The 143,400-nt window shown below is 45.4% G+C and overlaps 5 protein-coding genes and 1 pseudogene across 14 annotated transcripts; 2 read left to right on the top strand and 4 right to left on the bottom strand.

Moving 5' to 3' along the window:
- Positions 1–5,667: 5,667 nt before the first annotated feature.
- OVGP1 (oviductal glycoprotein 1) lies at positions 5,668–18,510 on the bottom strand (the record flags this gene model as incomplete). The annotated part of the gene is made up of 10 exons (XM_084755642.1): positions 5,668–6,531; positions 7,361–7,496; positions 9,510–9,626; positions 12,693–12,878; positions 12,964–13,072; positions 14,385–14,509; positions 14,958–15,123; positions 16,399–16,455; positions 17,302–17,506; positions 18,486–18,510. 10 exons carry the CDS (start codon positions 18,508–18,510, stop codon positions 5,939–5,941), a joined length of 1,719 nt encoding a protein of 572 aa, XP_084611768.1. The 3' UTR covers positions 5,668–5,938.
- A 5,564-nt stretch (positions 18,511–24,074) lies between these two features.
- WDR77 (WD repeat domain 77) lies at positions 24,075–33,161 on the bottom strand. The gene is made up of 10 exons (XM_084757220.1): positions 32,868–33,161; positions 32,429–32,614; positions 30,809–30,950; positions 30,506–30,555; positions 27,699–27,769; positions 27,526–27,580; positions 27,030–27,101; positions 26,273–26,381; positions 25,710–25,778; positions 24,075–25,104 (listed from the first exon to the last, which is right to left on the bottom strand). Exons 1-10 carry the CDS (start codon positions 32,980–32,982, stop codon positions 24,945–24,947), a joined length of 1,029 nt encoding a protein of 342 aa, XP_084613346.1. The 5' UTR covers positions 32,983–33,161; the 3' UTR covers positions 24,075–24,944.
- A 91-nt stretch (positions 33,162–33,252) lies between these two features.
- ATP5PB (ATP synthase peripheral stalk-membrane subunit b) lies at positions 33,253–45,304 on the top strand. Its single transcript, XM_084757235.1, has 7 exons — positions 33,253–33,411; positions 33,685–33,721; positions 37,267–37,412; positions 39,602–39,765; positions 41,844–41,969; positions 43,920–44,099; positions 44,922–45,304. Exons 1-7 carry the CDS (start codon positions 33,372–33,374, stop codon positions 44,997–44,999), a joined length of 771 nt encoding a protein of 256 aa, XP_084613361.1. The 5' UTR covers positions 33,253–33,371; the 3' UTR covers positions 45,000–45,304.
- A 5,412-nt stretch (positions 45,305–50,716) lies between these two features.
- LOC311582482 (cysteine-rich PDZ-binding protein-like) lies at positions 50,717–53,572 on the bottom strand (annotated as a pseudogene). Its single transcript has 2 exons — positions 53,561–53,572; positions 50,717–51,094 (listed from the first exon to the last, which is right to left on the bottom strand). The product of its transcript is annotated as a cysteine-rich PDZ-binding protein-like (transcript).
- LOC311583537 (transmembrane protein C1orf162 homolog) lies at positions 52,390–59,628 on the top strand. Of its 5 annotated transcripts, XM_084757239.1 has the most exons (7): positions 52,390–52,618; positions 54,833–54,870; positions 55,508–55,555; positions 56,177–56,234; positions 56,701–56,852; positions 57,874–57,923; positions 58,166–59,628. In XM_084757239.1, the coding sequence occupies exons 3-7, from the start codon at positions 55,519–55,521 to the stop codon at positions 58,307–58,309; spliced, it is 441 nt and encodes a 146-aa protein (XP_084613365.1). In that variant the 5' UTR covers positions 52,390–52,618; positions 54,833–54,870; positions 55,508–55,518; the 3' UTR covers positions 58,310–59,628. The 5 variants fall into 5 exon arrangements, with proteins under 5 accessions (XP_084613365.1, XP_084613366.1, XP_084613364.1 ...); XM_084757240.1 differs by lacking the exon at positions 54,833–54,870 and having other exon boundaries at positions 56,758–56,852; XM_084757238.1 differs by lacking the exon at positions 54,833–54,870.
- Positions 59,629–59,650: 22 nt separating this feature from the next.
- ADORA3 (adenosine A3 receptor) lies at positions 59,651–130,017 on the bottom strand. Of its 5 annotated transcripts, XM_084757225.1 has the most exons (8): positions 129,918–129,960; positions 116,019–116,099; positions 68,106–68,179; positions 66,448–66,792; positions 64,625–64,691; positions 63,149–63,249; positions 62,622–62,689; positions 59,651–60,683 (listed from the first exon to the last, which is right to left on the bottom strand). In XM_084757225.1, exons 3-8 carry the CDS (start codon positions 68,143–68,145, stop codon positions 60,681–60,683), a joined length of 624 nt encoding a protein of 207 aa, XP_084613351.1. In that variant the 5' UTR covers positions 68,146–68,179; positions 116,019–116,099; positions 129,918–129,960; the 3' UTR covers positions 59,651–60,680. The 5 variants fall into 5 exon arrangements, with proteins under 5 accessions (XP_084613351.1, XP_084613350.1, XP_084613347.1 ...); XM_084757224.1 differs by lacking the exon at positions 116,019–116,099 and having other exon boundaries at positions 129,918–130,017; XM_084757221.1 differs by lacking the exons at positions 116,019–116,099; positions 129,918–129,960 and adding an exon at positions 79,617–80,282.
- Positions 130,018–143,400: the final 13,383 nt, after the last annotated feature.

Raw genomic sequence — 143,400 nt, 5'->3', positions numbered from 1 at the left:
CATGCATGGGCCTTGGTTGGTGCATCAGTCTCTGCAGCAGCACCACCACCTACCTACCTGGATTTGTTGGCCCCATTGGTCTCCTTGTGGAGCTCCTGTCCCCTCCAGGTCTTTCTTTCCCCCAGCTCTTCCATAAGACTCCCTTGTGCTCCATCCCAAAGTCTGGCTGTGAGTCTCAGCATCTGCTTTGATCCCCGGCTGGGTGGAGTCTTTCAGAGGCCTCTATTGTAGAATCCAATCCTATTTCTTCTCTTCAACTACTTCAGGTGTCTATTCTATTTGCCCTTCTGAATGAGAATTAAGCATCCTCCCTAGAGTCCTCCTTGTTTTTTTGTTTTGTTTTGTTTTGTTTTGTTTGTTTTTTTGAGACAGGGTCTCTCTGTGTTAGCCTTGGCTGTCCTGGACTTGCTTTGTAGACCAGGCTGGCCTCAAACTCACAGCGATCTACCTGCCTCTGCCTCCCAAGTGCTGGGATTAAAGGCGTGTGCCACCACGCCCGGCTGAGTCCTCCTTGTTATTTAGCTTTTTAAGGTCTGTGTATTATAGTGTGGTTATCCTGTATGATGTGGCTAATATCCACTAATAAGTGAATGTATAACATTCGTGTCTTTCTGGGTCTGGGTTACCTCACTCAGAATGATCATTGCTAGTTCCATCCATTTGTAGCCTTGCCCTGTGGCACACACCTTTAATGCCAGAACCCAGGGAATCAGAGGTAGGTGGATCACTGTGAGTTTTGCTGTGAGTTTGAGGTCAACCTGGCCAACAAAAAAGGTTACACAGAGAAACCTTGTCTCAAAAAACAAAACAAAACAAAACAAAGATATGCTACAGCCTACTATTTATGTAACTTGAATTAATTTTTGCTTATAAAAATAGGACTCACTAACAAAAAATGTTTAAGGTTTGCACATTTCTAAGATTATAAGGGTTTATTCATGCTAGCAAAAAATGGCTTAAAGATGTTTATTTTGCCTTTATTTTTTCTAACTTTCTTAAGCTTTAGCTATTTGAAGAAACCAAGTCATACAAAAAAAATACCTATAATATTCTGTAAAAGTACATTGTTAAAAAATCAGAAAGATGAGGTTCCCAGTCTTTCCATGGGCTGTATTTATGGTTTAAAGTTTTGTTTTGATGAAAAATAAAACTCAGTGAAATCTTTAATTCAAATTCTTTTTTTTAATTTTTAAATTTTTTTATTAATTTATTCTTGTTACATCTCAATGGTTATCCCATCCCTTGTATCCTCCCCTTCTTCCTTGCCTCCCATTTTCCCCTTATTCCCCTCCCCTATGACTGTTCCTGAGGGAGATTACCTCCCCCTGTATATGCTCATAGGGTATCAAGTCTCTTCTCGGTAACCTGCTGTCCTTCCTCTGAGTGCCACCAGGTCACCCCCTCCAGGGGACATGGTCAAATGTGAGGCACCAGAGTACGTGAGAAAGTCATATCCCACTCTCTACTCAACTGTGGAGACTGTTCTGACCATTGGTTAGATCTGGGTAGGGGTTTAAAGTTTACCGCCTGTATTGTCCTTGGCTGGTGCCTTAGTTTGAGCAGGACCCCTGGGCCCAAATCTGCCTACCATAATGTTCTACTTGTAGGTTTCTAGGACCCTCTGGATCCTTCTACTTTGCTATTCTCCCATGCTTCTCTCGTCCAGAGTCTCAATGGGATGTCCTCCCCTCTGTCCCAGTTTCCTGCTAAGTGAAGGCTTTCATGGGATATGTCCCTTGGGCTAGTATGCAGATATTTAATTCAAATTCTTAAAGCTCAAATTTCACACAGATAAAATTGTAAAATCCTACTAACAAGTTACTAATTTGTTGGAAAGTATTAAAGATAACTGAGACAAACAAGTTAATGGTCAGTCACCTTATAAATGATCAAATTACTTAATGTGGTCAGAACTATGCATTTATTCATGCTAAATACAAATATAGTTCGTTTACAGGGACAAGCTTTGACCTTCTGCATATGCTGTCAAGGTTAAGCCTGAAGCAAGTAAAAAAAAAAAAGTAAAGTTTATTTGAACTCAGATATACTTAATAGAATACATGATGACCCTCAAATCCCTCCTCTGTGAGTGAGTTTGAGGACATGGCTGTGCCTAGGTATGCATGAAGAGGAGAAGGTTGTTATTGTAGATGTGAGAAAGAGAACAGCCAGAGGCATCTGGAAGAGTCCTGCCTGAACATAGTCAATGGAGTAGACAGGAAAGAGATGGTGAAGACCAAGAGAGGGGAAAGGGAGAGAAAGGGAAGATGAGAGAAGGCAACAAAAGAGAGAGAGAAGTCAGGGAGCAGAGCCAAGAGCATAACAGAGGGAGTACGTGGGCAAAATGCCTGGACTATATAGGGAAGAGAAGCTGAGGAAAGGAGGAGAAGCTCAGGAGCTGGAGAGGTTGGGGTGGGGGTAGGGGGGTGGGGGTGGGGTGCCAGCCAGCATGACTCTGTAACGGGTGCCTGGATATGCTAGCAGGCACAACAGAGTCATATGTCCCCGAGGGAGTGCTGGCTCTTGCCTAAATGCCAAACTTCAGATTATGGAATTTCTTGGGACCTAATAGACCCTGAGAGACAAAAATATCAGCTTCTGGTGCCAGCAACTAAAGGCACCAAGAGGCTCTACCTAGGGCTTGTTTTGAGAGTAGAAACAGTGACCACTGGGTTGGGTGGGGGGGGGGGCTGCCTCATTTGTAACCCACCACCGGGATCCTACCCAAACAGTGGGCCCTGTTGGGTTGACTGTGCTACTATGAACTGCCAAAGTAGGTCTGTTTCCCAAGTTCGTCCTACACTGGAAAACCTCTCAGACCTTCTGGGTCTGGAGGCCAAAGGCTGATGTCCTGTGTGACAGCCAAAGGCTACAGACTTCTACCCCAAACAAAGCCATTGAAATCACCATGGAGGATTCCAGGCTGGCTGTGCAGGTATCGCATAAGTCTCTGTCATTTCAACTGCTAACAGAGGCCATTGGGTTTATACTTCTATTCCAGTTTATCCTACTCAGATATCTGTGGTGGCGATGGCTTGCCCAGTTTTATCAGTTTAATAGCAGCAAGCAGACTTTAGCCAGCTTCTCCTGCAAAGGCTGCAGCTGCTAATCAGTCCATTTCATATGTAAAAATCAGCTCTATCCAATAAAGGCAAACTTAGAGGCAGGTTTACTTTGCTGGCGGGCTTCATGCTGAGAGAGGTAAACTCACAAAACAGGCTTCAATGTAAAGACAACTCAAGCTACAATGCTGTTGTTGTTACTAAAATGTTTACTTTTATTTAAACAACCTGCATTTGAACCAGGAAGCTACATGAAGAACTGCATGTAATGTATGCCACCTGTGTGTGTGTGCTGGTACTCAGAAACCAGAAAGAGGTATCCAACAGCCTGATGCTGGGATTACAAGCAGTTTTAAGTCTGGGTGTTGGGAACAAAATCCCATTCTCTAGAAGAGTAGGCAGTTCTCTTAACTGCTGACTCAAACTTTCAGCACCCTATTAAAACAGTTTTAAAGTAATGTTTTGTTTTCTCAACATCTTGAGGAGGAGTGAGGCTGATTGTTTTGCAGAAACAAATAAAACTTCCCAAGCATCAAATGTCTTTGGAAAACTTCCCCTTCTCTGTCTTCCTCACAGAGAGAATTGTAGGGACACTTTCCAGAAGAGATAAGTTCTGGCTCTGCTCCCCTCACCCTGCCCCCACTGCAGTGGTGCGTGGGTGCTAATATCAGAGAAGGAAGTCCATAATCTACATAGGGAGGAGATCCAAGATGGCTGCGCTGATCACACACCATGCCTGATCAGCAGGACAGCCACGACGGCGCAGCAACCTAATGACCAAACTGGGTGCTACAAAACATCACCAGTGCTACTGATTTCCAGGTGAGATTCCCACACCTTGGATGGATCTGACCCCTGGCCACCCAGCTAACCCACAGAAAAGTCCCTGGGGACAGCCCACAATAGCGGCCATCTTGAGAAGGACTGTAAGATAGCCATGCAGCTTTGAGCATGGATCTCTCTCTGCCCGCCAGCTGCTTACCAGCCTAGCCCATCTGGGTCACAGAGCAGATAGGCAGAGCCCTGCCATCTCAAGAAGGCCAATGGAGCACCTGAGCAGCTTTGGGATTGGATCTGTCACAGATGCTTACCAGCCTGGCCCATCTGGAACACAGAGCAGATAAGCAGAGCGCCCTTGTCATCCTGAAAAGGACTGTAGGGCACCTAAGCAGCTTTGGGCTTGGAATTCTCTCATCCTCCTCCTCCCCTGCCTGACCCAACCGGGATACAGACAGTGAACCCAGAAGAGCTGAGCTGGGTGCAGGCTCCAACACCCACTGTCTACCAACCTGAGGAGAGCCCTGGGGAATACTAACAAACAGCCTTGGCTTGGAGCTCTCCTTGCTTGCTCCCAACCTGCCTGCCACATGTGGGACACAGACAGCAATCCCATTGGAGGAATCTCTAGGCCTGCTAACACCAGAGACAACCAGATGCCTAGAGAACAGGACAAGAAGGCAAGCAACAAAACTCAGAGCCATGTAACACCACTGGAAACCAATGATCATACCACAGCAATCCCTGGAGAGATGAACACCCACGAAGCACAAGAAGAAGATTTTAAATCTAAGGTGATAAAAATGATAGAAGCCTTGAAGGAGCAAAATAAATCACTCAAAGAAATTCAGGAAAACACATTCAAACAGATGAAGGAATTGAATAAATCCTATGAAGACTCAACGGAAAATACATCTAAACAGATGAAGGAACTGAATAAATCCTATCAAGAAATGTAGGAAAATTCAATCAAACAGGAGAAAGAAATTAATAAAGCTATTCAAGACCTAAAGAGGGAATTAGAAGCAACAAATAAAACACAATCTATACAGGAAAATATCACTGTAGACTAGACTCAAAGACATTTCTAAAACCAGCAAAGGAGGGAATCCACCTTGAAAGAAGGAAGCTGACAATTGGATTGTTGAGATCATTTCAGACCCAACTAACCAGGGCCCAGCAGGGCTTGGGGAGACTGAAGAACCAACCAGGGACCATGCATGGACTGGACCTAGGCCCCCTACACATATCTTGCCAATGTGTAGCTTAGGCCCCCATGTGGGTCCCCCATGTTTCTAACATGGACTCGGTTGCCTGCTTTTTAATCACTTCCCCCTGGTGGAGCTGCCTCATCAGGCCACAGGGGGACTTGATGAGCTGGGGTGGGAACAGGGGGGTAAGAGAGAGAGGATGGGACCAGGATGAGAGGAGGGAATGGCTACGACTGGGATGTAAAGTTAATTAATTAATTAATTAATTAATTTTTTAAATGGATCTCAGGGTAAGCTGGAGAAGCCACTCAGAAGTTAAAAGTACTCGCCGCTCTTGTAGAGCCCCAGAGTTAGGTTTGCAGCACCCATGTCAGGCATCTCACAACCACCTGTAACTCCAGCTCCAATGAAGCCAGTGCCCTTTTTCTGTCCCCCAAAGGCACCTGCCTGTGTGAGCGTTCCCTCAAACAGGCCCTCACACATGTACATAAATAAAAATAGAAAAGAACTGCAGAGGCAACAGAAAGGTTTGCATGCTTCCAGTTTATTCAGCAGAAAGGAGATTGTCCCATGGTGGCTTCGGTGCCAGCTTTGCCCCATGAGTGACTTGTGGGTGGCAGCAGGAGCTGGCTTCTGTCACGCTACTGTGTTTCCCTAATATTTGCCACCAAGGGAGCCCATGATCTTTGATCCAGAGTTTCTTGGATCTTCTTTCTTTCTTCTTTAAGAGAAAGGAGATTTGTTAGAAAGGTTTTTGAGTTGACAAAGGAATGCTTCCACTCAGCAAGAGTGAAGCCATGTTTAAAGGTGAAAGGAGTGTATCCTGGGGACAGGACAACAGAGCTGAGGGACAGTATTCTGTTCTCAACTTTTATGGAAGGATCAATTTCACCCATCTGGGGAGGAGGTTGCTACCTCAGTAGTCAAACCCTCCCATGTTAGACTTGCTCTCTGTCCACTAGGGGTATCTGACATCTCTTTAGGGGGAACAGTGACCTTTTGAAGGACCACAGCCTTCTTTCTGGAAGTTGCCTTCTCACTGGGAGTCATAGTAGGAAGATAGACAAGAGTCGTATCCATCCCTGCAGGGGTCACAGACTGATGACCCACTGTGGCCATGGTCTCTCCCCCATTCGTCTGTGTCTGGACTGTTCCTGTCATCCCAGTGGTGATGGTCTCAGAAAGAAGATCCAGTGAGATAATAGTTTTTGCCTCAGGAGCCATGGTGTTACTTTCTAGAGCTGCAGTATGTGTTGCAGAAGATGCTGTTTCCCCAGGGGTCAAAAGTCCACCACTGGGGATTACTGTCACATTTTCGTGTTTCCTGTGAACCTCAGTGACCACAGCCTCTCCTCCTGGGGACAAAATCTTTATAGTATCAGTAGTCAATGCCTCTGTCACAGCCAGCCTCTCAGAACCAGGGCCTGAGGAATTCGTAGACGACGTAAACCAAAATTGTGGCAAGGGGGTTGAGTTGAATTCTGGAGAAAAATTAGCCAAAAAAAAAACAATAAATAAGATTTCTACCTCTTCTTTCCTTTCTTATTAATTCCCAACAACTCTAAATCCACTCTAAAGCTGAGGGACCTGATCCAAAAATCCATCATTGAAGGATTTCATAATTTACTTCCCAGATGGAGAAGATTTTTTTAAAAATCCTACCACACAGATGCTCTGTGCCCCTTCCCTAAAGAGTTAACACAGGCCCAAACTGTAGGCTGTCTGTGGAGTTGCTACCTTTCTGGTGCCAAATTCAAGGAAGGCTCTTTGTTCCTTCCCTATGTTTGAACCCTCATTTAACCTCCCTCAGTACCTCTACCCAGGGAGGTACCTGTTATTCAAAGCCTAATTTGTTGTTGACACCTCAAAGAGAAGCTGTCAGTACACCACATTGGAGGAGGTATCAGAAGCAAAGCTGAGGTCAGGAGACTTGTATAGACAGCCAGTTGTAAACAATTAGATTAGACTCAGAATAAAGGAGATAGATAGATAGATAGATAGATAGATAGATAGATAGATAGATAGATGATAGATGGGTGGATATATATCCCTTTTCTAGTCCCTTGCCCATTAAATAAGAAGGAAAAATAGAAATGAATGTTAACTATGAAGTGGTATGCTGTTCATCCGATATCTCATTTCGTTCTTATAATAATGTCCTGAGTCTGAGACTATTTCATTTTCAGATGAGGCAGAGAAGCTCAAAGCCGTCAAAGTTGGTTGCTCTCTTTCCTCAATGTCAAGTCAAAGAAGTTAGACCTGACAGAATGGACCTCCCAGTTCTGCAAGTGCCGCATGCCAGTGACTTACCTGCCTTCACCAACAGGTCATTCAATATATGGACAAGGGGGAAAGGGCCGTTGCCACAGAAAGTGCCTCGGACATCGTCCGTATCCAGTGTCCACACCATGGCCCCCCCGAAACTCTCCTTCCTCACGAACATTGCCTGTAAAAGCAACAGTCAGCTACTAACCACCCTGCAGAAGGCTATGGAGGATGGCAGATATGATTACACTCTGCACGGGGCTCTAAGCCTCCACTTCTCATTAGCTATGGAATCTTAGAAATTGTGTGACTCTTCTCTTCTTTGGTCACCTCATTTAAGAAAATGTAAGTCTTTTCTTACTTAAGAAAAGTAAGAAAAGTAAATATTTTCAGTATTCGGGGGGGGGGGCGCAAAAGAATGCCTGTACTCTACAATGGGAATAAGGGATTTTGTTTGTTTCATTTGAAAAGTGGAGCTCAGACAGAATGGCTGAACTACCTGCCTTCCCCCTCCACAAAGAGACAGCTCTCCGCCGAAATGGACCATCCATTCTGTTTATCTCTAAACACTGAGAGTGTTGATGATGGGAGGGCAAGTGTGGTCCCTAGAAAATGGAAAGGCAGTTTCTGTTTTAGCATAATTCCCCTACTTCCTTGCTAACTGACCTGCGCCATGCAGGGGCACTAGAACATTTAAAGTAGTTATGTTCCAATAATGACCTCCAAGGTTTCTTTCTGCTCCGATATTCTCTGACCAAAATGCTTTAATCGTCCCCTCACCAGGCTCATGTCCTCTCTCTAGCCCTAGCTCAGTAAGGTACAGTAATCCCTGTAATTCCAGTCCACTCTCTCCTACCCATCCCAGGCCTTCCCCACAATACATGGTGGGAGCAAGTGAGATCTTCTAACTGATGTTCTGAGGATCATATATTTAAGTCCATCTGATTTGCTGTTTCTACTAAGTCATCTTGTCTGTGTCTTCCGTTCACAAACTAGAGCAAGTCCTAGAAGCTTCCTCTATAATACTTGAGTTATGCCTAGAAGTACACAGTAAAACATCATCAGTGTCCCACTATCTCTAGTGTCAAACTGTCCCCACAAAGAACAGCCAACACCTGCCATTTCTACCACCTACAACAGAACAGTGAATTCTCTCTACTCCTAAGCCCCAATATCCAGCAGTCATTTATACTTGCAATCTACTCCTACTCCAAAACACCTGGTCCAGACCCTCATTATCTTGTGCTTGTATCCTTCCTTGTCCCTCAGAGTTTTCAAAATTGCAAATGTCTGTAGCAAAGTCACCTTTGCTTCTCTCTCTCTCTCTCTCTCTCTCTCTCTCTCTCTCTCTCTCTCTCCTCTCGCACACACACACATACACACACACACACACACACACACACACACACACACACACACACACTAAAATTAGTGACTGTGGGATACACCAAGAATTTCCATTTATCAAGTCTCTCAGAATCACCAAAGCAAAGGCAAGTTTGAGAGCAGCTGGACCATGAAGCTTCTGCTTGAATCCACTATGAAAACCTGCCAGACTCAGGGCTGGAGATATGGCTCAATTGGTAAAATACTTGCTGTGTAAGCCTGAGGACCTGAGTTCAATCCCCAGTTGGGGAGATGGAGACAGAAAGACCTCTGATGCATCCAGTCTAGCTGAATCTATGAACTTGAGGTTCACACACACACAAAAAAAAAAGGCAAAGGGAAATTAAGGAAGACACCTGATATTGGTGCCTCTCACCTCCACTTGTATACACACACACACACACACACACACACACACACACACACACACACACACACCTGTCAGTCTCTACTTTATTTATGCCACTTACACAAGAGTCTATATATCCCAATGAGCCTCTCTCAAAAATCACTTCCTCCTCCTCCTCCCTCTGCCACCACCCTCAGGAAACTTTCTTGAACTTTTCTCAGTCCATCTACCTATCCATAATTTTTATGGGTGCTTGGTGAAATATACACATGTGTGCATGAGTGTGGGCACAGAGAGAGAGAGAGAGAGAGAGAGAGAGAGAGAGAGAGAGAGAAGGAGGGAGGAAGGGAGGGAAGGAAGGAAGGATGGATGGATGGATGGATGGATGGAAGGAAGGAAGAATCCCATCAAAGCTAATGAGAATCTGAATACTGGGCCAGGAAAGCGCACGCGTCTCACCTTGTAACTGAAGCTGATGGTGTCATCGTAGCCAAGCCACTCGTTCCCCTTGTAGGCATATGGAACATATTGATAGTCAATCCAGTGCCTTTGTGCTCTCTGGACAAAGGAACAGACCTGCCAAGAGGACGCATGTGAGTGCCATAAAATGCCCTGAAGAGAAGCACCAGGAGATACAGTTGCTTCTTGTCTCAGGAGAAAGAATTCAGGAAAAATTCTCACCAGGACCTGAGATGGGAACCAAACAGGGAGCAAGGAAAGTGTCCATAAAGGACTTCCTCTACATACTAACTTTGTCCCTTCTGGTACATGGTCTATGGCTAAGAGAGATAGATGATAGACAGATAGATAGATAGATAGATAGATAGATAGATAGATAGATAATTAGATAGATAGATAGATAGATGATAGATAATTAGATAGATGATAGATAATTACATAGATGACAGATAGATGATAGATAATTAGATAGATGATAGATAGATAGATAATTAGATGATGGATAGATAGATAGATAGATAGATAGATAGATAGATAGATAGATAATAGATAATTACATAGATGATAGATAATTACATAGATGACAGATAGATGATAGATAAATAGATAGATAGATAATAGATAATTAGATAGATGATAGATAGATAGATAATTAGATGATGGATGGATAGATAGATAGATAGATAGATAGATAGATAGATAGATAGATAGATGATAGATAATTAGGTAGATGATGATGTTGTTGTAGGTCTATTGGTTGAATGTTAGTTGGTTGTACCTTAAAGGTTTTGTGTGTTGACGCTTCCTTAATATATCATGCCCTTAAAAACAGTCTTTCAACTATAACATAACACACAACCATGCTTTATAAGATTAGCAGAAAAATGTCTCCAATGATCCAACACAGAGCAGAGGTTGGCAGCACACAAAGCATGTCCATTCCTAAGGGAGGATTGCAACCCTCCATCCGGCACCCTGCTGTCCTCAATTACCCCAAAGATTCTCTGTGCTTTGAAGTCTACTTAGACTTTACTTGCTCCATAAGGGCTTTTCCAGATCCCACAGCCCGACACTCTTGTTGTCCTCTCCCACCATTCATTCTTCCCTTGGGGACCTGTCCATTTCCTCTATGCTATTCCAATGCAAGTTTTGTTAAAATAGTAAGTACTGGGGTAGAGAAGAAAGAGCCTACCGTAGAGGAAATCTTAGATTTGCTAATAAAGAGGCAAGGAGTCAGGGTGCAAAGATGAAAAAGGACTGAGATGGACGAGTGATGAAGCTGGGTGTATGGTGGTCCTGTGTTATGATGTTCTCTTTTTTTTTAATTGATATAAAAAACTAAAAATGTTTTTATTTCTTTTTTTTCTTCTTTATTAATTTATTCTTGTTACATCTCAATGGTTATCCCATCCCTTGTATCTTCCCATTCTTCCCTCCCTCCCATTTTCCCCTTATTCCCCTCCCCTATGACTGTTCCTGAGGGGGATTACCTCCCCCTGTATATGATCATAGGGTATCAAGTCTCTTCTTGGTAACCTGCTGTCCTTCCTCTGAGTGCCACCAGGTCTCCCCGTCCAGGGGACATGGTCAAAGGTGAGGCACCAGAGTATGTGAGAAAGTAATATCCCACTCTCCACTCTACTGTGGAGCGTGTTCTGTCCATTGTAGCAAATATTTTAGTCAAAGATGCATTAGAAATCAAATATTTCTTTGACATTTTCCAAGAAATTTTAGTTATTAACTACAATTATAGTTATTATTATATAGTAATACAGTGTTTAAAATATAACATAGGCCTTTTATAGTCCTCTTTAAATATAAAATTTAGGATTTTGAAACATAATTCATTTTGGAAAACATTTAAAAAGGTATGAGCCACTCTCATATAGAAACTGCTGCTGGAATCATACAACACGGCTCTAAGGCTTGAGAGGTGCCAGGCCCAGCACTTGGGACATACACAACGCTCCATAGCTGTTCACTCGCTCTCTCGTGCATGAACTCAATCAGAGAAATCTGGCTGAAGGGGAGACTGCACCATAAGGAGGGTGGCAAATGCAATCTTTTATCCACAAATTCCAAGACTTTGGCGATGAAAGCTGGAAAAGCTGAACCATATGCCGTCCACTAGCAGCCAGGAGGAATGTATATCTATCTGCTATCTCTCACTCCTACATATTATTTGTCATATTTTTCTTTTTATTTCTAATTTGAACTTTAGAAATGCAAATCACACATGTAAACCTCTGCGTGTTGAACTGTTCAGAGTATTGTTGTTGTTGTTGTTGTTGTTGTTGTTGTTGTTATTGATGTTTTTATTATTTCCCTTTACATCCTGACTGCAGCTCCCTCCTCTCCTCCCCGTCCCACCCTTAAATGTTCGCTTTAAGCTACGTCAAACTGTAAAAGTCAGAACACTCATATACCTATTTTCTCCACTATTCTTTCTCGCTTCTGCTAGACTGTCTCATTGATTTTACAGAAGAGATGTGTTTACATAAAAGTGTGTGCATATGTGTTTGTCTATGTGCATCATGCATGTCATATACTTATTTTCCTTGTTATATTGCTATTGATGTATATCCACACATACCTATTTATGAGAGCTTGTCGTTACTCTTGACTGTGAACGATCTTACCATAGGTTGACTATAAAAAACTAAAATAATTAAAAGCACACAATATATTAAAAAAAAAAAAAAAGATGACAAGCCGAGAACCAAGATTTCAGACCGTTTGTTTAAACCTTGCCAAGGGAAACCTTGGTGCCCTAGATGCCGTCAGGGGAAATCAGGGTCAATAGTCTGCCAAAGTGATGCATTTCATCAATACTTAGGTTTTCTTTTACGTAGAATTTTGCAAGAGCATGTGTGTGCATGTGTGTGTGTGTGTGTGTGTGTGTGTGTAAAAGGCCTGTTTTTATACAGGCCATAGGCCAAGTCTGGATTTAGCAATGTCACATTTAAAATCCTTTGTTTCCTTTCCATTCACATTCTCCCCAGCTTCATGGCTCTTACAAAAGACTCTAATACTTCCCAAAGGGAAAGTAGTTTTCAGTGAATCTCCCTTGTCCGGGAGGGTGGGGGATGGGGGTCTCTTATCTACCATTGCTCTTGCCCTAGTGCTTATTCCAGACTGAGGAAGGAACCCCAACATTGAGACAGAGCTCTCTAACCCCATCACCTCATAGTAAGCCAAGAAGCCAGCCTGCTTGGTGTAGTTTCCCGGAGATGCTGGTCCCACTGAGGCAGCCTGCAATCCATTCTTAGATGCTTTGAGGAGGTGGAAGGTACGTCCATAGGTGGGGAAGCCCATGATGAGCTTATCCGTGGGTGCCCCAAGCTTTCTCCAGTAATTCATAGCATATGCCTGTGGGTGGAAAGAAGACAGCCTCACCAACGGCCTGGCCTCAAGGATGGAAATGTGGGTGACCTGAGACCTTTCCTCTTCTTACCGAAGATTTGGAGTCTTCAGGAATGGAGAACAGAGGACTGTTGTGTCCTGTAAGCCTTTCCCAGCTTCCATGTAAGTCATAAGACAAGACGTTAATGAAATCCAGTCGTCTGTACAGAACAAAGGAGACATGACTGTCAGGCTGACTAAATTACTCAACTCAGATCATCACAGGGCTCTTCAGCTAAGTAGCTGGCCATCAAGATTTCTTGCTCTTGTGAGCCTGCGCAGGATATGCCAGTCACTTTAAAATGCAATGAACTGCTGGCTAGAAATAACTGTGCATCAAGCTCCGTGCATCCCAAGACTATAAGTGGAGACAGGAGGAGCTCGGACAAGAACATGACTGCACGCGGGCCTGACACAGTGCTGGCAGAGGTCTTCATTACCCATCATGAAATCCAATCACAGCACCGGCCCATGAGAGTAAAAGAAATGTATGTCAAGGAAACACTGACTCCCACTCTTCCAGAACATTTTCATGGTCATAATGACTATGCTAACCGAGCACGTATCATGTCAGAATGTAAGGGTTTACACTGGTCACCTACTTTAATCTGCTCAATTCCATAAATAGTCTGCATCTCTCTCTCTCTCTCTCTCTCTCTCTCTCTCTCTCTCTCTCTCTCTCTCTCTCTCTCTTTCTCCCTCTCTCCCTCTCTCTCCTCTCTGTATTTCATGGCAGTCTCGAAATTTTTAAAGTTAAATAATTAGAAACTCAGATTAACAAATTTGCTAAAAGTCCCTGTTAGGTAAAGGCTGTGCTCTCTCAGTGTTTCCTGGCAACATAATTAACATGAATAAGCTTTCTTCCCTCTTAGGTCTCTCTTTTCCTCCCACATTAAAACACCTCTCCCTCATGCAATTGCACAGGAATATTGTGTCCTTTCCTTCTCTTCTTGGTTTCTTCATCTTTAAACACTTGATTGTGATGTAAGAAAATTAGTCTGGAGCCAGCATATCTAGAACAATCTACGTACGGCCTACCTGTTTTTGTCTGCTTTTTTAACATTTGAAAAAAACCTGCTCTGTAGAGTGAGTGTGACCTCACATTCCTGTGTTGTTTTCCTTGCCATTGCTTGTCACTGTGACACTATCATCTATTTGCATATAATGTGTTCACTCCTGTGCTTAGAGGAGGAAGAGGCGAGGCCCATGGAGTTCTTTACCTGTGAGTTCCAGCAATGGGGCCTCAAGAGGATTCTACCTGTGACAATGGTGTTATAAGCCAGCAATACAACACCAACTTCTGATTTTTCAACGAAAACCCCAGGGATGGGTAAAATGCCCATTCCTATCCACACATCACTAGCTCCTCACCCAACTCTTCAACTCTCACCCCAGAACCTCACTAACGCGAGGACAAGCAAACCGGGGCTCAGACAGTGTTTGAGCCACTCTGGAGCAACAACATCCACTCGCCTTCCTAAAAGATGCACATCATAAGATGTTTGGATGATGGATGGGATCCCAGAGACAGCAGCTGACAGCAGCAGCCGAGGTTGCTGGGTAAGCAGGGCCTCCTTCTCGAAGGCAAACTGGAGCTCCTAGGAAGAAAGGCACAAAAAAACAAAAAACAAAAACAAAACAAACGAACAAAGCAGTCAGATGGGGGAAACCTCATCCAGAATGGTTTAATCTCTTTAAGCCAGGTCTGGGACAGAAAGAAAACACAGGTTCTGTACAAGGCTATGAGAAAGACAGCCGCATGCCAACATGGTACCTAAGCTAACAGAGGGAAAGAAAACAGACTGGGAACACGGAACACAAACTGGGCCAGAAAGCTTCAGTGAGAAAGTGTTCCTTAGGCTACAGAGCTGAGGCAAGATCCAGGTGGAGACAAAGACAGCCACAAAGTGGCCCAGCGCCTCCAGGGAATGTCAGTAAATGACTGTTCTGTCCCTTTCTCCTGCCCTAACCTTGTGTTACCTCTCTGCCGTTCACCCCCACCCCACCCCAAAATGGGAAGTAGAAGCATTTGCTTAGTGACCTTACTTCAATTAGGAAGAGAAAATTCCAGCGGTCCTGTGTGGGGCTGCCTCGTAGTCCAGGGTACAAGAAGAAAAGGTCGAGACCATCAAAGCCATGTGTTCTCAGGAAGGATGTAACAGAATCAACAAACTTTTCCCGGTTGGCAAATGTGGACAGCATAGTGGTGAACCTGCAGGGACCAGGGTAAGGCAAAGAACAGTGCTGTCAAAATCACAGTGCTCTCTGAGGGCCTAGCAATGTGTCCCCTTTCAGGCCATGTGCTCTCAAGAGCGAGTTCCCACCTGGGCTCTTTTATTCGTTGGCTTGTTTAATTTTTTTGTTTGTTTGTTTGTCTGCTTGCTTGCTTTTCCATAGCAAAACACTTAAGAGTAATTCTTGCTTATTGGAGCTGAACTTTAAGCAAATCCAAGTTAATCTTATAAAAAATGATTTTAACAAAACTAGACTTAGAGATAACAGACCTGGGTTCCCTTGTCTATTAGCCACCAATCCGCTGGGCCCTCTTTAGGGGTAAGAACACCTGGAAGAAGCTTCAATGTGTGTGACTCTTGCTTTCTTTCCCCAGTAATTTGAAAGACAGCCAGGCCACAAGCAACCATTAATACATAGATACATATATACACATGGCATCGCACTTGGCTTTAGGCTCACAGTAAGTCAGAGAAGCAGAGATGAGGCCTGGGGTTGGGTAGAGCTAGTCACCAGTCACCTCACGTTTGGATTCTTCCATCCCACCTGGAGGTCCCTTACAAGGAGCATCCTATACTCGCCAGACTATCAGATCTCCTTTCAAGGCTGGAAAGCAGGCTCTGTGCCAGACCTTAGCCAGGACGCAGGGAAACTTTCCCTCTGAGAATAGGAAGGGGGTTTGTCATTTGCCTATGGTATCTCAGATGGGCGGCACTAATAAGAGCAGCTCCTGCATGAGAGATGTACGCTGTGAGTCCCTGCAATACACCAACACATCATCTGCTGCTTCTTTATCTCCAACATAATCATCTCCACCTACGAAGTGGGGAAGTCCAGGGCCTATGAGGTTTGGGGGTTACTCTTCTTATTCGACATAAAACTCTTCTCTGCAGAGGCAAAACTCCTGCCTCCAACTAAAAGAGTTCAAGATTCATTTATGAATGTCCCATTTTAGCTGCTACTCATGTGTTTTGTTTGGGGTGTGCTTTCATATGGTGCTAAGGGTCACACCAGCATCTTGGTCGTGTTCAGCAAGTGCACTGGCACTGAGCTACACTCCGAGCCCTGAATGCACCGTCTCTCTCTCTCTCTCTCTCTCTCTCTCTCTCTCTCTCTCTCTCTCTCTCTCTCTCTCTCTCTCACACACACACACACACACACACACACACACACACACCACTATTCTCACTTCCAGAGAGAAAGTACTCCACTCTACTGTACCTCCAAGAGAGAAAGCAAGGGCAGAACAGCTCACCGTGATGTGCCGAAGTTCCACCCTCCAACGGACAAGAGTGTCTTCAGCTCTGTGTTCCTGAAATGTGGGGAGAGACATAGGTAAGCAGGTCCTTACTCAATGGATTCCTTCAGTCATGGCCCCCCCTTTTTTTTCTTTTTGCTTATTTGGCAAAACAATGGGGGATGACATGGCACGTATATAAAAAGAATGGGAGAAAGTATGTGGAGATCCCTCAAGCTCCTCCACACCCTCATCATATTTCCAGAAAACTCTAGAATGTTTCTAGTCACCCGTTTTCTTACTCAACAAATATTCATTGAGCAATGACTATGTACCTTTGTCTGCTTGAAATACAACAGCAAATACACAGACAAGCATCTCACTCAATGGAAGCTCGGCCTGCCCACTGCTCTCTGCCCATTGGGCAGAGAAGGAACCCACAGGTTTCTGACAGTAAACATTGGCACGTCTTGTGCATTACCTTCTTTGTGTAGTCAAGGACCTAACTGCCCAGTATTCAGAGAGTTCCCCTTGAAAAGCCTGCAGCTTGGGAGTTCCAAGTGGCAAGAGGTAACAAAAACATTAACATTGGTTGAGTATTTGTGATTTTCCAGACCCCTTTGAAGCACGTTAACAGCATCAATTCTTCACAACTGGGCTCAAAGGGTGAGCCGAAGCTTATCAGGAGAAAGGAGTGTGAAGGCATCCAGGAATAGGCACCATTAATTACCAATTCATCAAGACAACAAGGGGCTGAAGGGGGCTGGCCAATAAAGAGCTCTTAAATTGGAAATACTCAGCCCTTCATTTGAAAGACAACTAGAATTAGAAAAATCAGGACATTTTAAGAGTAATAAGAAGAATAGGCTTAATTTCCTTCTAGCTATAAGATCTGAGAACCCAACTGCACATCTAACATACCTCTCCTTGAGTTTGTTGAACTCTGGGTAGAGAATTTTCTCATTATGAAGATTCTTGGCAACAATCTGATTGTTGCTTATCGAGGCAAAGGCGAATACTAGGTGTGTACAAAGAAAGGGGTCCAGGTCATGGGGCAAGACGGAGGCAGGACCTGGCCGAGTATGTGCCCAACTGGCAAAATAACACACCAGCTTGTAGGCAGTACCTGGCAAGGACAGCAAGTATTAGTCAGTAGGGAGCATGAGGTGAGATGGGAACTAAGCGTCTAGAGAGTAGAGTGAGCCTAAGAGACCAAGCCACTGTAACAGCCTCCATACCTCCCTGAAACCAAACATGCACCAGAGCCTCCTACGCATGCCCCAGACCTCTTGCCCTTACAACTGAGGCCCCAGAGAAAAGAAGAATGCCTTATGAGTCTAGATCCTGGCATACACTGAGCCGTACAAACAGCAAGTGGCAAGCGTCCTGTGCTGAAGTATATTGGCTCAATAACCTCTGAGCAAGGAGCCATGGCAGGGCTCCAGGAGACACTGAGTGGAGAATCTCCCTGGTTCTGAAGGGGAGAAGATGATTTTCTTACCATCACTGTGTTTCATCAGAAGAATCAGTCCTGCAGGAAATTAAGAAAATTATATATATGTGTGTGTGTGTGTGTGTGTATGTGTGTATATATATGTATATATACATATGTATATATATTGTGTGCATGCCTCCACACACACCCTCCAGTTAGCAAGTGCCCCCTCCAGCTCAGCACAAATAGGGACACACATCAGCTACTGGTTTCCCAACTTAACAGTGGAGCTAGCCTAAGCTCTTTTTCTAGTAAACAACACATGCAACTTACATGCTTTGCACAGGGACAATGTTAGAAGTCCAAGCTATAGCTCTCATCCCATGGTTCTCAATTCTGGCTACAAATTCAAAAGTATTCCCATCACAGCCCTCTCCCCAAAAAACCTGAATTAACTGGTCCAAGATGAAGGCCAAGCAGGAAGACAACCAGATTGGAGAACTACTGCCCCACCCTCTCCTCCCTGAGTGCCTTGGATTCTTTATTAAGTCTATCCTATATTCGCCTAATCTAGGCTCCTTAAGCCCCAGGCTTCTCTAGTGGGTACCAGAGAAAGGACAAACTGGTCTCTCCTGGACTGTGTGGCATTGCTAGGATCTGTCGCACTCACCAGCCAGCAGCAGCAGCCTCCTCATCTCGGCTGTCTGGTAGCTACGGGGATTATGGGGATGGAGCTCAAAACCCTTTAATAGGAGCTGGCCCGTATGCAGCAGGGGACAGCCCAGCTACGCATACACACCATGCCAGAAACAATGATCCAAGAGTCACAATGACCCCAGAAAACTTGTACTCCCTCTCTAGACTCGCTGTAGTTCTCAGAGCCAACAAATCCAGGGCCCTGACCTGACACTAGGAGGAAGTCTGTATTCACTGCAAGCTGTAACAGAGTGCAGTGTTCCTGAGCCTTGGCTGGCAATTGGCCCCATTTCCTGGTTTCCAGCTCCCACAGCTAGTGGGAGAGAAATACTTCACGATGGGGTCTATGTATACAACATTATCAGGAAAGCAGTGTATCAAAACCTTCAGCTTTGGATTCAGGCTTTAGGGCCAAGGTATCAATCTCTGTGTTAAACCACTTAGAAGTTTTATAATTTTGGGGTGAGTTGCTGAGCCCCTGAAGTTTCCACACATAAAAGAAAGACCATTGCCTGTAAAAGTAATAGCTCATTCTTATTTCAAAGAAATGTATAGGGACTAAAGAGGTAGTGTGAAAACTGCAGTTTGCATAAATTAATAGTTTAGTTAATTACAGATGTTATTAGGAAGTTCGCCAAAAGAGGAGGATGTTCAAAGTCAAATACTGACACTGGCCAGGCAACCTGTGTGAACAGGTAGAGCCAATGAATGCGCTAAACCCAGACACACAGAGTGGGAGTTCAGCCCCAGGGTCTGATGTGAAGCCAGGCAGGAGAGCTGGTGCACCAGTCCTTGCTCCCTGCTTCCTCTGTTCACTGCCCACTGACATGAGGTCTTCCAGGAGGGGACAGCATTCTTGAGCAGCAGCCAGAGGGGGTATCCTGCATGGCAAGTGGGCCTGCAGCTAATAGACCCATAACTTTCTTGTGGGAACAAAAGGATCCTGAAAGTTTGTAAGAGTCAGAAAACATCTGGCAGGCACATGAGCCAACCATGAGCCTCAGGAAGATAAATATGATTATGGACACACAAAAGCTAATTTTTTTTAATGCAACAAACAATGTAACGGTTAAAAAAAAAGCTGTTAAGTCGGATGTTGCTTTGATTCATGTTTTCTTTCTTTGTTCCAGATGGTCTCAGACTGTGTGCCCTCTCTTCTCTCTGATACTGTTGCACATGCATTAATAGATGCTAAGCAGATCTCAGCACAATGGAGAATTCCGAGAAATCACAGTGCCCAGTGGTCAAATCTGTCCTTCACTTGTGAAATGAAATAAGCAAGAAACTCTTAATTTTTAAACCAGTAGTTTATTAATATATCAAAGAGCCAAGAGAAATGGTGTGGAATGTCTTGTTTTGGAATGTGCGTGCACGTGTGCATGGATGTGCATGTCTTGGAGAAGCAACAGTGATGGCTGCAGTGAGGAAGTGTGGACTTCCTTATCAAACGGACCCGGGAGCTCCTCCTTGCACTGTCCCGTCCCTGGGGCCCCTTGAGTCCTATCTATATGTCTCACGTACCTTCCATCCCCTGGGCTGCTGCTGAGCTAAGTCAGAAAACCAGCAAGCCTCCCAAGGCCAACGAAGGTCAGGACTGGCAACGACTTGTACCACAGCTCGATGGCCCCTGATGTTTCTTCACTCATGCTTCTCCTGCTTCCCAGTCTCTATTCATGCGCCCTAATTCATATTATTGGGTCTCCAACTCTGCAACCTGATCTATAAGCTATAGACACTACAGTTGGTTGCTGGGGCCTGAGGCTCTTCCGGTTCCCTTTTAAGCCCTTGACAGGATATGGTGGTCTCGACTTCTGAGCCTTCCTCCACTGCTCCTCTTTCTGCATGACTGAGACACCCCACCACACTGCTGCCAGGAGCACTAGCTGCCAGGGTAGGCTGCCTGCCAATCTGTACCTGAGCTCTCCACATGCACAGGAGTAAGCCAAGACAGAACAATGGATACCAGGAATGACCTCTGCCTAATTCAGGGGTGACCATGACAAAAAGCTGGCAACAGAGTCTGTATGCACAGCAGTTGACAGTCACATGTTGAATGGGGACTGCATTGACAATCGGTGTTCTGTGTCATTTTGTTCTATCTTATTCCTTCAGTTCTTGAAGAAGGAAAAAAAAAAGCCAATGCTTATGTCACACATCTACCGGCATTTAGAAAATATTTCTTAGTGCTTAGTCTATTTTTATAGGGAAAGATATTTACTAATGTATCTTACTTTGAATAACTGAACACTTTCCCAAAGCAGCATGATTATTTCATTAATCAAGGTGAAGGCAGAAACACAGATGTGAAGTGCTTTAGTTTCATAAAAATGTTTGACTAAAACTTCAATATTGTGAATGAGTTGTGGAAGTATGTTTAAATTAAATCAGCTATATGAGTGATAAAAAAAATTCCAGTAATACTGGTATTTCACCGTAAATCTGAATGAGCACTTTCTGGCCAATGACCTCATCTTTAAAGTGAAGTGTTTCCCAGTATTTGTTATAAAGTGATTCTTAGTTAAATATGAACTTTTACCTTTTACCTTCATATTGGATGTTTACTGTATTAGAAAATGTGCATTATTGTATAAAGCAATGTTTTCAAAGATCATGTTCCTTGCTTTTCATTCTCATATGCTTGAGAGCATATAACTGCTCCCTAAAACTTATAAACCTGGATTTAGAAGTTAATTGTTTCAGGTTTCTTATTTCCAGACAGGCCCTCACTGCCCAGGCTGATGACGTGAGCTCTCTGCTGGGATCCACAGCTACACAACTACCTCCGAGGCTACAGATGCTCCAGTTAAGTAGTCTGCCTCTGGGATGGGAAAGTAGACATCCAGGGAACCAGCTACACCTAACTTAATGTTTCTAAGCCTGGCAGTGTCAAATGATTTCTGATGACTTGCAGACTACAGAACTGAAGTAAAGTTATAAAGCCTGTAGATGTTAAATGTATTCTCAAGGACAATCCTCATTGCATTGCTGAGAATCCAGATGACAATTACTTCCAGAGTGGAAATTTTTCATTTGAAACTAATTCTTAATGCTTTTACCACAATGTCTCCAAAACGAAATGCTTGTCTAACAGCACAGGGACAAAGGACATCTGTATCACAAATGACTCTTCAATGATACTGGCCGGCTTCTGCCAGAACTGTGTGTTAGATGCTAAACTCTATTTACAGAGCCACTAAAATTTGACAGTTCGTTCCTTACACACAGAACAGCAGAATTTCTAAGTATTCTACAGTAAGTGGAGGACCACATTAAACATAAGCTAAGACTGTAGGTCCATGCATTCTGTTTGGCATTACTTATCAGTTATCCTCCCTTCCAGAAGTTCATTTCTCCCTCAGCCCCTTGGGGGTATACCTGTCCTGTGGCTACAAAATAAAAATGTCCATGCTTCCATATGGAAGGCCACATTCCAAGCCATGGAAGTCTCACAAGGAAATGTGTTTGGATGCTCAACACTGCTCCACTTACCTTGGTCACTTTCCGACAATACTGTGTAGACTACAGATGAAGCTCTTGAGAGAATTTCTGAGACTGGAGCTTGTCCACCCTTTCCCACACAAAAGGAATTTCCTGGTTCTGACCTCCCCATATTATTCATAATGGAATAAGCAGCTCAGTACAAACGCTGACTAGATACAAATTCTCTTTAGCTTCTCCCACACACAGACTGTTTAGATGCCCTAAGCCTTCACAATGCACATATATAAAAGACATTTTGTCTTCTATTCATATTTACTTTATGGGCACAAAGCTAGCCCAATGACCAAAACACAAAGAAAAGACATTACACATTGTCCAAATAAATTATCTTTCAAAACCCAGAGCCCTTTTGCTCTCCTGTGTAGAAACAGCAATGTTATGATACCCTGTAAAGTTGAAGTTTAGAATATAAGGCCTATTCCCCAATATCCTGACTACATAAAAATATAGACCCAAAGCAGTATGAGCTTGGGTCCTTTTGAGCAATTTTTACTTATGTGCATGTATGTGGGCCGAAGACAAACTGCAGTCAGTACTGTCCTTCCACTGTGTGGACTGAACTCAGGCCATCATGCACTTTGACCCACTGAGCCATCTCCTGACCTTGCTTGACTGGGTATTTTCAAAGCTGTGACTGAGCCACAAGAAATGTCCATACAGTTCTTCACTTAAGTACCAGGGACCAGCTGTTCTACAAAGTGAGATACCTAGAAAATCAGTACTATCTGATGTCACCAAGACTACATAGACCTCCAGTGGTCCTTGTCTCAAGCACTCACCACTCTAGAGCAAGTCTCAGACCTTGGTGGGCCAAAGAGCAGCAGTCCACCGTGGTGAGGCTAACAGACTTTTAAGTACCAATAACAAGGCTAAGGAAATTTGTTCACTCTTGTTGGGATATTTGAACTGTTAACACTAACGTGAAATACACTGCTTTTCAACAAGCAAAGTGGCCCTATTGTTCCATCACTGGGGCTTGCAGTACTACAACTGTTCTCAAGACTACCTGCTGCAACTCCAGTCTTCTATTTTGTATAGAATGTACAATCACCCAAAATTAGGTTTGTCACTATATGTGGCTTTTGACTAGATTGTACATTGGTGGCAAGCATTAACCACTGTGATTTTACCAATACAGACCTAAAAAGAAACACTTAAGATTTGTATGTGCAGGCTGGAGAAATGGGTCAGAGGCTAAGAACACTGACTGCTCTTCCAGAGGCCCTGAGTTCAATTCCCAGCAACCACATGGTGGCTCACAATCATCTATAATGTGATCTGGTGCCCTTTTCTGGCCTGAAGGCATTCTACGCAGGCAGAGCACTGTATACTTAATAGATTTGTATGTGTATGTGAGTGATGGTGCCCATGGAGGCCAGAGGCATCCGATCTGGAGTTACAGGTGTTTGTGAGCCTGGGAATCAAACTTAGGTTCTCTAGAACAGCAAACGCTCTTATCAACCCCAATTTAATGAAAATAGTTAAAAACCTTGGTTTTCTTTGGTGTGTTTGTAGCCATTCTAACATACTTGTTTATTCAGGGTTTTTTTCCCCTCTATTATCCAAAAGTCCAAAAAGCAGGCCATGTAAGTGCCCTCCCTGTCTGCCCTTCTTCCCCAAGTGAAGAGCGCAAGCTTTGTGTCTGAGAGCAGCCACCAACTCCACCAACTATCTCATCCCTTCCCAGAGCTCAGACCTTCCTTCCACAGTCCCAGCCCCAGGTGGCCAGGACGACAAATTTTCAAGTGTTCTACTCGAGTGTAATCACAACAGAGGCTCAGACTGGCAAAAAGAATGGAATCCCATACTCCTTCACGGTGCCTATTTTATGTGCTTTTTCCTAAACAGAAGCTGGAAAGTCCAGTATAATCAGCTTTGATCCATGACCTGTAAATGGAGTGGCTAGTCCACCAATGCCAAATAGAACTAAGTCCTAGCTAACTAGCTAGGAACGTTAGCATACAGACAGCGGGCAGTAAGACAACTGTGGTGACTCACATAAGCAGAAGCAGGAAGTAGGTAACAGCTGCAGGGGAAGGGAAAAAGAGGGAAGTCAACAATGAAGTCTTTATTTCACCTTACGGTGTTTCTGACCGTTTCCCTGATGCTGGATCTCAAACCTTAGGAGTCCACAAGTACAGCGTTTAGACTTCATATCTCCAGAGGAAAGTGCCCAGAGACAGTCAGGCCTCAGGGTATCTTTAGATGGGAAAAATACAAAGATTCTCCATAACAATCCACATCAGTTTGTCACTTCACTGAAACACCTTTAAGTGTTCCATCATCCCTAAAGCTTTTCTGTGAAATCTAGGACAGGAAAAGACTCACCTCTCTCACACACAGCACCACAGAGGGAAAGGGTGAACAAGCACTACATTGCAACAGCCAAATTATTCACCCAGAAAATGGATTTGGTTCAGTTTAACAGGGATTTGTTTAAAAAAAAAAAAAAAAAATTCTAAGTCCTGTGTGTCTTCTCAAGGTACACTGGGCTAGACTTTTATATATGTATTTCCCATAATAATGAATTAAACTCTATATAAAAATAAGTTACCCCATCTGAGTAATGTGAAATATTCCTAAGAATCTAGGGATACCCACATTCCATATCCCAAACATAGCCAATTCCCAGACATGGGAAGCATAAAACCCTCTGGTCACTTTGTGGGGGTAAAGAGCAATGCTTTGGGAAAGCCCCCACCCCAAACTATGTAACACTCACACACACACACACATCCATTTATAAAGGAAGGTTTTCCTCCGAGTCACTAGGGGATGCAGCCTCCCTCAGGCTGAGAATCTGCCTATTTACTACACGGGACTAGGGAGTAAACATGCTCTACAGGGCTCCTGTGCTCTCCTAAATGGAAGGCAAGGGCAAGCAAGTAGACTCTTGCGGGTGGAGGGCTTGCTTTTTTTTCTGAAATCCATTCTACTCCACAACACGCTCAGGTCCAGGGGCTGAGAGAGGCTCCAAGGGCACAACATGGTGGATGACCTGATGGTCCCAGCCAACTGTGGTAACAAGGGAGTGATTGAGTGGAGACCACGTAGCATCTCTTACAAAGTCTCTGTGTGCTCGACTTCTAAACCTAGAACAAAAGGGGGAAAATGGGAGTATGGTAAGAGACAAGACAAAAACCCATGTGGGAATACAGAAAGAAAACCTACATACTCAGAACACATTTTTTGAAACATTTCACCATTTAAAGAGCCTTATTACTAGGACAGTGAATGATCAATCATCCAATGCAGTCTACTTTCTCCACGTCACAGAAGGGGTCCGCTACATGAAGCTGGAATGCTAGTTAGACCTAGCCTACAATCAGACTGCTCCAGCACTCAGTCTCTGCAGACACATAGACACAATTGGGAGATTTTGCATGCGCGGGGAGGGAACCTCCACAGACAAAAGTGGAGAATTTTCTTATATTTACATTTTTTAAAAAATAGTGTCTCCGTGTGGATGTGGATACGTAAGTGTAGCCGCCCACAGAGCTACAGGCATCATGTGTCTTGGATCTGGAGTTACAGCTAGCTGTGGGTGCTGGGAACACAAAGGAAGTGTTCTTAACTGCTGAGCCATTTCTCCAGACACAACAAAGGAAGAATTTTGCATGCGTGTTTCTGAAGAGAAAATGGACCGGCTCGCCCATCGGTCTTGATCCCTCTACACAGGATTCTACTTCAAACTTACACCTCAGAAAGGTTTGAATCCAGCACAGCAAGTGAGCAGTCTTCGCTGAGAGAGGCCAAAAGGGGAACACTAGGAGAGGACACAAGGGGGAGAGAAGATCAAGTCCGTGGATTCCACAACCAAATTCTGACGGGGCCAGCCCCAACCCCACTGTAAACTCAGGCAGGGAGAAGGCAGCCTGATTCGCACTCTGGGTTAAGGTCTCACCTCCATTATAATTCCAAGAAAAGACAGAGAAAACGGAACAGAGCCAGTGCTCACAGAAACCATGCTAGCAACCAACCACCTCAACGCATCCCTCTCTATATTAGCAATTACCCAGAAGCACAGGCTCCTCAACTACATGGTGCTGTGTTAACACAGCAATGAGATCACATTCAGCTCTTTGCAGACTACAGCAACCTGGTAAGCTCTACAATGACTAGCTTAGGAAACCAAGCTAGAGTACTCCCCAGCTAAGGAACGTCACCAGCTAACGCTTTACCAAGACCCTCCCCTCAATCACCCCATTCCTACTGCTTTACCCCAGCCATCCCTTCCAGGCCCCTGCTGACAAACAGTACCTGTGTGGAGAGAACACCAGTCTAGTGACACCCTGGGAGTGCACAGCTGAGCTGAGGGTACAGCTTGCATTTTTGGTGTCCACAAAGGAGACAGACCCATTCTCATCGCCTGTAGAAGAAACACAGCATAACACAGTGGTTAAGAATATACGCTTCAGGCTGGGCGTGGTGATTTATACCTTTAATCCTAGCATGCGTAAGGCAGAGGAAGGAGGATCTCTCTAAGATCTAGGTTAACTTGATATAAAAATCAAGCTTCCAGGACAGCCCAAACTATATAGATAGATCCTGTCTTGGGGAAGAATAAAAAGGGGGGACAGCGGGAAAGGCTTATATCAGCCAGACCTGGATTTGAATGAAACCTCCTTTCTCAAGATGTGGACAAGCTCACCACAGAGGAAGCTGAGCAACAGTTTCCCTTTGTGATGTAGAATCAGTAAGTCACTGTGTGGCTATGACAATACTGGTAGTTACTGCTTTAACTACAAGCTGTTCCCATATGTAGTCACACCCACTGCAGAATAAGGCCCTAACAACAAGCACTTGCTATGTGGCCCACGGATTTCTAACCACGCCCAGAACAGAGGAGCTGGAACAATGAGGAATCAAATTCACTAGGAAAAACTACGCTCTCCAAAGTTAAATAAAACTCGCATAATTCATGTGGTACCCAAGTGTGCTGACACGGGCATGGACACTGAAGGCAGCACTTTGTCGTCCTCCCCATGCCCGGAGTTGATATGTCATGCTGCCTTACCAAAGACAAAGACTTCACTCTGCTGAGGATGCCAAGCCAGGGAGGTAGGGAGGTAGCCAGAGGCATTGCACCCTGGAAGGGAGAAAAGGGAGGTTCGGAACAAAAGTCACAACCTAGAAGAAGCAGTCTTTCAAAAGAAGTCACTAAGCCCTGGGAACACAGTCGCTGGCTTTCTTAAATGCTGCTACAGCAGTCATGCACGCCCTCATCCGAGCCTCACCACCTCCATCTACCCATCCGTCTCCTGTCATCTGTGGGAATATAAAAATAATGCCCCGGGCCCTTCTGTCCAGCTGTTTGCGAGGGCACCACCCACCCCACCCAGCAGCCAGCCCTTCTCCTTGTACTCACTGCAGTATGCTCAACAGAGCCTCAAGGAGATAGAATGTGGTTCAGTTCTAGCCTGGGGGCGGGGGCACCTGGCAACCCTGCTGCCTCTGGCCAACAAAAGCCTCGTCCAAGTGTGTTCCCCTTTATGCTTTCTCCGCAGACTCACCTAACTGTGACGCTGGCTTGGGGCAGCGGGTATCCCAGAGTAGAATTCTACTGTCCTAGGAAGAGGAACAGAACGGGTTTCATAATGCAAACCAGCTACTGGCCAGCCTCCAGAGCAGCGATGTGGGCCTGCTAAGGTTCAGCCGTGGCTGGGAACAAGCCACTGGAACTTACCTCACTACATGAAAGGAACACAGAGTCTTTGTGGGGAGAGGCAGCAACACAGGTGACCTGTCCCGCATGAGCTGTAAAGGAGAAACATGGCAGAGAAAAGTGAATGTGAAAAACAGGCCTGCTTCATCATGTAACGTAATAAATACTATGACAGATTATAAACTAGAACAAGCAAGGGGAAAAGTTGATAGCTGTAAAACCTGAAAACGCTAGCAGAAATGATGAGCTAGTAAAGACAATGGAGCTCAAGTAAGAACAGGGAAGGAGTTTGCAATATAGATGTCGTAAAGGAAGAAGCTTACTAACCCTAGAGCAATGGCCGTAGTAACAGAAAAACTATCGTGGTGTTGTTCTAAGCAGAGTGAGTTTTCTGATATGCTCTCTGCTGAGACTGAACTGCCTGTGCTTTCCCACCACCGTCCCCCACTTCACAGGCAGAGCCCGTCCTCCCTTGAGCCCAGGCCTTCCCATGTCAGTGCTCAGAGCCTGGACACCTACAGCTCTCAAACTGAGAGCCAGACAGCAAAGGAGCCTCCTCAGCGGAGGGAGTGAACCTGTCTCAGTCACCTACAAATACAAGAGTGGCTCTGTGGCTTGCCTCTGTTTCTTATAGTGAGAACTGAAAGGAAAAGGGGGGGAGGGAGTGTTGCAGTCATAAGGACATAACCAATTAGCTTACGTGAAGTAAGACATCAAGTTGGACCAAGTTGAACTTTTTCTAAAAGAAAGTGAAATCTAATGCTGCTAACAGCACAAAAATAAATAAATAAATAAATAAATAAAGGTTTTTGTCATTCAGCTGTTTGTAAACAGTTTTGTATAAATAGGTTACTGACTTTAAAAACACATGCTTAAAATATATATATAATACGTGATACACCAAAAAATTCACTTCTTGGCAACTACCCTTTTTTTTTCCTTTTTAGAAAAACTCATTCATTAAGTGTGTATGTGTGCACATGTGCTGTAGCACAGATGTGGAAGTCAGAGGAAAGCTTGCAGGATTCAGCTGTGTTCTTCCAAGTGGATTCCAAAAACCAAACACAGGTATCCAGGTCTGACAGCAAGTACCTTTACCCACCAAGCAGTCTCACTTGCCCCACCCAAATTTTTTTCTTAACAATTTAAAAATATACATGAGGGTATAGCTTTTAAATTCTTTTGGGAAGCCTACATGCAATAAATAAATAGGCAGATACATAAATAAATGACATATAAGTCATTGCTACAAATTAGCTAGAGCTGAAATCACTGAAGTCATTTAACCTGCCCTTGTAGAATAGTCAAAATGGTTCTGCCTTAAGGAATAAATCACCCTTCATCCTTATGAATTCAGACTTTATAAAGAATTGCTACTGAAACAAAGTTAACTGCTACTTGTTAATGAAGCAAAACAGAAGGAACATTAAAGTGATGAAATGTCCCAAAAAGATATTTTATAGAGGTTAAAATTCAAGAGTTAGATTCAAAAGTCTTGGGCAGGAGAGATGGCCCAATCTAAAGTGCTTTCCACACCAGCATGAAGACCTGAACTCAACCCCAAAAGCCATGTAAAAAGCCATGGTTGGGGCTGGATAGATGGCTCATTGGTTAAGAGCACCGTCTGCTCTTCCAAAGGTCCTGAGTTCAATTCCCAGCAACCACATGGTGGCTCATAACCATCTATACATGATATCTTGTGCCCTCTTCTGGCTTGCAGGCACACATGCAGGCAGAATATTGAATATATTCTGAATAAATAAATCTTTAAACAAAATTTGATTTAAAAAAAAAAGCCATGGTTGTTGGCACTTGCTTATAATTCCAACACTGGGGAGGCAGAGACAAGTGACTCCTTGTGGCTCCCTGGCTGGTTGGCCTAGCCTCATTTGTGAGCTCCACATCCTGGTGAGAGAATCAATCTCAAAAAACAAAGTTGACCTTTAGCCGCCACATGCATGCACATACCCATACTCATGTGCGCGCGCGCGCGCGCACACACACACACACACACACACACATCTCAGGGCTTATCCTTTGAGAATAGCAAGGCTCTACTGTGGGTTAAGCTGGTGCACAGCTTACGGTCATAAGAAGACGTCAATGCTGACAAGAAAGTAGGATCTTGATCTGTAGGCTACAAGACACCAATGAAGAACCAAGAGTCAAAGATTACAGGTGAAGGTGAGTGACTGTCTACTGCTAAAGCCTGCCGGTAAATGGATGTAAGATATGGACAGGCAGGGGCTGACCAAACGGAGACTCAATACAACCTGATGAACCCCGAGGTAAGAGAATAGAGGCTGTTGGGCCTCTGTGGTGTGAATGGGAACAGCCCCCTACAGGCTCATATAGTGAAAACGTTGGCTCCCAATTGGTGGGCTATTTAAGAAGGATTGAGGGGTGTGTCACTGGCGATGATACCAGGCCCAGGCTGGCTATTTATCTGTCACATGCTTGTGGATTAGGATGTAAGCTCTAAGTTATTGCTCCAGCCTTGCCTGCCTATTGCCCTCCTCATGATCCTTGCCATGAAACTGTAAGCAAGCCCTCAAATAAATGCTTTTGCCGGAAGTGATCTTGATCTTAGTGTTGTTTCACAGCAATAACACAGTAACTAAAACACCCATGTAGTCAAAAGGCTATGAAACTATCAACAGAGACACAGAGAAAAGAACAGGTGGCAGATAACGGAACCTGACTGTAGTTGGGGTACGGAGAGGCCACTCAAGAGAACACAGACTTGCTATTATTATCCAAACAAAGTTCAAGTGTCCCAAAGGAGAAAATAAAACTATAGCCAGGATTGCTCAAGAAGGAATACTTACCCCGGTATGAATTCAGTGACATCTGCTGAGCCAGGTCCCAAATTTTGATGCTACAATGTAAAAAAGAAAGAGGAACATTGGCTTGCACTACCAACATAAAACTGTGCTCAAACAAGAACATATTTGACCAACACGTCCGCTGTCTGTTTCCTAGACTCCAGCTGTCTTATTTACAATGCACATCCAGATCTCTAAGAGGAGAAACATACCATTCTTCACGCTCTATAAGCAGCCCGAAGCGTTCCCTAATGAAATGAGCAGGACAGTACGGCTCAGAATGGGATCATGAAAGCGGGGACCCACCAGAAGTCTTTGCTGCCACTGACAGCTCGTGTGCCGCAGCTCAGGACAGTGACAGTGGACACAATGTCATCATGCTCGTACTTGCAGAACTTGCTGACAATAAGTGTCTCGTTTTCATCTAGCTCCCACAATTCCACAGCACCTGTTGGGGACAGAGTGGCATGGGGTGTTGGCGAGGGAAGCAGTAATTCCTGCCTAGGATCCAAGCAGGCACTGTTACTGAATGAACAAAAAGTTGTTCCTATAAAAGCAAAGTCCACATCATGAAAAGGCCAAGCTAACATCCAGGCCACTTGGTTTTAGGTTACCCTTCAGCTTTCGGAACAACTGCCCAATGACTACGTGACGAAAACTAGAAAGACGGGGAAACAGATGTAAAATCAATCAACCAAGGAGACAAAGATAAAGCCTTACACAACACAGTCGAGTGCTGATATCGCTTCCCAGTTATGCAGACACCAATAGGTATTTGATTGGACTGCTTGAATAAATGTCCTGCAACATTTTAATGTTCAAGCTCAACTGTCAGAGAGACTCAGTCTTCAATGTCCTACTTTTCACCTTCCATGCCCTATCTATCAACTTAGTGTGTGTGTGTGTGTGTGTGTGTGTGTGTGTGTGTTTATTTTAAGCATATAGGTGTTTTGCCTTCATGTATGCCTATTCACCAAGATCATACAGTGCCCATGGACTCAAAAGAGAGGGCACTAGGTCCCCTAACACTGGAGTTACCAACGGTTGTTAGTGGCATATGGGTCCTCTGTAAAAGCACTCAGCACTCGTAACCACCAGGTCATCTCTCTACAACCAAAATGAAAGTTTTTTCTCTCATGTCTGAGACAGGGTCTTCCTAGGTAGCCTTGGCTGGCCTAGAACTGGATATTTAGAACAGGCTGGCCTCCAAATCACAGAGCCGTCTCTTCTTCTGGGAACTGAGGCGACACCTTCACCAAGCTCCCACAAACTTCTACATCCTGATTTTCTGTAATATGTTTAATTCTTTGAGAATTTCATATGTTCATACAATGTTCATATGTTTCATAGTTGGACCATATTCACCCCTAACTTGTCCCAGATTCACCCTCCAGCACCTCCAACTTCCATTTTCTTTCTTTTTTTTTTTAATGCCAAAGCCAGCATTGCTCAGCCCACGACACTAAAAAAAAGTGGAATTAAGTGGCAGAGCAGCTGCCGAACAAGGTGCCTAGGTTCAATTCCCAGCACACAACAGCAAAAGAAAACAGGAGGCCAGGCATGGTTGTATATGTCTTTAATGCCAGTACAGGGGAGGCCAAAGTATGAGGAAGACCTCTGTGAGTTCAAGGCCAGGCTGGTCCACTTTGTTCCAGAGCAACATTGTGAGAGCCTGCCTCTAAATAAATAAATAAAAAGAAAATAGGAAGGCAGCACTGATGCTCTTCACTCAGCAACACCTCTTAAGTCAACATTCTCTTTGGTCCTGGGTGGTCGGGAGCCAAGAGAAAATTACAGTTTCTGAATGTTTTGTGTAAATTGACCGGACATTGGCCACCTAGCAGATTAGAACCTTAAAAAAAAAAAATGCCTTCCCCCATCCCAACCTTTATCCAAATCTTCAGTTCCAGGGGCGGGGTAACTTACCTGAATCAGAAGCAACTAAGATACCTTTGTCTCCCACCCAAGTGAGGTCAGCTACTCCAGCCTCCGTCTGGACACCAGCAGAGCAGAAACCTTCGTTGGGGGCCACACTCGCATCTTTGAAAAACCACAAAGAGCCGGCCCAGCAGCGACCACTCAGGCTGGAGGCCCCGAGCAGAAGGGAACCATCTACCTCCGGGAGAGAGAAATAACAAGGTGTCAGACTGAAGGCCCGCTCGTTTCCATGGTAACCTGTAGACCCACCCACCCCCACCTACCCTACATGGGACTAGACTAGATCTGAGATCAGATCTGAGGGGCAGCCCCAGGGCACCAGGTAGGGATCCGGAGGGCACACGGCACTGGGCGAACATAAGTCAGTACCGGGAAAGGGCGCCCATGGCTGGGTATGGGGGCTTCCAGGCCCGGGATCTTGGCTCACCAGACCGGTACCGTGCAGCCTCCAACTGCCGTTCCATGCAGGCTGGTGCATTAGGGGGCAAGTTCCACTCGCGGGCCGCGGGGGGCACGAGCGGGGGTGGGGTCTCCTTCCGCATCTCCACGATTCCAAATGCAACCTAGACCCAGCCTAGGCGAGACCCTGATTTCGCGCTAGAAGAACACCCCCCTACACACACGCACACACGTGGTGCACCTCGGCGCCTCCGCCCCTCTCCAAGGGATACGCTCTACCTCTCGCGAGAATTGACTCTACACTTCCAGCTCGCTTTTCCGCCTGCCCTTTCCGCAGCGGGATTTCAGACTTTTGGGGGCGGGGAGAGAGGGCGCTTCTCGCGAGGGGAAAAAAAAAAAAAAAAAGAGCAGGACGGAAAGTACGCTGCTCTCTTCTCGCGAGATATGTGAGCGGCCATCTTGTTCCTGCCCCTGACAGTATCGGGTCGGGGTCACAGGGACGCTGAGACCGCTGTCTGGACCTTCGCGGACGATGCTGTCCCGGGTGGTACTTTCTGCCGCCGCCGCAGCGGGTGAGAGATGCAGACCCTAAGCTGGCCTCGCAGGACGAATGGGAAGGAGCTGGGCCTGCGGTTCCAGGGAGGCGGAAAGTGGGTGAAGAAAGGACAGCAGGCAATGTTTGGGCCTGAGCAGAGGAGTGATCTGAAGAGCTTCCTGACAGTGTAGGATCTCGGGGGGACGTCAGAGAGGAGGGATGCACGGGCCGTAGGGATCGCGTCTCACGGAGAGAGGCGAAAACGGGATTTCACCTCGACTTTGCTAACCTGCACCTTGTGTGTTTGCAGCCCCGTGCCTGAAGAACGCGGCCGTCCTGGGACCAGGGTGAGTGGCACCACGCTTTGTTTCCCTCTTTCCTTTTTCTTAGCTTTAAGCCAGAAATTGCTGTTTTCCATCATGTTAGCAAGCTTAAAGCCTCAGTCAGACACTGGTTCTTCTAATAGACTTAAATGCTGTCATAACCGCCGCCACCCTCACCGTGACCTTCAGGGACACACAGCACCAAGTCAGTTACTAGATTACCACCTAGAACAGATCAGGTTAAATATAGCAAAATAAAGCATGTTGTTTTGGGTGTCTCCCAGGTCTCCGTCTTCAATTGATTGCCGTAGCAGGAGTCAGAAATCAGTTTTTGATGTGTAAATGCGTTTCTTAACGGCCACATAATGAGAAAGACAGTGGATAACCTACCTTTATGGAGCTAAAAACAACCGGAGTACTAGAGACAGCTATTGCATAGTAGCAGTTTACAGGCCACAAAGGTAGAGCTGGGTACACCTGGCTCCCCCACTTAGCTGTGACACGTCACTTAGAGCCATATTGTGGCTCATGAGACTTAAGTCTAAGAGAATTACTTCTTGTAAAACTCAGAAAATAGTGCCTGGTACATTGTGTGTGCTAGGAAATGTTGGTGCTTGTTGCTGTTAAGATTCGCTTTTTAAAACATGTCAAGGTGTGTATGTGTTTTAAAGTTTAGTAACTACAAAATGTTTAGGGGAAATATGGCCTCATTTATATGTAAATGTCTGTATAATAAAGTGAGACTGTAAATGACTGCTTTCAACTTATAGAAAAATGGCTCCATGCAGTGTACCTTTTTGATCCTTTGCACTGACAAAATTGATTTATATATATTTACACACACACACACACATATATATATATGACATAAGTAATAAGAGAATTACATACAGAAGACACAAGGAGCAACCTTCATGTCTCTGTCACACTCCTTTCTCTAAGGAGTCAGCAAGACTCTCATCGTGGTTGTGTTAAAGGAATTGTTATTTATGCATTTGTGTGCACACAGGTGCGTGCACACGGAAGGGTAGTAGATCTGGAGCTGGAGTTAAAGGTAGTTGTGAGCCCAGATTAGGTGATGGGAACCAAATTCTGGTCCTATGGAAGAACAACACGCACCCTTGACTGCTGGGCTGTCTTTTCAGCCCTAAGCTCTTTGATTGGTCATTAAGCTTGTGTTGAAGAGATAAGGCATTAAGGAAAGATGAAGATAAAAAATTTGCAGGGACTGCATCATCTGTGCTATATTGTTTGCTTTCTGTAGACAGCAGAGAGCCTGCTGAAGAGTTTTCAATCAGATCGCATTTTGGGAGCACTGGCAGTAATATGAAGGAGCTACACTTAAGGAATATTTGGCCCAAAAAAAAAAAAAAAAAGTGGTCGGGTCTCAGGATAGTAAAATAGTTTTAAAAAAGAAAATGAAGACTTCAACCAAGACGGCCTTGGAAAAGTTCTAAAGACAATTTTCTAGTGTTATGATCTGAATCAGGAGGATTCAGCCATCGGCTGCTTTTGCAGGCGTCATTTGGCAGTATCTGAAAGTGGTTTTGGTTGCTACCATGGGGCAGCTACAGGGATACTTAGGAACATTCGGCAGTGCACAGAAGAGCCATCACTCTGCAACAACCGGTAGTGAGGTTGACGCTGAGAAACCCTAATTTAAATGGAAGGAGCTTTAGCCTGGTTCTTCAATTTCAAAGCTTTGTGGAATCACAGGTGCTCTTAGAGGCATAGCATGATGATCAAAGGAGAACATAGAACTGAGGGAATAGCTCCGTGATAACATGTTTGCCTGCGTGTATGAGGTGCTAGGTTTACTTCATAGCACTATAATACCTAAGTAAATTAAGATCCTACTAAACTCTTATAAAGTGCATGGGCAGTAGACGTGTTAGGAGTAAAGGAGGTGTGTTATTGTCTTTTAACTGTTAGGGTTAAAATACTATGTGGAATCTAGATTTCACACCCCCCCCCCATACAAAACAAAAATCTGGAAAACTTTGTGTCGGGCAAGCAGAATTGTGAGGGGACTTCAGTGTTTACCCTAGATGTATATGAGTGGTATCTTACATAAACCAGAAAAATAAGAACAAATGGGTTAAGGTTCCAGAGACACAGAACCACTGCAAACTGAAGAGGCCCTGCTTCACATAAGGATAAACAGTCCATCAAAGGTAGTGTTAAGAGTCAGTCTTAGTATCAGGTTATAGCAGAGTTGGCAGTTAGGTAATTACTCATGTGGAACCCTACTATCTGGCAAGCACCATTCTAAGAATCTTACATTATATTAACTCAGTCTTCAGAATGCCCTGTTAAGTAATATGTTCTGTTCCTTACGTAAAGAAATCTGAGATTACACAAACTTGGCAAGATGGCTTAGCAGTTTAAGGTGTAAAACTAACTTATTCACATGATGCAATTGTCCTCTGGGGGCTTACTGCCTCTTTTCTGCTAACTAGGCCAAATCCTGGAAGCTTCTAGCCTCGGTACAATCTTACCTATGCCTAGGTGTTTTCAGCCTCCACAACTTACTGCAAAATAAGCTTACTTTTTGTAGCTCTTTCTATACTCTAGCTGGTTCAACTCAACTGTTCTGGCTCAAATTCCTCTCCAAGCTGACTGGTTCAAACTGGCTTCTCTCAACTTCTGACTGAATTGTTCTGCTTGGCCTCAAACTAATCGCAATCTGTTCTAATCTTCTGCCTCCTTCTCATTCTCTGGCACATCTGTCTTCACCTGTGTCTAGCATGTTCTCTCTACAACCTGTCTCTGTAAAACTCCCCTCCCCACCCCCTGCACTGCTCTCTCTTAAGTCATCTCTTTGATCTCTGTTCTTGAGTGTTGGACATATCCTATTCTGTCAAATCTTTCTCTGGTTAGTCACTCTGTCTGCCTTTCTATTAGACCTCACTTTCAAACACTGGTGCTCCTACAAACTTTACCTTCATTGTTTGGGATTAAAGGTGCGTACTGTGGCCGTGTCTGATGTGATTAGAGCAGCCATGTTGGCTGGGTAAAATTACTCTACATTAAGATAATTGCCACTAAACTTGACAGTATACCTAAGTTCTGTTCCCCAGACCCATGTGGTGGAAGAAGAGAAACAACTCCTACCAAGTTGTCCTCTGACTATCACCTGCGTAGTGGTGTGTGTGTAGACACAAAGAAAGAGTAGAAAGAAAATTTTAAAAACATAAATTCAAGCCGGGCATGATGGCACACATCTTTAATCCCAGCACTGTAAGGCAGAGGCAGGTGATCTTCATGAGTTCCAGGACAGCCAATGCTACACAGAGAAACCCTGTCTCAAAAAATGAACAAATAAATAAAACATAAATTCTTTGCCCAAAGCCTAGTGCTCAGTCTAGACTTACACAAGATTTCAGTAGACAGTTGAAGTGTCCTAAGTCAGTGCTGCCCTGGACATTCCGATTTCTGGACTGTTCTCTTTCCGTTGTGGCAGTAGGAAACTACTCAGTATTTATCACCATTCATTGTTTTTGTTCATTGTTTATGCATTGTACTTTCTTTGAAAAATTGGTTTTAAATTTGTATAATGGTTGCTTTAGGGTACTACAGGCAACAAGGGTCTTTCACACAGGACAGCCACGTCTTGCCCCTGTACCGCCTCTTCCTGAATATGGAGGAAAAGTACGTCTTGGGCTGATTCCTGAGGAATTTTTCCAGTTCCTTTACCCTAAAACTGGTGTAACAGGTGAGCACTACTGCTCTTTGGTAATACATTTAAGTGATACCATTAAAATCAAGTCAGTTCTTTTTCCAGATGAAGTTACAGTGATTCCATATAAAAAAATAACTTGCTATAACTTGTAGTTTTATAGCTTTGTTCCTATTTATTGACATGCTAATTTCTTTGATTTACAGCTAGGCATTGTTCTAACCATACAATAATGGACTAAATTAAGTGTCTAATATTGTGGAACATGTATTTTATTATAGGATAAAAAATGTTAAAGTAGTACCTTATATCCTACTCTGTAGATTGTAAAAGGAGCTATGAATAAAAGGCTGTTAAAGAGATAGAGTGTGTCAGACATGCATTTCTTAACAAGTTGGACCATCTTCCCTCATCGGTTGTTCTTAAAGGCATAAACTTTCAGAACCACGCGTTTACAATGACTGATTTCACTTTTGTTATTTAATACTTAGATGTTCCCATGAAAACATTTTTATTATCAAGAAGACCTAGAAAAAGTGACTTTCAAGGGTGTCTTACTCCCACCTGTGGCTGAACTGGATTGGAACTCGGGTCTCTTTGATAAGTTAGCTTTCTTTTGTCTCTACACATTGCCGTTCATGCATGGAACACTGGAAACCCAAGATGTGTTTCTAGCTCTACACTGAAGTTGAAGAAGATGAGTGTTGAAGAAGATGTTGTAAATTAAAATGTTAATACAATGGGCTTTTATTTTTTTTACAAACTCATATTTAAAATGTATATACTAAAGATAGTGGAGGGGGGACCTGAAACTCAGAAATCTGCGTTCTATATCATTAGAACTCTAACTCTTATTCTTATGATACATGTTAAAATTATTTGTCTGTACTGTTACTCAGACTACAGCGCTGCCTTTAAAGCCTTGTGTCCCATCCTAACATTTAATAAGATCCTTTAAAAAAAAAAAGTTATGGAAATATTTATGTTCTAAACACTGTAACTTCGAAATCATGTCAGTGTAACATTTGTTAAGACACTTACATGGTGGCATATCCCTGTAATCCCAGCCAGAAGCTGACAGGAAGTTCAGTGCCAAGTAGGGGCACATAGCAAGACTGTCTGGAAGGTGCAGGGGCTCACTTTAGTTCCACTCTCTGAAGAAGCAGAGGTCCACTCGAAGCACTTGTGTAAATTTCAGCTTTTTAAGATTTTCATTTTTATGTATGTGAATGTTTTGCCTGCACGTGTATATGTGCACCACCAGCATGCAGTGTTCTTAAAGGGTATTGAGTGTCCTGGAGCTGGAGTTTAAAAAGGTTGTCAGCTGCTCTGTGGGTGCTAGTTCAAACCTGGGCCTTCTGTATCAACAGCAAATGCTTTTAACAAATAAGTAATTTTGCCAGCCCTATAAATTCCAACCGTTTAAAAAAAAAAAAAATCAAGAAAACTATTTGTGTCCTAAATCTTCTTCTTTTTTCTCAACTCATGGCCTAGTTTTATTTTTTTTAATATTTTAATTTTAATTCATGTGTATATGTTGGTGTAGGGGGTGTTAGATCTTGGAGTTACAGACAGTTGTGAGCTGCTATGTGGGTACTGGGAATTGAACCAGGATCCTTTGGAAGAGCAGGCAGTGCTCTTAACCACTGAGCCATCTCTCCAGCCTCATGGCCTAGTTTTAAAAAAGGAAAAGGGGAAAAAAAGAAAGAAAAGGTAACTATATTGTAAGTATATTAGTTGCCTAAAGAAGTTGAGAATTCTGATAACTTAATCCTTTTTATGTGTGTATTTGTAATAGTTCCTTTTTGCTTGTGTTTTATATCTCAGCTTTCTTATAAACCTAGGCAAAGAATTGACAGGCTTTGTCCTGGCCTGTATTTCCATTCATTCAACAGGCTGTGCTGCTGGACAGATTACTCTAGCAAGCAGCTGGGTGTCCAGAGAACAGCCCCTGTGTGTTAGTACTTGACATTTCCAGTGTTGCTGTTTTATCAGCCTGGGAAGAAGGGACTGTTTCTCCTTTGAGGAAACAAAGTTCAGAGATTATTTTGATGTTCGTTTCTGATAGGTTGTAGAGTCATGATACAGATTCCTTCAGTCTCTCAGCTCTACATACTACTTAATCTGTATATGTGTAATCTGATTGTCGTTTTTACTTTGCCTTGAAGTAGCCAAATGTGCAGTAGACAACATATAAAATGTAAAATAACTCTTTGTTCTTCTAGGACCCTATGTGCTTGGGACTGGGCTTTGCTTGTATTTTTTATCCAAAGAAATCTATGTGATCACCGCAGAGACGTTCTCGACCATATCAGTAGTTGGGCTGATGGTCTATGTGATTAAGAAGTATGGCGCCTCCATTGCAGAATTTATCGATAAACTTAATGAGGTAAGAATCTTAAACTTTTTATCTGATATAGTTATTACTTGTGTGAATGTTACAGGGAAAGGCACAACAGTAAATATAGTTACTATGATTATGGTCATGTTGCAGCTAATTAATCTTTGAGCTAGAATTCACATCTATTCAAACTCTTCAGATTTCCCTTATTCTTTTTCTCATTTCTAAAAATCAAACTGTATTTCATTTTAGACTTTTAAGTTAAGTAGAAAAAAAGATGTGTGTATAATATTGTCAAGGAATAATTTTTTAGAGCATGCTTAGTTAACTCTTTACATTGCATATCAACTGGGATAAATTGAAACAGATATTTCTTTAGGATTAAGAAAACAAACAATGTTTTCATTTGTGTTGTCTGCTTGATTGGTTGGTTGGTGATGTTGGGACCCTGATGAGGACTCCCAAGTAGCACAGATGATAGTAAATTTCTGTAAAGTCAAGGCTGACCTTGAATTCCTGAATCCCTTAATGTCCATCTCCCAAGTGATAGAATTTTATTTTGACCTTTTGAGATAGGATCTCTATGTAGCGCCTGCTGGCATGGGGCTCAGTTTGTGTACCAGGCTGACCTTGAACTTACGGACATTTCTGCTTCTGACAGTTTCATATATGTACTTTGGTCAGAGTCATTCTTCATTACCCTCTTCCTCCTCTCCTCCCATTTCTGCTGGACCTTTTCCCCAACAAGTCTTTTCATGCTTTTTTTGTGACAAACTGAGTTTTCCTAGTGTCGCTTGCATGAGCATATTGGGGTTTGTTTATAGGAGCATGGGCTGTGCCACTGAAGAAAATGATGATCCCTCAGCTCGTAGTAAGGAGAGGGGCTTCATGAACCCTCCCCACCCATGACTGAACGTTGACAGCTCAGCCTTGAACAAGTAAAATAACCACAGCTCCCCTGAGTTGGTTAGTGCAGTGACTGTCGTGTCCAGAAATCAGCATTTCCCAGTGCTCTCCATAGCCACCAGCGGTTAGATTCCTTCCACTTCCTCACTGATGTTTCCTGAGCCTTGGAGGAGGTGACACGGATGTCGCTTTAGGACTGAGCACTCCACAGTCGTGTACCCTTGGCACTGTGTCTGGTTAACAAGTCTCATAATTACAACTCCCTGAAAACAAGCTTTTCTGATGAAGGCTGCCTGTGACTATAACATACATGTGCAGAAAGCGTTTTGACACCGTATTCACTTAGCAAAATATCTCAAGTACATTATATCCTCCTGCGCCATGGAATCTGGACTAGATTTATAGAACCATGAATGAATTCCTTCCTGTGGGGTAGATTTGAAATCCAAGCAGAAAATAGTTGGTTACCCCATCATAGTCTAACACATTTCTTTGGAAGGCTGATGTTACAGTTGAGGGGTTCTAATCTAGGGAAAAAATGTTGATGGCTTTCCTTCCTCTGCCTGCCTAGTGCCTTCAGGCACTGTGAAGGCTAGCCAGCAGAGAGAAGGCTTCCTCCTTACCACATGGAAGCTAGATTTCTCTGTGTGCAACCACAGTGTGGTCATTTCAGCAGTAGATCTTAACCATCTCGTTCTGGTGCTCAGCCAAGAGAGATGGAAGCAGGCTGGGCTGGGGGCCCTCGGGGCCGCTGCCCAACAGCTTAGTATCTCATACCTGCCACTGGGATTTTTTTTTTTTTTTAAATAAACTATGCCTTCTAGGAGCAATATTCTCCTCCTAGGCAGGATTTCTCGGTTCAGACTCTCTTTGTCATCATTATGCTCTGATTAGCTTACAGAACAGCAGGTTTTAATATCGTGTTTTCATACATCCTTAGTTTGAGTTGACCTTCCTTCCTTGGTCTTTTGTTTGTTTGTTTGGCTGGTTGGTTTAGGGTTTTTTGTTTTGTTTTTGCGAGGGGTGGGTCGCGGCACAGTTCCAAGACATTTTTTCTCAAGGTAGCCTTGGCTGTCCTGGGCTCACTTTTCAAATTGTGTGTTTCCCTTTATTTCTTTCTTTATGGGCATTTTCATAGATGAAGGATAAAACTGGGGGAGCATAAAATGAATCTTTTTGATACTATTAGTGCTTCAACTGATGTAATATCATAATTGCAGCAAAAACTGGCCCAGCTGGAAGAAGTAAAGCAGTTGACCATCAAACAGATCCAGGATGCAATTGACATGGAGAAGGCACAGCAGGCTCTGGTTCAGAAGCGCCACTACCTCTTCGACGTTCAGAGGGTAAGTTTCAGAACTGCTAAGACAGTGTAGTTATTTGTGGGGGGGGGGGGGGGAGTGCAGGGGGGGGGGAACAGCAGAAAATTAGTTATCTGGGCATATAACTCAACCGTAGATCACTTACCTTCCATGTGCAAGAAAGCCCCAACACTACCCAAAATAAGTTTGGGCTGTTTTTTGGTTTGTTTTGTTTGTTTGTTTGTTTTTTAAGGCAGGCGCTATTTAAGAAAACCAAAGGTATGCTGGGCGTGGTGGCCCAAGTCTTTAATCCCAGCAGAGGCAGGCGGATTGCTGTGAGTTCGAGGACAGCCAAGGCTGCACAGAGAGACCTTGTCTTGAAAAACCAAATACAAGTGATCTAGGAATACAGATTCAGGTTATGCCAAATACTGTATTCCAATAAAGTATCAGGTTAGTTATAGAACAAAGAAAGTTATAAATCAAGACTTTTTCAAATACATTGGTGGAGGAGCTGGAGAAGTGGTCAGGCAGTTAAGAGTGATTGCTGCTCTTACAGGGAACCCAGGTTTAGATCCCAGCATCTGCATGATGGTTTCCATCTGTAGCCCCAGTGCCAGGGGATCCAGTGCTCTCTTCTGGCCTCTGTAGGCACACACATGCACAGAGCACACTTACATGCATGCAGTCAGAGCACTCAAACATACAAAAACACAGGTTATGCCAAAACAAGAAAATCTCTGCTCTAGGCCTCAGATATATATAAACTGATGATTATTCTTAGGTGTTGGGTTGGTAAAGCGTAGGGTCTGTCTATATATCCTAAGTATTTACCGAACAGTCAGAAGGATATTGGTTCATCAGTAGAGTTGAATAATAAATGGCAATTTAGGAGCTAAAATAGCCCAAGATGGTTTGGGTCTGAACCTATAACTTAACCATCATCACTAAGGTTTTAATTGTTAAACAGCCTTGTTAGACGGTTTGGTACTAATGTGTCCCCCTCTCCCATGCCCTGAAAACTTCAGCTTATACTTTATAGCCAAGATTGGAGGATCAGAAAGGGAATACTTGAGTAGATGTGGCTGTCAATGAGTAGTAGTGCTTAGGAAGACAGTAAACTAAGAGTAAAGCAAAAGACAGTGCAAGAATGAGCAATTACTAGTTTGTAGGGCAGTTGGGGAAGATGTCTGATGGGATGTTTGAGCAGGGACCTGAAAGAAGTAATGGTCAAATTACACCAGTTTCTAGAGAAATAGTGATCCAGGCAGAGACAAAAACAATTGCAAGGTCCTCACCAAAGAAGTTGTTTTCTATAATCAAGGGACTCAGAATGCCAACATAGCTAAAGTTAGAATGGGTGAGTGAGAGAGTAAAGGGAAAGAGGAGGCGCATAGCCAAAGCCTGTAAGGACTTGACCCAAGGTGACCGAGAGGAAGTTGTGGTAGGCAGAGGATGATGTGGGTTCACTTAGAATTTAAGGGATCACCCTGGCAACCTTATTGCAAATAGCTTTCAGAGCACCTTGAGAGTTAGCCAAGAACAGATCCCAAAGACCTGATTGCCTGTGTCAGATCTTAGCTTCACAGTGTATTAGCTTTGTAACCTTGGGCAAATTCAACTTCTGCCTCAGTTTCTCTCTGTACAATAGGTACACTGGTACCCCTTGATGTACTTATAAAACTTGACTAGATTGACACAAGCACAGAATGATTAGAACATGAGCTACCATTCAAACATAAGATAAAGATGGTGCACACACAGCACTATTTGTAGTAGAAAAGATTGGAAATAGCCTAACCTATTAGCAGAACGTGGTTAAGTGACCCTGGACCACTGAAACACAGTGTAGTGAACCTCAGTTTATCTTAAAACTGAGGTAAGTAATACATACAGCATAAAGGAGGTGATGTGCATATACGTATGTCTGTTGTCTGTGTTAAGTATTTGTGGGAACTGATGTAAGAAAACATTTCTTAACCCCGCCCCCTCCAGAATAACATTGCCCTGGCCTTGGAGGTCACTTACCGAGAACGGCTGCACAAAGCATATAAGGAAGTAAAGAATCGCCTGGACTATCACATTTCTGTACAGGACATGATGCGTCGCAAGGAGCAGGAGCACATGATAGACTGGGTGGAGAAGCATGTGGTGCAGAGCATTTCTGCACAGCAGGTACATGATCTTTTGCAGCTTCCGTGGTGGGACTGGTACTCTGGCAGTCACATGTGTTTGTATGTATATGTATATGTGTGCACATGTGACTCACAGTTTCAAAGGGTAGTAGAGTCCATGACTTCATGGCAGACAACAGGCAGGCAAGCGGGCATGGCACTGAGCAGTAGCTGAGAACGTGCTTCTGATCCACAAACACAAAACAGAGGGGGGCGGAAAAAAAGAATTGATGAGAAAGAGGAAAAGCATTGTGATATGCACCTTATTTTAAAACTTAGAAAATACCAGGAAACTATAGGAAAGAGATAGATACTTATGTTTATTTAATAGGTATTTTTAGTGTATCTGTCTGTCTGTCTGTATATGCTCATGGAGGCTAGAAGCTTCAAATCCTCAGGAGCTGGAGCGACAGATATGGGTGCTGAGAACCAAACTCGGATCCTCTGGAAAATCAGGAAGTACCCTTGATTGCTGAGCCATCTCTCCATCCCCAATTATTTCCATTATTAATATTTTTGTATTGCTAGTGTTTGTTGGTTGGTTTTTTTGAAGAAGCTATGACTACCCAAACTAACATCAGGTAAAAGTGGGTATAAGCATATCTGGCCTTAAGTTTTTTGTAGGTTGTACACATAAAAGCTGTGGCTAGGGAATTTTAGCATCTTCCCTGTGTTCTACAATTATTTCTCTTGTAAACTTGTTAGTAAGCTTTCTATCTTAAGCAGTAATCTTGAGATTCTGGTCTATAGGAAGTGTCTTAGACTTATGTCACCCTCTCATGTTCTGGAGCGATCTAACTCGGTTTCTCTGTCCTTGTCACAGGAAAAGGAGACAATTGCCAAGTGCATTGAGGATCTAAAGATGCTCTCAAAGAAGGCTCAAGCTCAGCCAGTTATGTGAATGTGTCTATCTCAATTGAGACGGCCAGAGAGAGTTAACTAGTCCATGTGAAGAACTTTTCCTGTATTGCTGTCTATTGAAATTACAGTGTACTTTTCCTAAGAAATGATCAAGGTCCATTCAGTGGTTTAACGCTATTGGCCAGTAAGGTATTTATGACCCTTGCTTAGTATCTGGAGGTGTCTGGTGATCACTTTTGAATAAGCAATTTGCAGCAACTTGCTGCCTGACTAAAATTACCAAGTCATACTTTAAACTTGTAATTAGTTATACCATCTTGCAATAAAATGACATTTGAAACAGAATTTGTAAGTTCTTCATTGTAAGCACTTCATTTATTATATGATTTAAAATACCTTTAACAGCCGTTCTATCAATGGTTAAAGGGTTATTGCCGTGTATTCATAAAGACCTGACTTCAAGTGCCCAGAACCATGTAAAGGCTGGGTACAGTAGCAAGCGTCTGTAATCCCAGAAGATGACAGGCAGAAGAATTCTCACAAGCTTGTGGGCCAGGATGGCATACACAGCAGCAAACAAGAAGCAAAGCAAGAGACACGAGGGTTGTCTTCTGGCCTCTGTATATGCGCACACAAACTCACAAGCCTGACTCCTCCAGATAGCCATTTAGCACCTGGTCAGTGAAAGTGGGCTCTTTTTTCACTGGGGTTCCCATTCCACCTGATCTGGTAACTGCCAGCTCTTGAAAAGAGTGTCACATAGCCCTTGAGGAAGATTACAGGCACTACCCTTTCCTGATAAGGAACTTGTTCAACTAGCACAGGGAATTCCTGGAAATACCCCACCCTATGCTGAGGAGATCCTAGCTTCCAGCAAATGATCTTTAGTCATACCTAGAAGACATTCCCTCACCCACAGCATAACTAAGTAGTGCTTTCTCCTTGTGAGAGTACACCCCTCCCCCCGGTAAAAATGTACTGTACTTTGTGTAAATTTAAGTATCCTGGCACCCCCTAGCCCTAGCCAGTCAGGCACATTCACCCTTAAAACCCCTCCCCACTGCCCAAGATCTATAAAGGCTGCCTGGTATGTCCAGGGGTTGCTCTCTTGCTCACCATTCTACTACGACTGAGACACCATTTATTCTGAGGAATACTCACCACTGAATGCCCAGGGCTTATCTGCCAATTTAGGCAGTCCAGGCAACTACAGCAAAGCTGCTTTGGCAGCCACTCTGCCAGCACTGGCTTGGTGCTGGCTAGTGAAACACCACCAGGCCTGTGTCTCCCTGGACCTGCCTGCCAGCAGGTTTCAAACATCTGCGTGCTTTCTCTGCTGTGATTAGCACAGCAGCTCAAACAAGAAGCTGTAACACTTGATTTCATCATGGGCTTGTGGTGCTCCCGAGTTTCCACTGTCTTCTGATACCAGCAATCTCGTTCTTAAAAAGATAAACTGTAATACTCCATTACAAAAACTCATTTTCCACTTCTCCCAGTGAGACTGCAAACCTGGCTTAGCGTCCCAGCCTCAGGCCTCACCCCGAATTCTCTATGCTGCCCCTGAGCAAGAAATGGGACCTTGGGACCCTTGACTTCATCTGTCAGGAGGCAGTGCCTGGACCAAACTGAGAGACCTGGAACCTGGACCAACGACCCACGGGCAGTAGGCCCCAGGCCACCCTGCCAGATCCTGAATGACAATCTTACAAGATGTTCTAGGACAGCATAGTACTAAGTTAAAAAAAAAAAAAAAAAACCAAAAACAAAAACACACACACAAAAGAATACCAGTGCTCAAAGGTTCAACCAGAATGGAGGAGTAAAAAGATTTTGGAGTCTGTAGAGTCAGAAAGCAAGGTAGAGCACTTTACGTAGGAAAAGTAAATAGTAAATAAAATTTTCAGCCTGTGTAAGAGAACAGAAAGTATGAAATAAGGTTCATCGTTTAGAGGTCTTTTGCCAGTAATTTTTGTTGGAATCTAGAATAGAAGATAGATAACAACTTTGGGCAGAGGACAGGGAGTCTTATGGAAGAGTCGGGATAGAAGGACCTGGAGGAGACAGGAGCTCCACAAGGCCAATAGAGCCAACAAATCAGGGCCCCGGGGCTAGGGGAGGGAGGCTTGGAGACTGATGAATCAAACAAGAGCCATGCATAGAGAGGACCTAGGCCCCTGCTCAGATGTAGCCAATACGCAGCTCATTCTCCATAGGGATCCCCTAGTAAGGGGAGCAGAGGTGTCCCTGCCATGGACTCAGTTGCCTGCTCTTTGATCACTTCTCTGTGCCATCCCCGCTTCCCCTCAACCCCCACCCCCGTCCCCAGTCAGGGTGCCTGACCAGGCCATAGAGGAAGACCATGCAGGCAGTCCTGATGAGACATGATAGGCTGGGGTCAGTTGGTAGGGGAGAAGGGCCCCCCCTTTCTGAGGACTGAGGGAGGAAGGGTAGGACTGGAAGGGGGCTATGATTGGGATGTAAAGTGAATAAATTTTTTAAAAATAAATTTAAAAAAGAAAAAGATGACAAGATTAAAGGATAAGTAGTTGAGACATTAAACCATGTAAGTGATCCTGGTGTTAAAACAGGGATGATGGGACTGGAAGAGCAGGCTCAGTGATTAATAGGATCCTCTAGAGGACTCAAAATTGGTCCTCAAAATCGGTTCACGCATTGGGCAGTTGACAATCACCTGTAAACTCCAGGTCTGGGGTGTATAATGCCTCTGACTTCTTAGGCACCGACATTCAGGTGTTCCTACCCCCACACAGACTAAAGTAAAATCTTCTTTCAAAAAAACCTTAATGATGGGCACATACATACAGGATAACTTTAATCTAGTGTAGGGGCTCATGAATGTCCTGTAATGAGTTACAGTGGTATCTGGAAAAGCTCATCTTATGCAAAAACCCATAATATACACACACCATATTCCAGCCAGCAAGATTGATGTCTTAATTCCAAATCCAGTCTGTTTTCTCCAGTCCTTACTGACCTCTAAGCAGCATTTGACACTTGGCCACCGCCTTTTCTTCCATCTCTCCTCTAAAGTATCCATTCATGCTATTTCTCTTGTCACTTTCTCAGTTTCCTTAGCCCACTCCAACCGTCTGCCTCTCTCCTCATTACTGGGATTCCTCCAAATCCCGTCCTTGGGACTGTACTGCATGTTCTACCTTTGATAGTACCCAGGCCCACAACTTCAATCACATGTACACAGATGGTCTCCTTGTCTCTATCACAAACTTAATCAGGATGCCCAGGGTTGAACGAGTAAGGTACAAATTTGCCCCAAACTTCAGCAGCTTATATGGACGAATTTGGGTTTTTTCTCAGAATCTTGTGCCGGTTTGGGTGACTCTAGGGAAGTCCTCCACATAGAGAAGTCAGATGTTTTAGATCTATGAAGGGAAGAGTCAGGAGGGCATGCATCAACAGTTACATCCTTTAGCCCATTGGTCAGGATTTGTCAGTAGCATTACATAGCTACAAGGGGACATTCCGTCTCAAAAGGAGTGAATTGATTAGCACTGAGGAACAGTGTGGTCTTGAGGCTTGTGTGTGTCTGTTTAAGAGGCAGCCCAGAACCCAGAACTCTTCTACTGTGCAAACCTGGAGCTACCCAACTTTCTCACAACCTTTCTGAGTCTTCATAAGCACCCAAAATCGAAAGTGAAACTCAACATTTGTGCACAATTCTATACTCGTTCTATGTCCAAGGTGTTGATCAGTGGTGGACACAGTACAGAAAACTTCCCCCCCACAATTGACTGGACACATGAGATGTCTGCCCCACTTTTTCTCCCCCATACTCATGGCCTATGTTCAGACCATATAGAAGGACTCCCCCACAGTCCTATACCTCACCACTCCCCCTACACATTCTATAAGCCCAAAAGAGATCATGTGACTCTTCAGTAGACTCTCCGTTGCCTATAAGGTGAATTAGTTAGACAGCCACCATTTTTTTCTTATCCTTACTCTTTTCCTTTTCTGACCTTTCATTTACACCCTAGCTCCTAGGCCCAGCTATGGTGAAATACTGTATTTGATCCCTGGTACCCACAAGGCAAAAGAAGAGAACCAACTCTTGTGAGCTGTCCTCTGCCCATAACACACACACCATGGTACTATACACTCATATACAAATAAGTGCATAAATAAATAAATGTAAACTTAAAAGAGTGGCAGATGGCACTGAGTCAATGTTCAGTAAGTCAACAAGTGAATAAAAATAACACAGACACTGAGATTCAAAAGCTTAAGTGGCCATTGACTTGTGCTGTGTTTTAAGCACCATGACCTCTGGTCCTATTACGCCTGTGGTTTTCTGCCATTCCTTTTGCCTAATCCTCACTAATTGATGCACAGACTATCACCATCACTCTCAGCCACGCCCACAGCTTTTATATGGCAAGCTCCAACCTTCCTTAAAGACTGCATGTTCATGCTGTATCCCAATCCAGACTTCCATGCAGGAGGGAGGGTCTTGCAATCCTCCATCCCCAGCTAAGGAGCTATTCATAATTGATAGGCTCTGGGAGAGGAGAAGTCAGTTTTCTTTAAGGGTGTAGCCTCTAGGAAGTTGACTTTGCCCCAGTGGACTGCCCATACCCATGAGAATACAGAGAACACAAACTAGACTAGATGAATTACTTAAAGGTAAATAAATAAAAGGATGTAAAGTTAGGAAGGAATGAGTTAGGAATAAAAGCAGCGATCAAAAATACATTGTATGTGTAAAATTGTCACACACAAAAAAATACATTTTTAAATGCTTGAGCTATAGAAATGTCTCAGCAGTTAAGAGCGCTGACTACTCCTCCAGGGAACCCAGTTTCATTTGCCAGTACCCTCGTGGAAACTCACAACTGTAGTTCAATTCCCAGCACCCATATGGCGGTTCACAACTGTTCATAACTTCAGTTCCGGGGCTCTTCATGGGCACCAGTGTGCATGTGGTGCACAGACATGTATGCAGGCAAAACATTTCAACAACAACAACAAAAAAGTTTAATCTTCTATGCGTGTGTTTTGAACCAGGATGTTTGCTTTATTTATTTCTTGGCGGGGGTAGGGAGGCTAGAGAGATTAAGAAAAGTTTGTTTCCTGAAGTTCTTCCTTCAAAGAACATTCCCAAACAGAAGAAAATTCATTCTCATTGCATATGGACAAACACTGCTCTCCCGCTTTCACTACAGTTTAAATACAAGATCATGTTGACAAAATGCATCTCTCTGAAATACAGTGCACTCATCTGGACCCATGGGCACTCCATGGGCTCATGTTCAAGGTGACAGGAACTGTCACTTTAGCTTCAACAACAAATTTAAAGTAACAAATGCAACTTGTCTTAGACCTGTGGCAGGACTGGTCACTAAGGAAGCGCTCAGCAATGATGGCCTCAGACATTTACAGCTCATGACGATGCATTTGGTTAAGGGGCTGCTGACTCTAAGGACTGTGACATCCGTGAATAAGGAAGGAATTCAAAGTCTGGATGTCAAGTTTAGAGCAAAGGATCAATAATTCACATTTGCACTATCTAGAAATGAAATGCATGGATCAGACAAGAATGATATGCGTAATATTAAATAAAAAGTGCATACAGAACTCAGGAATACTTTTCCACTAATGTTGTCACTTGTTCTGGTTCACTAAAATGCTCACAAGGAAAATCGCCACTTAAGGCAGAGAACTGGTTAGATTATTGGTGGAGAGACAGTGAATATTGATCAGCTTCCCTGAGTTATGCCTTGAAAAGTCAAAGCAGAAAGTACAATCATAGGAAGCCGGAGACTCCATCAGCACATCCAGGCGGAAGTCAGCTTGTAGTTTTCGGTACCCAAATCCTTCTTCCCACACATCGCACAGATGCCTTTTTTGTATGCACAGCTTTGACAGTAATGAGAGCATGGCTGGTGTACAGAACTTTTACAAGTTCTGCAAGCAGAGAATGTATTTTTTTTTCCATATGGATCAAACCTTGCTTTTTTTTTTTTTTAAGTCAAAGCTTTATTTTCGTTCAGCTTCCTCCCACCACTTTCTGTGGTTTCCGGGCACCATCTTTCCATGTGTAACTGTGATAACTGTGCCACATTTCTTTTCACATTTTTGCACACTATCCTTCCACTAACTGTCCCCTCAACTGGCAAAGCAGGAACAGCCACCAAAAAAAACCCCCACATTTTTCTTGTATAAGCATTAAATACAGTCACATAGCACATGATAGCCAACATTAGTTCACGTATACTACATGGTCCCATAGGTTTTAATGAGGCTAAAATGTCCTTTCATCCAGTGACATTGGCTATGGTAATGTCATGTTTCAGAGCATTACTTACATGTTTGCAGTGATGTCAAGGTAAAAAAAAATATAGCACATACATCTGCTATAATGCACAGGAATTGAAAATGATGAAGTGATAATGATAGTGATAAAATGATAAGATGAAGCTTTGGCCACCATTTTAGACTGTACACTTACATACAACATGTAGTGTTATGCTGGTAGCAACCTCATTCATCTCATGTTTATCAAATCTGCAAAAAGGTCTGGCTTATGTCACCCAAGCCCTCAAGCTTGGAGATCCTCCTGTCTCATCTTCCTGAGACCAAGATTCATAGATAGACACCACACCCACCACATTGTCTTGATTGCATCTGGAGGCCATATCTATGAGTGATGCAGACCATCCAAGTTTGCACAAGTAAAGCCTCATCTTCACACAATAAAACCTAAAGACTGCATACATCTTGCTTGAACTTAAAGACCTCCATACTTTGGTCCCAGCCCATCTGTGTTTACTTTTTACTGCCTCCCCTCCTACCAGTGCCCACTCCTGACCATGTCAAGATCCCAAATGCATTGCCTAATCCCAGCCACCAATCCATGGGTGGTGGTTGGCATCTATCTGATGAGTTTAGTCATATTGTTTCCCTAATAAATGCTTATAAATAAACAAATCTTCTTGTCCCCTCAAACGGTATTTCGTTGCTCTGAACACACCTATTGTTTAATTTTGGAATTGAGCTTCATTTTTCTATGTCAGCATCATCTCCTTAATCAGACCAGAAGCAATTATAAAATCCTTGACAATGCTGATGTCATGCTGATGGTGTCACTAGCTTCAGGGAGGTTAAATAATAAACTCTTCACTAGAAATAAAATTTCCTCTATATTATGTGCAAAAAATGTATGCAGGCAACTCTCATGGCTTACAGGGTCTTTAGAAATGCAGCACTGCACTGGAGATATGGCTCCATTGGTGGAGTGCTTGCCTAGCATGTATGGCGATCTGTGTTTAGTACTAGTACTACATAAGCATGGTGCATGATGCAATCCTAGAATTCAGGAAGTGGAGGCAGGAAGATCAGAAAGTCGATTTCATCCATAGCAGTTTGAGGCCAGCCTAGTCTCTGTGAGAAGAGACCCAATCTAAAGAGAGCAAAGCCAGAGAGGGGAAAAAAATAGGCCCCAAAGAGGAAGTCTGTGTCTTGGAGCCTAAGCATATCTTTGCGACACAGCTTGACGGTGACAGTAGCTGTAGGAGTTACTTTGTTTCGTCATTTCTGAAAACCAAGGCTTGGAACAGAAGCCAGTGAAAAGTTTAGTCTTCAACAGCTGCACCTTATGACTGGAGTTTTTCTGGAAAGGTAAAGACTCTTCTAGTCCAGACTAAGTAATTGTTCATCAAAGGACACTTTGTTTTTACTTGGTGGTTTTTCATGTAATTTTCTTATTTGGTGGGGTAAGATTGCATTTGGGTGGCTGTGTGGCACAGGTCTCACATTGAGGGGTCTCTCCTGCCAGATCATACTGCAAACAGCATTATTTCTGGTGCTTCTGTCCGATCTTTGGATTACTGTTATGTTCTTTAGGGATTAAAAAAGTGTGTGTGTGTGTGTGTGTGTGTGTGTGTGTGTGTGTGTGTGTGTATGCCTGTGTGTGTCTGCTTCTGTATCTCTGTGTGTGTGTGTACCTGTGGGTGTCTGTGTCTTGTGTGTGTGTGTGTGTGTGTGTGTGTGTGTGTGTGTATGCCTGTGTGTGTCTGTGTCGTCTGTATATGTGTGTGTGTGTGTACCTGTGGGTGTGTGTGTGTGTGTGTGTGTGTGTGTGTATGTATGCCTGTGTGTGTACCTGTGGGTGTCTGTGTCTGTATCTGTGTGTGTGTGTGTGTGCGCGTGTGTACCTGTGGGTGTCTGTATCGGGTGTGTGTGTGTGTGTGTGTGTGTGTGTGTGTGTGTGTACTTGTGGGTGTCTGTGTCTTGTGTGTGTGTGTGTGTGTATGCCTGTGTGTGTCTGTGTCATCTGTATCTCTGTGTGTGTGTGTATTTGTGGGTGTGTGTCTTTGTGTGTGTGTGTATGTATGCCTGTGTGTGTCTGTCTGTGTCTGTATCTGTGTGTGTGTGTGTGTGCGCGTGTGTACCTGTGGGTGTCTGTGTCTTGTGTGTCTGTGTGTGTGTATCTCTGTGTCTGTTTGTGTGTCTGTGTGTGTGTACGTATTAAAAACAACTTCCCGATCAGTTCTCTTCTTCCACCTTTACATGGGATCTAGGAAGCTCAGGTTTCCAGAGCTGTGGGGTATGTGCCTTTACCTGCTGAGCCATCTCACTGGCCCTTATTTTGGTTGGTGTTTTGTTTTGTTTTGTTTTGTTGTTATAGGGTCTGTCTCACTATGTAGCCCTGACTGACCTAGAACTCAGGCTGTCCTTGAACTTAAAGAGATCTGCCTGCCTCTGCCACCATGCCAGGCTCCTTTTGGATTTTTGAGACAGAGCCTATGTCATCCAGGCTAGCCTTGACTTTATGGCATTTCTCCTGCCTCAGCCTCTCAAGTGAGTGCCACCATACCTGGCAGAATTGTTGTCTTTGAAGATAGATATGTCTGTTGGTTTTTTGTTACCTGGATTTGTAAGTAGCTGCCTCTCTGTGCCATATGACTTAGTTGTCGTGTGATTTAGTCTGTCAGGGTAGGGTGGCCTAGGATTTTTGTGTGATAACATTTCTTTGGATTTTCCTGTTTGTAGAGAACTTCTACTGCAGAAGCAGATTATCAGTAGCTCTAAATGTAAGGTGGAAATTCATACTCCTCAGGAAGATATAGTTGCCTTACTACTGTCTCAGTGACACTGAGGGACAGGAATCCTTTTAAAAGTCTCCCCCATATCTAAGGATTAGGAGATTCACTTATAAAAGCTGAGTGATTAAAACATGTGAACCATTAATGGCATTTTCTGTCTACATAAATCACCTTAAGATTCAGAAGAAATTATAGAGCCCCGCCTCCTTTTTTTTTTATCATGGGTTTGCCTAAATATGAATTAAAATTGTGGCCACCAAAAAAACCAAACAAACAAAAAACAAAAACAAAAACAAAAAAACAGGGTTGCAACTGAAATTTTATACATAAAAGTACCTGTGTCGTTGTTAGTTGTTAAACACGTTGGAAACCATTTGTATAAGCGAGGAAGTGGTTAAGAAAGCTTGCGTTAAGAAACCCCATCTGTGCTGGGTAGCATGCTTTCACATGCGTTTACCAGTTTCAGTTCTTTTCGGTCAACTGGTATTTGAAAAAAAAAAAAATGAAGAACTTCCAGAAATAAGCAATCCTATGGGTTGGATAGCTTTTATTATGGTCTACTGCTGTAACTGCTCTGCCTTGTCTTAGTTTTGTAATCAGTCTCTCTTTGTGCTACTTTCTAAGGAACACTTCACAGGTATGCCACATATAAGAAAATGCGTGATCTATATTGTGCAGGGCTTGAGACTGTAGTTGGTCTTTGACACCTGTACAAAGTCTCTCTCTCTCTCTCTCTCTCTCTCTCTCTCTCTCTCTCTCTCTCTCTCTCTTTCTCTCTCAAGTCCAGCACTTTGAGACTTTGAGGACCACCAACCCAGTACCACGGTGAGGCTTTATTGCACCTGGTAACAAAGAATGACATAGGGCATCTTTAAAGTGACATCTCAAAGATGAGAGAAGAGAGGAGGGAGAGGAAGATGGGGGGAGGGAGGCATGGGAGAGGGAGAGGGAAGGAGGCTGGATCTTATATAACCAAACAGCTAATAGGATTCTTGGTTTTGTTCTTATTTTTATGTGCATGAATGTTTGCCTGCCTGTGTATATGTGCATGCAGTATGGGTGCAAGCCAGAAGACAGTGTCAGATACCCAGGAACTGGAGTTATAAATAGTGTTTGGGTGCTGGGAACTGAACTCTCGTCATCTAGAGGAGCACCACGTGGTCTTAACCACCGATCCATCATCTCTCCAGCCCCTTCCTTTGTTTGTCTCATGTTACCTGTGCTAACCTGTGTCAAGGCTGACCATGAACTCCTGGTCCTTCTCCTTCCACCTCCCCAGACTGTGGTTAGACTTACACAACCACACCCATTGAACACACCCATATGAACAGAGCACCAGTGATGCCCCTTTGCACCCAGAGTGGGATTAGCCCAGTCTAACTACCCCCCCCCACAAACACCCCCCAGTGAGCACACTGCCATGCCTCCAGACCAAACTAAAAGGTACCTGTTTTATCCTCAGGAGAAGACAGCATGGGATCTGCTTCCTCCACATCTAAACCCACAATCAGTGAGTTGGGGACAGAAATCCTTTCCTTTGCTGTTTACTATGGTAAAAGGAGGAATTGTGTTGAAAGGCCCATGGGGGACACTGCTGGCTAGAGCATTTCTGAGCTAGAAGAACTCAAGGGAATCAGAAAGATCTGACCAGCCCTCCGAGCTGAGTAGATCAGCTGGTAGTTTATGAAAATCTGGTTCATTTTTCTTCTTTTTCTATTCCTTGTGGATTAGGCATTGGAAAACACACACACACACACCCACACACACACACACACACACTCACACGTACCTGAGATCAGAGGAACCACATCTCCCCAGGGCTTCCCACTAAACCTCTGCTTCTTTAGTTTGTATGACATCCCAAATCCAGCTCTACGTCTCAGCTTTAAGGTCTTCCGTCCAATGGAGTGTATCTCGGTGGTAGAGGGCTTGCTCTGGTATACAGAAGGTTCTGGGTTCACTTGCCCAGCGCTGGCAAAAGGACTCACTGTTCTCCCCTCTGCAGAGTTATAGGCAATTTGCAAGCCCCCCATGGGTAGAGGTAGTGCTTGGGGTGTTATCCTAGAGGGGTGGCAGGAGGTCAGAGACACTGATCCCACCTCCAAACTGATAACTTCCGTGTTCCCTGCAGGCAAAACCTCCACAGAAGCACCAGTGACCAGCTCTATGCCCATTTCCTTCGGGACCAAGTAAAGGAACACATTTTATCCAGGCCATGTGGCATTGGGGGTTTTGCCGACCATTTTGTCTTGCCCTTAGGAAGGGGCAATCCGAGTGGGAGAAGAAACCAGAAACCTTGAAAGAACTCAGTGTTAGCTCTTAGCAGTCCAGTTTTGTGTTCTGTTCTGTTTTGTTTGCAGGGTATCACAGTGTAGCCCGGCTGGCTTCCAACTTGCCAGAATCTTCTTGTCTCAGTTTCTCGGGTGCTAGGTTACAAACGTATGAACTCAGCATTGCCTAAGATTTGAGAGATCGCGAATCCTCTAAACATACAGTGTTGAGGTGGGGAGTTTTGGAGACAGGACTGAGGGAAAGGCTCAAATGCCTCTGGAACCTATGCAGCGGGTGGGAGCAAGTCCATCAGGCAGTGCAGAAAACCTAAGAATCACACTGAAAGGAAGTTAAGCTTGGCTTCCCTCCCCACACCCCCCACAGAGGCTTCAAGACGCCCCCTGCCAGCGGTTCATCTCCTCCCTTTCTTTGTAAAAACAGCAAGGAACATTTAATCTTGGCCTTTTTTGCTGGGGTTCTGCTGACACTGCTACTCGTGGCCTGTATCTTCATCATCATCAAGAGCTGCAGAAAATGTAAGTCTAAGACGAGCCTTCCCTCGCAGTCACCAGGAACAACAGGAGCAATGAGTTCCTGGGGAAGTGGAGAGAGGCCTGCTCAGTGCACCTTCCTCACAGACCCACCTCGAGGCCCTTCCCTGCTGCTCTACACACACACACACACACACACACACACACACACACCAAACACACACACACATACACACACCAAACATACACACACACACACATACACACACACCAAACACACACACACACACACATACACACACACACATACACACATACACACACCAAACATACACACACACACACACACCAAAAACACACACACACCAAGTACACACACACATACACCACATACACACCAAACACACACACACACACACACCAAAAACACACACACACCAAGCACACACACACATACACCACATACACACCAAACACACACACATACACCACACCACACACACATACATCAAACACACACACACATACACCACATACATACCAAACAAACACACACACCCCAAACACACACACACATACACACATACACACACCACACCAAACACACACACATACACCACATACACACCAAACACACACACACACACCACACCACACACACACATACATCAAACACACACACACACACACACACATACACCACATACACACCAAACACACACACCCCCCAAACACACACACACATACACACATACACACACCACACCAAACACACACACATACACCACATACACACCAAACACACACACACCAAAAACCCACACACACCAAACACACACACACACCAAACACACACATACACATACGCCACACACACAGACTTGCACACATACATCATATACACACCAAACACACACACACAGCCCAAAGCCCCAGAGACATACACCAAACACCCCCCCACATACCCTTACCCACTAACCTTCACTCAAAGTTGAGGGAGAGGCTCCCCACTCCTCCAGAACACCCCAGTGAAAAGCAACATTCTTCTTTCTGGTGTCTGCTGCAGGTAACTCCAGGGCCCTGGCCCAGGACCCTCACTCAGAACCTCCCACCAAGGTAAGACCATGCTGTTGTTTTAGGGCTTTCAGAGGGAATTGAGTATGATAAAGGAGGCATACCAAATTATTTGAGGGAGTTGGTTTATTTTCTGCCTCCTCCATCCTGGTTTACTGATTGCAGTGTTGGTGTCACTTTCTGGACTCTTTGGGTCCATGCTTAGGGAAAATTTCAGGTTACTTCTAAAGAGACACCTTTTACTACAAATTAAATTCACTGTTTCTCCTCTTTCTCCTCAAAAGCTTTCATCTATATCAAAGGAATCACTTACCTATGCCAGCATGACTTTCAAGCCCTCGAACGAAAGCAGCAGTGACTTGACTAAAAACCATTCCACAGGCTTGGACCCCACTGTCTATTCTCAGATTAAAGTGGCAGACCCATAACTGCCTCTCCAATGAAGAGAATGCAGGGCCTCAACTCAGCTCCACCAACAGACGCATTGCTTTCTGGTTTTGCTGTTTTCTATAAACTTCAGGCCACAGCCTATGTGAAACTGCAGTCAGAGTGGTTTAGGCTTGATCTAGCGGCGTTGCCATCAGTCATAAATGACCAATGGCTAGTTATTTTTCCCACCCAATAGCTAGTTAATTTTTCACCTCCCAACTGGCAGCAGCAGCCTCTTGAGGCTCCACCCTCAAGCTGTCCAAAGGGGGACAGTGCTCAGATAAACTCACTGGTGATAACCAGGGAGGAGCCAACTCTAACAAATAGTTCAAATAATGGTAGACCCGCCTCCAGTCTTAGCCCCTTTTTCATCAGCGCTCACTCTGTCCTGTTATCTTCTCCAGAAGTCAAGACCAAAATTCTAACCCAACACGAAGTCCATATTGTATAAAACACTGGTAAAATGTGAGTTTTTATCTCCTTTGTATAGCATTAGAGATTTGTGTGACAACCTTGGCTGAGTGCCAAAGGTAAAGATTAAACATGCTAGTTTACAAAGGGTCAACCATATAATCATATAAACTGCTCTATTTAAGAAAATCACTAAGATTTTCAATCCCAGCACTTGGGAGGCAGAGGTAGGAAGATCTCTGAGTTCAAGGCCAGCTTGGTCTACGGCATGAGTTCCAGGACAGCCAAACCTACACAGAGAAACCCTGTTTAGAAAAACAAGCAAACAAAAGAATTTAATAATTAATATAATTAAATATTGTGGTCAAATTTGCCAGCACCCAGTTTTCACTCATGTGGAATGCATTTAATCCCCGGAGGCTACTGGGAAAGACTGGGACTGATCAGGAGCAGATGGAGAGGTGTGTGTGTGTGTGTGTGTGTGTGTGTGTGTGTGTGTGTGTGTATGTGTGTGTCTCAAAATATGAGACAGGCTACAAAGAAGCATACAAAGGGTATGATAGCCAGACCCTTGCACTTTGCTGTGGGCTGCTGAGAGTCTTGAAATTTCCTCCCTATAGAAAGAAATCATGGCAGAGCCTGAACTGTGCTCATCAAAGAGTCTGTAAGAGTCCTAATCTAAACTGACAGGATACATACAGAACTCAATCAACACCCAATCTGCATTCTGACCCTCTTCAGACCAGGGCACCACATATGGATTGAGGCTGAGGCTGGGCCTACATCCCCACTAGAAGGGACCGCGACCATGGTATATCAAACAGTGGGCTTCTGGGACTAGGGAAATGACTCCATCAGGGAAGGGTTTGCCTTGAAGAAACAAGAACCTGACTTTGGTCCTCAGGACCCATGGTCTTGTATGGTCTTGTAACCATAATGCTGGAGAGGTGGCGTCAAGAGGATCCCTGGGTCTCATTGGTCAACTCGCTTAGCTTAATCACCAAGCTCCAGGCCATGGAGAGACCCTGTTTCTTCATACAAGATGGGCAGCTCTTGAGGAATGACATCTGAGGTTATCCTCAAGCCTCCTCGTGTACTAGAACACACACGAATGTGCACTTCCTCCACGGAACAGCAGGCTTCTTCGGAGGGCAGCAAAGGCGGTGAGAAAACAGGAAGGACACCATGTGGGGGGAGGGTTGCAAGTTGCATGGGAACACATGGGGCAGTGCTCATCCTACACCCATGACAATATAACCCTGTTCGCTGGGTCTCTTAAGTTGAAAACATTGGTCACTTGTTATCCACTGGCTGTTCATTGGTCAGAAGCAGCCCAATTGTCTGGTGGCAGTTTCCCATTGAGAATGTGCTTTGAGGTCCACAGTCTTTTCACCAAGAGAATAATGAGAACCACAGACTCCATCTGTCTCCTATTTTTTTGGATAAAACATTTAATACCAATTCAGAAATTCATTGGAATATTATGCTTTGTAGGAACATTTCAATAAATACTTTTCCAGTGATGCTAACCTAGCAGAAGTCAGTCATACCTGCGGGTTCTATCAACAGTATTCAGATATTTATTGGCTGATAAATAAAATACAAGTCATTTCCCCTTGTCCTAGATTCTGTATCTCTTCTTCACTAATCTAGTCTAACGCATGAAAGCTAAGGTCTGAAGATATTCATTGGCAGCCTTGCTTGGCATGGTCTAGCAAAGCTCTTCTCAGCGCCACTGTCGTCACCTTGCCACTAAAGATTGCTGCAAGGTCAGACAGTCTTTTAGAAATCCTGAAAGGTCAGAATCAGTCTCTGAGGTGCAGGCCAGTCGTCATGGGGAGTCTGCCGTAATGACATCACTTTATTTAGGAGGTAAATGATAGAAATCTTCAGTCACACGTGTTCAGTTTGAGCCATTTCCTCGGGTCAGGACATATAGAAAGGACTTCAAGTTGGTGCCTACTTTGTTGGGAAATAGAAAAGGAACATTGAATCAGGGGCTCTTGCCTGAGTGTTTGTCAGCAAAAAGCCACAAATGTCACTTTTCTGAGCCCATTTTCCTCTCTTCTAAATTGAAGATTATATTCCCGTGCTCCCCATGGATTTTCTCCCCAAACAAACCTAACTACCCTCAACCTCCCCGGTCCCCAATGCTTCTAGACAGCAAAGTTAAGGAACGCTGTGGGAGCCACTCCTGATACCCATGGGCTACCTGGGAATAAACACCCATTTAGGTTGGTTTTTTTAAGTGTCTGTGTGTGTGGTGTGGATACATGAGTGCTTCCACAGCACACATGTGGAAACCAGAGAACAATTTGCAGTAATTGGTTCTCTTTCTGACATCAGAGTCCTGGGGATTAAACTCAGGTCATCAGGATTGGTGCGTGGCAAGCACCTCTACCTACTGAGCCATCTTCCTGGCCCCCAAAACACCAATGTTTATTTTCAGGGCTGTGGTTTGATGCCATCACTGCAAGACTTGTCAGTCAGCTGTGGGAAAGCTTGGTGCCTCGGGCTTGCCGTCCTTTCCCACTGAGTTTTGATGATATAAATGCATTTGAACTTCAGCGTCCAAGAATGACAAAACTAGAAAGGACATTAATTCAAGCTGCTAAGTTTGCCCAAGTATTAGGGAACAGGCCATGGCTAACCCAGGTTGCTGGCTCCTGGCTAAAGAGAACAACATTAGATTCTATTGTCCCATAGTCTATAGTATTGCATTGCCTTCACAGATTTTACTTGTCAAACTATGTGTTTGCGTGTGGTTGCTTCTATCCCTCCAGCACACCACACCACACTACTTTGTTATTTATTTTTGAGACAAGAGTCTCACTGTATGGTATAGGCAGATCTGGAACTCAATGGGTTGTCCAAGCTGGCTTTGAGCTCGACATCCTTCTGCCTGGCTTCTGGGTGTACCACGGCTGCCCGGCTATTTTCTTATTTTGCATCATAAGCACCATGTAGACAGATGCTATTTATATTGCTTGTGTTTGTGACCTCAGAAACTGCCATGTTTCTAGTTTCAAAATGAAGGATGCATGGTCAGGTAGATGCGTCATGGGTGAATGGATGGATAGAAAATCCAATGGAGTATAAGATCAGAGCATTCAACATAGATAAAGAAACTGGCTTGGGAAAGAAAATTTTTGCCTGGGTCATTTGTTAAAGAAGTGATGATAAGTTTCTGAAAGAGATATACCCTACAATTGTATCCTAGAGGGCCAAGAACCAGACATGCCCTGAAAGGTGCTATTTTGTACCCAGCCCTCACCTCAACTGTTCCCAATGCTTTTAAATGTCAAAAAGTCAAGGATGCTGTGGGAGCCATTCCTTTACCTTACAGAGCTTGCTCTGCATCTTCATGAGACCCAAAACCTCACAGGAGCAGCCCCAGACCTTGTCATGTCATCTTAACATCTCGGCTCCTCCTTGAACTGGCCCTTTGTGTGTCACTAGCAGGTCTGGTGATGGTGGTGGCCTTCTGTTTTAAGATTTTTGTTTGTTTGTTTGTTTGTTTGATCTTAATTATTATTTCCCTGAAATGTTGTTTTTCTATTGTTTCTAAACCCAGAGTGACTGGGATCCATTTTGTAATTATGCCTACAGTCTCCTCATTGCCCAAGGTGTTTCTGTGGTTTCTGATCATAAAAATACAAAAGCAAGCAGCATTGCCTTGATTGAACAGGTGCTCACAGCACTCTTTCGATTGTACAAATGCTTCAGAGCTTAGCAGAATCACCATGTGGTGACCTAGAGAACTTTCCAGATGGTAGGACCCACCAGCATCCCAGGCAAAGACAGACAGTCACCGCCCTCTCTCTATGAGAGGGGAGAGCTAAAGACAGGGGTCTGAGGGGGCTGAGAACTCAGCACTGAAGAATTAAGGAGGGAACTTACCAAGTGTATGGACACCACAGACGGAGTCTGGCTTGCTTGGGGGTTTCTAGTGACACCTTTGCCAGTAACTACCCAAGGGAAAACAGAGACACAAAGCTAAGGGCTGAGGTGTCTGGGTGGGCCCACCTGCCCCACACCAGACCCCTTGTAAAAGGAGACCTTTCTACAGCTGCTGGCCCAGCTGGGAGTGGTTACAGAAGTTTCATCATTTGACAAGACAGGCAGTAAGGCCACTAGGCTGTTACCCAAAGCTTGTGTGCTGGGGAGGCGAGTGGCCCTACAGATAAGGAACCCAAGTATGCTTAACTTCGGCTTCCCCCTTCCCTATCTGTACCTTCCTCCATTTAAGACCCCAGTGCTCCTTCCATCACCTCTCATAATGCTTTTGTCACTATGGGAGTGGGGGTGGGAATTACACCCTCTTCAGACTTAAGTGACTAGGCAATGAAAGAAGTGTCACATTCACTCATGTGAAACATACTCCTTGACCCCCACCCCCTCCCCTCCCCTAACTCCAGGCTACTTACCTCCTCTAGTCCTTTGGCTCCTCCTTCCCCTGGACAAATGACTGGTTATAAAGATGATTCCCAACCCGGTAATCAGTATGCAAATGATCAGAATGGACGTTCTAGTAGAAAACCACAGCAGATATCAGGTCCCTTGAAAGGAAACTCATCTTGGTTTTCTTCTCACGCCACTCCCAGCCCAGCCCCAGTATCTCCGGACAGCTACGTTCTGTGAGAGTGACCCTGTTCCTTGGCCTGACGAGGGTTTGAAAAAAACTGGGCCAATGTTCCTTCCCTCAGTGGGAAACAGCAGTCTTCTGCCATTCCTTTGAATAGGGGAGAATGGAACTTGTAGAGTGCCTGTGAACAACCTCTGCTAGCACACGCCTGCAATCCCATTGTTCAAGAGGAGGAAACGGGGCATCAGAAGTTTGAGATCAGCCCTCAGCTACACAGGATCAGAACCCTCGGCCACTTAGGAACTTGGGAGGAAACTTTCTCAGATCCTGTCTCAAAACAAAAGAGAGATGTCTCAGAAGCTGGGAGCGCTTGCTGCTCTTATGGAGGACCTGGGTCCAGTTCCTAGCACCCACACAGTAGCTCGTAACTATCTTTACCTCCAGTTCCAGAGGATCAGATTCCCTTTTCTCGACTCCACAGGCACGAGGCACAAACGTGGTGCATGCTCAAGCACACAAGCACACACATGTGCATGTATGCAAAAGATCCAGCATCAACATGTATATAAAGTCAAAAATAAATCAAACTTTTTAAAAGGACAAAATAGACCAAGGGAAGGGTGACACAGGAAGATAAGGAAACAAGCACACATGAGAATGCCAGATAAAAACAGAGATGGAGGTGGAGATAAAGTCCTGATGAAACTCCCGAGAGTTTGTGGTGCCTGCACCCTTGTCTCTACTTTGCAGACACTTCTCTCCCCTTAGGGTAATGTCTCTTTTAAAGTAACTAGATGCAGCCAGGCAGTGGTGGCACCATGCCTTTAATCCCAGCACTCAGGAGGCAGAGGCAGGCGGATCGCTGTGAGTTCGAGGCCAGACTGGTCTACAAAGCGAGTCCAGGACAGCCAAGGCTACACAGAGAAACCGTGTCCTGAAAAACCAAAATAATAGTAATAGTAGTAGTAGTAGTAGTAGTAGTAGTAGTAGTAGTAGTAGTAGTAGTAATAATAATAAAAATAATAATGTACCTAGATGCTATTTTTGGCTGCTTTCAAACAAAAAGTTTTGGTTTTTCTTTTTTTTTTTTTTTTCTTTTTTAAAAAAAGAAAGCAACCCATTACCATGAAGATATTGAGGCAGAGAAACAATAAACAGCTGAAATGTAGAAAGTGTAACCCAGTCACATTGTGTTATGGTTCACTCCATCTGAGGCATAAGAGTGCACGCCCGTGTGCACACGAGCACACACACACACACACACACACACACACACACACACACACATGCCCAACCACCTCCTCAGATTCCAACTCACCTGTAGCCCTCTCCCTTTTGGAAAGCTTTTGAAGCTCTACAGCTCCGGGTCCTGTTGCCTGAAGGGTCTGAATCAGAAAGGAATTGCTGAGAATAAAGTTCTAGAAGAAGAGCTGCATCCACTGTCTTTCTTTTGCTTTCCAGAGACTAGTGCGTTGATGGCCTTGTGTGTGAAATAATGACAGCGCTGACTGTTGTATAAATGTGCCTTGGACAGGGGACAAGGCTGAGGAGAAAAGTAGGGGTCAAAATCCAGCCCATAGTGCACTTGCTAAGCCATGCACCTTGCCACTGGGTCCTCTGCACCCAGAGGAAGGGATACCTTTTCCAGATTTGTGCATACTAGAAGCAGTTTGTTATTAGAATCCCAGGCTGGGTCATTCCCAAGAGAAGGAAAAAAAAAAGTCTTGATGTACCAAATAGGTAGTCCCATCTTTAGGAAATGGATCAACCAATGGCATAGCTCCTTCTGATAAGTACCATTGGGGGAGGAAGGGGGAAGATGACACACCTGCCCACATTGCCTCTTTAAAGAAGCAGCTCTGGATAAGACGCTGCTCTTCCCGAGAAGAAAACTCAAGAAATGCTATTAACAAGCAGAGGTGCACGGGACCCACAGCCAGTGTGGATGCTACCCACTGGGTGGGATGCTTGCCGAATCAGTTACCAGTAGATTAAACACGAGCAGCTCTGCCCAGCTCGAGAACTGGAGAGGTGTGGTGGGTGTGAGGTTTCTCTCATGTCTTTCCAGTGTGTTTTCCTGCTGTCATTGGTTTCCAGATAGTGATAGGAAAACACATTGCTTCTCTATATGGGAACAATGCGAGAACAGTGTCTTCCTCAACTCTCTGCCTCAAAGACGGGCTTATAGGTACTAAAGGGGTTTCCAACCTCCCGAGGAGGCACCTATGAACATCAGGAGATCCCAAGAGTTAGTTAGAGCTGAAAGTCACGGTTACTTGGCTTAATTAAGACTTTCGTGCCCTCTAGTTCCAGTCTTTCCCAGTAGCCTCCAAGGGTTAACCGCATTTGGCAATTTTGACCACAATATTTAATTATATTAATTATTAAATTCTTTGTTTGCCTGCTTGTTTTTCTAGACAGAGTTTCTCTGTGTAGGTTTAGCTGTCCTGGAACTCATTCTGTGTAGACCAGGCTGGCCTTGAACTCAGAGATCTGCCTGCCTGTGCCTCCCAAGTACTGGGACTAAAGGCATGCACCGCCAACTGCCTGGCTAATTATTAAATTCTTTAAGCTGCCTGGGTCTGTTTTTGCAGCTTCAGTCACTTCTTAAGAGGCCAATCTCCAGGGTTCTAGACCTGCAAGGCTGGACTTTCACAACACGCCCAAGGCCTTGTCCATCAGTACAAACATCTCGCTCCTAGGAGACCTTGCAGCCTCTTCCGAGTTCTGTGAGCGAGGCTGCTGTGAGGAAAGGGAAGTTACACGCACTATGAAGTTCTACCCAACTCTCAGCCCCATCAATCTTCGTGGGCTCGAGAGAGCAGATTACCTCAAGAGGAACTTGAGTTGGTGACCACTACCCTCAGTAAGGTTTTCGTTTGTTTGTTTGTTTTGTACTTCGTCTGGTTTTGGTTTTGTGTTTGTTTTGAGATTGGGTCTCACTTTATAGCCTCGGCTGTCTTAGAACTCACTATGTAGACCAGGTTACCCTGGAACTCCCAGAGATCCATCTGCCTCTGCCTTCTTCTAAGTGTTGGCATTCAAAGCGTACACTACCAGACCTGGACCCTTTCAGTGAGTTTCTATCACCTCAACAAACACCCAATTACCCTTCAAAACATCCCTTGCCAGTCTCTTTACCAGTTGAAAAGCCACTGGCGTGGCGTCCTTCTCTTTTGTCAGTCACGATGAGCTGTGTAAAATCCATGTCATCTCGGGCAAAGTCTCGCTGGATCCCACACCAGTACCAGCCTGTGTCCTCCTTGACCAGGCAGGATACAGTGATGATGAGTTGGCTTCCTGTGTCCCTCAGGACCACACGGCTGGTGCTGTTAGGGGTGAAGGCGATAATATGGCACGAGTCCCTGAAATAGCCCCGGCACCAGTACTTGGTGTGGTCCTTGTAGTGGGCGTCATAGTTACAGGTAGCAGAAGCTGTATCCAGCTCAATGCCTGACGTCACCTTTTCATCCATGACCATGGCATCTGTGAACACACAAATACATGCACACACACACACACACACACACACACACACACACACACACACAGTTCATTATTCTTGGAAACCCTGAATCTCCTGGGCCCTAGAGGATAGTAGTTGGGTTTTGTCTATCTGGGTTTGGTCGCTATTGTGGACTGAGTTGTATGTCATTCGCGTGTTTGAAACACTAATCCCTGTTCAGAATGTGATGTGACTTCTTTTGGACACAAGGCCTTTGGGGAAATCTTTTCTCCAAGCCTGAGAATGTGTGGAATGTGGACATAAGGATCCTTGAAGGGCTTGAAGTTTGCCTTGCCATCTAAGCCCCTTAGCTCTGCCTCTTGCTCTTTGCCTTGGCAGCCACTGAAGGGAAGTGAAAGGCTAGGAGGCTTGTTCTGGCTGCAGAGGACTGAAAATCAAGGGACTCGAGGTTTAAGAGCTGAGAACTTGCGATACAAGAACAGTGTAGGTGCAGGCATCTTTTTGCTTGTTTGTTTGTTTCAAGACGTCTCTCTCTGTGTACTCCTGGCTGTCCTGGAACTCTCGCTGTAGACCAGGTGGCCTCCTGAGTGCTGAGATGAAAGGCCCACACCTCCGCCGCCCAGCTTCAGTATCGGCACCTATATCATGTCAGGATATTGCGTAATGAGGAAGTCACACATGCAACTTCCAGCTTCACCATGGCTTGGAAAATATCTACTCGAAGAGGAGAGATGGGCCAGCAGAGCCCGTCACTCTCAGCGGTCCACGTGTGTGTTGGGGGAGCCTCGCTCCCAGAGGCTGCTTCCAGTGTGTCTCAGGGGAGGTGACACATCCCTATGAGTCAAAATTCATGTCCCAAGTGTCAGTTACTTCACATCACACCCAAACAAGAAGATCTTGTGATTCTCCCAGGCAAGGATGCTGACTCACAGAGAGCTTCATCGAGTCTTAAGAGCACATGACACAGCTTGGGGGCAAGTCCAGTTTCTGAGTACCATCTTTGGTGCCAGGCTTAGGCAGAAAGGAGGTAAGTATGCCTGCCTATGTCTGTGCAAGCACGTGAGTGAAGAAAAAGGAGGGCGAGGAGAATGGGGACGTTGGAAAATAACCCTGCTGCAGGGCCTAGTTTTGGCAAAGGGTTCCAAGTTTCGCACAACTCCCTTATCAGAGGTAAGAACCTAGGACCTGTTCACATGCCATATTTTCACCTCTTCTTTTCCTCCCATCCAACCGCTGAGGGGCTTTAGACTGCCTCACCAAGCAGGAGCTTTTACGTAGAGAGAACAGAAGGTTGCGGCTTAGAGGGCGGAGGTGTTCCTCACCAACATCTTACCTGAAAAGAGAGCCACGGACAGCAGAACCAAGAGCTCCATGGGGGCTGGACTGATAGGGAGGACCTCAGGAGCCCTGTTTGAGGGAAATGCATGGTTGAATTTAAGGTGGTTTTGTCCAACAAAAGATGACCCTGAACTCCTCAGCCTCCTGCTCCCACCTCTGAGGTGGTGGAATTACAGCGTGTGCCATCTCTGGACAACTCTGTTTTGTAGCCAATATTGACAGAGATAAGGACTGCATTTTTTTTTTTTAATCAGTATTTTAAGCTGGGAGTGGTGGTGCACATCTTTAATCCCAGCACTCAGGAGGCAGAGGCAGGCAGATCGCTGTGAGTTCGAGGCCAGCCTGGTCTACAAAGTGAGTCTAGGACAGCCAAGGCTACACAGAGAAACCCTGTCTTTGGGGGGGGGCGGGGGTAGATGTTTTTATCCTACGCAAAGAGAACCATCAGTTAGTCTGAGCAATGCAGCTGTACAGGGCATCAGGGCTGTGTCCTGTGCAGGAGGGACTCATCAGAGGGGTATCATTCGTGAAGGAAATGCTGTCTTTGCAGCAACTGTGAAAATCTCAGCTCCTAGCAGAGCCCAAAGCACCAAGAGAACCCCCTTGTTGATTAAATCCACCTGACCTACACACTTTATAGACACACAGAAGTCACTTACACATCACCATCGCTTCATATGAGCAACTGTACCCTCCCCCTCTCTTGCTATGTGTTAAAAGAGGCTGTGTCTCTTGTCCCCGCCCCCGACCCCCATCATTCTCAGAGGCCCAGTTCCTATTTAGATGGGAGAAATCCCAGGAAAAAAAGTCCTTAAGTAACTTAAGTCGCAAACTGCAGTGAAGACGTAGGGAGTGTGGTTCGGGGTGGGACATCCGGCTGTCAGAAGCACATACGCCTGCAAGCTACAGTACATGAGCGTAGCTGTCAGCACCAGCTGCTGGAGGGTCCAGCTTCTAGAAAGCTTTCCTGAATAGAGTGGGGATGCATCAAGGGAAACTTTTCATGCTGCAGCAGCTGCAGCTTCTCCTGATTCCTCATAGATGCACATGTTCTGACCGCTAGCTTTGAAAGTCCGAATTCTCGAACCACCTCAAGTTCTGGGATTTAAACTGGGTGCTCTTTCTTATAGCCTATAGCCAGCTAGCACTTCCCTTCGTGGGCCAGGTGTAGATTGCTTTTCTGCATTGTTGCAATAACAGCCTTTCTTGAGAAAGGGGGTACCTTCCGCTAGTTCACAGGAAATCAGCACAAGCCCCTGTGCCAAGCTTGCAGTGTGATGGGGTCTTACGTACACTATCTGCTCCTTATTTCTCTTCTCTCTTTCAACCAGCAAAATGTGTGGACGAAAAGAAGACTAGAAAGAAGAATCTGCATATTAAATTAGGCTGAGTGAGATACAGTGCCTAGATAGTTGATGCTCTTAATTGTTCATCTCGTTTTAGGTATGTTAATGGTATCATGACAGCCTGTTCTAGTTAGCCTTCCTGTTGCTATGGTCAAAATACTGACCAAAAGGTGCTTGGGAAAGAAGAGGTTTATTTCAGCTTGCAGAGTAGAGCCTGCCTTTAAGGGGCTGAGACCATGTAGGAATGCTGCTTACTGGTCTTCCCTCCCTGGCTTGCTCAGTTGCCTTTCTTACACAGTCCAGGCCCACCTGCCCAGATATACAGCACCACCCGTAGTGTGGACCTTTCTACACCAGTTAGCAACCAAGAAAACACCCTCAAAGACATGCCAACAGGACGGTTTGACAGAAACAATTGAAACTCCCTGTTCTCAGATATGTCAAGTTGACAAAAACTGAGAGCAGCCATGTATACCACATGTCTCTTGTCTCTCTCTCTCTGTCTTTCTGTCTCTCTTTTAGAACAACTTTATTCAGAGACTTGGAGGAACGGTTGGATAAGCCCACGTTGTCTGCTCTCCTTCGCAGGGCAGATCTTAGAGATCTCCCCGTCGCTCTACCACCCGTCTTTTTGACATACATGCCTTTATGTAGCCCCTCTGAAGGTGAATCAGGGATGGCCCTGATGATAAACAAAATTTAGTACAAGTATGATGTGTTTCTTTCAAAGGTGGTACCACTTCCACGCCAGTCTTTTGTTCTGCTACCTTGGGGATGTTGGCCATCATCTTATGAAGACTCAAAAGGGCGATGGGGAGACTCACATGAAAAGCAAACAGCTTGCCAATACCACCCTGTCCTTCATGCCACAGTCAACTTGGTAGCAGCTATGATTAAACTTTCAGATGTCCTATCCAGCACTCTTATGAAAGGTCATGACCATGAACCATCCAAAAATGATGCTCCTGAATTTCTGACCCATACAGACTGGAAGGAGATAATAAAGGTTTACTGTTACCCAAAAAATGAAAATACTGACTTTATTTATTTATTTATTTATTTTTTGACTTTTCAAGACAGGGTTTCTTTGTGTATCCTTGGCTGTCCTAGACTCACTTTGTAGACCAGGCTGGCCTGGAACTAACAGAGCCGCCTGCCTCTGTCTCCCCGTTGCTGGGATTAAAGGCGTGCACTATCACACCCAGCTTAAAATACTGATTTTTTTAAATGCAGTCTTTATCTCTGTCAATATTGGCTACAAAACACAGTTGTCTAGAGATGGCACACACTGTAATTCCACCACCTCAGAAATGGAAGCGGGAGGATGAGGTCATCCTTTGCTGGATACCAAGTTCAAAGCCAGCCTGAACTATATGAGGGTCCTGTCTCAAGTTGAAAACTCAAATAAATAAACAAACGAGAAGACGAGGATATGAAGATGCCTGCAGTCAGTGTTAGCTGGACTGTTCATTCTGTTCCTCTCTCTTAAGGATAGGATTTGGGTTACTGAGAATAAACCCAGCAATACTTTTTAGAACATCTTTTATAAAAGTTTATAAGAAGAAATAATTTGAAATAAAAAATTTTAAGATAACAAGGGCACAGTTAAGTGGATCTGGTCAAAAGTGAAACAAGACAGATCATAAATCAATAAGTACTAGAACAGTCATTATCATAGGCACTCCATTTTATGACTTTTAATTTTGACCAAATAAAAAGCAACACAACAAGAGGCCAGCAAGATGGCTGAGTATAGGTGCCTGCCACACAAGTCTGCGAGCCTGCGTGTGATCCCGGAACCCACACAGTAAATCGAGAGAACCACCTCCACAAAGCTGTCCTCTGACCAGCACTAGTGCTGTCACGCATGTCCTTCCACACGTACACACATACACAATAATAGCTTTTGTTAAGAACAAAGAGGACTCTGGCAAGAATGTTATTAGTCCCTTTTACAAGTGAGGAGAGCAGACAGTAGTTTAAGTAAGTGGGTCCAAGGTCACGGAGTCAGTAGCACCAGTGTGATCTGATGTGAAATCTAGCAGGGTTGGAAAATAACAGCAACGAAAATCTCTTTCCATTGCATTATGTCACACACACACACACACACACACACACACACAAGCACAACACACAAACACACAAATACATACTCACATACATATACAATCACACACTCATACACATACATGTACCATACACACATACACAAGCACACACACTCACAAACACACACAAGTACACAACACACCCACACACATGCACCCATACACAAACCTACACAAGCACACACACACTTAGCCATCATACTACAGAACTGTAGAACACTTTAGAGTTTACAAAGAGAATTATATATGCACTGAAAACTGGGTAAGCAATGCTTCTTGCTCCTGTGCTACCTAGTTATGGTGGTTAGAGGCAGTATTTTTTTTTTCTTCTAGAAAACATGCCTGGAAAGTATGCGTGCGGATGACGATGTCAGCATAGGATTCTGATTCACAGCCACTGATCTGCAACACACAGTACACCAGCCAGCAGTCAGTGGGATCTTTAGGGAGTCATGTTATCTCCAGCGACAATCTCTGGAAGTCAAACAAGAGCCCTGCTCACAACTACCCTCAGGTCGCCAGAGCTTGTCTATCTGTAGCATCCGAACAGCCCAGTGCCATGCCCTCCAACAAGGGCATAGCTCAAACTTCTTCTGCTTCAAAATAATTACTGGGCTGAAATGGCTCCAGCACCTTGGGCTCCTACATTGTCAAATTAAAAATCAACTCTGTGTACACTATAAATCACTTTTAACCCTTAACCCTTAACCCTTAACCTTCAAACCTTAAACCTTAACCCTTAATCCAATAAGCCACCGCCAAAGGCAGTTGGCCAACTGCCAAGATAACCCTCTAGCAGCAGACTTATCAAAGCATTCTGTCGTACTTCCACCAAGACGTCGTAAAAAGCCTCTCCACCTATCCGTTCCCTGCAATATGGAGCCACTTGCAGTCTGAGGATGCTCTGTTCATGAAATCCTCCAATGCTCAAGACAAACTAACATTTCAGTGTGTTTCACTAACTTGGTCTTTTATTCGGGAGACTGGTGCTCTTGCGTAGTCTGGTCACTCACTCTCCTGCCTCAGCCCACAGAGTACCTCTAGCCGCAAATGTGCACCACCACATTTCTCTACGTTTCTCTTAAACACTGCTATTCAGCCTCCCTGCTCTCCTGCTTGCCTGATCTGGGCCAAGTGTTAGGGGTGGTAGCTCAGGCCTGTAAGCCTGGTACTGGGAAGGCTAAGGCAGGAGGATTACCCATGGCTTCTAATGGTTGCTTAGGCTAGATAGTGAACTCCAGGCAATCTGAGCGATAGACTGAAACATACGCCCCCAAACACACACACACACACACACACACACACACACACACACACACACACACACACATAAATACACACTCACAAAATATCATAAAAATGGAGGACGAGAAATAGCTTTTTGCTGATCCTTGGTAAGCTAGTCTCTATTTCCAGTTGATCTTTTTTAAGCAAAGTAATAAACCCATGTGTCCAGGACCTACATTTGTTCAGTGTCTTCATATGGAAGAGAAGGAAGCCGTCCCTGGATTTATTTGGGTGTCTCTGTACATTTTCCCTTTAGAGAAAAGGCCAGAGTTAGCTTTCCTTCAGGGCTGAAAGTGTGCTGGCCAGAGGCAGGCCTCCTGGGAAGATCCCTGACATGCTAATCTCTAACCCTAAAACCAGGGTGTCGTCAAAGACTTTTAGTTCACCTTTTTTTTTTTTTGACTTCCTGCTAAAAGGGCATTTTTCACATTTTCACATGCTGGGCTTCAGTTTCTTCTGAGCCTGGAGTTTCAGGTTCTTCCAAGATGATATAGCTCTTTATCACAAAGAGATTCTCTCTTGACAAGAATGACCCACCCAGTTCCCAGAAAGCCACCAGCGACAGTCAGAGGGGCAAGGAAAAAAAAAGTAAAAGTACTTATCAAGCCGGGCGTGGTGGCACACATCTTTAATCCCAGCACTCTGGAGGCAGAGGCAGGCAGATTGCTGTGAGTTCGAGGCCAGCCTGGCCTACAAAGTGAGTCTAGGACAGCCAAGGCTACACAGAGAAACCCTGTCTTAAAAAACCAGAAGGGGAAAAAAAAAGTACTTCTCAGAACCTCATAGCCATGATCTAAGGACAGCTACAGGCCCAGCCCAGATTGCTCTTCTGACTGAGGGGTGGGGGTGGGGAGCAGTCTTCACTTTAAATCAAGTCCTCTGGAAAGGAGAGACTGAGCATTGGCTATGACAATGAGGCTAGAGACTGTAAGTTAAGAGGCACAGTGCAGAATGTACCAGGAAAGCAAGACCCTACGTCACTTCCCCTCATTGTCCAGCCAACAGGGCAGAGGTTGTGACACCGCGGAGCAAACCCAGGGCCTCTTCCTGGCGGTGCAGGGGAACTAAACCAGAGATGCACCGAGGAGAAGCCCTGAGTTCTTGCTGCTTCTGGGGTGACAGGATGAGAAATGAGGAGCCTCTGCTGGAATGTTAACAAGAGGAATTAGGTGAGCGGGCTCTGGCATAGGACGAGGCTTCGGACATGCTTCAGAGGAGCTAATGTCACTTTTATATCCTCACTGCCCTTTGCTTACTTGGAATTTGTCTTGAGGGCCTCATCAAGTCAGTACTTTATCTCAGGGGGTAAGACCCCATGGGAAACTTAGGCAGGAAAAGACAGAGGTGGCAATGCGGATGCCTGGACCTCCAGGGCTCCAGCCATGTGACTGACACTGTCGACTGCCCAGTATCTATCCCGATTAGCTAGAGGACAGCAATAGCAGCTAAGGGAAAAGCCTCAAGTGCACTGCCATGGTCAGTCTTCTTTCTGTTTCCTCCTGTACCCCTCTCTTCCTGTCACAATCTCACTATGCAGCCCTGGCTAGCCCAGCACTTGCTACGTAGACAGGGATGGCCCTGCACTCACAGGGTTCTCCTCCTCGACAGTGTTGGGAATAAAGGTGTGTCCACCATACTTGGCCAGTGTTCAACATCAGCTTTCTGGTTACCTCACACTCACACCATTATGCCTCACCCGCCATGACAGATTGTACCCTCACCTGAGATAAAAATAGTTCTAGAACCTATTTCACAGAATTTCAGAACCAAAGGGCACTTAAAAATCTCAGTGCCTAGAAAAGGATTGACATGCTCAGGAGAGAGTTTAATCCATAGCAAACCACACACACACACACACACACACACACACACACACAAAGCTGCACACTATGGTCTATGCTCAGGAGAGAGTTTAATCCATAGCAAACCACACACACACACATACACACACACACACACACACAAAGCTGCACACTATGGTCTATGCTCAGGAGAGAGTTTAATCCATAGCAAACCACACACACATACACACACACACACACACACACACACACACACAAAGCTGCACACTATGGTCTATGCTCAGGAGAGAGTTTAATCCATAGCAAACCACACACACACACACACACACACACACACACACACACACACAAAGCTGCACACTATGGTCTATGCTCAGGAGAGTTTAATCCATAGCAAACCACACACACACACACACACACACACACACACACACAAAGCTGCACACTATGGTCTATGCTCATAATCCTATCCCTGGGGAGACTGAGATCGGCAGACACCCCGGCCTTGATGGACTAGACTAATTGTTGAGCCCAAGGCCAGTAAGAGAATCATTTTTTGTTTTCGTTTTTGTTTTTTTAAGTGAACAGTACCTGAGGAAAAGAGATATCTGAGTTTGTCCTCTGGTTTCCACGTTCAAAATTCATGTACACACTACCCATACCCCCCACCATACACACACGCACATGTGCAACTTCTCACTTAGGAACATGTGCACACACACATCCAGGAAATGATAATAGCTTTTTGCCTTATACTCAGTAGCAGAGTTATAACCGGCACTTAAAAGATTGTTTTTGCTGAAAAGCACTGACTCTTCAACCGAATTCACAAAATAACTAGGAGCCCAATGAAAGCCTGGCATCCCTGCCTTCATTGTTTGTTCCGTATCTTTTGGGCAATCTGATTGTCTGCACGTGGAGCATGTTAATTACTCAACGAGTAAGTAGGTGGGTGGTTTGGATTAGAAATGGTCCCCCATAGGCTCAGACATTTAAACACTTGGTCCTCAGCTGGTGGCGCTGTTTTTGAGAGGTTGTAGAGAGATGCAGCCTTGCTGAGAGAAGTGCAACAGTGAGGGTAGACTCTGGGGTTTTAAGGCTTTGCACTGCTTCCAGCTCACTCTCTCTGCCTCCTGCTTCCGGTTGAGACGTGACCACTCAGCTTCCAGCTTGTGCCACCATGCCTGCCTGTTGGTGCCACGCCCACTTTCAATCATCATGGCCTCTTATCCCTCTGGAACTAGAAGCCCAAATAAACTCTTTCTTCTACAAGTTGTCTTGATTGTGATATTTTGTTACAGCAACAGATACAGATACAATTGCGATTTTATACAGATACTAGTTCATTCCTCTGTCCCGGCTGGAGCCACATAGCTAAGAAGGAATGTCTAAGTGTCAGCTTTCTTAAATGCCCTGTTCCAGACTTACACAGCACACCTAAAGATCTCCTGTAGCTGGGCAGCAGAGGCAGCAGTACACACTTTTAACTCCAGCACTCAGGAGGCAGAGGCAGGCGGATCTCTATGAATCTGAGGCCAGCCTGGTCTATAGAACAAGTTCTGGGACAGCCAAGGCTACACAGAGAAACCCTGTCTCAAAACAAACAAACAAACAAACAAACAGATCCCCAGTTGTCCAGTTGTCCTATAGCCTTGGATTCCAAGAACATCACAATCTTTCATTACAGACGCACACACTCCCAGAGGACAATCAAGTACAATGGGCCCCCCAAAGAGGCTAGTCGTGAACAATGGTGAGGCCAAACCTTAGAACAGGGGTGATTGTGTTCCAAGGAGCAAGCAGGATGAATGCCAAGAGCAGCCAACTGTGTCTCCAAGCCCCAAGCGATCCCAGCAGAGAGCTACACGACAGTTGGCCAACATCCTTTATTTGCTCAAATACACCCACACAGGTGAATTTAGCAATTTAAACCCTCTTTAAATTCAGCTCACTCCTTCTGTTCCCAACATCCTAAAGAATCTTTCAAAGCAGGTTCTGTGCACATTTAGGCCAGCTAGAGTCTTTCCTCTAGGGTTAGACGAGACTCCCTCAAGATTTCAGACACTCCTTGTCTGGGAAGGAAAAACAATCCATGATAATCAGTAATATATTGACTTCAGGCCAGGCTCCCACAGAATTGGGTTAGAGAAGCTTAAAAAAAATAAGTGAAGCAGGGGAGGGAGGGAGGGAGGGAGGGAGGGAGGGAGGGAGCTGTATGGCAACCAGCCAGATCATCCCACTGCAGTGGACAAAAGCAAAAATGTCCGACAAGGCCTACAGTGTTTGTTGATGCTAAACGTGAGAGTTGATAAGATGACTCTTTATCTGTCCTGGTAACTACTCAGTAGTCTGTTCAATATTTGAGTCCAAAGAATCCGAGGTCTGGCAGACCCTACAAGCTTTGAGGATCAAAAAGTAGGTTTCCTTGAACTTTTTTATTTTGCAGGCATAGACGATAGGATTCATCATGGAGTTCGCATGGGACAACAGGATGACCAGGCACATCACAGTGTCGGATATCTTAACTTGAAAGTAGAGAGCAAAGTTGATGATGGACAAGGGCAACCAGCACAAAGCAAACAAGAAGAGAACCAGAAACAGAGACTTAGCTGTCTTGAACTCGCGTCCATAAAACGCACGTGTCTCCCTGAAGCCAGACAGGTTTTGACAGAGTTTGTTGCGGATAACGTAGAAGATGTCCAGATAGATGGTGCACATGACAATGAGGGGGATGAGGATCCAGGTACCGAAACTGAAGAAGGCCATGTAATCCAGACAGACGACTTGACGGAAATTGCACGAAAGGGTGGTCATATTTTGAGGGTGCCCTGAGGTCACTTTTTTATTCCAGCCAAACATGGGGGTTAGTCCCACCAGGAAGGACACTAGCCAACAAAGGCCCAGAGATAGCCATATTCTTCTTTGAGTAGTGACCGTCCTATATCTGTTTGAATGGGGAAAAAATGGTGAATTCACAACAGGAAATGACTAGTTAGGAGAAAGTGAGAAAGAGAAAGTAAGATTTCCCAATTCCCTTATCTGCTGAGAGATGAAACAGCCGTAGTGTAAGGCGACTCTACTAGATATGAAGACAAAATGAGAATTAGAGGAAAACACAGAAGCTCCTCTGGAACATTACAAATGAAAACAAAACAAAACAAAACAAAACAAAAAACCCAAGAATTTAGAATGATCAATAGTAAGTTTCCAAGAATCAGGTGCCTACATGGTTCCACTCAACCATGGTTCCAAGAATTGCTTTTTAGATTTATTTAATTTTATGCATATGAATGTTTTTGTTTGAATTTATGTCTGTATACCGTGTGTGTGCCTGGTGCCCAGGGAAGTCAGAAGAAAACCCTGGGTCTCCTGGAAGCAGCATTATAAAGAGGTGCTGGGAACGGAATCTGAGTCCTCTGCAAGAGTAACAGATGCTTTCATCCACTGCGCCATCATCACTCCAGCCCTCCCCTGTCCTGCGATGTAAGAGTTACCTAAGTCTTGGGAGCCCCAAACCTATGAGAACCTCCTCAAAGCCTGCTCACGTGTTGTGCTCTGCATTGTTTTGGTTGGCTACTGTACAGGCGCTCAGAGGTCACACTGCACCTCCACACTGCTCTCTGCTCCCTGTGCCCCTTTCCCAGGGGCATCTGTTCTGGTGTCTGAGTTAACCAATCAAAACCTTGTGAAGGTTACATTGAAGTGTTTCAGAGCTATTAATACTTTCATCCTGGGCAGTCATTATTTCTCCTTGAGCAATGCTTCTTAAGTAGACTAAAAGAGACGACAAAAGAAACTAAAACTTGACCAAACCTCACAGCTCATAGAGATATTCTATGACAATCCCTATTCTATTGATGGCAGTGGCGAAGCTACCGTTTACAGAGCAGACTCTGTAGCAGGACTCTTCTGATAACTTCACTCTTATTAACTTTATTCACTTAACCTTATAAAGGTGAAATTATTATCTTCATTTAATAGGCCTCAAAAAGTGTAAGCAGCGTTAGGTAGCGAACAGAAGGCAGAAATGGTGCTAGCATCACAACTCTGCAGAGGTCAGCCAGGTTCAGATGATCGGGACCACTCAGAGAAGTGGAGACTGAGGCAGCGAAAGCTAACGAACTTGCCCAGTGTCAGTCAGGTCACAAGATCAGGGAAAGGAATGTAGACTTGTTTTCATCTACAGCTTGTTTGTAGTTTCCTCAAATGCTCTTTCCCAGGAAAAACCAGAAGGAATCAGGGAATGTGGTTTCTCATTGGCTGTCTGTTCTCTTTGCGTGGTCACTGGAAAGGACGCTACCATTTTGCACATAAAAGAATATTTGTCTCAGGAGGGGTTTTACATTTCATTTACTAAAAAAAAAAAAAGAGAGGAAAAAGACAGCATACATTCTGAGAACCCTTTTTCAGCCTCAGGACAGACTCGGACAGAAGCTACAGGAGCTAGGTTGAGATCTAAGCCACATCTGCAAGGCCACATGTCTTTCTGCTTATCTAAAACAAGAAATCCTCTCTAATAGGTCTCTATCAGTTTTGAAAACCTGAAGTCAGGTTTTAAAACACTAAAAGATACATCATATTTTCATCATCCTTGTCTGCCCTGGACAGGAAGTGGACCGCCATGGTCAGTGGAGAAGGGCTGGGGGTGGGCCCTACTTCCTGCTCCCATGTTTCAGCTCTTTGTGTCTAATCCTCACAAACCATAGGGTGCAAAAATGTTTCGCTGGCCCCTTTTAAACTTCAAGGATCGCTTCTGGCTCATGCCTATTGAAAGTGGGATGGGATAACCATTGAGATGTAACAAGAATAAATTAATAAAGGAGGAAAAAAATAAGAAAAAAAAAAAAGAAAGTGTCTGAAAGCAAAGTTCTTAGATCTCTACTTTCCAGCCACCAATTTAACTGCTGACACTGCCCCCTCCTCCCCGCCCCTCACCCCCATCCTGTTTCTTCAAGCAGGTTACCTGACTGTCAGCTTGACCCGCAGGTATCGGTCCACAGCAATGGCCAGCAAGGACATGATGGAGGCGTGGGTGAAGATCAGAAGCACACAGGATATGAAAAGGCAGGCATAGAAGTGCATCTCCACCTCCAGGCTGATAACAATCGCCAACGGGATGACCAGCACCCCGACAGCAATGTCAGCCAGTGCTAGGGAGACGATGAAATAGAAGGTGGTTGTCCTCAGACTGGGGTTCAGTTTGACCACCCAGATGACCAGCATGTTGCCCACTACAGCACAGAGCCCGATGAGAACCTCCATAGTGATGTAGGTGATATGCGACCACAGCTCGGTGGTGGAATTGTTGGGTTTCATGCTGTCCTGGTGAAGCTTCAGGCGGTAGTTTGTGGTGTGGTTTTTCGGCAGGATGCATATGGGCCAGTGGACCTAGCTCTTGCCAGACATCTGCCTAGAAGTTCTAAAGCAGGAACAGTCGAGAACTCGCAACTTGTTCATTCCTTTCAGTGTGATGCTCTTTGAGACTCTTCTCAGGGAGGGCCCTTTCCAGGACCAGCAAGTTCAGCCACGTATATCCCTGGCCTCCCAGGAACCAGGAGGCCACAGCTCTATGCAGCTGAGAGTGCTGCTGGTCCCCAGACAGACACAGTCGAGGCTTCTGCCTCCCTCTGTCCCCCAGAGAGCTCTTCAAGTTCCATCAAGATAAGCAAGCCTCTTTAGGGTGTTTGAAGAAGTGAGATAGTCCAAGGGGAAGTACAGGAGCAGGAGCCCCCAGCGGGGGGAATAAAAAGATGTGAAGAGCATAGCGAGCTGGGTGAGTCACGTGGAGGAAACTCAGAGATTAGAGTCAGGACCCGGACACAGAAGGTTAAGGTGGGGGAATTACAGGGTCAAGGCCTGCTTTGGCTACAGAGTGAGTTTAAGGCCAGCCTTAGTAACTTAACAGTATCCCCAAACAAACAAAAACAAAACGCAAGCTGGGGTGTAGGGAGCTAGAGATTTAGCTTAGTAGTAGAATGATTGCCTGGCATGCATCAGGCCCTAGGTATCACCCCACCGCAACAAATACACTACACACACACATACACATGCACACACACACATACACATGCACACGCATACACATGCACACATACACATGCACATACACACACACACATACACATGCACACACATACACATGCACACACACACACATACACATGCACATACACATGCACACACACACATACACATGCACACACACACATACACACACACACATACACATGCACACACACATACACACACACACATACACATGCACACACACACATACACACACACACATACACATGCACATACACATACACATGCACATACACATGCACACACACACATACACATGCACATACACACACACATACACATGCACATACACACACACACATACACATGCACACACACACATACACATGCACATACACATGCACACACATACACATGCACACACACATACACATGCACACACATACACATGCACATACACACATACATACACACACACACACACACACACACACACACGAGCACACATGTGCATGTGTGGGGTAGGAAGTGGTAAAAATGGAAATCATTCAGGGAGCAGATGAGCTGTGGGCAGGACTGGATAGAAGAGATGGAAAAAATGACCATGTAATATTTCTACCCTTTGCCTGCCCAGCACAAAGATCTTGTGATAGACAAAGCGGTGGCACACGCCTTTAATCTCAGCACTGGGGAGTCAGAGGCAGATGGGTCTCTGTGAGTTGGAGGTCAGCTGGCCTACCTATAGAGTTCAGGCCAGTCAGGGATGGACTCAAAACAAGTTTTACTTTATGTTTGTATATATGTGTCCATTTGTATGCTCATGTGTGTGCAGGTGCCGATGGAGGCCAGAGGAGGGTCATCAGGCCTCCCCATGCAAGAGCAGCAAGCATACTTATCCACTGAGCCATCTCTCCAGCCCCAATATTTAAGTTATCTTCTTCTCCTTCTCCTCCTCCTCCTTCCTCCTCCTTTTCTTCTTCTTTCTTCTTCTTCTTCTTCTTCTTCTTCTTCTTCTTCTTCTTCTTCTTCTTCTTCTTCTTCTTCTTCTTCTAACATTTCATCAGCCTTCTGTGTGGCCCTCCATCTTAATTCTGCTGCAACTGCCTTCTTTATCTCCTCTTCAGAGGAGGAAGTTACTGAGAGCAAGCACCAAGCACCAAGAAAAAGCAGTTCTTACCAAAAAGCAATCTGAATCATGTTTGGTTAGTTACTGTAAAATTCTCCATCCTCTGCCACTCAGTCAGTACCAAGCAACGTCACGTGAGAGAAACATCTTCCTGGGCACGGGGTGATCCACAATGCCTGGATATTGTGATGGTTGTACAGCTAAGGAGCATCTTTCTGGAGAGGCTCAGCATGTGCAGGCATGGCTGGAATCCCAGGTTTAGGAAGGCCTAACAAGGTGGAGCTGGTGGCTTTGGTCTCTGTTGAAAGCTTGTTGGTCAGGCAATGGGCAGCCCCTACATTAACAACAACAGAAACAAGATGGCAGTCCACATGTTGTTACATCCAAAAGCCGAGTGGACAGGCTGGAGAGATGGCTCAACCATTAAGAGTGCTGGATGCTCTCCCAGAGGTCCCACGTTCAATTCCCAGCACCCAGATGGCAGCTCATAATCGTCTTATAACTGCAGTTTCAGGGGGTCGGACTCCCTCTTCTGTCTGCCAAGGGCACTGCAGGAATGTGGTGCACAGACACACATGGAGGCAAAACACACATGCACATACAAGGAAAGAATGTTTTTTAAGCTGAAGGGAAGTGGGGATGGTGGCAGGGGCTAGGAACATGGGTCTAGCCCACCGCAACAAACAGGCGTAATTAAAGATACTCCTGACAGGTGGGTCTGAAAACGTGGCCATCCGTGCTTTCTGATGCTCTCTCCAATTGTTCTGTAGTGGAAGCTGAGGTCTTTTTTTTTTTTTTTAAATCAACTCATTTCCACTGGGTTGGGGAAGTCAAAGGAAGGCTATGAGCCTAAGACGACACAATCTGTGGAAGATCAACCCACTATGTGAAGAGGGGACAGAGGGCACATTTATGGCCCCCAACACAGCCACCCCATCCCACCTGGAAATGCAACTCCCAGAGGCCTCAGCAATGCCTTGGGAGCTTCTTTTCTCCGAAGGAGGAAAGTCCTTCTTTTGTGTTTTCTGAACAAACAGAGCGTCAGTGCCCAAGGGTGAGTGGAGGGGTGAGGAGAAAGGTTTCCACAGTCACTCACCAGTGTGGCTTATGACTGGCCTAGATGTTCACTGGAGATTGGAACCCAAAAGGCAACCCAAGGAAGGGGACAGAGAGGCCAGGACAGTCACCTCGCACACCTATTCCTTCACTGGTAGTCACGGGCCCGTTCTCTCACATCCCCTGTGATCAAGCCCTGGCTCCTTTATAAAAACTTACACGACAGTCACCTCTAAGGCTCTTGCCATCTGCCTCTTTCACAGAAACCAAAACCCACAGCACCCAGCAACTCAGGGCTCGGTCACTCCCTTTCGCTTCCCCTCCTGGGCACCCTCTCTCTTGGTCTGGCTGAAGGGTCTCTTCCTCAGGCCACCTAGAAAAATAAAAATTCTCTCTTCAAGACAGCTCTCCAACAGGAACTTGTAGACAGTTCCCGACACCACCTGTCTCTTGTGTGGGTCACCATGCTGTCTTCACGGCCTCACACCCCAACCCCGTAAGCCAGCAGTTCCCTGAGACTAGGCACCGCAATGCCGGGCAGACAGCAGTACACTGTCACTAGGAGGCTGACTAGAGATGCTTCTTAGAGGGGCAGGTGGCAGAAGCCTGGCACCGGGTCTTCTCAGTCAGGACCCATTGGGTACTCTATGGGACACCAGCTGCCAGGGGGTAAACATTTTATTTCTCGTGGTCTCATTTCATGTCTTCTGAGGAAAACGACGCACAAACAACAGAGCCTCAGAAAGGTTAAATAAGTTGGCCGAGATAGCATGGTTAGGAAGTGGCAAGCTGGCATGCAAACCCATAGGGCTGGCTTCAAAGCCCTGGTTCTGAGTGGGGGCCCCTCCGAAAGTGGATAAGTAAATGATCAGCCACAATATGGAGCTGTCACAAGTACAAGGAGCCCCTCGGTTTGATGTCGCTATGTGACCCATATCAGGAAAAAGTTAATAGTACTAAATGTAGATATCCAGGCCACCAAGACCATGAGAAAAAAGCACACATACAAAGTAGATTAAGCGCCTGTTTGGAGATATGAAAAGCTGTGGTAGCAGGAGAGAGAGAGGCACATAAGCAGGCCACTGGTGACTGACTCTCAGGATCTCACAGAAGAACATTTATAGGACCAGAGTAGACAAAAAGCATATTTCTAAAAAAAGGTTTTAAGGCTGGGCTGTGGCGGTGCACACCTTTAATCCCAGCACTTGGGAGACAGAGGCAGGTGGATCTCTGTGATTTTGAGGCCAACCTGCCCTACAGAGAGAGTTCCAGGGCAGCCAGAGCTGTTACAGAGAAACCCTGTTTCAAACAAACAAACAAACAACAACAACAACAAAAAACAAGAAACAAAAATTTTTAATAGTGAATTGAAGAGCAAGTGAACTCTTGCTCAGATTTCCTTCTGAAAGGAGGGCTATCATGATTCTTGAGTTCTTCTGGAAGATTTTGATCTCTTCAAAGATGACAAGGATGGGCTGTGAGGAATTGTCAGTCTAGGAAAAGGGCTCCCCAGTCCTGGCCTGGAGCAATAGAATACAGTTCAGCCACCGGCTGGGTAATACCATGAAAAGGCTCACCAGAGAGAGAAGACTCATTGGCTCTTTTGTAGCTTCTCAGAAAAGTCTAGAAACCCTCAGCTGCCAGTCCCCAATAGCAAGGTACATTAGCTGGAGACCAGCGATAGGGGCTCCAGAACCCAGGACTGGCCCAAGCTGCAGCCAAGGCAGCCGGAAGGTAGAGACTGCTGCTCAGAGCTCTGACTCGGCTGTGGGCATACTTGCATAAAATTGGATCTACTCACTTCCACTTGACACCGTTACCACTTCCCCCAAAGCCTTTCACAGACCTTTCTCTATTTCAGCAAACGGCGGGGTCTTAGAAAGACGCTGTGCTCGGCCATCCTTGAAGATGGCTTTCCTTGGTCCCTCTTCTAGGGACGATGCTAAACCTTTCCGGCTGCTCCCCATGCTCACTGACCTAGGTTCCCAGGTCCTTCTTAGAGCTAGGCCAAGGCCCCTTCAACTTGCAGGGCCCGGGAGTCTGAACATGCAGAGCTCTCTCAGAATCAGTAAAAGTGAGAGGGATGGGTGAGGCCCAGAAAGCCAAGCCAGGGTTCCTGTAACTCTAAGGTTCTAGGAAATCCTGCTCAGGGAAAGGGAACTGTTCATGCGTAGGTGTCCACATCTTAGCTACCGTGTCTCCACCCACCCCAAGTGCCTCCAAGCCAAAGAGAAAGTCTAGAGCAGTGGCTCTCAACCTATAGATCACGACCCACTTGGGGCCGTCAAATGACCCTTTCACAGAGATCACCTAAAACCTTCAGTTAACACAGAGATTTACATTATGATTTATAACAGTAGCAAAACTGAGGTTAAGAAGTAGCAACGAAAATAATTTTATGGCGGCACACACCTGGAATCCCAGCACTTGAGAGGCAGAGGTAGGAGGATCTCCGTGAGTTCAAGGCCAGTCTGGTCTACAAAGAGAGTTCCAGGGCATCCAGGGGGTGTTTGTACAGAGAAACCCTATCTCAAAAGAACCAAAAGCCAAACAAACAAACAGAAAACGAGTTTATGGCTGAAGCTCGTCACAACATGAGGAACTGAATTAAAGGGTCGCAGCATTAGGAAGGTTGAGAACCGCTGCTCTAGAGATTCAGCTGCCTCTAATGTTCTTCCGGATTATAGGCTCTCAAAAAACGTGGGTTATGTCTTTCAACTCAGCTGTGTCTAGTAATGGGCGTGCGGGTGGAGCATTATGGAGTTTTCAGTTCTGGTAGGGCGCCATGCTCAGAACTGGCCACCAGGTGGCAGCACATTTCCACCGTCCCCTGGAACACAAGCGGCCGCGCTGAAGCAAAGAAAATGAGGCGTGCTCAAAACCAGCCTCAGCCAGCTGCTTTGAGACTTGCAAGGGAGGGCAGAGCGAGGAGGAGAGTAGGTAGAGCTACCTGTGGTCAGTCCAGTCTAGTCCCACACAGTATTCTGATCCTCTGGACTCAAGAAGGTCGCCAAGCAGAATAAACATCCTAACAGAAAGTTTTGCATTTTCCTCCGGAAGGTTAGGAACAACTGCCTCACAGAGGAGGAATCTTCTTAGGCCTGTCCTGGCAAAGAGTCTATTTCAGCATGGAGACCAGGGCAGTCTGGAGGGGTCTGCCGCCATGAGATGTCTGCCATAAGGAGATCTCACTGGGTTGTGCATTGTTGGTCCTTTCTTCGATACCCTCCCGTCCCTAACCTCTGGGGGACACAGGACCCTCTGATTACTCTCCTGGCCTTGTCTAGAGAGCATGCTTTCGAAGCCCGTGCCATCTCCGAATGTCCTTGGGCCTCTTCGTACCCCAGCCGCCTTGCCCCACCCTCAGGCTTTCAGTTACCCACCCTGTTATTTTTTCACTTGAGCCAGGCACACCCACGGTGTCTGAGGCATATCTTCTCACGCCACACAAGTCAACTGTGGGTGCTGAGGTCACTTTCAGTGCCCTTTATGTAAACCCCAGCAGGTGCAGGAATGAACTCGGCTAGAGCCCTGCCGGCGGTAGATGTTACCGTGGGGCTATGCCTTGGCCGCCTTCTTAATGAGTTGGATGCAGGTCTCCCTGCTACAGCAAGAAATCAGCCACCTCTACTCTTACTCCACGGAGTGCTTCAATAATTACCGTGTGAAACCTGCCATTGACAGGACGCGAAATGACAAGTGCCAGGCTCCTTGCTAGGTGTCTCATATGTGTCACTTATAACCATGTGCCAACCCTAGTAGTAAGTTCGGCTAACTCAGTTCAGTGGCACGGAAGCTAAGGCTTGACAAGAGACTTTCAGCTAGCAAGTGGCAGAGCCGGGATCTGAACCTGCATTCGTTACTTCTGGTATTTCTTTGGTAACTTAAGGAAAGGAAGGAAGGCAGGACTGTTTTGGCTTCCTGGTTTGAGGGTGCAGACAATCACGATGGGAGAAGAAGGTGACAGGAGTATGTGACAGGCGGCCACACTTCACCTGCACTTGGAAAACGGAGCGTGATGAGCATTCATTCTCACTGCTCTTTTCTCCGTTTTACTCAGCCTGAGACCCCAGCCCACAGAATTGTGCCTCCTAGCCAGGTGGTGGTGGTGCATGCCTTTAATCCTAGCACTTGGGAGGCAGAAGCAGGTGGATCACTGTGAGTTCAAGGCTAGCCTGGTCTACAAAGAGAGTCCAGGAAACCCTGTCTCGAAAAAAAAAAGAAAGAAAGAAAGAAAGAAAGAAAGAAAGAAAGAAAGAAAGAAAGAAAGAAAAGAATTGTGACTCCTAAACTTAGGATGGAGTCCTCCCGTCTTGATTAACCCAATCTGGAAACTCTCTCAGGCATGCAGAGAGGTTTGTCTCTTAGGTGAATCTAGAATTCTGTCAAGTTGCCAGTCTTAACTTACACAGAACCAAACTATCTTAGTTTCAAACCCAAGCCATTTCCAGTAAATTACACAAGAATAGACCAACACCAATTATACCAAAGCTATACTGCCATGGGACAGAGACTGCAGCGTCTGAATGCATGTGGGTGATCCCTGGCTGGGGCCGGCCACTGAGGACAGCATATTTTGCCAGTTGCCTGGTTTCTGGCTCCTCACGTGAGGTGGCTTGGGTAGTGGAGGGCAGCCAGCCAACCCTCCCTCAACCCTCTCTTCTCACCAGCCCTGCCTCTAGTCCATGGTCAGACAACACCAGGAAACCATATTACTTCCTGCTGAAGTGTACTTCCAGATAACTTAATTACCTTCTGCATTTCATTAAAGCTATTATGCAGAGTGTGTCTCGGCATTTTATAACATTTAAAGTTACTATATTGCTAATGCCTATACGTAAGGTTTCAGAGACCAGTTTCCCTGGGGAGTTCGTTTCTGGGAAGGGCAAGACCTCCCCTGCTCTGTTCATCAGCTTAGTAGTGCAGGTCACTTCTGCATGGGCTGCCAGGAGACTTGGGGGTGCGGGGATGGGGGTCAGTACAAGCCAGGCTTGTCTCAGCAATTGTATTTCACTTAAGACTGTGTAGAAAAATCTCAATATCAGGCTCCCAGTGTCCTTTTTTTTTTTTTTTTTTTTTTTTAGGTATATGTGTGTGTGCACACTTATGTAAAGGTTCTGAAAAAGGCCGGAAGTCATCATTAGTCCGTTTGTAGCTGGAGTTGCCAGGGGTTGTGACTACCTGGTGTGGGTGTTGGAAACTGAACTCAGATCCTCTGGAAGAGCGATGGTGTCTTAGGGTTTCTGTTGGTGTGAAGAGACAGCGCGGCCATGACAGCTCTTATAAGGAAAACATTGAATGGGACTGGCTCACAGCTCAGAGGTTTCACCCATTATCAGCAGCAGTGAGGGAGGATGGCAGCACTCAGGCAGCCGTGGTGCTGGAGGAGGAGCTGAGGGTTTTACGTCTGGATGGGTAGGCAGCAGGAAGAAACCAGGAGCCACCAGACCTGACTTGAACTTCTGAGACCTCAAAGCCCAACCCCCTAGGGAGGCACTTCCTCCAACAAAGCCATACTTACTCCAGCAAGGCCATGCCTCCTAACCGTGCCACTCCCTATGAGTCTATGGGGACCACCATTTTTATTCAAGTGGCAGGTGCTTTTAACGACTGAGTCAAATCTCCAGCCCTGGCTCCTGGTGTCTTAGCTCTGTCGTGTCCTGTACTTTTATTAGCAGTGTCACACGCTTTTCTGGAAGGATGCAAGCCACAAGTAATGAGTACATAGCCGGAACACTGGGACTTGTTCTCGGCGCACTATAGAGATTTGTGTAATTTTAAAACTAAAATACCCAGCCATATGTCGTATGCACACTTGTAACCTCAGAACTCAGGAGGCAGAGGCAACTTGATCTCTATGAGTTCAAAGCCAACGCGGACTGCATAAACATCAAAATATCACAAAGCTGTGTCATTTTAAGTGAATGTTTTGGGGGACTCAGTATAGGGCTTGGGATGCTGATTCCCAGTGGGGTCCAGGATGGTGCTTCATACAGCACGATGCCATGGTCCTTGCAGGGAGAACTCATCACGGTGTGTACAGCCCACTCCCGGGGAAGATCACAGACAATCGCGTTCTCCTTAACGAGCCTGGCATATGGGTGGGGGTGGGGGTGTCAGGGAGGGGCAGCTTCATGTTCCAGCTGAGTCCGTGTATTATTCTCAGCTCTGTCTTCTCCCTGCCCAGGTCACTGTCACTGTGACCGTGTCACTGTGTTCAATAAAAACCAGGAGGAATAAAGGAGAGGCCAAATTGTGTTTGCTGTATCCTTTCACTTCGATCCTAGACCAACGGCATGTTCAAAGCACCACGTGAGGTGCTTCTTGGCTGCACCTGGCCTGTTGCTGCACTTTATCACTTTCCTTGTCCCAAGCCAATGTTCGAGGTGAGATTTTTTAGAACACAGGTGCATTTGGAGTGGAATCAAACGCAAGAGGAAACTGATGCCGAGAATAGCTAACTCACGGGCCACAGCTGGGCTGGTTTCAAGGCTAGCCGGAACTTTTAGCTTCTTCTGGTGCCCACCTCTCTGAACCCCCAGGTGAACACCCTGGGGCCACCCAAATAAACACACCAATTCACTGCGTGTGTTTGGTGGCCCATCTCCCTGTCCTGTCCATCTAGGCTTGTGTGCCACCTAGTCACATCACCTCATGTTGGCAGCACCTTCCAGATCCTTCAGCGTTCAAATCTGGGCCAAGTGTCCTCAGCCTCCTCGGTGAGATGCCTGCAGCCCCTGCATGTCCCACACCACGTGCATGCTGTACTTCTGCCTCCAGGTGTCAGGCCTGTCCCACTGTATACATACCCAGAGGCCCAGCCCTAGGGAAGACATCACTATGGGCTGCCAGCATGTGACTCAGAAGTCAAACATGGAACGTGCCACGTCGTTCTTGTTTTGTGAGCCCCATTTCTAAGTGGATAACTTTGACCGCATTGCCTAATCTCCCATGTCCTGATTTGCTCTTTGGTGAAGGTGGAAGATTAATTCTCAGGAGACTGGATGAAGTAAAAAGGACCAAACAGCTAGAGCAGGTCTTGACCACTCAGGTAGTTACTAGAAGAATCCTGCATCCATGACCTTCCATGTGGACCTCACTGGCACCCAGCCAGTAGCTCCTCATGAGGTGCTTGGTGGATGCCAAACCAACAGAAAGTGTCTCTATACCTACAGGTCTGTGAGCTGCAAGTTCGCTGGTCATGGGGTGGGGGGAGGCGGTGGGGGGGGGGCAGAAGGAGAGGGGGGTACAGTGTCTATAACTGGCTTTCCTTGGCACCTATCTCTTGTCTTTGGTTGGAGAGGCTCTTTGCTCCAAATCTTCCTTCGGTTCTCTTTGCTTCAGAAACCGGACTCACCCAGAGGCGATGACAGGAAGGCAGTGACGTCTTCTATCTCTTCCACTTGCCAGGAAGTGAGTAGCTTGTCAGCAAGAAGAAGCTTGTGCTAAGAGTTCTGCAATGGTCCCGCCCTCCTTTGTGAGGCCCGGAGAAGATCCAGAGTGGGGTGTCTGACTGCAGGCAGTTTCTAGATAGGCAGGACACAGCGCCCACGGCCGGCCGCAGGGGCCCCTCGGTCGCTGCAGGTGAAGCCCTCCCACGGCTATCTCAAGAGCCAGCCCCACTCAGATCCATAATCACACTTTCCGTGTCTCGCCTGCCACTCATTCTGGAGGGGCCTGGCAGAGCGCTTGGCACTCTGCAATGCTATAAAAAGGCCACTTTCTGGGCAGCGTGTGAAGGTTGCTGAATATATATATATATATATATATGGTCACCTCCTGCCAAAACAGCTGCTTGACAAACATGAAACGCACAGCCCACAACTTATGATTTAATGCGCATTACAGTCATTTGTGCTTGCTCTTGATCCCAAATACCACCCAGCCCTGTCATCTTTCATTAGCCCTGGAATAGATCCTGACTGTGAAGGGTCAAGGAACCAGAGTGTTTTATCCTCAGAGCCAGACTGTCCAGTCACTCCCAGGCCCCCACGGGAATGCCTCTTTCTGACCTAGTCCCTCTTAGATAACCCAACCGACCCACTCTGGGCCCTCTCAGAGGGAAGGAAGCGAGGTAGATGTTGGTTGGGCGGCCATGGCTGCGGCGGTGGCGGCCAGCAGAAGTCTAGGTCACTACAAAGGGTCCTAGTCTTTGGTCCTTCCCAAGCCTTCCCCGCTCGGCTCCCATCCCTATCTAGTACCCATGACTGGGGCTTTTTGTGTCATCCTGAAGTTGGCACTCTCTTGCTTCCTGACAATAATGCTGGCTCTTGTTTCGGAGCAAATGGAACAAATGACCGACGCAAACCCCATGCAATCTGCAAACTGGAAACATCTGCAGGGAGGCTAGCCCAGCTGCTGCCTGGGTGGGGCCACAAGGAACCACCCCGCCGGGAGGTCAGCGGAGGGAGAGGCTGTTCCAGAAACCTACAGTCGGTCGTCGGCCAGGGGGCCTTGTGTGGGTCCTTCTGGGAGATGGAAAGCCAGCTTTATTTAAGGGCATGGCCCCTGGAAGGCCAACTGCACTCCAGTGGACGGACACACACCCATGAATACATGGACAACACAAAGTAGACTCAATGGGTTATAAAGAAAAATACTTTTTTAAAGGACAGGAAGGAAGGTGGGGATGGGAGTAGACTTGGGAGAAGTTAGAGGGAGGAGTAGGGAGTGGATATAATCAAAACACAGTGTGTGTGTGATCCTCGAATAATAAATGTTTTTAAAGGGTTACGTCATACAACTCTCCTTGCCTTCCACTGACAGAAGATGAACTCCTTGCCGTGTCTTGACCAAATCAAAGGAGCTACGCTGTCCCTCGCCTAAATACCATTTAGATGTTAGATGTGGGAAGCTGAAGTGACTCTCATTTCACAGACTCAGAGAGGAAGCAGGTGCAGAGAAGGCCCGCCCACAGAGGGCCAGTGAGTGTGCAGGTGGGAAGGACAAATGTTCCTGCAAGTACACACAATACCGCATCACCTTCCCTCAAGTTGTTGTAGAGCAGGCATGCCTCTTTTAGAGGCAGGACAGTCCTATGTAGTAAAACAATAACCTCCCAGCTTGCTGGGCCTGACATAGTGCAGGCTAATTATCCAGTTTTTTAATGTTCTCTTTGCTCACTTTTCCTCGGTTCTTGGTACAAGGAGCCCATCATCCACTTCATAGTATCTGCTCTCACAGGTAAGGAAACTGACATCGCCCAAGGCTAAGGCGCTTGCCCAGTGGCTTGGCTAGCAGCTGCGAGAGTCAGCTAACCCAAGGCATTCCTGCTTCTGACCATTGTGCCTGTCTGCCTGGAGCAGGACATTTAATCCAATTGCAATTTTGCCAGCTGGATTCTCTTCAGTTCTACGGTAGCTGAGGTGGAACGTCAGAAACCTGCGTTCAACAGAAAGATAGCGTAGAGCCGGCTCTTCAACTGCAGAGGGAATCTTAAAAACCTAAACCTATTTCTTTTTCTTTTGTTTATTTTTTTTCCCCCGAGACAGCGTTTTTCTGTTTAGCCTTGGCTGTCCTAGATTCACTTTGTAGACCAGGCTGGCCTCAAACTCACAGCAATCCACCTGCCTCTGCCTCCCGAGTGCTGGGATTACAGGCGCGCACCATCACGCCCAGCCTAAACCTGTTTCTTCACAGACACTCTGACTTAAAAAGAATTTTCCAAGCGTCACACGGGGAGTTGCTGTGGAAGGCGCACAGACTAGCTGGTTCTGCCTGATTTCACAGGGGCTGCTCAACCAGGACTTCCACCTGCTAAGAAATGAGCGGCATTCCCTTGGGCTTTGGCAAGAAAGTACTAGTTATTTTCTAGGCTTCAGCCTGAGCGTGTATGATGAGCTGAAAAGAGATCTTTGAAATCAGAAGAGGGTGGGGCTCTGTGATCCCTGTTAGGAGTCGGGGACCTTATCCGTCTCCCGAGAAGACTAAGGAGGAAGGCCTTGGCAGGAGGTGGCCAGCCCTTGTACGAGAAGGCACAGACCTGCCGTATTGCAGGCAGCCTTTGGGCACCAGCTGCGCTTGAGGGTCCCACTATGCACCGAGGACTAGAGGAAGTAAAAGGTATCAACAGAAACTTTAAGGAGGTCTCCACGTAGTGGTTTGTGACTGGGGCAGCCACTCCCCAGCCCCAGGAGCCACTGTGGTCTAGGCTCATCTCCTTGGCACTGTTGTAGAGGGCAAAGAGAATGGGCCTGTGGCTGACACATTAGCCAAACAGTTTGAGGATGCTGGTGATGCAACTGGCCAGACATACTCCCCAGGAACACAGAGACACCAGAGGGATGGAAGCCCTCAAAGATTACAAAGAGCAGCCCAGCCTGGTACCAGAAAAGAGAGCTCCGTGGAGGACAGACCAGTTGATAGATGACACAGGGGCATCCCTATTATTAACTGGACAGTGCAGATAGGGTCACAGGATCCCTAAGTGGCTGCTCTGGTGACCTCCCCACTCCGAGACTATGACTTAGTCTTGAAGCTGGGACTCCTCCCTACTGCCGTGTCATGTGTCCAGCCTGACAGAGCCAGCCCCGTTGGCTCCCCCACTCAACCTTTGCCATTGCCCATAGGAAGACCGCTCTCATCTTCCACAGCCTGGCAGGCTAGGCCAGAGTTGGTCTACCAAGGAAGCAGAGAACACAAGCCAAAAGGAAGTCACAAAGATCAGCTTAAAAATAATCCTCTTGTGTCAAGCATGAGGAGGAACTTGCAGAGAAGCCAAGTTCTGCGGGTGGTAGAGCCCAGGAATAATATCAGAACGGCCCCACAGCAAATCAGCAGCGGCTATGTATGCTGCAAGCCCCCACCCCGTTCCCCACCCCCACCCTTTCCACTCCACCCCACCCCTACTCCCACTGCCTTATCAGCCTGGCCAAGCCACTGCCTGAACCTCTGCTCCCCTCAGATACTTCCGCCCATCCAGCATCTGTTTCCTCTCCTATATTTAAACAACCAGGTTAGTGAACTTTCAGTGCCTTTTTTTCTGCCAGGGTAGAGCGAGGCCTTTCACGGAGCACACGGCCTACACTGACACAGAGGTCTCACACCCCCTTTCTGTTCCTTGTCCAGCTTCTGCTGGGTATGTGGAGGCCAGGCATCCCAAGACAGCTTTTGTGCAGGAAGGAGAAGGAGGAGGAGGAGGAGGAGGAGGAGGAGGAGGAGGAGGAGGAGGAGGAAGAGGAGGAGGAGGAGGAGGAGGAGGAGGAGGAGGAGAAGAAGAAGAAGAAGAAGAAAAAGAAGAAGAAGAAGAAGAAGAAGAAGAAGAAGAAGAAGAACTGGAGTGTGCAAGAACCAAAGGTGGAGGGAGGGTGGGGAAACAGCTGGGAGGTCGGCCCAGATGCTGTCCTACTGTGGACAGTGCATGACACTTCCGGTTTTGGTGTGAAGTTGAACTAGTCCCGTGCCCCTCCCCCCAGCTCGTGTTTTAAACCCTGGCTTCCCAGCTTGTGGTGATAATTTGAAGGGCCAGGAGACTAAGGGAAGCCTGTTGAGTGTCCGCAGATGTGTTGGCACGGGTGGGTCTTTGAAGGTTATACGAGCCCCAGGTTCCTCATGGTCACTGCTTCCTGGGAAGAGCACTGCTGCTTCCACACCTTCCCTGCCCCGGTGGCCGGTGGCCCGAGAGCCTTCGGAAACACCATGAGCCAGAAACATGATTTTTTTTTTCCTTTTAGTTTTTTCTGTCTGGTGTTATGCTGAAACCGTGAGAAAAGTAACTAATGCAGCATTTGTCCAGCACCAGGAGAGGCAAAGGGGTCCTGCAGACTTTGTCACCACCGACTGCACCAATCCCAAGTGCTGCTGGGGAGTGGCTTCACAGCTGGGCCCTCAGGACTCTGCACTGCTGCTGCTGCCATTCCCACTCTGCTAGATAGAACTGCTTAGAGGAAGGCTACTGTGGTTCTCCAGTTTACAGCCCAGGTATTCAGGTTATAGTGTCCCTATTTCACACACACACACACACACACACACACACACACACACACACACACACACACACACCACTTGTCTCAGCAAACTTCTAGAACAGCTGTTCTCAACCTTCCTAATGTTCTGACCCTTTCATACAGTGCCCCACCCTCTCCCCCATCATAGAATTATGTCTGTTGTTACTTCATGACTATAATTTTGCTACTGTTGCGAATTGTAATGCAAATATCTGATATTTCCTATGGTCTTAAGGGACCCCTCAGAAAGGGTCATTCGACCCTGAAAAGGTTGCAACTGACCCACAGGTTGAGAATCACTGTTCTAGCCGATCTCCCCTTGTGGTGGGAAATAGCACTGAGTATCCTGAGAGCCCATATTCCTTGTCTATGGCCAGCAGGCCTCAGATATCACTGAGAAGTTCTCCCTACTGGTGACTCTGAGCTGCCTCATATTGCAGGGTGACTTGCTTAGAGCCAGCAGCTGTCACTGGACCACAACAGAAAGGACCCCTGCCGGCAGCCTTCCTTCCTCAGCCCACATGCCCAGGCCTGCCAAGAGATAGAGGCTAGGCTTTCACACTTCTTTTCCCTAAACATAGAAACCTCCTATCTTGCTAATGCTCTATGTTCTGGAAATTTGCCCTGAGTTGAGCATTGCTGAGTTTCAGCCCACAAAAACACAGGCTGGGGTCGCACTGAGGATTCAAAAGCCTAGCTCTGCCCTTCTGCAGTTGTGTGTGTGTGTGTGTGTGTGTGTGTGTGTGTGTGTGTGTGTGTGTGTGATCTTAGGCGAGTGCCTGGCTGTTGTGAGCCCATCTCCAGGACTGCCAAGAGAGACTCAGAGACATGGCTAATAGGAGCCACTTCAAAGGGGTGTGAGAAATGTCCTGGAGATGACATTTATGAACACCTGGCTCCGCGCCAGCTGGTCCTCTGATGGTTCCTACTGCTGACTGGATCCTCTGTTTAGTTGATCTGGGTCCCCTTCGTGCTCCATATTAAATACTTTGGAGGGTCTTATTAAAATCAGTGTCCTCTGAGCTGACAAGATGGCTCAGCAATCTGCGCACTTGCTGTCTCCAGAACCCACATAGTGACCCCTGCAAGTTGTCCTCTGACCTTTACACATGTGTTGCGGCACAAGCATGCCCACACATGCACGACTACAAATAAATAAATAGATTTTTTTTCAAAGCAGTTCCTCCAGGTGTTCTCCCTAACTACAACTCCCCCACCCTGCTCCCTCCCCCCTCCCCGCATCGAGAGTAGCAAGTATCAGTCAAACGCTTTCTATGCTATACAGACTGGCCCTGAACACGCCTTAATGTGTTTCCTGTGAGGCACATATTATGATGGCCACTTTACAGACAAGTGGGCTGAGTTAAACGACTTTCCCAAGATACGTATAGAGCTTGTAGTAGACTCAGGCCCCAGAGCCTCCACTTGAAACCTCTTGGCTAGGGCTGTGCTGCAGGTGGATGGGCCGTGGTTACCACTGCTAAGAGAATTTTCTGAACTCTACCCAGAAGTGGATGATCTTTAGTTTTCCAGAAGCTGTTTTGGTTTTGTTTTGTTTTAATCAAACCACATTGAACTGATATTTGCTGATGACAGCTACAGTTGACTTGACACCTACCAACCTTGTGTCAGACTGTAAGTGCTCTGCCCCTAAGCCAGGGATTTTTTTGTTTGTTTGTTTCCACTCCACTGCCAGTTTGGACTAGGTAACTCTTCATTATGAAGGTAGATGTCTATTGCGCACTACCAGGTTGCTGGACGTCACATCACCCACGGCTTCTACCCAGCAAATACCTACAACAGTCCCTGCTCCCTGTGACAACCCAAAATGTCTCCAGATATTGTCAAATATTTCAGGGTCGGGGTACAAAATCACTTCTGGTTGGAAAGTGCTGCTCTGAACATGAAGTCAGACCTTTATAGGGGTCAGGCTGTTTTCACAAGATCACAAACGCTGGCAGGCACGGAAGAGCTGAGTCTGAAACAAGGCCTGAATGTTTCCTCTCAGACTATGCTTTTAGTTCCTCAAACTGTACCGTAATGTATTTGCCCGGAAAACAGCAGTGTAGATACACCATGATCCCGCCCCCTCCGCCCCCAGATTATTCAAATTCACATGCTCTGGCCGCTACTCATCAGAGCACTATCTCAATGTAAGGTAGTGTGAACTGTGAGTGAGGCCGTCCTGCCTAGCCTGGGAAGCGTAAGCCGTCGTTTACGACCACGTGTCCATCCCTTACGTGTGCCACACGGCCTGCCTGAGCATCCATCAGTCCTGGCCCCGGTTGGTTCCTTTCTAGGATGACTATAGAGCTTGAGGTCTTGGGAAACAATGACCCTTCCTAACCTTCATATCTTCAGTGACTGTTTTTTAAAAAGCTAAGGCCAGAGACATCACTCTGACTTCTGCCACAGTTTCAGATCATTTCAGGAAATCTGGCATGAAGTGAACTTTTGGCAGGGAAAGAATCTAGGTGAGGCCGGGCGGTGGTGGCACACGCCTTTAATCCCAGCACTCGGGAGGCAGAGGCAGGTGGACTGCGATGAGTTCTAGGCCAGCCTGGTCTACAAAGTGAGTCCAGGACAGCCAAGGCTACACAGTGAAACCCTGTCTCAAAAACAAACAAACAAACAAAGAACCTAGATAACACCTTATAGGCCGGTTCCTTCTGCCTTGGTCTGCCAAATGCTAGGACTATGGACGTATGTCCACCAGGCCCAAACTAATTAGGACCTAATGTGCAAATTACACCACTGCTTGCGACACAGAGAGATGCATAATTGGAGAGACCATGAGACATGTAATTATCAAGTTACAGGAGCACTCATTCATGACAGGAGGAGGCTCTCCCAAGCCTAGGTTTCTCCCATTGCTTGTTTTGGTTTTTCTCTGCTTCCTTCCGATGGCTTCGTGACTTTTCCTCTTCTTCAGTGGCCCTCTTCCGACACCTACTATGCGTTATTGAGCCAGACGGCCTTGCAGTCCATCTTCAAATGTGACGGACAAAACCAGCAACAGATGCAAGGAAATTCTCCATAATTTATTTCAAAGAAGGGATTATTGCTGAAGCCAACTTGCTTTCCTTTGTGGGAGAAGCAGCCAAGAGCAGATGGCTGAAGTAGGAAGAGTTTGGGCCACCTTTAGCAACTGTGTAGTCATCAGTCATGGAGCCACCGCCTCAGTTTCCCTAAGGGCTCCTGACTCTTCTCAATGAAAGGGTTTCATTATAAAATCATGAAAGCGGTGATCCCTCGAACAGGTCAGATGGGGATGAGGAGAGTCAGTCTATGATCCGAGAATTTGAAAGGCTGGGGCTTCTAAGTACGGTAGGGTTCAATGACTCCTCAACTACATGGACGGTAGAAAAGAGGAAGATTTGTGCTCATGACACAGAAACTGCCTCAGCAGGGTTTGTTCCATGAAGCTATGAGGCCGCTTCCTTGAAATCCTTTTGCTTTCCAGACACAACTTAAGATGGTGTTTTCAAACTGCAGGTGGCAAGCCTGTTACTGAATTGTGAAGTCAGCCCCGTGGATCACAGCAGTGGTGTGTTTTCAGCGGAAGTGGAAGGAAGTGGGCGTGTCGGACTCCACTGCACCTAGCAAGGGTGTTACTGTCTGGGTTGTAGGACTCTTAATCTAAACTTGACCTAAAGTTAATTCCTTTTGCTTTATGCTTCTATTGAAGTGCAACACAGCAGGTATAAAGTTCACAATTTGGTAAATTGGGGCATATGTGTATACCTGTGCAAGCATCGCTACAACCACCAAAACAAGCATGTCCGTGTGTCCTCAGAGTCTCCTCCTACCCCTTCAGGATCACCACGCCCTCCTCTCTTCACTCTGTTCTCTGTTCTTCTCTCAGATCCAGGGTCTGTCAGTATTGATTAGTCTAGACTTTGTAGAAACACTAAATGGGGTGACAGTGTAAACATGAACTCTTTTTCCACCTGGATTCTCTAAACATGGCTTTGACATCCAGCCACAGCGTCATGTGTATCCAGGGTTCTCCGTTATTGCAGCTTTTCCATTGCCTGCACATCACAGTTTCCTCGTGCGTGCCTCTGTTGACGGGCATCTGCGGCATTTTCACACTGGAACCATTACAGATAAAGTTGTCATAGGCATTCAAGTACAAGCCTTTTTTTCCCACTCGGGAAAATAGCTGGTTATGGAACAACTGGGTCATATAGTGAGTATTTGTTTAATTCCTTATGAAGCGCGCAATCTTACAGTAAAGTGGCTGTAGCGTTTCACATTCGCACCACTCATAAATGAGTAATGGATCAGAGTCCCGTTAGTGCAAACAGACTCTTACTGATGCTTGAAATGGTCATCTGTGTGTGCTTTCATTTAAGTTCTAAGGGTCATGCCATAGTATCTCATTTAATTTGTGTTTACAATCATGGATCAATTAATGAAGAATTGTTAGGCATTTTCCTCGTATCATGGAATGTACCTACACACAAACCTGAAAGATACAGGGCCGTCATTCTGAATAGAATCAAGACAGGACCAAGATACATGAGGCTGCTAACAGTGCTGCATGGAATACTGTTTTATAGGAGACAAAATTTTTAAAGACGTATTTATGTACTTTATGTATATGGGTGCTCTATCAGCATGTACACCTGCATGACAGAAGAAGGCATCAGACACTGCTGTAAATGGTTGTGAGCCACCATGTGGTTGCTGGGAATTGATCTCAAAACCTCTGGAAGAGCAGCCAGTGCTCTTAACTGCTGAGCCATCTCTCCAGCCCAGGAGACACATTTTTATAAATACAAGTGTATCTTAAAAATAATGATGTAGTGTGTCATTTAGTAAACACTTTAAACCAGGAACAGCCATCATCATCATTGTCAACTATCACATTCTGGATGTGATTGCATTGTGCTATATTTTTATATAGCTGGCTACAAACACATGAGTGTCAAGCTTGGCCATGACGTCACTAGTACGTAGGAATGTATTCAGCTCCATTATGTTTTTCTCTTACTTGCTGGATATTGAACTGGAGGCCTTGTCCATGCTAAGCACATCTCTGCCACTGAGCTGCACTTAGATCAACTTCATTATAATCATACAAGGTCACTGTTCTACCTGCCAGTCTATCACTGAGCAACGTGTCGTTACACGGTGCCTGATTACACTTAAGGACCAGCAAGATTTCATGTCTTTTCATGAAATCATCTGACATTTGAATATTTTCCTTGGGTACAGTAACAGTTAAATTCTGCACCGATTTTAAAAAATAAGACCATTTTCTCTGCAACACACGAACTCGCAGCAGGTGCGGCTGCCTGTGCAGGGTCTACAGGGAGAAGGGGATTATGAGTTTGTACCCCTGGCTGGTGAGGTGTTAGCAGTTAGTGGCTTCTAGGAGAGGAAGAGTCAGGTTACTTGAAGGCTGGGGACCCTGGCTGCTCCTCCAGAGGTCCTGAGTTCAATTCCCAGCAGCCACTTTTGTTGGCTCACATCAATCTGTAACGAGATCTGATGCCCTCTTCTGGTGTGCCTGAAGACAGAGCACTCGTGTACATAAAATACATACAGAAATAAATCTTAATAAGAAAAAGAAATCTTTGCCAAAGCCAAGGCCACTAAGACTTTGTCCTATGTGTTCTCTAGAACTCTCATGGTCTTAGCCTTGCATTCACATCTGTGTCCACTTCCGGTTAGCTTGTAGATAGTGTAAGGTGATGGTTGAGCTTCAATTGACTCCATTCTGTACTTGCTGTTGGCTGTAAAGATTGTCCTCTGCCCATTCAATTGCCTTGGCACCATTCTTGAAAACCAGCTGCACGTGTGGGCCCACTCCTATATGTGCTCAGTGCAGTGCCACCGGTGTATGTGTCTGTCTTCGCACCAAGACCACAGCATTGTGACTGCTGCAGTTTCTTTTGCATTCTTCATCCCTTACATCAGTTTCAGCTGCGTTGCAAAACTGAACGGGTTATACAGAGAGTGCACAGTGATTTCCTGGCCCCTCTACATGCACAGCCTCTCATTATCAGCTTCCTCGCTGACTGGGTTGAATGGGACAAACTCACTAACGCAACGTTGCTGTGGCAACACCATCATCCAAAGCTCATAAGCACTCCATTAGGGCCGGGCGTGGTGGCGCACACCTTTAATCCCAGCACTCGGGAGGCAGAGGCAGGCAGATCACTGTGAGTTCAAGGCCAGCCTGGTCTACAAGGTGAGTCTAGGACAGCCAAGGCTACATAGAGAAACCCTGTCTTGAAATGCCAAAAAAAAAAAAAAAAAAGAAAAAAAAGAAAAGAAAAGAAAAGAAAAAAAAAGAAAAAAAGAAAGAAAGAAAGAAAGAAGCATCCCATTAGGATGCATTCTGGGTGTTGTACATACAGGGTTTGACAAAAGCATGAGTACATGTAGCCACCATTATATTTTGCAGAATAATTTCATTGCCATAAAAAAAAGAAAGAAAATCTCCATGTCTTACATGTTCAGCCCCCATCTGCCCCAATTCCTGGAAACCATTTTACTACTTCCACTCTTGGCATCTCTAGCATGCCAGGGACTTCTGGAATCAGACAACCTGCAGCCTTTCCAGATCGGCTTCTTTCACTGAATCACTTGCATTTCAGTTTTCTTGGTGTAATTCTCTTGCTTGTTTAGTTTCATTTGGGGGAAATTTTCTATATAAACAGCCATGCAACCTGAAATGGCAGCTTCACTTTTTTTTCAGTCTTTATTTTTATTCCCTTTTCTTGTCTTCCTTCACTAGCTAAGACTTTCAATACAATGATGAAAAGAAGGGAGGCATCTTGGCCTTATTTCTAGAATTATCATTAGTGACTCTATTTAGTATTTTTTACTTGAATCCATGTGTTAATCAGCAATAATTCTTTGTCCTGCATTTTTATGGTAAAACATTTATAATATACCATTTCACACCTAGTGTAAGAGCCTTCTTAAAACAGTATATGCACATTTGGTCATTTTAGGTCTGTGAAAAATTGCCATACATTACTCGTTCATGGTATAAGCTCAAAATTGTTATTACCTTTGCTTCTAACACCATTAGCTAGTTTAAATTTTCAATAATGAAAAAAGTTAATATTTGCCTATATATTGACAATGCCAGTGATTTTTATTCTTTTGTGCAGATCTATATTTCGTATTATTTTCTCCTGCTTCTATTAGTTCCTTTAACATTTCCCAGAATATTTTTTTTTCTTTTGGGGGTTTTGTAGAGGAAATGTCCATTCGGAACATGGCTGTTCTGGCAAGACATCACATCCAAAAACCTTCTAGGTCTGTGCAATCAGGCTGGAATACAGACACACCTTTAATCCAGGAGACAGAGGCAAGCAGATCTGAGTTCGAGGCCAGCCTGGTATAGAGCAAGTATCAGGTAAAGAAAAGCTTAGGTCCAGGCATAGTAAGTACACACCTTTAATCCCAATCAATGAAGGTAAAGATAGTTTGTAGAAGGAAGCACCCAGGTTTGAAAATGATGTCTAATTGAGTGGCAGAAACAGTGACGAATCAGAGAAAGACTTGATAGACTAGGATACGCCCAACTCTCAGGAGAAAAGAGAGTAAAGGGAAGCTACTTAAGGCGCATTGCAGGTGGGACTTGTAATGGAGAGTTGCAGAGAGAGAATTCGGGTAAAGACTGAACAAGCCAGGGAATGAGAAGGAGAGAGGAGATTAGCGCCGATTGCTGGAGTCGGTTTGAAGCCAAGCAAAGCAATTTAGGAGCCAAAAGAGAAGCCAGAGTGAGTAAGTCAGCTGGGAGAGGAGTTAGGGTACTTTCTTTCTGGGAACAAAGAACAGCTGAGTTGAACCAGCTGGCCAAATGCTCAGAAAGAACAAGAAAGGGCGATCTTACTAAGTAGTAAGTCTCAGAAGGCTGAAAACACTCTAGGCCTAGGGTTAGACTGTGTGGAGGCTAGAAACTTCCAGGACTAGGCCTAAGTTAGCAGGAGGAGGCAGTAAACTTCCGAGACAACAGCTGAAACAGGAGAATAGAAGTTCCTTTTACAGGGTTTGAACTCAGGCTTGGACATATTAGACACAGGCTCCACTATCACTGCTCTAACACGGCCTGAGGTGTAGTTATTAATCACTTCCTCCCGTTAACATGTAACTGGAAAATGTCTGTGTGTGTGTGTGTGTGTGTGTGTGTGTGTGTGTGTGTGTGTGTGTGTCATGCGCAGGTGTCTGCAGAGGCTAGAGGAGCTGGTGTTGTAGGTGACTGTGCGCAGCCCAACACGGACTGTGGGAACCAAATTCAGGACCTCTGTAATAGTAAGCACTCCTAACCACTAAACCATCTCCAAGGCCCAGGAAACGCTGGGGTTTTTGTTGTTGTTGTTGTTTTGTTTTGTTTTTTTCAGACAGGGTTTCTTACTTGAGCCTGAAGCTTACCAAGTTGGCTAAGACTGGCTGTTGAGAAATCTCCAGGACTCCCCTTTTCTCTGTCTCACCCCAGTGCTGGGATTACTGAGGCAGGCCACCACACCCCGTTATTATTCATGAGTTCTGGAGAGCAAGTCCTTCATCAACTGAGCCGTTTCCCCAGCCCCTGAGAAGGTCGCTTTTGAATTCTGTTGCTGTTGAATTTTGCTATGCTCTGGATGTGTCCCCCGAGGTTCGTGTGCAGCGGTTTTGAGGATTGGAGCATAAGGGATGAGGGTGCCCTCATGAATTGATTAGTGCCTGCCTGGATTATAGGCGTGGGTTCCTAATAAAAGGACGAGCTCCAAGCTCTCCCCTCTCTCACTCACGAGTTCCTTTGCTCTTCCTTTTCCTTCCCAGGAGACCTAGTAAGCAAGGAGGCCCTCACAGCTGGTCTCCTTGGGTATCCCAGGTTCTAAAACTATACACAGGAAATTTCTTCACATGTGCAAATCATCCCATCTTGGGTGTTCTTTTATAGCCGAATAAAACTGATTGGACACATTGAATGGTTTGGGTTTTTGCTGGTTTGGTTGTGGTTTTCTTGGCAGCGAGGAGGATGGGCGGGGTTGTATGATAAGCCTGGGACTTGCTTTGTAGCTCGCGCAGGCTGGAATGGAACCTTGCTATGTATGATGGCTAGGGTTAATTATCCACTGGACAGAATCTAGAATTACCTGAGAGACAGGCCTCTGGGCATGCCTGCAGGGGATTGTGTTGATTATGTTAACTGAGGAAGGCAGATGGCTCCGGATAGTGTTAATTGGGTTGGGAAGACACGCCCCCTGTGGGTGGCTCCATTCCTCGCCTTCAATCCCGGGCTGTGTAGGTAGAGAAAGGGCAGGGAACAGTAGCACGTGTTCTCTCTGTGGCTTTCTTGCTACCGTGGCTTCCCTTCCCACGTGATCTGTGCCCGCTGAGCCATGATAAGCCCTCTCTTTTCCTTAAGTCGTTTTTTGTGATGAATATCACAGCGGCGGGAATGGAAACCAAGACGCTGTGTAGCCCAGGCTAGATCCACTTTGGGGCCATCCCTCTGCCTCGGCTTCCCAAACTTTTAAGACTACGTGTGTTATCTATCTCGCCACACCCAGTTTCTTTTTTTACTGTCTCGCCTGTCCTGCGCATGCTCAATCTGTGCCTTCTTCAGGACACAGGATACATTAGAACCACCATTAGACAGCGGTCACCAGGAACGGGGACAACAGGCCAGCAATCCCAACACTCCAGAAGATGCAGCGGGATCGTGAGTTCCAGGCTAGTCTTAGTTATAGGAGACCCCGGTCTAAACCAAAACCAAAGCAACACAAACTTTATCTATCAGAAGCATCACCTCTGGCCTCTGTTTGGATGGCCCTCGTTGTTAGTCATATTCCTGTTTCCTTCCATGCCGGCTACAGTTTGGATTGGCTGTCAGGCCTGGTGGACTTCCCCTTGTTAGTGTTAAGACCTTTTTGTATTCTCATAAATATACTTGAGCATTGTTCTAGAGCTCAGCTAAGTGACTTAGGAATAATTCCTTCCCAGGCTTGCGACATGAAGGGCGGTCACAGCCACCTTTTGTCTAGGGATAATTCTGTCCCATGACTAAGGCCATATCTTTCTACGCACTCTCACCCAAAACTCCATTAACTGTGACGTTCTCTACTCTGCCCTTTCCTGGTAATTTTCGCAGCTACTTTCCTCACCCATGTGAGCTGACGAGTACTGAGCAGGAGACTTCAGAGCAATCTTCTGGTCCCTTGGGGATTACGCTGTCATTTCCAGTGCATTGTTTGTCCTCAGCATCCAGGCCTTGTCCTCATCCTTGCCCTGCGCTGGGAAACTCCTCCAAGACTAAGCTGGCTGCTTGCTCACTCCCTCTGTTTTCTCTTCCTTAGGAAGTGCCTTTCACCGTAGCCTGACAAGATTAGCGTCAGAATATTGTTGTCTTACGTATTTTATCCAGTCTATTATTTGGAAGGTAAGCTTGGCTCCTCTTACTCTATCTTGGTAAAAGTCTCAGATGTGTTCTTTTTCTGTCTGGGGGTGTGTTGTAAACAGGACTGTCTGTGACACATATCCTCGAGTAGTGTGCTTCTACCCACGCAGCTGTGAACCGCCTTTTCTCGGAATTTTCCTAACTTGTCCTTCTAGGAGACTCCATAGCTTATATAAAGATGAGACTTGGAGTTCAACTGGCTTAAATAATTAAGATTCCCACACTCGAGACAAGGAGAAATCAAGGCCAGCGCTTACGGATGCACAGATCAGCTTTACCAGCAGGAGATAACCACCAGCAGAGAAGCAAGGCTCAGGTGCCAGCCAGCTTGATGGACAGCAGGGCTCAGGCAGGGAGGAGCTGGTGGGGCCATTCTGGCTTGGCATGGGCAGGAGAGAAGGGTCAGGCTGGCATGCCTCACAGAGCTCTGGACACAGCTAGCGTGAATTAAATTCTAGACCACAAGGAATGTTGAGGCTTTGGGTCTTCTAGGACCTCCTGGCACTTAGTGGCTGAGCCACTGTCGCTTCTAAGATATACAAGTGGCATTCATAGCAGGGAAGGCAGGGAAGCTCAGACATCGTGCCCTGTAATACAACTGTTGATACTACAGTCTGCTCACCTGTTAGGCTTGACTAAAAGGCCCTTCCTATTCATGTTTGAACGGCCCATCTGGGGAGCACAGTGTACAAGTTTACAGAACAGACCTGAATTCCAATCCCACCTCTGACACAAATGAGTGGGGGTCTAAGCATCTGAGTCTCCGGTTCATCATTTGTAAACTAATGTAGCATTCTGTTGTGAAGAACCTTCTATAGGAGTCTTGGCTCATAATATCCACTCAGAAAGCATAGCTATCACTGCTACCCTGGCATCTATTTGAGGAAGACATGGCACCTTTTCACTTGTCAAATGAAGACTTACCCTATCCTAAAATGAAGTTCATCGGAGCCGGGAGAAAGTGGCTGGGTGGGTAGAGGGGGGTGGAGGGTGCGGGGTGGGGGTGGGAGTCGGGGTACGGTGAGGAGCACTCTTGTTTACGTTCCAGAAAGACCACAGTTGTCAGAATGGCTGTCCCCAGGCCAGCTGAACAGTCCTTTCAGGTCTACCTTTCTCTGAAGACTCAATCTTTCCCATAAAGTGGCCTCTGTCCTGGCCCTGGAAAATGGGGTGAAGGCCGCTTTGGCTCAAGGCTGAGCATTGTCTGGCACTGTGTGTACCGAGGAGCCTCCTTCAGGAGCCCTCAGCCTGGTTCAAGGGTGAAGATGATTGAGCTCGACAGCAGACTGGGCATAGGGGCTTCTGGGATCTGCTGGCGTGGGACCAAGTCAGAGAGGCCTGACGGCAGGACAGCCAAGTGTCCCAACAGCTGACGCATGACCCCTGCCCTGACAGGCTTCTGTGGCCATGGGCAGCCCTACACATCCATGAGAACCAGCAGAAGGGAGACCAGCCTCAGAGTGGAGCCAAACCTGTTTTGACCGGAATTCTCCGCAGGGCCCTCTGACCACCCTCCTCACCCCACCCAGAGAATGACAATTACTGATTAACTTTATCAATGTGCTAGAAATTTCATTTCTGTGAATACCAAACACAGCTCTCCCTGACACGGATACTTTCTATTAAAGTGTGGGTCCTTAAAGTTGACTGTGAAATACCTACTTCCTGGCTGCACATCGGCTCACTGGGTCTTTGCTGCCTCTTTCAGCTCCTCAGTTCTTTCTCCTCCTCTTCACATCCTGCTTTCCCTTCCCACTTGGGTACCAGCCTGGCCCAGTTTTCATCCTCACTACCTACAAATGGATCCCATGGCTTCTCTTCCTTTGCCCAAGGCACCACTGACTCCCCAGCTGTCCGCCTCCCTTAGCAGAAGTGGAAGATTGTAAATAAGCCACAATCTAATTTCAGAGGAACTCCTTCCGTGAGACCTTGGGTTCCATCTCCAGCACTGCCAAACAAACAAACAAAAAAGTATATATTGTAAAAAGAAAACATCCCTTCCTTTCTGTCCAACCTACTTTATACCTCTTAGCTAATGTCAGTTGGGAGCCTGTTGTGCATCTGTCTAGATTTTGGTTATACTTACACACCAGTTATAGGTTAGTCCATTGGTTAATAATAGGCGCTGGGAAGCTAGGACACCCCGAGACTGAATTCTGACCTCGCCATTTACTACTCAAGGAATCTCACAGAAGTCACAGCCTTTCTATACATTAGTTTATTCTAATAAGATTGATATAAAGTAATCTTATATTAGATAATAGATAATAGATAAAATAATATCTATTTCACAGAGTTCTTTTTTTATAAATCACATTTTTTATTTTTTATTTTTTTGTTTGTTTTTCGAGACAGGGTCTCTCTGTGTAGCCTTGGCTGTCCTGGACTCACTTTGTAGACCAGGCTGGCCTCGAACTCATAGCGATCCACCTGCCTCTGCCTCTTGAGTGCTGGGATTAAAGGCCTGCACCACCACTGCCCAGCTATAAATCACATTTTTAAAAAAATGTGTATGTGTGTGTGTGTGTGTGTGTGTGTGTGTGTGTACATGCTACCTGTGGAGGTCAGAGGAAAACTTGAGGAATCAGTTACCTCCTGCCACAGTGAGGGACCCAAGAATCAGACTGAGATCATCAGGCAAGGGGACAAGCACTTTCACCCACTGAGCTATCTTGTTGGCGCCCACAGACTGCTTTGGAAGACAGATAAGGTAGAATAATGACTGATCTATGAATGAACTCTGTAGGCATAAGCATCATACACTTTATTGTTATTTATCCATTTTAATTTTTGTTATACAAATGAGACCATAGTGCGCATACTGTTCTACAAGCGTATGCCCTCTAATAACATTTCATACATATCTTTGAATACCAGTGCAACCTCATGCGTTGTAATAACAGCAAGGCATTCAGTTGCCTTTGAGTAAGTATTGGTTCTACTTTTAAGTACCGAGTATAAAATGAGATATGTCAGTGGTTAAGAGCACTTGCTGCTCTGCAGAGGATCCAGCTGCAATTTCCATCACCTACCTGGTAGCTCACAACCATCTGTAACTGCTGTTCCCGGGGACCCGATGCCTCATCTGACCTGCAGGCACTGCTTGTGGTACACATGCATGCAGCCAAAACACTTATATACACAGGATGAAAATAAATAGTTCTAAAACAAATTTTTAAAAAATGAGCATATGGGTAAATGGCATGACCAGAGTGAGTGATCTTGGGGTCCTGGGTATCTCTTTTTCTCTCAATACTGAGTTCCTAAAGGGCAGGGCTGGTCTCCCCCATACCCTAAGAGCTGCCAAGGGCACCCCATTATGCACAGAAGCCTGGTAAGCTCTTGACTATTCTCACTGATCAATTTTCATGTATTCCTTTATAAACATGGTTTCCTGGCAGGCCCTTGAAAAGGAAGTCTTCTCCTCCTTGCCCCTTCCCATGACCTGGAGTAGGAACAACTGCTCCCTTGGGGCGGGGCTATGTATAACCTGCCGACAAGGCCTCTGGGAGCACGAGAATGACGTAAACACAAAAGTCAAAGGAAGAACTGGGCATGGCGGGGAATGCCGGTAATCCCAGCTCCTGGAAACAGGAACACGGGGAGTTCAAAGGCGGCCTCGGCTACATAGCAAGGTCCAGGCTAGCCTGAGCTACATGAGAACTCATCTCAAAGAAACCATAGAAGAGGCCACAGAGGTAGTGCTGCCTGTAAAGTGTTAGCCTTGCATGGCGTGAAGACCTGTGTTCGACACCCAGAACCTATGTTTGGGGGAAAAAAAGAAAGAAAAATGTAAAGGTAAGGAGTGTGCATATGCTTGTAGTCCTGGCACTGTGGAGGCAGAGATGAATGGATCCTGAAGCTTTCTGCACAGTCCACCTATTGGGGAGGGCCAATCCATCGAGAGGCCCTGTCTCAATAGGAAAGGAAACCAAGGTGGATGACACCTGAGGTTGACTTCTGGCCCTTATACACACTTGTCCGTGTATGCATGCAAGCACGCAGGCACACGCGCACACACATACACACACACTCACTGCCTCTGGATGAATAATAAATATGTGTACACATGAGTGCATGCACAGCCATGTGTATGTTCTCAATGACATGAACATCCTTTACTCTCTCCCCTGGCTAGTCTCCTATTATTTCCTACCTAGGTCTGGAAATCAGAGCACAAAGACGATGCATAGTTAAGAACTATACTCAGAAGCACAGTCATGCCTGTCCTGGTTCAGGAGGCACGGGAATGAGGGGACCACCCCATTCGCTGTCAATCAGCTCAGCATGTTGTTGTAAGGGATGCGTTTGGGAGCCTGTCTCAATGATCTATCAACTTTATGACTTTAATCCTTCTGTGCCTCAGTTTCTCCACTTCGCAGTGATGGAGATAATAACACTTGTAGAGTCACACTGAACATTATGAGCTAAATTAAGTACCTTTAACAGCACCTGGCAGAATCAGAACCGCAGAAATTCCCAATTTATTATCACTGTAGCTAAATGTCTCTTCCAACTCTCACCTCCAAACCTGTTTTCTTTTGTACCAACTTGCTTAAGATTTGATCTGTTTAGAGAGAATGAAAGAGAAATCAGCATACACACAAGCATGCACACACACATGCATGCACGTACACACCCAAGCATGCACACACGTGCATGCACACACACGTGCATGCACGTACATGCCCAAGCACGCACACACATGCATGCACACACACAAGCATGCACACACACACATGCATGCACACACACAGAGGGGAGGGAGGAAACGAGGGAAGAAGGGAGCGAGGAGGAATTACTCAGAGACTTGATAGGGAGAAAATTTATCACTTTAGAAACTGTTCCCAGCAAAAGGGTCAGAGCCGTTTCAAGAACCATCTGATTAAATCTGTAAGCAGTAGGCACAGAAATCCCTCTGGGCTTTACAAATCAGATGAACATCTAGACAAATCATTCCTGCAGGGGGAAGCTTACAAAATTTAACACAGCAAAAGGACTCGAGCAGTCCAGGAATTCCTTCACCTAAAACGGTTGTTGGGAGGCAGGGCAAACGTTTCAAAGCAGGATAAAGTGTTTCACGGTTTCTTGATCAGCTGACCATCTTCATCCCTCATTGCTCTGTCACTTCTTGAGGCAGTGCGCTAACTGGGCTGACACTCCCACTCGGGAGCAGTGCACCTCCTGCCTCCTAGTCCAGAAGTATGTGTGTCCTGTGAGGTATGCCTCCAACAGAGGGAGAATCAAGAGAGTCCAGAAGGTGCTGGCTGCTGGACTCTGAAAAGCCAGCTGCCTGCTCCAGCCTCTGGCCACACAACAACAGCTTCATTGTATGAGGGCAGAAACCTTAGTGGAGGCTTGCCTGCAAGCATATTTGAACTTGGACCTCCGGAGCAAGGGCTAGCAGCCAGCTTCCATGCCCAGACACCCTTCCCCCCACCCCTCCGCCCCTTCACTCTCTTCTCCATCTTTGCAAGAAGATTTAGTTCCATTTAAGTCCGGGAGACCTGGCAAAAACAACACTCCAAACGCCACTTCCATTTATGGCCATGGGATCCTCTAGGCACAGCGTGTCAGCTTTTGTGTCTTTTAGACTCTCTGTGCTGCAGGCATCTGTCTCCTCTGCCTACACTGGCAGAGGCCTAGACCTGATGGGTAGTTGGTGTATTTTAAGTTTTGTCCGTCTGTTTATTTGGTTTTAGGGGAATGCTTTATCAGTGTCAGCAAAGGAACAGAGGTCCTGATTCCTAACACTAGAGTGACCTCAGGCAGCCGCAGGTCAGCTTCTGCATCTTTCAGGTGAGGAAGCCAAGGCCTAAGAAGCCCCTTGAGAAGGGCCCCTGAGAGAAGCCACACCCTTGCGCTCCCTGCTTATTGGGTGTTGGCTTTATTCATACTTGCTAGTCAGTGGGTGCAGTTAAATCCCCAACTCAAATGAAGAAGAAAATGTGTAGCCTGTACGGTCGACGATGGCTGTCCAATCTCTTGGGTTTTGAGTCCGAGTCATCCCTTACACCTCTCAGCTTGTCCTTCTTGTTTTGTCACTGGGGGTCTGAACTCTTAGAGTGAAGTCATGCTTCAATTCTAACTTGCAGTTAGTTTTGGTGAACTTGACACAAACCTCAACATATCTGGGAAGAAAGAATTACGACTGAGGAATTGCCCCACTCTGATTGGTCTATGGGGCATCCTCTTGATTAACAGCTGATGTAGGAGGGCTCAGCTCACTGTGGGTAGTGCACTCCTGAGCAGGTTGTCCTGACTGTATAAGAAGCAGTCTTCTTCTTCTTCTTCTTCTTCTTCTTCTTCTTCTTCTTCTTCTTCTTCTTCCTTCCTTCCTTCCTTCCTTCCTTCCTTCCTTTCTTTCTTTCTTTTTTATTTTTGTAGCCTTGACTATCTTAGACTCGCTTTGTAGACCAGGCTGGCCTGGAACTCACAGCAATCTGCCTGCCTCTGCCTCCTAAGTGCTGAGATTAAAGGCGTGCGCCACCACCGCCCAGCACAAGCAGCTTTCTTATAGCATTCCTCTATGATTTCCCTGGGATTGAACTCAAGTCTTCAGGCTTGGGAGCAAGCACCTTTACCTGCTGATCCACCCAGCCAGCCAGCTCCTATTTTATCAAAATTCTCCCCCCTTTCTCTCTCTCTCCCTTGGCTACCTCCCCCATTTCTCTGACAAGCCAGGATGGACGGACTTGAATTCATGGTTCTCTGCCTTCGGTTACAAGACACCAGCTCTGCTTCTTCCTGGCACAGTACGCTAATCCTTCTAGGCCTAGGGTCAGGCACCGGCTACCCACTTTTCTTTTTTTTTTTTTTTTTTCTTTTTTCTTTTTTTTTTGGTTTTTCGATACAGGGTTTCTCTGTGTAGCCTTGGCTGGCCTGGACCCGCTTTGTAGACCAGGCTGGCCTCGAACTCACAGAGATCCACCTGCCTCTGCCTCCCGAGTGCTGGGATTAAAGGCGTGTGCCACCACGCCCAGCCAGCTACCTACTTTAAAGTCCTTATTCTCCAACCTCGGAGTAATGGCTGAGCCCACCTCCGAACATTCACTCCCAGTTCAGGAGCCCATCTTTGTTGTCAGGCCCTGCTTACCTGGATTCTGGGCTTCTTGTGCATAAGGACGCACCCCTCACGTGGTGACCTAACACAGAGCCCTCCACTAGCGTTTGATGAAGACCAGTTAAGTGACACCGCGGCATGCCCCAGTGTTACAGGCAGGCATGTCAGCAGCAATTATGACACAAATCCCTGACCACAGAGCAAGGTTTTAAACGGGAAGCTTCTCCATGAGGGAAACCAGAGCCAAGGGTGCCAAAAATCCAAGCAGCACCATGAACACTCTTGCAACAAACTGTCAGAGGACACCGGGCCTTTTGTGGTAAATTACTTTCAAGAATTAGAAAGACGGCAGTCTAAACTTACAGCGTCCAAAAGAGCAATGCCAAGAAAATCACTTTTACCTTGCTATGACTAAGGAAGACATGTCTGGACTAGAATTCATAAATCTTAAGACAAAAGACATGGGGGTGGGGGGAGAAGAGAGAGAGAGAGGGAGAGAGGCTGGAGAGATGGCTTAGAAGTTAAGGGCACTGACTGCTCCTTCAGAGGTCCTGAGTTCAATTCCCAGTGACCACATGATGGCTCACAACCATCTATAATGTGATCTGATGCCCTCTAATAAATAAATAATAACACACACACACACACACACAAAATATAATAAGGGATGAGAGACACACAGGGTGCATGATAACTACTTCCATTAAGGTCTTCTGATTTTCTTTAATTGCTTAAATAGTAAAGCATTCTTTTTTCAAGACAGGGTTTCTCTGTATAGCCTCGGCTGTCCTAGACTTGCTTTGTAGACCAGGCTGGCCTTGAATTCACAGAGATCTGCCTGCCTCTGCCTCTCCGAGCGCCAGGATTACAGGCATGCGCCACTGCACCTGGCTAGCACTCTTAAGTTCTCTAATTAAAAAAACAACAACAACAACTTGACTTTTATGTTATTCATATGACATTTCCACAATTTTTTAGAAAGAAAGAAGGCAAAAACTGAGCATGCCAGGTTGATACTGATAATTAAAAATTCACTTCCTGGGCTGGGGATGTAGCTCAGTTGGCAGAGTGCTTGCCTAGCATGCATAAAGCTCTAGATTTGATCTGTACATAGTAATGCAGCCTATAAATGCAATACTTAAGAGTAAAAGGAAGAACAAAAGTTCAAGTCATCCTTGGCTAAAGTGGACATTCAAGGTTGTTATGAGATTCATAACTCTTTCTTCCTTTATATATATAAAGAACTTTATATATATAAAGAGCCATATATATGTATATATATATATATATATATATATATATATATATATATATATGGCACTTCTTGCCTTAAAGTAAATCTTAGAATTCTGTTCTAGCATGCATATAGACCTGTGATCAGTCCTCAGCAGAAAACAAACCACACACGTACAGACACACACGCACACACATGCACACACATGCACATGTGCACATACATACATGAACACACAAACACACACACACACACACACACACACACACACGCATGTACTCGTGAATGCACGTGCACACATCCACCCACCCACACCACACATACACTCACACCCACCCACCCACACCTCACGCACACTCACACCCACCCACCCACATCACACACCCACACACACCTCACGCACACTCACACCCACCCACCCACATCACACACACACACACACACACACACACACACACACACACACACACACGTGTGCACGTGTGGACACACACGGCCTACCATGTACAGAGATGACACAACTTCACCAACAAACACAGCCACTCTTGCCCTCATTTACCACACGTGGAAGGGGAATGGCATCCTGGGAAAGTCATCACTTTTGGCCTTTGTGTCATCACCACCTTTGCATATACCTCTCATTAGCCTGTGACTAACAGATCCAAGCAGGGTGTGAGATTTCCTCCTAACCATGTCTCTCTTTTATCCTGGCTGCTGAGCAAGCATTACCCCCCTCATTTTGGGGGCTGGACACTTGTCATCACTCACTATATCCTACATATGTCTTTTTCATCTTGGATGTCCCAGGAACCAAGCCCGTTGGGTCCACTTCAGTTTTATAGCCACTTCATCCATGTGGCAATCCCAGCACCTGCAGACTCAAGAAGTAAAAGTGCACAGAGCATGTCTCCCCCCCCACCCCCATCTAAATGCGCTGGGGGATGAAAAGGTCTCCAGGGCCTCTGGCATTCCTCCAGGGAAAGTCGACTAGACCACAGAGAACTGGATGGTTGCCCAGTGGCCTTTGCAGGGCCTTGAACTTTACATAGGTTTTCTGAATAGAGGTTCTGTGTGGTGACCTGGCAAGAGGGGAATTTTCCAAGCCTACTCTGTAGCAGTCAGCTGACATTGCTCTTCTGTGGCAAGTGTTCATACATTCCGGGTCCCAGTGTGCCCGGTCCCCAGAGCACAACGGGACCTCTCCCACTTGTGCCACTCTTAGTGGCCTCTGTCTGGGTGACTCCAACTTCTTTTAGTTCTGTTAAGTTTAACAGAAGTTATCTGTGTACCATTAATTGTGCTTCTAGACTGGAAAAAAAATTTTTTTAAATCTAGCTCTTGCCTTTGAAAAGCTACTGAAAATTATCACAAAATGTTTATTATCCACATAGCATGGAGTGGAGGCAACGGAATCAGCAGAGGGGATCTTTGCAGAAACTAAGAATGCTAAGGAGAAAGTGTCGTGTAACCTAACTCTTACAGGAGGACCGGTGGGTGGGGGTGGATTTGAACCCCATGGGAGGTATTCTGGCCAGAAAGAATGGGGGAGCAAAGGCCCAGAGGTGCATGGAGAACTAGACCTAATAAGAATATCTGTCAGAAAGAGAAAAGGGAAGGAGTGTGGCACAGAGGAACAGCACTACAGAAGACAGACACGGAGAGCCTGAATCATCTGAGGAGGGCGGGGATTAATTTGGTACAGAGTAGGGACTTAGTAAAAAAAAAAAAAAGTCATTCTTTGCTAACATAAGGAGCCGCTTGGCTACAGCTTTCTATTAAACTTGCCTTTTTGTAGTTTGTTACCAGTAAAATTAATAGGCGTTTAATTTTAAAAACTGAAAACAGAACTGCCTAAGAATGGTAACCCTGGATAATCAAAATAGCCCTTAAAAGGGGGAAAAGAAACATATAAGTTTCATAGTTTCAGGTTTCAAATGTTACTGCAAATCTGCAACCATCTGAGCAGTGGGCTGCTGGCATCATGACAGACATACGGACCAATGGGATAGAATGGAGAGGCCAGAAACAAACCATCACGCACATGACCAAATTATTTTCAATGACACTGAAAGAAAAAGGAGGAGCAGTTGTCAACAGCAATGGAACACTGGATAGTCTCAGCAAAAGGTTAGCTTGGGTGGGCTAAAGACTGAAATGGAGGCACTACAACTTTAAATCTCTTTGATGAAAAGAGGGAATGCGTCAGGCGTACGGTTTGGCAGTGTTTTGTTTTGTTTTTAAAATAGGACACAAAAAGCACATGCAACAAAAGGGAAAGTAGGTAAATGGCATACTTCAAACTTTAAACATCCGTGTACAAAAGGGCACTAGCAGTCAAGTGTAAGAAGCAGCCCATGGGGTGGGAGAAACTATCTGCAGATCGTGTATTCAATCAGCGGCTAATATCTCCAATTCCAAAAGAACACTAACAGCTCACCAACAATGGATCTAATGAAAAAATGGGCAGGGAACTGAAATAATAATTTCTCCAAAGAAAACTCACCTTTGGGGCTGGGAGAAGCATCTCAGAGGGCAAAGCACTCACTGTGAGAGCCTTCCAAGTTCAATCCACAGAAGCAGGATGCTGAAAGCACAAGACAGACTCCTGAAAGCTGTCCTCTGACGTCCACACCTGCACAGTGGCATGTGTGTGTCCACGTTCCCACACAGACACACAAGTTTTTTGTTTTGTTTTGTTTTGTTTTTCTAGACAGGGTCTCTCTGTGTAGCCTTGCCTGTCCTGGACTCGATTAGTAGACCAGGCTAGCCTCAAACTCACGCGATCCGCCTGCCTCTGCTTCCCGAGTGCTGGGATTAAAGGCATGCGCAACCAATGCCCAGCCAAGACACACATGTTTAATAAGACGGAATAAGTGTACACGCATACCAAGAGATGCTCAGTCTCAAGGAAATAGAAAGCAGACCCCACTGAGATAAAACTTGCTGTATAAATCAAATGAATAAGATAATATAGGGGGGCAAGATGGCAATTGCACCAAAGCCCAACGACTATGCCCTGCATGATGGAAGGAGAGAGCCCATCTTTGTATACTGCCCTCCAACCTTCACACGTGTGCTGTGGTACACACTCTCCCACCCCTACCACATACACAATAAGTAAATAAATGTAATTCAAACAAATATCGTTTAAAAGAGACTTGATAGCCTATGACCATATAGAGGCAGAGGAGGCCCCCCTCAGTCACAGACCTAGGGAGGGGAATAGGGTGAAAGCAGAGGGAGAGGGGAATGGGAGGATACAAGTGATAGGATAACAATTGAATTGTAATCTGAATAAACTAATAAAATCAAACAAAAATGAAAGTATTGCATGCTGGTACACAGGTGGACGGTGATGATTACTCTTCTCCATCAATTTGGCCGGGTTGAGAATCACCGAGGAGACTGGCGAGGTGTAGCTCTGGTTGTGTCTAGGAGGATATTTCCAGAAAGGATTGACTGAGGAAAAGGCTCATCCTGAAGACAAGTGGAAGGGTAGAAGGGCCTGGACAGAATAAAGAGGCCAAAAGTGGGCAGGCAAGTGAATGCTAGTGTGCACCATCTCCGCTTTCTGGGACTGTGCTGGCAAATATTTCCTCCTGCGTTTCCATGAGGTACCTGGTGTTTCAGATATGAAAAAGCAAGCTGTGTGCATGTCGGGTGAGGCTGCGTAACTTGCTTTAGACACCAAGACCCTGTGAAGGCACTCTGGGGTATTAAGGATAGAATTGTTGTGGGAGCCAAGAATTCTATTCCCGGGAATAAAACTAAAATGGTTGAAAGCAGAGATTCAAAGGGATTCAAGCCATAGTACAGGCTGGAGAAACGGCTCATAAGCTAAGAACAACTCTTACAAAGGACCTGGGTTTTATCCACGGTACCCACATGGTGGGGTCACGTGGTGGGCTCACATCTGTGACTCCAGCTTCAGTGGATCCGAGTCCTCTTCTGGCCTTCCTAGGTACCAGGCACGCATGTGGCGCGTGGACACACATTCAGGCAAACCACTCACGCACATAAAACAAAACAAATAGTAAAACATGTCTAAGTTCACAGACATATGACAATAGCCAGAAGCCACCTTGTGAGATAACAAGTAAACGCCCTGTGGCACACATGTGCATACAGTAGGGGCATTACTCAACCTTAAAAGGCAAAGGTGATTCTGACACATGAAGTGTGTGGATAAACGTCTCTCAAGGACACTTATGTTCACTTCCAAAGGGATAAGTGCTATATGATTCTGCTTATGTAAACTGTAGTGCTCAATACTCAAACTCCCTGGGACAAAAAGTAGAACAGTGGTTTCAAGGGACTGGAGGAGGAGGAGGAGGAGGAGGAGGAGGAGGAGGAGGAGAGGAGGAGGAGGAAGAGGAGAAGGAAGAGGAAGAGGAGGAGGAGGAGGAAGAGGAGGAAGAGAAGGACTAGGCAGCAGCTTATTGTCTGATGGATACCATTGGGGAAGATGAACCAAGTCCAGGGATAGACAGTGATAATGATTCCACAGCGGTGAATTGGCACTTAATATCACTGTACTGGATATTTTTAAAGGGCTAGTGGTCAATTTTATGTTACCTATATTTAATAATATTTTAAGCTCAGGAATTGCAGAAATAGGTGAGCTATCTTACTCTTTCTGGTCTCCACTCACAAGCATAACCTTAATTCTGGAGCAGTGAATGTCAGAATGCACTGGTTCCATTGGTGTGAGAGGTGGTTCTTCCCTGTTATAGAAAGGAGGACCAGCAGAGAGATGCCCAGAAGCTAATGAGGCCTCCCCGAGGCCGTATCCCTATGTCCTGAGCTAGTGATGGGCCATGACCAAACACATAAGAAAAACAAAGCCAGTCATCTAACGAGACATTGGAACTATATCAATTGCAATTCAGAATAACATAACTAACACTTGGGGGCTGGTGAGATGGCTCAGGGTTAAGAGTACATGCTGCCTAATCCCAAGGTCTTGAGTTAGGATGCCAGCATCCATATAATAAGCCAGGTGTTCTGTATGCACCAAGGAAAGCAGGGACAGGAGAGTCACCAGGGCTTGCTGCCTCCCAGCTGAGGAGACAGAACACATGCCTCAGGCTCAGGGAGAGAACCCTGCCTCAAGTGAACAAGTAGATAGTAAAAAGGTACAGCCTGCATCCTCTTCTAGCCTCCACAGAAGTGCACAGGTACACGCATGTACACACGCATGCACACACACACACATATGCTCACACTCACAGAAGTAATATAATAAATCTTTTAAAATTCAGTTAACTGAAATAAAAATTATCCATTAAAAATGTAATTACCACACCTGTAATCCCAGCACTCAAGGAGGCAGAGAGGCAGGTGGATCTCCTTGAGTTCAAGTCTGGCCTGGTCTACAAAGAGAGTCCAGGACAGCTAGGGCTACACAGAGAAGGCCTGTCTTGAAAAACTAAAAACAACAGCAACAACAACAAAAATGTGATTGTGTAGCAGGATGGTGGTGGTGCACACCTTTAATCCCAGCACTCAGGAGGCAAAGGCAGGCAAGCAGATGCCTAAATCTGGCCAGCCTGATCTTTAGAACTCGTTCTAAGAGAGGCAGGGCTACACAGAGAAACCCTGTCTTGAAAAACAAAACAAAAAAGTGACTATGATTTTCTCAACTGATTGTTCACTTGTTTTTTCTCCTTGCTGTATAGCCCTCACTGGCCTGATGCCATATAGACCAGCCTGGTCTAAAACTTGTGGCAATCCCCCTGCCTCTACCTCCTCTGTGCTGGCATTATAGGTATGTGGAACCATGTCCAGCGGGTGTCTTGCAACTGTTAGCATAATTACAACCATTTCTCAGAACACTTTCCCTCGTGTGCTTTGGGCTGTGTAATCATAGATGACATTCTAAAGGACCTGAAGCCGATGCAGAGCAGGAGCCATAGTGCTTTGATGCAGATAAAGTTGGTGGTAGAACACTAAGCCACCCATGCTGTCACCTGCTTGCTAGCCCCACCTCTTGGCATACACAGGCCACTGTCTATAGCTGCCCCACCTCCTTCCAAACCTTCCTCGGCTTTCCCTGACATCAGAGCTGGGCGAGCGCTCAGTCTCTGTGGATGCCAACCTAGCAGAGCCGGGGCCAACGAGGTTCTACCCAGTTTTGTGGTTTCCAGGTGGTGGCCCTATTCCCCTGGCCTGCTTTACAACCACCTCCCCTTCTGGACTGCCTGCCCTCACATTCCAGTGCCAGACACGTGAACAACCCTCCTCAAAGTCCTGTAAGATCGCATTTCAAGAGGTTTCGCTTCTTTGATCCAACCTGATAGGGAAATTTGACATCTGTGAGGAATCTAGGAACCTTGAGGAGAAATGACTTCTGTCGACTGGTTGCTTTACTCTCTGACTGCACCAGATTCAAAGGTACTTACAACCCTGTTTCCAGTGGCAAAGGGGAAGCTAATGGTGTGTAGCGTGCAGAGTCGAAAGACTGACACCTTTGATCAAATGCCTAGCGACCAGGAAAGGGGGGCTTCTTCTAAAAAAGAGACAGACAGTAAGCTTACAAAGATCTTGTCAGCCAGATGGTCTCGGTGGCAGCTATTCGCCACTAGGATGGTAGCACAGAAACAGCCGTGGACAATATGTATATGAACGGACGTGGCTATGTTCCAATACAACTTTATTTTCAAAAATGGGAAGCAAGCCAGATCTGGCCCAGGAGGCAGAGCTTGCAGACTTCTACCATAGAAGGTAAAGCTGCGGAGGAAGAAGCACTTGCTGTTGTGGGGTATTTTAGTAAGAATATGCACTATAATGGGATAGATTGATCGCTTCTGAGAGTGCTGGAGAACTCGAGGCAGGAAAGTGATGGGCTCCGCGTCCATCCATATAAGGAGTCGGAGTTCCCCTGTGAGTGAGAATGCTGACAGATACAGCGAAAAGAGAACTGAAGTCAGCGGATGATTTGCAAGCTGGGTGGAAAGGAGTAATGCATTCACAGAGAAGGCAACTGAGTATCTGAGGGCAGATGCGTGGCAGGCAGGAAGGGATGAAGATTTGGGAACCACTTACCTGTATGTACTGGTCACTACGGTTAAGAATGGAAGAGAGACACAGAAAAAGAAGAGAGAGAGAGAGAGAGGACCAGGGCAGTAGATGAAGGCCGACCCTGGGGAGTCCAACACAGGCAGGAGAGAAAGCACCCCACAAAAGAGCCTGAGACTGAGAGACTGCCGTAGAGAAAGATGTCACCAAAGCAAGGGACCAGCTTAGGCTACACAGAATGGCAATATATCCAAACCAACAGACAAAGACCTCAACTACACGTGGAGGATGATAAATGGAGTAAGGCAAAACTGAAAGGGATTTTAAAAATACACACTGCTCTCCAAAGAAACACCCAGAAAGGAGAGCAAGATGGGGAACTTTGGGAGGTGTCTGTCAACAGGGACATCTGTCTGACCATCAGCAGCTCCCCTCTCTTTAGATAAGAGGACTGCTTTGCTTTGGGCTGTTTAACTTGGGGACTGCACAAGAATTGAAGAAGTGTTCTTTTCCACGAGTGTGGGATGCTGTGGTGGCTGGGGCGGGGGTGGGAACAGGAAGCTGACCGACACCGGCACTTCCTGGATGGAGCACCAAACAGTTGTTCAGAGGTTGAGGAACAGATACATAGTTGGTCGGAGGGAGGACACAAAAGTAAGGGTGGGACATCTGATTGGATGTAGCACAGCCCCATGTTTGCCTTTTCTCCGGGGGGTGGGAGCTTTTCTCTAACACATAAAACAATATTGAGTGTGTGTATACGTCTAGCCCAGTGGTTCTCAGCCTGTGGGTCTCAACCCTTTTGGGGGTTGAGTGACCCTCTCACAGGGGTCTTGTATCAGATACCCCGAATATCAGATGTTTACATTACGACTCTTCGTGGTAGCAAAAGTACAGTTATAAAGTAGCAACAAAACAATTTTATGGTTGGAGGTCTCTATAACATGAGGAACTGTGTTAACAGGGGTCACACTATAAGAAAGGCTGAGAACCACTATTCTAGGCCATTCCCTTATGTAAAATTTTTTTCACGGTCGTTAGCACCTTTGATTCTCTCGGGACAAAGTCTAAACGTTCTGCTGAGAGCTAACCAGACCTGCACAGACACAAACAGCCGCTAGCGGGTCTCTGTGCACTTCGCTGTGGAAGTTTGTGGGTGAGGCCTGCCATCCCTGTGGGTGAGGCCTGCCATCCCAGGGCTTGAGAGGCCAAGGCAGGGGGGTTGCCACACATTCAAGGTCAGCTTGGGTTGTATAGGAAAACTGTGTCCCAAACAAACAAACAAACAAAAAAAAACTTCATGAGAATTTGTTGTACTAAGAACATAGTCACTGCAGGTGCCTGGCTGTGTGCCTGCATGTCTGCTAGCTATATGTAAAAGCTATAATTTGGAAGGTGATGAGACACTGACACCAAAGTCTACTGCAGACAAAGCACAGGAGAGAGTTTTGTGACCCAATCTTGAAATGCAGTTTGTATGGGCACTTTTACCCATGAACCAGAAACGAGTGAATTACAGTGATCTCATGGGAACTCAAATACAGCTACATTTTTTTTAACCCTAAAATCAGGGCCAGGGAAGTTATCTGAAAGAAAAATTGAATGAGGTGTTGTTGTTGTTGTTGTTGCTGCTGCTGCTGCTGCTGTTTTCAATGAGAGCCACTGCCAAAAGGAAAAACACAGAAACAAAAACCACTCCACTATCTGGTCTCCACAGACACCTTCCCCGTGCATTTCATTTTCCACTCGGCAGTCACAGGCACCGTGTTGAAACAGACATAATTGGGCCACATCCGTCTTCTGCTTAAAACTCCCAGACACCATGTCTTGATGTCTCCATGCCTTAGGGAAAGGAAAAGTGGTTCCATCTCATTAAGAGATTAGGCACAGCCTTGAGGAGAGTGGGAAGTCCAAATTCTAGGTCTAGCCCTGAATTCTCTTGAGGCGTCTATCGGAGATCGTAATTATCAGCCAAACACAGTCTTCAATTTGAAGCTGATACATTCAGAGTCAATTCGCCATTGGCTCTCAAAAGCCAAGGACCCCTTTCTAAACTTACCCATCTCTGTCAACAGAAGGTGATGCTCTAAGCTGCCTGTGCCAGAATCCTGGTGTTAATGTACCCATCTGGGTGCATTCTCTTCCCTTTCTTTCTTGCCTTGAGATTGTCTCACTGTGTAACCCACAATAGCTTTGCACTTCCCGATCCTCAGGCCTCAGCCTCTGGAGCATTGGGATCCTAGGCCTGTGCCACCACATCCAGCTTTCTTTTATAAAATTAAAGTCAAAGCCAAGCCTGCCTTGGCTACAGAGTGAATTTTGGGCTGTTGTAACCTGCTTAAACTCGATACCCCCTCCGTTGAGACCTACTTTAGTTCCTAGCACGACTGTAGCTCCTCCGTTAACACCAGCTCCTTAGCATATCAGAAACCATTTTGACTCCAAATCTCCATTTTCATTATAAAGTGAAATTAAGCTCAAGTTCTCAGGCCCCAGGTGCCTAAAACCAGGAAGGTTCAATGCTTGCTGCTTAGAATAGAACAATAGATGATAAATGTATGTTATTCTTGGGTTAAAGATAAAGGATGCTCTACTAGAGTTAAGGCCACAACATCCTGCTGTGTTCCTTACTCCCAGAGAGCTGGAAATACCCCAAGAGCTCTCTTACCCTAAATCCCAGCCAATCAGCTTAAAATGCGTTGTCTAGCTACCTGGACATTGTATGCTCAGAAAATGCTGAGAACAAAATCGGTTCTTCTTGCGTTTGACTCGCCAAAGTGATGTAACGTTGCCCTCCCCTTGTTTCCCACCTGGTTACCTGGTATGGTTTTTCTTAGAAAAAGCTGGACTTAGAAATAGACCAACACTATAGTTTGGGTCCCGAGTTCTCTCTATGTCCCTGGTCATGACCAGTCTTGGGGTGTGGTGTTCTAATAAACCATCAGTATCTCACTGAGATTGATGCTCAAGTGGTCTGTGTGGCAATTCTTGTATTAAAACAGGGCCAGCATGACATCCTTAGTGAGACTGTCTGGAAGAGGTGGGGTCGGGAAAGCTGGGCCTGTATTTCAATAATAGAGTTCTTGTCCAGCATGTAAAGGTTCTGGATTCCAAGCATATTACCGTGATCTACACGTCCTGCCTTATGGCTGTACCACCTCAGTACCATTTTCCCTTGCTGATGTCTGTGAACTAATTTCGCTTAACATCTGTGTTCCACTAACTTCGTAGTGAGGTAATTGTTGGAAGAAAATTTCCATAAATACCTGGAAAAGAAGAATATCTCCCAATCTCTACAGAGGAGTGCTTAAGTGTGGATATACTGAAGCCGAGTTTCCCAGAGTCAAACACACACCACTTACTGACCCTGACCAACCTTGGGCATATTACCTCACTTTTTTTATGCCCCCGTTTTCTGGTCTTTAACATGGAAACAGATTATAATGGCAATACTTATCTCACTTGCTTGTTAAGATAACTAAAAGAATGTCTGTAAAATATAATCAGAGGGCTGGAGAGGCTCTGGAGATGGCTCAGAGGTTAAGAGCACTGACTGCTTTTCCAGAGGTCCTGAGTTCAATTCCCAGCAACCACGTGGTGGCTCACAACTATCTATAATGTGATCTGATGCTCTCTTCTGGCCTGCAGGTATACACGCAGGTAGAACACTGTATACATAATAATAAATGAATCTTTTAACAAATATATAATCGAAATATTTTGTCAGACATAATACAGAATTCAGAAGACCAAGGGCCTGTGAACATGTGTTACAGACAGTTTTATGTCAGAATACTTTTCTTTTAAAAAAATAATTTATTTATTTTAATTTTATGTGCATTGGTGTTTAGCCTGCATGTATATCTGTGTGAGAATGTAAGATCTTGGAGTTACAGAGCTGTGAGCTGCCATATGGGTGCTGGGAATTTAACCCAGTTCCTCTGGAAGAGCAGTCAGTGCTCTTAACTATTGATCCATCTCTCCAGGCCCAGAAATATCTTTCTTATAAGTCTCTAAAACTACCAGGCAAACCTGTACATACATCTTTTGTTTGTCAACAAAATAAAGGAAATTCAAAAGTCAAAAAAATGACCCCATAGCACAAGCCCGAGAAGTAGGGAAAATACGACAGCTGCTATCTATTCTAGAATATTTCTGGTCCACAGTAATCCAGAATTTTTGTTTTATTGGGACACAGGATATTTTCAGATCCACATAATTTCAAAAATAAGATTGGAGACTCGAAGTTTATTCATGACCTGCAAAGGATTATATATTTGATGTTAAAAGAAAAACACATATATTCCTTAAAAAGAATATAGTGTGGGGGAGGGCAATAGTACATTAGTCATAGTACTTGGCACAGTGTCCACAAGACTTCTCTGAGAATTTTTAGCACATGTAATACACATAAAATAGGAACCTCTGTTCATACTTTTTTATGCTCCAAAATACCCAAAGCAAGACTTCTATTAAAAGTGTCCCCAGGATGGACCCAATCTCCTGGCAAAAGTAAATAAAAATCCACTTGCTACTCAAGTCATTAAGAATTTTCACAAATCCTGGAGGATGTTGGTTCACAAACAAAACAAACAAAACCACAAGAAAATATTCTGAGGGCACGAAGGGGAGAGACAGCACAGTGGGCTGAAGAAAATTGACCTGCAAAGACTTTACACGTAGGTATTACTGGCTATAGAATACTAAATAAGCTGGGAAAACATTCTAAAGTATGAGAAGATAATGAGACTCTCAAACATTACAAGATATATGGGAGAGAAAACTCAACAGGAATGGGAAAATATCTTTCAAGAATTTAAAACTCAGTGGGCACTGCTGGAAATGCACCACAGTGGTAGAGTGCCTGCCTGTGTGTGGGAGGCTACGAGGTTTAGTCCCTAACACTGCCCGAAGTGTCAGTGGGCACTCTGTGTGGTGGGCTGAGTCGGAAGAAGACGCCACAAATTGAACAACAGAGCTGGAGAAATTGTGCAGAATTTGAGGCTGGTGAGATGGTTCAGTAGGTGGAGGTGCCCGCTGCCAGGGTTGACCTGAGTTCCAACTCTAGGACTTACATGGTCAAACAAGAGAACTGATTTCCACGTTGTTCTCTAATACATGCACTCTGTGGTATAAGCACACATGGAAGCACACATGCACACATGCACACACATGTGCACACACATGGGGACACACACAGGCACACACACATACACTCGCACAAATATACACTTGCACACACACACATGCACACACATACATACACAGAGGCACACACAAGCTCACACACACAGGTACACACATTCACACAGGCACACACACAGGAACACACACATATACTGGCACACACATACACTCACACACACACACTCACACATGCACACATGCACACACACATTCACACACACAGACACACTGGGTGTGGGGAGAATATTAGGCACTGGTGAGTATTTAGAGACTCTGGATCTTGGACATTCCATGTGGTGGAAATAAGACAGTGAAGGTCCTATGAGAGCAGTGTGGCAGTTCCTCTCAAAACAAAAACATCGTGTCGTCTAATTTCTCTTCTTCTGTGTATCTGGCTTGCAAGCATACTCTTGCATGAATAAGCGTAGGCCTATGTCTGTAGCTGCATTATTTGCAACAGCCAAAAGCTACCATCAACCCATCATATGGAATGCAATATGGTCAAACCTTTAAAAGGAAGATTTTCAGGAAAGAACGCTGAGTGAAATGATTCACTCCCCAATAGACAAATCCTATCTAATAGCATTCAAGCATCACCTAGAGTCCTTAAGTTCACAAAGGCAGGAAGCAGAGCGGTGATTGGCAGGGACTAGAGACAGGAAGAAGGACTTGTTTAAAGAGCTAGTTTGGCCAGATGATAAAAGGGTTGTGGGCATGGTGATGGTCAGAGCTGTATAATATGGGTATCCAAAATATCCCTGAGCAACATCATTAGCACCTTTAAAAAAAAGATTTATTCATTTTATTTTTTGTATATGAGTGCTTTATTTGCCGAAGAAGGCATCAGATAACATTATAGATGGTTGTGAGCCACCACGTGGTTGCTGGGAATTGAACTCAGGACCTCTGGAAGAGCAAGCGGTGCTCTTAACCACTGAGCCATCTCTCTAACCCCAGCGCCTTTTTTTTTTAGAGGACATCAACCTACCTAATGCAAAGCTTTTACTATAGATTTTTAATAATGTGGAGAAATCCAAATGATGTTTGAGAAATTTCTAGAACTGGTAAGATACAAAGATTTCATTTGGAAAGTTACAGTGTGCCCCTGGTTAAAAAAAAAACAAGAAATACATATGAAGATATATCATATTTCATAAAACCATGGTCTAAAGAGAAAACGTTAGAGCAGCTGAACTGAAAAGCTGTCACTTAGAGAATGGCAGCGTGACTATGGATTTCTCAACACCATAAGGAAAGCAAAGTGGAGAAGTGTAAATGCTTCAAAGCCCTAAGACAAAGCTTAAGCCTATCTAACGTGTACCTCATTAAAAAAAAAAAAACTCTTACAAAAATAAAAATGGAATAAAACATTTTCAAGTAACTAAAAACTGGAGAGTTAGTTGGGCATGGTAACTCAGGCCAGTAGTATGAGCACATGGGAGACCCAGGCAGGAGGATTGCCACAAGTTCAAGGTTACCCTGGGCAACATAGTGAGAGCAAGTTTAATAAATAAATAAAGCAATAATTCCAATAAGCAGATTCTTTTGGTTAAAAATGAATACGGATCTGGGGCTGTAGCCCAGTGGTACAGTGCTTGCCTAGCACACATGAAGCTTTACAGATGGCCAGGGCAATGCCAGTGTGGAGAGATTTCCTTACGGGACTCTTAAAAAGCCCACGCTCTTTGTTGTTTACAAGATTAACACCCAGAGCAGAAAATCAAAGAGCAGGCTGAGGATGTAGCTTTGTGGAAGAGCATGTGCCTAAAATGTATGAGGCCTTGGTTTTGCTAGCCAGTGTTACCTGGCAGGGGGTTGGGGGGGGCAAAGAAAGAAAAGGAGGGAGGCAGGGAGGGAGGGAAAGAGGGAGGCAGGAAAAGAGGGAAAGAGGGAGGGAGGCAGGGAGGGATGGAGGCAGAAATGGTGGGCAGTATACTAACTAAAAGCTGGTATACCTATATTAATATCTGACAAAAACTTTATGAAAATAAATGGGGCACTACATAACCATCATTTCCCTTTCCTGAAGATATATAAGCTCCTACACTTTTATATAACAACACAACTATAAGCTATATAAAGTTTTAAAAAGATAGAACATAACAAATTAAATAGTCGTGACAATTTCTAGCATACCAATTTCATTAACTGACATAACAGCCGTTCAAAATGTCAATATGGTTCACACAACACCATAAGCTTCCTGCTGACCATATATATGCATGAGCACAGTCTTTGCTCATGTACATTATCATGTTTGAGCTATGTTCTAGCATGTTCCAATCAGTTCCCCACCAATCCTGTCTAAGCACAAAACAATTAAGCGACACATCAGCTATTTTCAGGATGAACATACATTCATTAAGAAAAAATAAGAAGGAACCCATGAGAGTGGGAGGGCCTCCAGGGCAGAAATACCCTCATCAAAATTTAAAGATCTCTTACAAGGTGCCTGTAAACTTTAAAGCTGGGAGAGGCCGGGTGATTGCTGGATCTGCTCGTGTGTGTGTGTGTGTGTGTGTGTGTGTGTGTGTGTGTGTGTGTGTGTGTGTGTGTATGCACGCGGCTTGTGACTCTAAACAGTGGTGTTTCCACAATGCTAAAACATACTGTCAGCTGTCCTCATTTCAACACGAAGATTTCTTGTCACATCAAACACAAAGAGTTCAAAAACCAACCCGCAGAGCAGCCTAAATCTTCACACAACACCCTCTGGCTGATCGCTTCGTAGTAACAGCTCTGGCTCTGGAAATCCAAAGACTACAATTTAAGGGGTGAGGCTGACAGAGGTGTCTAGCCTTCTCTCACCACGCTTAAGCACATGGGAGGTCACAAAAGACGACACTCCCATCCCCACCAGGCTACTTAGTCCAGGACCCAAGGAGTATGAAACACGAATTGAGCCCAGCACCATCAGCCTCTGCCTTCATCCTCTCTGCCGGTTCAGCTGTGATGCTGGCAGGACAATTCGTGGGCCTCCTACTAAGCCAATACAGCATCTCCACTGTCACCTTGAGCATCTGTTCTCTACTATGTAGGATTTAACCACTTTTGAAAAGTGCTCAGGGAACTTTATTTTAAAATGTCCTAGAAACTGAGTTACAATTGCCCCACCCATCCCTTTGCCTCACAACCATCCCATCAACATTTCAAGACTAATTGCCAATATACCCTCTCTACCTAAACCCACTGCCTATTTCAAATGAGATTTATCACTTTGCAAACCAAGAAAATAAAGTGCCTTTTTTTTTATTGCTGTTCAAGTCCCTGCCTGGGTTAGGGAAGCCATAAACCTTTCTGTTTGTATTGACAGCCTAGCGACTAAAGCTAGGTTTGGTTTGGGGTCACTCGGCTTTCTTACTTTTATTTCTACTCCCAAGTCAAGAATTTGAGAAAAACTCAATTCTGGCATTTTCCAGCTTTATGCTAGCAGCTCTTGTTAATAATAAGGGATCGTTGAAAAGTGTCTAACTATGTGCTAGGTCTAGGTCAATACTTTAGATGTATTAAATGCACCTTTGAATTCTCACGCTTCCACTTAGCAAAGGATATTTAGTATCACGTCGATATCACGGATGAGAGGATTAACACAGAAAGAGGTTAAGTAACCTAACCCAAGCCTTACAGCATCAGTAAGGATCAAAGCCGAGCTGTAAACACAGTGTTGAATGGCTTAACAGACAGCTTACAGTCTAAATCTGGGGGAAGGAAAGACATCCACATACAAAAAAGTTGGCACACGGTATTCACTGAAATACCAAGACGTGGCTCCTTAAACCATAAATTATAGTGCTGCCCATAGGGTGAGATTTGATTTTCTGAACCCTGAGGGACATTCAGAAGGAAAGTCTACCAGAGCCCCAAGTTATAGGCAATCAATAAATCCAATGATTAAAGGTGTAAGGTGGGCTGTCCAGAGAACTCGTGGGAAATGCTTCCCATAACTTAGGTTTGTCAAACATTCTCTGGCTCACAGACTGCTTTCACACACATCACGTCGGGCTGCCTTCACTGTGCTGTGAATAGAACCATCTCTGGAAGGACTGAGCACTAAGAAAGGAGCTTGCCCTGTCTCAAGCGTTCAACACAAGGATTTTGGCCCTGCCCCCTGCTCCTGCCTTCGATGCACACTCTCAATGCCTCTCAGGGCTTGGGAGGAGCAAGCTCCAGTGGCCACCCTGCATGAGGGCTCTCCTACCTGCCCTTGTTCAGAGGGTCCCACTGACGTCCTGTGTGTCCATCTGGTCACCTTTACCAACTGCCACGGAAGCTTGCAGCAGCCACATTCCATCCCTCCAACCCTTCTCTAGAGAACCAGAAATGTCTTGGCTCTAGGGCCAGAGAATCAGACACACTCACTCTCCAAGCCATCTGGACACTGTGAAACTCTAAAGCGGGAGAAAGAGTGACATTGGACTCAGCTTCTGAGAATCATGTTGTCTTTTTTCTTTTCTCTCCACTATCCTAAATGCATTAACTTTCTTGATGTCAATCAGTATTGAGCATGTACTTATTAGGTGTCAGACACTACATTAGGAAAATACATTGCCAAATACAGCAGGAGAGCTTTCTCTCAGGGAGCCTGGATTCTACTGGGGAGGTCAGATTGGAAAAGAACAACACTCTAAATGGTGATAAGAATCCTGCTTTAAAAAATAACGACAGAAGCTAGGCATGGTGGCACACCCAGCACTTGGGTGGCAGAGGCAAACAGATCTCTGTGAGTTCTAGGCCAGCCTGGTCTACATAGTGAGTTCAGGACAGTCAGGGCTGTAACCGAGAAACTCTGGCAAAACGAACAAACAAACAAACAAACAAAGTAAATAGTGACATAGTTAGAAAGCGACTGCTTCTGTGTGTTTTCTTTAGGAAGCTTTCAAGGAAAAAGGTTTTAATGAGATGCCCGAGGCACTGAGAGAACCCAGCACACTAACACATCTTCGGTGGAAGGGCTTTTCAGAGAGATCACACAGTGCAAAGACCCTGGGGTTAGCTCAGACTTAGGTTACTCGAGGAATAGAAAGGAGGCCAGTGTGTTTGGAGCGGAGAACAAAAGGGAGTGTGGTAGGAGCTGAGGTCAGAGGGAGTGAGAGACCTGCTCTTGCACGGCTGTATTGGTCCACAGAGGACTGTTGTGTAGGCATTCAGACTCCTCCAAACAAACAAACCAAGCAAATATTTTAGGCTTGAATCGTTGGATGCTGATGATACAGAAATGAGTCAGACAAAGCCTTCATTGTCAAGGAGCTCAGAATCGAACAAGAAACAAAGACAAGTAAGCAGGCAGCTGCATCACAGCCCAGCAAGTACAGTGATCAGGTTAAGCATAGGACACTGTATTGAAAGACGAGGCTGCTTAATACAGGCCGGGGAGTGTCAGAGCAAGGAACATCCAAATCCGATAATCGAGGTTGACAGAGGGGGCTATTAAGCCTGACTATCTTAGTCTGATCCCAGAGACCCAGAAGGTGGAAGGAAAAACTGACTCGACAAATGGTTTTTTAAAACCTCCCCATAGGCCTCCCCCAAAATAAATGAATATAAATTTTAAAATTGAAAAAAAGAAAAAAAAAGGGAAGATGTCCATAGCCCAGTAGGGCTATTAAGGGAGTAAAAGTGAATAATAGTATGACTGAGGAAATTCAACACCATCTTCAACGTCAGCAGGTCTTCGTCCACTTTTGCAGCACATGAGATTTTGTTGTTGTTTTATGTTTACCTTCTTTTAACTTACTAAAATGTCCCTACCAGACCATTTGTAGTGAGATAAATATGTGCCTCATATCATATTTCTATTGAGCAGCACTGATTCAAACAGAAAGTGTAAGGTACCACTGGGGACGTAGAAGCCTGCATGCCTTCTATCTGCATACGTAACTATGCAGATGGCCGAGAGAGCCATAGTTGAAGAGCCAGGACCCAGGTCAGAGCATCCTGAGGACCAGCAAGTAGAGGCAGCTGAGGAATAAAAGATGAGCTTGCACAGGGCATTGCACAAAATATGGCAGAATGCGACCTTCCTCTTGAGTATAACCAGGAAGCTGGCAAGGACTGTGGCTCATTGGAAGCCACCCAGTCATCTGGAATTGTGTAAAGAGGCCATTGTGGCTATCCTATGGAGCCTCAGCTGAGGACAGGCAGGTACAAAAGGGAAAAGACCAGTTAGTGCTGCATAAAAAAAAAAAAAAGAGGCAAAGGTCCAGGTCAGTGATGGATGAGGGAGAAGTAGGCTAACAGCAGATATTAACAAGGCAAGGTGAGCTTGCTTCCCAGTGGTAACAAAAAAACAAACTAAAAGAGGGAGGGAACAGTAACTTAAAGATTCAGCTCTGATGCCTCAGGCTCTGAGGAACAGATGACCCTCCAAACAGAAAGTGAGAGCAAATGACTGAGCTTCTAAAGGACCACAGGGCTCTAAGGGGCCATACCTTCCTTCTCTACAAAGATGATGAGTGAGTGATAATTAATAGGAAGAAAAGTTCCCTGGCATCACACTGGCCATCTCGCTGCCTTTAATTAATGTGATTTTTGGAAGCCAGTCTGGTCCATGCTGCCAGGTACACAGCTCCAGCCTTTTCATTTCCTTTGATCAAAGGATGGCCGAACAGTAGATTGTATCTCTCCAAAATGGTCAGGAAAGGAGAAAGGCATTCTTTCCCTTGACTCCAGTGATAAGGAAGAAATATTAAAGTATAGAGAGACATATCCTGTCTTAGTAAATCAGGGGCACCCCAGATTTCATATAGCCTAAATATATCTCTGTGTGTCCCTATTTCTCTGTCTCTCTCACTCTGTTTTTAGTTTTGTTTCTGTTTGGGTTTTTGGTTGGTTGGTTGGTTGGTTGGTTGGTTGGTTGGTTTCGGTGGTATTTTGTTTTGCTTTGTTTTGTTAACATGATCACAATGCATGGTCCAGGCTGTCTCCAGGTCCTCCGCTCTCCATGGCACAAGTGCTGGAACATATGTGGGTCCTTGTGGAAGAGAATATCAAGTTATAAAATCAAAATCCATAGGTAGTTCCTCTTGCAAAGGAGGGACCCTCTGAAGTCTTCAGCTTCACTGATGTCGTAGTATATCTGCCTCTGTATCAGTAGTGTTTTTGGGATTTTTTCCCTCATCCATCAATCAAACTTACATTACATATCTACTGTTGTAAGTCGTGGACAGTGTCGTTATTAGTTTTTGTCAACGTACACAGACCTAGGCAACCTTGGGAAGAGATCTCAACTGAGGAACCATGGGGGGCAATTTTTAAAATTGTTAACTGATGGAGGAGGGCCAAGCCATTGTAGGTGGTACAATGCTTAGGCAAGTGGTTCTGCGGTGTCTGTGACAGGTGTGGTCCAGGAAGCCGCATTGCTCCATGGTCTCTGCTTTAAACGTCTGCCCTGGCTTCCCTCTGTGATGGACTGAACGTGGAATTGTAAACCAAATAGACCCTTTCCTCCCCAACCTTGGTTTTGGTCAGTGTTTCATCACAGAAACAGAAAGCAAACTACAAGAGGCAGTGAACAGGGCTCTGGGGATGTGAACACAAGACTGCAAAGAGCTGCTGACATCAAGAAGTCCAGCTGCAAGTATTGGTACATGCCTTTAATCTCAGCACTAGGGAGGCAGAGGCAAGAGTATCTCTGTGAGTTCGAGGCCACCCTGGTCTACATAGTGAGTTCCAAGATGGCCAAGACTACAATAGACAGACCCTTGTCTCAAAAAAAAAAAAATGGAAATAAAGAAAAAAAAATCTGCCATTTTGCCAGGTGTGGCACATACCTACAATCCCAGCACTTTTGGAGAGCTGAGACAAGAGACTCTTGAGTCAGTGCCTGAACTACACATAAGACCCTGTCTCCAGAAATAATTATGGGTACAGAGGGGAAGGGTACTAGAGTCACCTGAAGGTTGGAAGGGTGGTTGTGAGGGTTCATCTTCATTGTCGACTTGACTGGAAGTTCCCTGGGAGACACACACTCTGGGCCTGTCTGTGAGGGCATTTCACAGAGACTTAACTAGTGAGGGACCATCTACCCTGGATGAGGATGGCTCCGTCCCACAGACCGCAGTTCCAGACTAAATAAAAAGGAGGAAGGGGAAATCCAACTGAGCATCAGTAGAATCGCATCCATTCTAAATTCATAAGTGGAAGCCCTAAGCCCCAGTGTGGCTGTCTTCTAGAGAGGGGGCCCTTAAGCAGTTGGTTAAAGCTAAATGAGACCGTAAAAGTAGAGACCATATCAGTAGACTTAGTGTCCTTAAACGAAGAGGCTGGCTCTGCCCACTGCTCGGTGCCTCCCTTGACGGATGGTCCACGGTCCCGGTGTCTGTCTCTTCCTGGGGATGTCTGCTGGAGCTTTTCATTCATTCTCACTATATCACGCACTGCCTTTTCAGAAGCTATCCCTACTATACATTCTCCATCTACACAAGCCGCCCTTCGAAATTTTAGTAGACCTCTCTGTGATGCCAGAGAGCTGGAGTACGTTTATCTATTATTTATTGTTTGTAACATACATGACAAGGTCTCAAAATTCAAGGCCTAATTCTACTTTGATATGTAGCTAAGGACAGCCTTGAACTTCTGAACCTCCTAACTACACCTCCCAAGTGCTAGAATTACAAGCCTATGCCCCGTACCTGGTATGCATGTATGTATATATGTATGTACGTATGTATGTATGTATGTTTGTATGTAGGTGCCCAAGTCTCACTATATTGTCCAAACTGACCTCAAACTCCTGGGTTCAAGTAATACTCCTGGCTCAGTCTCCCAAGAAGCTGGGACCACAGGCATGAACTACTGGAGATTTTTTGTATTAAACCATAACTATCATCATCACACTCCTCATCTGCTTCCTCCTTTCAATCCCCACTACTGCAAATTAAAAGAAAACAAAAGCACCTATGAGAGCCAGGCATGGTGGCACACGCCTGTAATCCCAGCACTCAGGGAGGCAGAGGCAGGCAGATCTCTGTGAGTTCGAGGCCAGCCTGGTCTACAAAGCAAGTTCAAGATAGCCAAGTCTACACAGAGAGACTCTGTCTCAAACAAAAACAAAACAAAAGAATCATAATAAAAAGAAGCATGATGAGAGACAAACATAAGAAAGTGATCTCCTTGTCATTTGATTTAGTGAGAAACTTTATACTTTTTCCTGGAGAAAACACAGCCCCGATTCTATACTTAATCTTGGATTTTGGCGATAGAATATATAAAATGGCATATATTTTGACTATTTATTGCCATTGCTGTTAAAGAGATACATTTCTTCTTTTCACTTTTTTGGGGGGAGTTGGTTTGGGTTTTTGGTTTTTGAGACAGGGTTTCTCTGTGTAGCCCAGGCTGTGCTGGAACTTGCTCTATAGAGGCTGGCCTCCAACTCAGAGATCCGCCTGCCTCTGCCTCCTGAGTGCTGAGATTTATGTCATGCTCCACCTAGAGTAAAAGCTAAATTTCTTGTTTGGTGGCTCCCACAGCATTAAGATGTGGCTAATTAAGATGCCTCCCCCTGCCTCCCCTCCCTGCCCCCCCAACTCCCATCTCCCTCAAAGAAGACTTGAAAGCCAACAGAGGCAATAACAAAGGTTGGAGTCCAATGGTGCTCGGCACTTCTGCATGAGAGAACTTTCACCGCCGCCGTTCTCATATGCTGGACCTTGACAGAAGCTGCATCTGGGTACCCTGAAGTGACAGCAGCTCTAGAAAGATTCACGGCCCCAGGAAGACACCAGCGGTCACAGGCTGTGTGGCAGGGCTGAGCTACGAGTTAGGGCCTGGCCGCTTCTCTGAAGCTCTTTGGCCCCAATGGCTAGGTCTCTTGCTTTCAGGAGCTCCTGGCTCTGTCCTTGAGATGGCAAACACGGCTAGGGACCGCCTGCATCACCCCTCTGTGGGCTTGGACTGATGCCTGGCCCATCCTCATCTACTTTCCTGTCAAGGTTGGCCTTGGGAGCTAGCATGGCTGACTCTCCTGGAACCGGGCAGGGCGGAGCGGAGGTGGTGGGGGGGGGGGATGGGGGGGCGGCTGCTGAAACAGCAGTTCTTAAAAAGAAACCAAGAAAGTCACCGGCAAATTCCAGTGTGTTCCATAGGAAGCAGCTGAGACTGGCAGAAAGCCTGGTTTTACGGGGAAGGTAAATAACTCTGCCGTAGTGTTCCCTTGGATTTGGCAATCAATAATGCATGACTACACAGAAATAGATCTCTATAGCAAGGGAGGAAAGGCAAACGGACTCCAAAGTGAAAAGCTAGCTGTAGAAGTGTAAACTTTTTGCAAACAGAAGTCATGGTTCTGCATTCTTGTCATAAACTCACAGCACACACCGGGAAGATACACCAGCAAACTCGGAATCTCAGCTCCAGCGCCTTGACCACCAGCTGTACATTGTTAGTTGTGACGGAATAGCTTTAAGTCTGTTTCACTTTTAAAGTAGTAAGAGTGGGCCACTCGGTAACGAATGATCTTGAGCTGAGTCCTGCCCCCTCTACTCCAATCTTAGATTGAGGTTCTAACCACCAATATCTTAGAGTATCTTTATGAGAGTTGGAAATCTAGACACACAGGCACCAGATGCGGAAACATTAAGAGGAAAGAGTATGTAAGAATGCAGCAAGGGGCGGGGGGTTGTCTATAGCTCACCTGCTAGGATGCTCGCCTAATAGACATAACGTCTTGGATTAGATCCCCAACACAATATACACTAGGAGTAGTTGCACATATCTGCAATCCCAGCACTAAGGATGTGGAGGCAGAAGGATTAGAAGTATAAGGTCATCCTTAGCTACATAGGGAGTTCAAGTCCAGCCTAGGCTATTTGAGACCATGTCTGGAAAACTAAAAAAACAAAACAAAACAAAAACAAAAACAAGCAGAAATAAAAAAAGAAAAGAAAAAACAAAAAACAGCAATGACTAAAGAACACAGCGAAGATGGAGACACTAGCAAGTCCTAGAGAGACACCTCAGGTGAAAGCAAACCCACCAACATTTTGATTTTGACCAGCTAACTACCAAAACTGTGGGAAATTTATGTTACTCACAACCCCCTGCCTGTAGTATTTTGTTGTGGCGCTGTAAGCAAACACGGATTCAATGGAGATTTAAAAAAAAATAACACACATAAACCCCTTAGCACACAAGCACTTGGTAATACATACCAGGACATACAAAGAGGGTGGTTGTATTGTGCACACCCAAAGACCTTGATGGGCAGAGGATGACAAGTCTGTCCTACGTACTATTTAGCGCACTTAGGATCACAGAGCTTGTCTATTTGTAAACACCCATTCCCGCCTGGGGCACCTCAAATTTAAAAGACAGATGAGTCATCTGGCACCATGTGAATCTGGGGTGGAGTCAGGGAGGCTGCATTTCTAACACGTTCCCAGAGGACTCTGGGGTACCAGGCAGAGGACCACAGCAAGCAGCACTGAAGATACAGGATGTGAAGTCCTAAGGCCAGCTATTGTTGGGTACACAGGACCGAGAGCCAACATCAAAGGGGCTGGAAAACACTGGCTAAACCGGATCCGACAGCCGAATAAACAACGATTAGAGATTGCAACCCCATTGTTGGTATGTTTATCATTCAAGGCCAAGTTAAGGTGCTGAGACAGGTGAGATTGCTGGAGCGAGCTGTGAAGAAATCAAATCATTCCGTGTGAGGAATGAAGAAACCTTTCTCTGTAGGAGAGCCCATCTGGGCTGGACAACTCTCTCAGGCAGGCTGTCTGTGTTCAGTTCCTTATTTTCAGGACAGGAGTAACAGGTTGCTGCTTCTCCCGAGGTTGGGGCGGGGAGGAGAAAAAGGTGTGGGTGTGTTTATGGCACTGTTTACACTCCTGCTAGCTAATATTTGGTTTCCTTATCTTTGGGAAGTCTACTAGCTGCTGGTGCCAGCTGGGAGGCCCCCTGTCTCAATGATGGCCCAAAGTCCTTAAGGAAGCCAGTCAGCCTCCTTGTGGGTCTACGGTCAGGACTTCAGGATGAGAGAATACCACGGGGCACTTGACCTCAAATTACCTGATATCAACATCTTTGCCAGAGGCCCCACATCTTCATCACCGAAACTCTTACTGTACTCTGAAAAAAAAAAAGTCTCTTCTATGAACCTGACCACAAAGCAATGAGATTTTCCAAAAGCCAGGAAGTTCCATAGGCCAAACGGATGTGGATCCAGCAACTGGGGAGAACTTTTATTTTTCTAGAATTGAAGGGAGGGGGTGGGGGAGGATGTATCCAGGTAAAACAGCATAGACCTCAGCTCCTGAGCTCCATCATCCATCAGCTCCCGGATGGCTACTTTGCAGAGACACAGAGGTTTCCTGCGTGTGGAGTGGTTAGTTATGAGCCCTGATGGAAAATTTCCTGATTACTGAGGGCTTCGTTCAAAGGACGGGGTCAAATACATTAAAACATTTGAAAGCTTACCTCCTGCTTACTATTCCACCTGTGCAAATTGCCTACCATCTCCGAGCCTCGGTTTCTTCTTCTTCTTCTTCTTCTTCTTCTTCTTCTTCTTCTTCTTCTTCTTCTTCTTCTTCTCTTTTCTTTTCTTTTTTTGTTTGTTTTTCGAGACAGGGTCTCTCTGTGTAGCCTTGGCTGTCCTGGACTCGCTTTGTAGACCAGGCTGGCCTCGAACTCACAGCAATCCACCTGCCCCTATCTCCCTGAGTGCTGGGATTAACGGTGTGTGCCACCACGCCCAGCTTCGATTTCTCATATGTTGAAAAAACAAAAACCAAACCCCACCCCCCAAAAAAGGACACAGGTAGGGAAGGGGAGGTGGATCTGGGAAGAGTTAAGTGGGTAGATGTGACCAGAGCATATTGTACAAAACCCTCAGAGAACTAATAAAAAATTAACATAAAAATATAATCCAAAAATTGTGTCCAAATAGCATGGGCTTAATCAAAGTGCTTGGAAGCTTTTGGTTGGTTGGCTGGGTTTTAATTTTCTTTTTCTTTTTGAGACAGACTTTCCGAGAGTTCAGTCTCGCCTTGAACCAATTCTCCTTGCTCCACTCCCCAGGTCCTAGAACTGCAGTCTCTGCTCCCACACTGGCCTAGCGCTTGGCTTTTATTGCTATCATTTCTTCCCTCCTATCCGTGGAGTTGTGGGAGGTGCCATGAGAGAGAGCACCAGGCACTGCAAACCTATTTCTGTGCCCCTATTCCCCTCCTGAGGTAAGGCACAGGGCTCCTCAGTTTGTTTCATCTCATTTTACTGATTTTGTAGTGCTAGGGATTGAACCTAGGGCCTTGTGCATGGTAGGCAAACTCACTACCCTGACTTACACTCCCCAGTCTTCAGTGAAAATGTAATTATCTCCTACAAGCCATATCAAAACACAGCCCTTGCCTTTAAAGATTTTATAGTCTCTTACGGGGAGCCAAGGTAATTTAAATAAACACCAGTGTGCAATGGAGGCAGCACAGAGATCTCTCTTTATAAGAGCAGAGCATAGAGAGGACATGTTTAAACTGAAAAAAAAAAAATGAGAATTAGAAATCTGGAATGTGGGCTGGAGAGATGGCTCAGAGGTTAAGAACACTGACTGCTCTTCCAGATGTCCTGAGTTCAATTCCCAGCAACCACATGGTGGCTCACAACCATCTGTAATGTAATATGATGCCCCCTTCTGGTGTGCAGGTATACATGCAGGCAGAGCATTGTATACATAAAAATAAATAAATCTTGTTTAAAAAAAAATAAAGAAAGAAATCTGGAGTGTATGTCCATGTACCAACTGGTGGTTGAGCACTGCGTGGAGAAATGTTTTAATGTATCCCTTCCAGAAGGTTTTCAACCCAAAAATACAAATGCCAGGTGTGGGTCACTTTTTGATAGCCAGAGATCTCCTAGGGACAGCCAAAAGAATACAGAATATTTCCACTGACCTTGGTTACCCACCAGGACTAGACAGTAAGCCCCTGTTGCTGAAGACAACGTTCACCTTGGACACAGGAAACAGAAAACTCCAGCTGGAGCCGAGATAGAAGCTTTCTCCCTGCTGACTAACACCCATAGGGCAGGAAGGGTGCTGTTTAAGCTGCTAGGGGAGGAAATTCATCAGCAGTCTAACCCAGCTGTGGACCTAAATGGTACAATGCTGATTTGCCAGGCAAGATGTAGCCACTAGTGTAATAGCGACATGACGCTCCCTCGGCTATCCCACCACTTCCTGATCTGGAATACAGGCCTTGGCGTGGACCACACGGGGACCACGGCTGCTTGGCAAAGTCCCATCATATTGACACCGCAGATCACAATCTGCCAGCATCTTTTTGCTTTCCTCTTGGATGATGTTATGTGTTGTGGGAATTTCCTTAGGCTTTTTTTTTTCTCCATTGGAAAATTTTGTATGAGCTCTGGTAAAGGATGTCAATGTATAGAATGGCAGCCTCTCTTAATAATAATAATAATAATAATAATAATAATAATAATAATAATAATAATAATAATAACAATAACAATAATAATAATTAATAATAATGATAATTCTTTGGGAAAAAAATCTCTGCCACCATGGAACCATCTAGTGTGACAGCTCTGCCTACTCCTTCACAAGAATCCCCATTGGGCCCTCACATTTGCACCAAGAATTGAGAAGTTAAAGATGCACGGTTCCAGAAACTCTTACACACTTACACCTGGTCCCAAGGATGGAAGGACGCAACCTAGAGAAACAGTGGGCCCAGACCTGGGGCCTTGGCAGTTGAGAGCAAGAGTTCAATTAGTAACTATAGAATAGTGACCATGATAGATTCCCTAGGTATGTGACTTAGAGGATGACCCGTAAGACCTGGCATGCCCCAGGGGAAGCAGATTCTGTTAAGAAGTTGAACCGGCTTGGTTCCCCTCTGCCATATATAGGAATACACACTGAAGGAATTAGGGTGGCACAGCGTATTGGGAAAAGAGTGAGATATCAGGACCTTCCCTTTGGGGAGTGTATGAGGAGAACAGGCCCGTATCGTAAGACTAAGGCCTATAGGAACACAATTAGGAAACAGCTCAGTGTTTCTTATGCTACATGGTACAAACATGGTTTGTTTCTTAGGACTCAGTGTCTGGCACCTCCTGACCACAAAGGCTGAGAGCGTGCATGAGGAAGTGTAAAGGGGCGCCTGGTGGGGCCGCTGAACTTTAGAGAGCATGACTTATATAGCCTTGCTGAACTGAAACTGCATTTGCTTTAAAGAAAAATACTACAATAAAGTTAATTGCCTCCTTCATTCTGGATGTTGAAAAAAATAGGGCTGAAATAGGTTTAAAACAGTCTGTGAACAAATGATACATTTTTTGGAACCATTAAGTGTGCTTCTGACATTACCTGTGATTAAGCGACTGTGCAAATACAGAGTATCAAAGGTATAGCTTTTTCTCAATAGACCAGCTATCCTGATTCACCCTCAGATCATGTGGGTCTCCTTTCCTTGCAGACTGCACGCCCCCTCTTTGGGACCTGAACCCTGCTGGAGCTGGACTCTGGAAATTCCGCTTACTGTAAATCTGCTCAAAAGCCTGATAAGTGGACAGGCACTCCAACTGCCTTCTAAATACTTATGTCTATACCGTTTGACTGGTACAGCCACTTTTAGCACTAGGTGACAGGCACAGCAGAGACTCATACATCATCAGAGTGCTGGGAATAAGGGGCTGCTGAGTGCTCAGCACTAAAAGGGACGTCTACGTCATCCACCTAAAAGCCTGGGGAACATTATGGAAGAGAGGGTGGAAAGACTGTAGGAGCCAGAGGATGGGGAATAGTACTATAAAATGTCATCTTCTAGCTATGATGTGGCAGTTACAATCGTGAACACATAGCATCAGTGACCACCTGCACACACATCACAACACACACACTTACACACACTGTCTTACACACACACTCTCTCACACACCCACAAACACACGTGACATGGAAATAGGAGAGAACAAGTTAGGAAGAAGGGGGTAAGCCAGAGTGGGAAAGACACAAGAACATACAATTGGAATATATTTCATACAAGTAGGAAACAGTCAAAAATTAAAATATTTCATAACTAGACCAAAGCCCACTCTTGAACGATTTCATAAGCCACAGTTAGAGGTTTGTACTTGACCCGGAAAGTCAACACCCAGCCAGCCGAAGGGGAGTGGTGTGGCCCGGTGTGTGTGCACGAGTGCGTGAATAGAATTATCTCTGGCTGCATAAATTGTTTCTGTTTCCAGTGGGAAAATGCAGAGAGGTGCTTACGATCTCCCTACGAAGGCACGATTCTTAATGCTCTGGAGTATGTCTTCTGTGAGTCCAGCAGGGTAAAAAGGAAGTCTTTATTTCCTACTGTGTTCCCACTCATTTAATGCAAAACACCCAGTGTAGCTGCGTACGGGCTGCCCCATAGCTAGATGGTTTCGGGCAGACACCCACTGGATACCTCGTGACCCAGTTCTGCCATTCTGCCATGGGTCTAGAGCTGCCGGTCACAAGTCCAGGCCTTCCATACTCCTGATCAGCAACCCATAAGCCAGGGGCCCCTCACTGCCCGTCTAAAGTGCAACTAACTTGTTTGGGTGGCTCATGACTCAGGGAACACTCACTTTGCCAGTTCACTATAAAGGGTGTAAAGTGTATGACGATGAATAGCAGGGCAAGGTGTAGTGGGGGGTGCGCAGCTTCTCTGGGCACCTCACAGCACTGGGTACTGTCAGCCGCTGGGAAGCTCCTGGCCCCACCCACCCCATCACTTCCTGGAGGGTAAATGGAGCCGAAAGTTCCAAGCCTCTAATCATCCACTCACTCGGTCTTCCTAGTGAACAGCCCCCTCCTGAGCTGTCTAGGGATCCACGTTAAACCCCCTCATCCACAAGCAATCAGGTGCTATTAAAGGGGCTCATTAGGAGTATCCACGTGTCTATTTTATGTAGGTGCATTATATATGTCTGTGACCCCTGCCACTCAGCAAATTCCAGGAGCTGTAGAAGCTCTGTGACAGGAGCCAGAAACATAGTACATACTACACAGGACGGGAGCGTATGTGCGCTATGGAGTACCTATAGCGTGCAAGGTTTATTATGGATTTTTTTTTATTTACTACAATGCTAACTTATCTGGTTAATGTATACTTACAGCTACGGGGTTGTGTTTCTAGGTAACCTAAGAGGAACATCTTTACTGAAGTACCACATGTCTGAAACATCAGAGCGTGACATTCTCCCTGTGTGTGCCATTGTGTTGCCGAGATGGGGCAGAGGAAACGTGGAAAAGTGGACCTTTACTAAAATAAAAAAGAAGAAGAAAGTATGGAATAATAAATTCTCTTTGAGAATGTATGAAGCACACATGGGGATGGTTAAGGTTTAATACTCAGGAGAGAGGTCTGGATATTGAACTAGAAACTTTGGAAGCAATGCTACCCCTAGGACAAAAATACTGAGACTAAGTGACCATGCCCGAAGAAGAGAGAGAGACAGCCTTGTGGGATAGGACATGTCAGGACTTAGGAAGCAGGGCACCGCAGAGACCTTACCAGAGACTCCATCTGTGAAGGAGACTCCAAGAAGAGCCGTGAGACCAAAACATCCTGGACGTCACCAAGTGCTAGAGTGGCAGGTGAGCTGGCCCATCAGATGGGCATGGCAGAGAGGACAAAAAGTCAGAGTTTTTCACAAAGAAGATGGGGTAATCCTGCCTGCAAAAGAAG

Source organism: Acomys minous (assembly GCF_964271855.1).
Source record: "Acomys minous genome assembly, chromosome: 14".
In the NCBI taxonomy this organism is placed as follows: domain Eukaryota; kingdom Metazoa; phylum Chordata; class Mammalia; order Rodentia; family Muridae; genus Acomys; species Acomys minous.
Note: the sequence above shows the minus strand (reverse complement) of the source record. Positions and strands in the feature narration are given on the sequence as shown.

Bases quoted from the DNA above. Each gene is read 5' to 3' on its own strand.
- ATP5PB (XM_084757235.1), top strand. From the start codon at position 33,372: ATGCTGTCCCGGGTGGTACTTTCTGCCGCCGCCGCAGCGG. The intron at 37,413-39,601 runs GTGAGCACTACT...TTGTTCTTCTAG, and splicing joins CCCTAAAACTGGTGTAACAG to GACCCTATGTGCTTGGGACT. The intron at 44,100-44,921 runs GTACATGATCTT...TCCTTGTCACAG, and splicing joins AGAGCATTTCTGCACAGCAG to GAAAAGGAGACAATTGCCAA.
- LOC311583537 (XM_084757238.1), top strand. From the start codon at position 55,519: ATGGGATCTGCTTCCTCCACATCTAAACCCACAATCA. The intron at 55,556-56,176 runs GTGAGTTGGGGA...TGTTCCCTGCAG, and splicing joins CACATCTAAACCCACAATCA to GCAAAACCTCCACAGAAGCA. The intron at 56,235-56,700 runs GTAAAGGAACAC...CACCCCCCACAG, and splicing joins CCCATTTCCTTCGGGACCAA to AGGCTTCAAGACGCCCCCTG.
- ADORA3 (XM_084757221.1), bottom strand. From the start codon at position 79,969: ATGAAACCCAACAATTCCACCACCGAGCTGTGGTCGCATATCACCTAC. The intron at 68,180-79,616 runs GTAACCTGCTTG...TCCCTCAAACAG, and splicing joins CGGGTCAAGCTGACAGTCAG to GGCTCCTGAGGTCCTCCCTA. The intron at 62,690-63,148 runs GTAAGTAGCCTG...TCCCTTGGGTAG, and splicing joins GAGCCAAAGGACTAGAGGAG to TTACTGGCAAAGGTGTCACT.
- WDR77 (XM_084757220.1), bottom strand. From the start codon at position 32,982: ATGCGGAAGGAGACCCCACCCCCGCTCGTGCCCCCCGCGGCCCGCGAG. The intron at 27,102-27,525 runs GTGAGTCTGCGG...TCTCCCTTCCAG, and splicing joins CAAGCCAGCGTCACAGTTAG to GGTGCAATGCCTCTGGCTAC. The intron at 25,105-25,709 runs GTAAGTTTGAAG...CTTTTGTTCTAG, and splicing joins GATTCAAACCTTTCTGAGGT to GTTTAGAAGTCGAGCACACA.